Source organism: Chiroxiphia lanceolata, chromosome 19 (genome assembly GCF_009829145.1).
Source record: "Chiroxiphia lanceolata isolate bChiLan1 chromosome 19, bChiLan1.pri, whole genome shotgun sequence".
NCBI classification, from domain to species: Eukaryota; Metazoa; Chordata; class Aves; order Passeriformes; family Pipridae; genus Chiroxiphia; species Chiroxiphia lanceolata.
This window is the reverse complement of record NC_045655.1, coordinates 85,583-207,478: the sequence shown is the minus strand read 5'-3', so window position 1 is coordinate 207,478 and position 121,896 is coordinate 85,583. Positions and strand designations below refer to the sequence as shown.

The following is a 121,896-nucleotide window of genomic DNA, read 5'->3' as shown; positions in this document are numbered from 1 at the left end:
ACACTTTACAATGCAATTAAAAAGTAAACTATTTCACTTAGGTGAAGTAAAATCTTACGGTTTTCACACATTTTTAAAACCCAAGTAAAACACATTCTAAACCAAGCTCTTTAATATCTTAAATCTTTAATATCTTAAACAACAGCTCTAGAAGAAATCCGTCTATTTTAAATTGGGGAAGACATGACATACATGTGGTGTCTGATGTTTCCAGTGGGTGCTGAAGAAATCCATTGCAGTAAAATGCTATATAAACAGAATGCACATTTAAATAAAAAGCATTTTAAAACTGCAGATATATTTTTAAATGAATCAAATATTTACACTTTATTCATATATTACTGAAATATAAACTTTGTATTGATTAAATAGATTGTTAAACACAGATAGAACAGTAAAAGAAATACTTTTTAAAGTGCCAGAAATGTGATAGCTCAAATATGTTCTTGACCTAGTGCTAGTCAATTAATTGGTCTGTTCTTTCAACAAAACAGTGTATCGTAACTGCTAAAGTTTACATGGCTAAACCTTTTTAGTCTGATAAATAATTTTAAAAGCGTTGGTAAGTTATATAAGCTGCATACAATCATACTGCTCAAACAATACATTGAAGATATAAGCCCCCTGTCTTAAAAAAGTGTCCTTTGGGGTTGCAAAGCTAGAAGCAGGGGTCAGAGAACAAAACCTCCCCATAGAGAAGTGTAGGAGCAAGGAAAGTCAGAAGGGCAGGCACAGCATGGGCAACAAGCCATGTGAATAGAACCCACAAGCAGCCCTTAAAAACAGTTATTTGACATATGGTGTTCTCACTGAAACACAGACTGGTTGAGGTGGGAAGGATCCTCTAGAGGTCACTTGGTCGAACTTGGAGTCAGTTGCCCAGGTTATGGGGTTTTTTACATTTGCAGGCATCTGTGTTAAAATAGAATGCTCGCCAGTAAAGTACAGGGAAAATGAATAACTGTGCTATGTAACTGGCTGCAGGCTAGAGAATGAACACATGAGACCTAGGGCAGGCATTTATATTGCAGATAAATATTACCTGCTAACCTTTCTGCTGCCTTTTTTCTTTTCAGGATGCCAATTGGCTCATGTTCACCACTTTGGAAACTGGATCTTAACAAACAATTGAATTTCGTAGGTCTCTGGATGAGTTGTATGTGAGAATTAAAATGCAAGCAGAAGTTTGGTTCAACTCAAGTTTGTTTTTTGGAATTTAGTGTATTTAAGTATCTCCTATCATTTTGCTTAAACAAAATGTGTCTGGTTTGGTCTGAAATTGGGGTGGTTTTTTGAGATGGGGGATGATTTCAATCTGTGAAGAGTCTTCCGCACACATATCTTTATTTATGAAACAATCCTATGAAAAAGAAAAATTAACAACTTCTTTATTATGTGAGTCAAAGGGCAGTCGTATGGATGAAGCTGCTGGGACACAATGCGCATTCAGAGTCTACTTGTTTCCAGAGTACCTCCTGCTTTCCTGTGCACATCACTCTCAGCATCAGCTACCTTCCAGACTGGTCAGCTCAGAGCATTTTTTGATTCAGACCTCTTCTACCCAGCCACACAGGTTAGCAACATGCAGATACAATTTTTCTCAGATTAAGAAAACTGGAACATCTGGGATATTAACTCCTTCCTCCTTGCATTGCACATCCCAGAACTCTGAACAGTCTGGAGGTGAGAGAAGATCTTTCACAGCACTGGCTGTTGGCAGGTGCTGTCCAGTGGACAGCTTTCTAAATCTCACTTTCCTCAAAGACTTCCTCAGTTGTCTCTCCAGTGGTGACTTCTCCCTCGCTGCTGTCTGACATGCTTGTCCGTGGGTGGGATGAGAGTGTGGAGCAGGGCTCCAGGTTGAAGTCTGTCCTCTGCCTCACCAGCACCTGCTGCAGCTGCATGCCCCAGGGTTTGCTCACCTCCAGGCACAAGCGGTGCTTGCTGCTGAAGTGCTGGTTTTTTCGTTTCTGTGAACATTTTCTGAGGTATTTTATGTTTTCCCCAAGAAAGCAGAGTTTGCAGCCAAAGGGATCTGCCAGCAGGAAACGGGACCACTGCTTCTGGAGCTCTGCTTTCACCTGGGTGGAGGAGAAAACAGTCTGGTCATAGTGATGGCTTGTGACCACCCTGTAGTTCACTAACACAAATACTAGATGTAAAATGAGAGGAACTGTGCAGTCCTGAGCTTCCTGTCTCTTTGGGGCTTCACTTGCACCTGGTGGGGTCCTTGTAAGGTAGGAACAGACTTGTTGGCTAAGTCAACCTGAAAAGTCCAACCTCTGCACTCTAAGGAAAGTTTTTCCTCTGCAAATCTGATGCATGTATGTGGGAGAGCTCAAGTGACTTCCCAGTTTACAGCCTGATGGAGTGGAGGAAAGCCCAGGCACTGTGGAAATGAAGACCATGCAGTTTTACCAGAATGTTGTGCTTGTGGAACTGATTTGTTTTGTTAAAGCTGTTTATCTGGCAGCCTGACTGAAATCCTCAGCACTGGGTGTCCCACTGCCTGCACCCCCTGAGCCCATGCTGCAGCTGGAGGGCAGGCTCCAGCCCCATGTGGAGGACCAGGACTTCCCCTGGCTCTAACCAGCAGAACTTTGGCCTGAGAACTCAGCTGGACCAGATGGTAGAAGGCCAAAAGAGCAACTTTCAACTGCTGATGAGAGCTGATAGCAGTTCTGTGCCCTTCACAAGTGTCAGACAAGCACTCCTCTATTGCAGACAAGTGCCAGTTCTCTTTTTCATTTAAGTAGTTCTGAAATTACAGCACATTTCCTTTATAGATATTAGGAACATCTGGTCTACCTTCTGTATAAAGCCCATCCATTTGTTTCACTGATGTCTTTAGAAAGGTGTCCAATTCCTGTAGTCCTGTTTGTGTAGTGTGTCCCATGCCAACTGTCTGTGCCAGTGTTCTGATGCTGGATATGTGTCTGTTTATTCCAATAGTGGCGGTCTGCACCCAGGCCAAATACAAGGGAAGTACAGACAGCAAGATTCAACTTAGAAAACATTTAAAATTAAGTGAGATTAATTCCACAGCCTACACAGCATCATTTTCCAAGGTAGCTTGTAGCAAGTCAGGCTGAGAAAGCTGGGGTGTTCAGCCTGGAGAAGAGAAGGCTCTGGGGAGACCTCAGAGCCCATTCCAGTGCCCAAACAGGACATAGAAAAAGAGGGAGAGCCACTTTTCACATGTGCAGATAGTGATTGGACAAGGGAGGAACAGTTTTAAACTACAAGAGGAGAGATTTAGATGAGATGTGGGTGGAATGAGGTAAGCTTTAAAGTCCATTCCGACCCAAACCAGTCTGTGATTATATGATTCCGTGCAGTCAGAGTGATTAGGCAAAGGCAGCGTGCAGCTGTCACTGGACTGTATGGACAGGAGCAGAGCCAGTAGTAGTTCAAGAGAAGCAGTTGTTCTCCCTTACTCAGATCACCTTTGAATACTGTGACTAATTTTGGACCCCCAGTACAGGAACTGTGTTGATAAGCTTGAACTTATCGGCAGAGATCAGCACTGGGGCACTTGCCCTATTAGGAGATATATTTACACTTCAAAGCCCAGATACTTTCTATAAGGAGATCATGGAGGAGGTGGAGTCAGGCACTCTGCAGAGGTGTTTGGTAGGACACAAGAGACAGTGATTACAAACTGAAATATATACGGAAAGGGTCTGGAGCACCAGGAGCAACCGAGGGAGCTGGGAGGGGTCATCCAGGAGAAAAGGAGGCTCGGGGGGACCTTCTGGCTCTGCAACTCCCTGACAGGATGGGGGAACCAGGGGAAATTGGGCTCTGCTCCTGGTGAACAAGGGAGAGGACAAGAAAAAATGGCCTCCAGTTGCACCAGGGGAAGTTTATATTAGACATTAGCAAAATATTCTATATCGAACAGGCTGCCCAGGGGAGTGATTGAGTCACCATCCCTGGAGACATTTATGCGGTTGTGACACTTGGGGACATGGTCTAGTGACAGACTTGCAGTACTAGGTTAACAAGTGGACTCAATCTTTTTAAGGTGTTTTCCAATTTAAAACAATTCCATGATTCTATGACAATATATGGAAAAAATATTCCCTCCTGAGTACGGAGAAGCACTGGAACAGAGGACCAGAGAGGTGGTGGAACCTCTGTCCTTGGGCTGGGGGGTTCGAAGTTTAGCTGGACAAACCTCTGAGTAACCTGGTGTGTTTTCAGTCTTTGCCCCATACTGGCAGGAGGTTAGCTTTCTCTGCTGTCATCCCTGCTCCGTCTAAATCCTGGTGCAGAGCAAATTGAACACCCAGCTGTCCCTTGAGGCACAGCAGGAGACAACTTCCAGACAAGGAATCCCTTACAGCAAGTTTAGGGATGTGCACACATTGAAAAGTGTCTCTGACTATTGCAGGAGATTGGAAGACGATCTTTAAGGTCCCTTCCAATCCAAACCATTCTGTGATTCTGTTAAACTATTTTTTCAGCATGTTGCTGTCTAAGATATCACAGAACCCTAAATATGGTCACTTCACATGGAGTTCAGGGGTAAACTAAGGGGTTCAGCCTGGCCAACCATGAAGTCTGGGGTTTCAGCTGAATAAAGGAGTGGGGTTTAGGTGTGTGACTGACCATAAGCTTCTGGTGGTATCTCAGACACCACAGGCTAACCATACCTCCAGTATGGTTATCTCATATCATGGTATCTCAGACACCACTCAGGCTTCAGTGGAAATACTTTGCATTTGAATCCCAAAGCTGTGAGAGTTCTTGCTGTCCTGTTCACAGAATTTTACCAGCTCGAAAGAATGCACACATGTTCTCAATAAGCAGAGCTGGTCAGTGTGTTCATCCTTTTGAGTGTCATTAATATACTTTACTAACAAACTAAAAACTTTTCTCATAGACTGTCTTACCTCTCCATTAGCAAAGCAATACAGAACTGCTACCAAAAAACCCTGTAAGAGAAAGAAAGTGAGAGGAAAAAATCAGTGTGCAGGAAATACATGAAGTTTTAGTTTAAGGATGACATTATTGTTAAAGCCATAAATATAAACAATGCCGCTTAATTTTCAAAAAGGCAACCAATTTACTTATTATTGTTATTGAAGTACCCAGTCAGTTGTTTTTGTGCAGTGCCTTGGCAAGTGCAGGGCACATTTTGTGCAGATACTGAGAAGAAGAGACTATATACAACCCAGTTTGAACTTCATTTCGCTAGCATATAATACTTTTTTCCCAAACCACTACTGTTACAACTGGTGCTATTTCTAAACATGCTAAGGCAAAAAAGGGCTACTTGGTTTGTCATACTATCTATGTGTTTGTTGGGGTTTGCATATGAGACTACTGAGACAGATCTCATTTGGGCGCTTTTTACAAATTAGTTCTATGTTAAGTGATTAGTGCTAATTCAAAGTACAGCTGTATTGAGTGTTACAGCTATTTTGAATTGCTATTGTGCCTTCAAAATTGGTATAAATAAACACCTTAAAAAAATCCTAGAGATAGAACTTGTTTTAAACCAACGCCAAAATTATTTTTTCCATTTGCCTTCTGTCTGTGTTTGATCTCAGACCAAAGCAGCTTCCAGGCTGCATCTCAACTCCACAGGCTGGCACAGACATGCAGATTTATTCCCAGTTCTTCAGGAAATGCCCTTCTTTTGGTATGTCTAAAGGCATCTGTGACACAAGTGCTGATTAAGAGAAAAATAATCTCAGTCTCAAGGCAATGTTTATATCACAACTACAAAGGTGCTATAACCATACACAATGCAGCTGACAGCATTCAATTGGTTTCACACACATACTTTTCCAGAAATGTTTCTGCTTTTCTCAGACAAAAGCTTAAAAAGAAATTCACATACCCAGAATCTTCGATATTTTTCATTATACCTAGCGTTAACCAATAGCATTTTGAGGCCACTGTTAATTGTCTAGCAATCCTGAAAGGCTTGGAGTCATTAATTCCTTAAGCATATATGCAGTAAGTATGAAAACAAGCAGTTTATCTGCCACACCAGTGGAAACGGGGACAGGAGAAATACCAGTGACAATTGCTTTTTCCATGTATTTTATTTCTGTCATTTTTCGTGCTTCACCTGGGTTATGGTAGCAAGATATAGTTAATTTTGGCATGTCATTTATCAACGTAACTTTTAAATAATATTTGCATCTGAATTATTTCATGGAAATATGCAAAAAAATTCACAAAATACTGTGGTCATTAGGGTTAATAATAGATGATATTAAATACCAATTATAATACATTATAATAATTATATCTTATAACTATTATATCTTATAACTATTATAATTACAATATATTCTCACATATGATATTAAGTACAGATTTAAGAGCTTAAAAAGCAACTTTTTTATGCAGAACTGCTCCTGCACCTGGAGATAGTTCTCTTTTTTTTAGGTAGAAAGTTCATGAAAATGTCTTTACCTGGTGGGTGGTTTGGGTTTTTTTTTGTTTTATTTATGAGCTCTAAATTTAGCCTCACAGGCACTGCAAGCAGAAACAGGATTTGAACTACATGATGCTGTTGAGTCCTTTGACTGCTAAGCCTGGTGATAGCCACTGCCAGAAAAGCAGAGACTCACCAGATTAGGAGCTGCCTGTGTGAACACGAGTGACATCTCTGTGCTGATTTCAGTTTGTAAATCCCTCTGTGAATCTAGTTCACTGCTCCTGCAGGACCAGAGCGTGCAGTGACAAGCAGAAGCACTGTGAAATCATACCAGAAGGTGGAAAGTTCTGCTGATTATTCAAGTTTGATGTTCATTTTATATCCTGATTTCTTTAATTCTTACTCATTTTTTCCCAATAAATTGAATTTCACACTTAGAAATCTTTCCAATATGCTGTGACTTCTCAAGCACACAATTTCAGAATTATGCTAGTATGAGTGAAAAAGAAGAATCAGAAATTCAGAAGAAATGTTCATTAGCATAAACACCAATAGAAAAGGATGGATGCACACGTAAGCCTCACAACTGTTTTTTAGTTCCATTGACAATGGTAACATGATAAATTACTCATTAAATAATGTGTTCTCTCCACCAGAAACAGTAGTTTTTCCTGTGGCTAGCAGTTTGCATGCATCAGGGAACCAAGGTATTTGGATTGCTCCACTTTCTACAGCAAAGCAGCATGATACCTACAGCAAAACTCTTATTTAGAATTTAATTTTGTGCTCCTGTAAAATTTTTGAGTTAAACCTCCAGATAAGATCATAGGGGTAATTGTTTTTCTTTAACAAAACAGTTTAACTGTCTTTTAAAACTATTGAGAAGATTTACAGACTAAACAAATGTTACTGTGTACAGTTGACGCGCTTTTTGGCTAATCCCTTCACAAATAATGCCATAGCTAAAAGAGACAGTCTGCAATAAACATTAGCTAAGATCTTTGGGTATTTTGTAAAGACATTTTGTTTCTAAAGCATGACATGCAGCCAAGTGCATGAATGTTTCTCTAAAAGGAATGAAGTTTGTGTTCTCAAGCAAGGATGAATAAGTTGGTATATATATCAGATTTCTCTGTACAATCCAGTAAATGAAATTTTCACTTAAAATGATTCTGTGTTTTTAAAATAACATCTAGCCACTGCAACGTCCCCAAGTAAGGATACATCTAACTGAGGAATGCATACTCCAACACTAAGGTCCCTTCCAACCTAAATCATTCTGTGAACACCATGTCAGCAGGCCCCTCAGGGTTGTGGCTCTGCAGGAACTCTCTGGTGCTGTCTGGGACATTTTTCCCCTCAAGCTGTAGTGGAAATTTTTAACTGGAGCCTCAAAAACAGTGTCAAAACCCTGATGCATACGTACACCATAGTGTGGGTACATACATAAAGGTAAAAAACAAGGATCATCATAAATTGTGGGGAAAGTGCAGCAATGCTGTGATGACTTCATGCCTCAGGCTGCAGAAGTGGGCAGCATGTGTCAGAACACTGAGTTAGTGAGGAGCAAGGACTTGTAGCCAGAGAGATTGCTGGGTACCTCAGTAAAGAGGCCTGGAAATTGCTGTCCTGTTGCCCTAAGAAGGTCAAGACAGGAAGATAAGGGTAAAGGACAACTTTTCTAAGCAGGTTCATTAGTACTACCTGGAAGAGTCGTTACTCAGCAGCTCTGCAGAACTCAGACTGAAGCAGACAGCAGTGCTTTGTGCCAGTGTCCAGTTCTTTGGCTGTGCAAACTGGAGAGCAAATAATTATAGGGAAGCACACCTATACCTGTGCATAAGTGGCCATCTGAGAGTTCCAGTGACAGCTCACTCTACGATTAGGACTACTTAGGATTGTCTATTTAACTGGAGTGTGAGTCCTTCACCTCCTCAGGCTTGCCACAGGGTTGCTACAGTCAAACTCTCTTCCTTTCCCACCTCAGGTTTCTGCCTACTTTCACAAGACTAAGGCAGGGTGACTGAAGAGGAGTCAAGTGTGTGAACATCTGTAAAACACTGCTGACTGTATAGGTAAGAAACTTCTTTTTGACCTGCAGACACTGGTCTGTGTGTCTGTTCCATCCATGTAAGGGCTCTGACAATTTTTCTCCTAGTTCTAAAAATTTGTGAGTACAGTACTTTTGTGAGTGTACATCTAGGAGCCCATAGTGTCACTTTGCAGATAAGGTGAATGAACAGATCCTTTAGGGAAATGGAACCCAAACCTTGGATGAGGACAGACATTCTAATAGTTATGATTTTGGCGGGGATTACTTTAAACAGATCACTTTAATCCTGTTTTCAGGTGTCTGTGATGAACTGTCACCTATTATCAAAGAACACAGGATACACTGTTTCTGAAGATGCCTGACTCCTTTTTTGGTGATTGGGACTACTATATTTTGAATATGCAGTTTGTGAATATTTTATCTTGTCACTGCAATAGTGTATGTACAGACATTTTAGGTTGGAGCGTAATATTAAATAAGAATTCTCTATATTTGTGGTGTGTATATAGGTGAGCAGCATATGCACATGGATCTATGACCCCTAAAAACAGTACTTGCAAAACAGTACTTACATGAAATGAGCTCATTGTCAGCTGAATGAAAAGTCTTATATGTCTTGGAAGTCCTTCCACCTGTTCATCAGTGATGAAGGTAAATACAAACTCGTGGATCCCCAACAATGGAATCAACACAAGCGTAGATCTTGCCAATCTTAAGAAGATAATGTTTGATTATTACATTTTTAAGTATCCTTGGTACAAATATAAAAAAAATCAGCTACAAAGAAATGATTCTAGAAACATTCCCCCAATATTCTGACTCTGGAATGGTATTAGCAGTTTTGTGATTTTGGGAATAAATCCTCAGATAGGAGTTTTGAAACATACTATCATAAAGGTATGAACAGGAAGGAATCTTGGCTTTGAGTTTCAGGTGAAAAGTTAGGGACAAGAAATAGAACAGGAAGGCTGCTATCATCAAACTTATGTTGTTAGGTAACAGAAAAATATTTACATAGCTAAATATGAGTGGTCTAGTAACAGGGTCCTTAGACCTTCCTATCACTGCTGAAAGCTCTGTGTAGCTGCATTGAGAACATCCTGTGGTACTGTCAGCAGTCACCTGCTTCCTAAAAAATGCAACTAGAATAATTTGCTAGAAGAGAATCTTCTTTAACGAGTCTGGGGACATATTTATATGGATGAAAGAAGAACTCTCAAAACAAAGTGAATTATGAGGATGATTTGCATTATGAAGAATAGTTTGACTCTTTAAAAGTTTAGCAAAATTATAAGCAGTAGAAAGTGGAATATAATATAAAACACTGGGCAATGTTAAATACAGGCATTGCTGTCTGTACATCACAACCATCTTCCTGAATCAATCTGCAGAATATAGCTGAGATCCTTTGGACATTGACTGTTGAAGGAAAATGGAAATATTTTTTGTTAGGGATGTAATACTAGGTTTAAGAGGAAGTCAGTAGCAAAATTTCCATCCCCCCCTCCCCTTACCTTTTGACAATAAAGTAATTCATGTTAGTAAGGCAGGACTGTAGTAGCAACCAGGGGTTCACAATGATACTAAAAGATCCTAAGAACAGGAAAGAACTGGGATATGGAAAGCAGTAAAGTCCTCATGTTTCCACTGTTTCCAGGTTTTCACTGCAGCCTAAGCTTCTTGCAGAGCAGCCTGCCCTTGTAGTTCCCACAAAGTGAGAAGATATTTGTGAAAATGTCAACTCCGAGACTTTAACACAATGTACCGTTGAGACTCCTCCAAAAGAGCTCACACCAAGGCCTACAAGAGTGCAGGCTAAGGAAGGTAGATCAGAAACACTAAGAGACATTTCAATGTCTCACAAATCTTCACACCCTTTTCTTTTGAGGACCTTTTGTCACATTCAAGGGAAAAATGCATCACAGCAGCAGAGGCCGCAGGTATGAGTGAAGATACCTGAGAGCAGGGATGTCATTGCATTGCAAAGCCTTTGTGAAAATGCCCACAACACTCAGCACATAGGTGCTGACCTGCCTTTACCTCTCAGATAAGGAAATGTCTATGGACCCTTTTTTCCCAGATGGCTTTCCTATATCATACTCTAAGTGTCTGTTACGCCAGGTGGTGGTAGGTAAATATTTAAGGACAAACAGGCAATCTTCTGATGTTATGAGAAAATAAAAAGAAAGGGCCTAGATTTCTGTGTTACTTATTGCATACCTGTATTTGTAGTCATGAAAGCTCATTTGCTGAGCTTTTAGTTTGGAAATCAGCATCCTGAGAATTTTTAAGAAGATGCCAAAGTTAACCTTGAACAAAAATACATATGGGTTACTTAAAATAAATGTTATGACACTAATCATATAACTATTAAATAAATGAAAAATTGATATTAAACACTTGCAAAACCTGCCACCAAATAACTGGAATGCAGTTGTGATGAGGCTGGAATTCAAGCAGGTTTTTACCACATCTGCAGCAGAGAGTACAGAGTAGCAGTGACAGACTCTGCTGGTATCATCTCTCTCCAAACAAAGCAACTAACAGTTTATTTACCTTTAGGTCATGCAACTCTTCACCAAACCATGACAGGTAAGCAGGATGGGGTAAAAATCCACAGTGATTGCAATTCTTCAGATAAAGAGGATCTAGGCAGCCCAACAACCCCCGGGCATTCTTTTTACAACTGATTCTCTCCTCTGTTAATTAAATTGTCCTGACTTGAGCCAGAAAAATTTGCAAATAATTCTTTCTAATGAGACCTGCAAATGCCTATGAGTCATGAACTATTTATCTTTCACAGACCAAAAACCCTATGCAAAAAAGTTACTAAAGTTGCAAAATTGAGGAACTTTGCATTGCCTTATTCAACCTGATTGGCGTTTAATTTGTGATACATGATCTTCCAGTACAAAATTCATCATCATGGTTAGGCTTCGCGAACGAAGATTTGGGAAGGCACTATCCACATTTGCTGCAGGCACGCTGGTGGCTTATGAGGCCAATACGTGACAGACTTATCCGATTGCAAAAGGCGCAGCAGAAAGACTCCTTAGATGGTGTATTTTGCAAGAAATGGTTCTTTCTGCGTTGCCTTTTTTCCTCGAGAGTGATCCTGCGTGTGTTCTCGAAGGAGACAGCTGCGTTATAGATGGTGTGTCTCCAGGCCTCCCGACTGGAGGCCAGAGTAGACCAGTTATGGTGATGAATATGGCCAAGGCTGAGATGTTGTTTCAGGGACTCCTTGAATCTTTTCTTCGGGGCTCCTCTCATGCGGCAGCCAGTGGCAAGTTCACCATAGAGCAGGATCTTAGGGAGGCGGTGGTCCTTCATCCTTGAGACGTGCCCTGCCCATCGCAACTGTGTTCTCATCAACATGGCCTCAATACTAGTGACAGCTGCTTGCTCTAGTACAGATGTATTGGTCACATAATCTGACCAGCGGATGTTAAGGATTGTACAGAGGCAGCGCTGATGGAAGCGTTCTAGGAGACGCAGGTGGTGGCAGTAGATGACCCATGATTCGGAGCCGTATAGGAGAGTAGACAACACTATGGCTTTGTAAACACTGATCTTGGTGCTTTTCTTTAAGTGTTTATTACGCCATACTCTCTTGTGGAGTTTTCCAAAAGCATTATATGCCTTAGCTAACCTGTTGTCTATCTCTCCGTCGATCTTACCATCTGAGGAGATGAGGCTACCAAGGTAATTAAACTGTTGGACTGATTTGAGCTCTGATTGGCCAATGGTGATGTGGGGATGATGGAGGACTTCCTGAGGTGCAGGTTGATGGAGGACCTCTGTCTTCTTTAAGCTGACTTCCAGCCCAAAGAGCTCAGCAGCATCTGCAAAGCAGGATGTTAAACGCCGCAGGGCTGCTTCTGTGTGGGCAACAAGGGCAGCGTCATCAGCATAAAGCAGCTCCCGGACAAGATGGTTTAAGGTCTTGGTGTGGGCCTTCAGTCGCCTTAGATTGAATAGACTTCCATCAGTATGGTATCGAATGTAGATACCGTCCTGATCATCGAGGTCTGCTGTGGCCCTTTGGAGCATCATGCTAAAGAAGACGGTGAATAGGGTAGGAGCGAGAACGCAACCTTGTTTCACACCATTCTTAATTAAAAAGGGTTCAGAAAGTGTGTTGCCATATCTGACTTGGCCGTGCTGATCCTCATGGAGTGAGATGATCATTTTAAGGAACTTGGGGGGACAACCTAAATGTTCCAAAATCTGCCACAGACCTTTTCTGCTCACAGTATCAAAAGCCTTGGTGAGGTCGACAAAGGTTGCATAGAGACCTTTGTTCTGTTCCCTACACTTCTCTTGCAGTTGTCTGAGGACAAATACCATGTCTGTGGTGCTCCTGTTGGCTCTGAAACCACATTGACTTTCAGGTAGAATTCCTTCTGCTATAGTGGGTATTAGTCTGTTCAAGAGTATTCTTGCCAGGATTTTGCCAGTAATGGAGAGCAGAGTAATACCACAATAGTTTGAGCAATCTGATTTAGTACCTTTCTTCTTATACAAAGTGATGATGAGAGCATCACGAAGGTCTGAAGGTAGTTCACCGAGCTCCCAGCAGTGCACCACAAACTCGTGAAATTTGGTGTGGAGTGCAAGGCCCCATGTTTCCAGACTTCAGGTGGAATTCCATCAACCCCAGCTGCCTTGCCGATTTTCACCTGCTGTATGGCCTTGAGGGTTTCTCCTAAAGCGGGGGCAGTATCCAATTCATACTTTACTGGTTGTTGTGTGATGGACTGAATTGCTGAATCTTGGACTACACGGTTGGTACTGAAAAGAGTCTGAAAGTGTTCAGACCATCGATTCAGAATGGAGGTTTTATCTGTTAGAAGGGTTTGACCATCAGCGCTGAGTAGAGGGCTTTGGACCTGGTATGTAGGCCCGTATGCTGTTTTCAAGACCTCATAGAAACCTTTGTGATCACCTGTATCTGCGCATAATTGAGTTTTTTCAGCTAGATCGATCCACCAATTGTTCTGGATGTCACGGAGTTTCTGCTGGAGCCTGCTGCAAGCGAGATGAAAGGCTGTTTTTCTTGCGTGACAGGATGGCAGTGCAAGGTGTGCTTGGTGGGCGGTTCTCTTCTTCCTCAACAAGTCTTGGATTTCTTGGTTGTTTTCGTCAAACCAGTCCTTGTTCTTCTTGAGGGAGAACCCTAAGGATTCTTCAGAGGAATGCAGGATGCTGTTTTTAATATGAAGCCAGATTGTTTCAGGAGAGGAATCTGTGGGAATGTTTTCGAGCCTAGTTTGAAGGTTTGCCTGGAAACTGTCTCTTACTGTGGTTGATTGGAGATTGTTAACTTGGAGTCTTCTCCTTGGGATGTTGCCCCTCTTTGGTTTGAATTTGAGCTTAAAATTGAGTTTACAGCGTACAAGCCGATGGCCTGTTTGGCATTCTGCGCTGGGCATCATGCGGGTATGGAGGACATCGCGGGCATCTCTCTGTCGCACCAAGACATAATCAATGAGGTGCCAATGCTTAGAACGGCGGTGCATCCAGGTTGTCTTCAGACTATCTTTCTGCTGAAAGATAGTATTAGTGACGGTGAGTTGTTGCTCTGCACAGAATTCTAGCAGAAGTCGACCATTATCGTTGCAGTTTCCAACACCATGCTTGCCTAATACTCCTTTCCAGGCTTCAAAATTCTTGCCTACTCTGGCGTTGAAATCACCAAGGATAATGATCTTATCGTCTGCAGGAACCTTTTGGGTAAGGAGGCACAGGTCAGCGTAAAATTTATCTTTTTCAGGAGGGTCAGCTTGGAGAGTTGGGGCATATATACTAAAGATGACAACATATTGCTTGCTGTTTAGCGGAAGGCGTAGGGAGATAATGCGGTCAGAGTGACCTGTCGGCAGATTTTCGAGTTTAGGGACAATGGAGTTTTTGATCATGAAGCCGACTCCTGAGAGGTGTTTTTCGGTTCTGGGCTTGCCTGACCAAAAGAGTGTGTAACCGGCACCATGTTCTCTGAGGCTGCCTTCTTCATGAAGGTGAACTTCACTGAGAGCGGCGATGTCGATGTTGAGACGAGCCAGCTCATGGGGAATTAGGGCAGAGCGACGCTCAGGACATCCGCTACCCGCAGAATCGAGCATGGTTCTGATGTTCCAACATGCTAGAGTTAATTTAGGTACACCTTTGGAGGCAGGTGCATGCCTTTGTCTTTTGCTCTTTGTGCGACCGCATTGGAAGAAGATGCCCGTTGGCCTGCGGTTAACCAACCGGGTGAAAGTGGAGATGAGCTTTGTTTAGGCCACCTTTTCTAGGCCCCTCTCCGAGTGGAGCAAGCAGTGCTGTCCTTGAAAAGGCTGCTTGGTCGTTCAGGGTGCTGCCCCGAGAGACTGTCGTCTCCGGTCAGTCTCAAATGACCAATATCCTGAACCGCCTGCATGCAGGGTTGGGTCTGCGGCTCCCAGTGCACCTTTCACCTGCCGTTTCGACCCTCGCCCGTCACTACAGGACTTTTTGCATGTGGGTAAAGCCTTCAAGCCTGCGCAGTGGATTTTTTAGGTGAGACACAGTGTGCGCGGAACTGAACCCACCCTTTAATCTTGAGGTTCATCTGCCAGGGCTGAGCGAGCTTGGACGGTGGCAGTGAGGTCCTCAGGACGTAGGTTTGATTAGAGTGACCTTCTCTTAGATGGATGGCCTTTCAGGGCTAAGCGAGCTCCATCTGCCCGGGTTTGGGATTGGAGTTGTCCTTCTCCTAGGATGACTGCCAGGAGGCTAAAGAGCTCATCCTGCCCAAGAATGTATTAAATCTGGTCCTACGGTTTTGATCTGTCTGGCATGGGCGACCCTACTGGAGGCATGTACCATACAGTTTGCAACCACACAGGGGAACGGAGACTATGTTCCTATTAGAGCGCCTTGAGCAAGTCTTTCATTTCCTGCTTTATTATCACCTACCTATAAATAAACTGGAGGAGGTACCCAGGGACAACCCTTTGTCCTGTCCACCGTTTCAGGATGTAACAGAGCAAAGCAAGTATATCCAGAACATGCCGAGCCTGGGCAGTAGCCACAGGAGAACCAAAACCAGACAGACAGAACAAACAAAGCAAACATTCTGACCCCAGTACCCATCCAGGCAGGGGTGCCTTTTATTGGCCCCAGCCTGGTGGGGCCCCCCATTATTCTAAAAGAACCTACTATCCACCCTGACCTTATCCTACCCCCACTGTGTTTCCACATATCTTCAGGCACACTACTCACCTGCGACATTACATACGGGATTGTGCCACTCTCCCTCCTGCTAGTCGGCGGACCACCACGGCCCGCTTGACACACTACGGTAATCCCCCCCCCAAGCCCTCCCCCCCAACCCTGGAACGCCAAACCTCTGTGTGCTCCGAATCTTCCTTCTCCTCTTTCATGGAGGTGCAGTACCTGCCGGTAAGGCTCCCCCCATTTCACCTCTCTCCTGGAACGGCTGTGGCCAAGGGCTCAACCGCGCGCGCAGAGTGCGCGCGGCTCGGGGACAAGCCCCAGCCGCCCCGGGAACAGCCCCCGGCCGCGGAGGGAGGGTCCCGGCCACGAGGTTCGAGGCTCAGGAGCTCCCCCCCAGCAGGGGCTTCCGCTCCGTGTGGCGCGGGGACAAGCCCCAGCCGCCCCCCAGTACAAAATTATATTTTAATTTTTTAACACAGAACTCTACTTCCTCATTATTTGAACAATAGTTTATCCCTTATGTCACTTTATATCCCCCTTGATATTTCTGTAGTAGGAAACTGTATCTTATCTGTTCCAAAATACTGAAGGACAAAACAGGCACTAATTAAAAAGACCAAGGAGGGGAAAAAAATATGAGTTATATAATTCTTACTGTAATGGAAAACAACATTGGTCCTCGGATGATCCACCAGATTCCCATGTGTTCATTTGTTCCCCAGCACCTGGAGAATAATTTGAAGTGTAATTAATATTTAATATATAATTTTAATAATAATTTAATATAATATGTACTTTTATATAAGATACATTTAATATATTTATCTATTTATATTTTATACAGGTATATATAATACATAATTTTAATCACAATTTAATACATAATTTTTCATAGAAAAATTAGGAAGCTTACATAACCTGTGTATATATTTCAAAAGGAAGTTGATACAGTACAAGTTTTTCAGGTGGTCCTCAGAAGAAACAGAGTAAAACTGGGACGAGTCTTATCAACAACTCTAGTTGTATTTATTCTGAAGATCTTTCCACATGAATGTTGAGAGATGTTTCCCTGGACCACAAACTTCAGAACTATCTGGCAAACTCACAGTCTTTGAATCCACAAAATAACTGTATATGACACCAAACCTTCATAATGAAATTCATCCTACTTAAATTATCTATTGGAAACTATAAATGAGCAAACTAAGAATTGTGTAGTAAACAGGAATTGCTTCATGTCCTGCTAAAAAATATGCATACTGTTTCCTTGAATCTATGTCCTTTTATCCTGCTCTAGCCTTCTAATTTGTCCTATGCACGTTTCCTCTTTCCTGAGGTTCTGTACTATCCTGGTTTGTCATTTACGATTTAGATAACATCTAACTCTATGAGCCTGTAATTATTATTTGGTTGCTGCTTATTATCTATATTGGCATTCCACACGAAATTCTCTAGAAGCCATGAATAATAAAAGGAGAACAAGAGAAATCATACAAAACTCACAAAGTTTATGTGATGCTACTAACAGCATCATTGAAGACCAGAAGACTGGAAAAGTGATGTTTACTAGTGCACATTACTGTCGCTAATTCCTCCACCAAATATGAACACATTCATTAGTATCAGCTTTCAGTGACTATAAGATTTTGCCATTAGCATTCATAATAATTGGTTTTTTACAAAATGACGGGGAATAGTTAGTAATTAAATGCAAAATGTAGATGGTCTCCAAGGAGAGCACTGGTTCCCTTTTCTTACTGAGAGGATACTCTCCATAAAATGGTGGTGCTGACAACTTGCTTCATGTAAGTGGATGATCACTGGATGTGATACCTTTCCTCTCAGGAACAGTGAAGGTTCATTCTACTTCTTGATTCATGCATAAGTGAATCTGAGAATTCCTAGAAGTAGTTTAATGTAAAAGTACTAAAAGGAACCTTGAAAACGTAACAAGTATCTATAGATGCTGTATGTATTTTATAATCTAGTAATCAGTACTTGTGTCAAGTACTGTCAAGGGCTTTCAGAAAAGTTAAGTAAACAGAAAGACAGTGTGCTAAGGTTCTTTTTATTTAGTAACCTACCCAGTGTTCTCCAGTTTGGATCTGCTTATTCCCCAAGGGCCCACAAACAGGATTGGAACAACTGAAAGGAAAAGACATCATTTACAATCAAGCTTGCAGAAGTGTGTGGTGCAGAGATATGTGCTTTTCAGTCTTCTATTTAGAAATGTACAAAAATCAACCTAATCCTGGCTTTCCCCATTTCTAGTTCAAATACAAAATGAAACTTCATTGTGTAATTGAATCTTTCCTTTTCAGACTGACATATACATACACACACAAACACACACTGGTGACCTTTTGAAATTTTCTAAATTTCTGACCCTGAGAATTCAAAGTAACTGGCACATGAGGCCTCGTAGACTACCTTAGGCAACAGCTGTTGAACCTTAAAAGAGTTTTCAGTGAAGGCATGAAACTCTGCCTAATCAAAAGAGCTGATAAAGGATTGTTGTCCTGGACCTCTTCAAGAGGATCTGTGGTCCCCCTTCCCCCATTGTTGCCCTCACCCCTTCCTGGAAGTCACAGGCTTCAGGTTGGGAAAAAAAAAAAAAAAAAAAAACCCTGAAATAAAGAATTAGTGCATTATTGCAATGGTCTACATATGTGTGGTCACAAGTCTCAATCAGAAGCAGAAGGCATGTGAGCTACAACAAGCAGGCGTTCCACTGCATTCTCAGCCCAATAACACATGGGAGAGTCTGTGGTGGATGTGGCAGAAATGAAAGGAGATGTGGGTTGCCGGGGCCAGAAGAGGGATTAATCAGTATTCTGGGACACTAACTAAGGTTTGGGAGAAAGCTGGAGTGTGGCAATACGGGGAAAGGTCCAAAACCAAAATACTCTCTAAAAGAATAGATCTCTGAGCAGGTAAAAAGGGGGAAAGAAATGAAAGGGGTCTCACTTGGGTGGGAGATGGTATTGGTGCAACAAACGGGTCTCAGAGAACAATCAGGGCATGGAGAACTTGCTAACGGAGCAATAGATCCAGGGGAGTATGACATGGTCTCATGAGGAAAGGTGATACCCAGGATGATGAGGGGATATTGTCAAAGGCAGTTCCTGTACAGTAGCTGAGGAAATGTCTCAGTCAGCGTGAGCGCAGTTCAGCCCTGCTGACGCATGTCTGTGAGACACTTGCCAGATGGCCCATCTTAGTAGTGATGGTAATAAATATAAATAAGAGATTAAGCTAATTAGTGAGGAAAACCTTCAGGAAATCAGTGAATATGGTGCAGATATGAGTGCAATAGAGGATGACCAACAGGCATAATAATAAAAATAATAATGAGGAGGATCATTATTATTTATACTCTTACACTAGTGAGAAAATGTCTTAACAAACTTGTCTATTGCAGTTTGAACAAGGAATAAAATAACTAGTCACCACTCGTCCAACAAGCTGGTGATCAAAGCAACAAAGTGATTTAGAGAGATACAGAAGTATGGTGAAACAATTCAAAGGCCAGCAAGTTGTACAGGTAGCTTTTAGATGATTATCTGTAATTGGGAAACCTTGATTTTCTCCTTTGTCCGGGCAAGATACAGAATTACACTCACTGAGTAAGCAAAAAAAAAAAATAAAAAATTGTCAGACTACAGGACATAGTATATACAAAATACTTTAAATGCTTGTAGCTAACATTACATTGTCTTTATTTCATGAAAAATGCCTGAAATGTAATACCGGACTCATGCAGTGTTTCAGATTGTCCTCTATCTTAAAGCACACTGTAGAACTTTCAGGTGAGGTGGGAAGGGGAACATTTAAAAGAAAATTGCTTATGTTTTGACATTTTTTGTTACATAGATGCTCTAATACAAAAGAAGGAAATGAAGTTGCTGGTGGTACCATAATATTCTTCTTATTCTGCCCACCAGGCTCCTGTTTTCTTATGAACCAATTTTGCTAAGCCCTCTACGTGCAGGTCCAGCTGAGCTGCCATGAATGTACCACTACTGGCATACTCTCATTTAAAATTGCTGGCTTCAAAACTAACAGAGTTCAGATTTTACTTTCTTCTTTATGAAATATCCTCCACTGACTCAACAAAGCATCACGTAATCAAGTACTTAGAAACAGTTAAGGACTTACCCCATCCTATCACAATGTATGTCTGCAGAAGTCGTCTTTCAGAGAGTACCACAGTTATCAATAATGTGTGCAGATAAATTCCTTCTACTAATAGCCAAAAGTAATTTGCCCCAACAAAGTAATGCATGAAAAACTGGGCAGTCCTGCAAATTATTACAATCTGTAGGAGAGAGAGATCAGGAATCATTGTAAATGTAGGTGTCATAATCCGCATATCAGAATTTTTACTGATGAGCTATTAAAATAATAGTCACCATTAACATCTTGCAGTTAATTTTGCTTGTTGATGTGGGCAAGCTTTATTCTTACAACATCCTACAAGTATAATTTATTCACAGTGGTCACAAATGAGGTGTTGTTATTCCATTTTCTAGACAAATGTAAGAAAACTAATACATTTTCCTAGTACAGAAAAGCCTTTATACTGTTTTTCTCTCTCTTAGTGCTGTTTCATAGAAAATCACAGAATCACAGAATGGTTTGGGTTGGAAGGGACATTAAAGATCATCCAGTTCCACCCCCCGACCATAGACAGGGACACCTTCCACTAGCCCAGGTTCGTCCAAGCCCCATCCAACCAGGCCTTGGACACTTCCAGGGATGGGGCAGCCACAGCTTCTCTGGGCAACCTGTGCCAGGACCTCACCACCCTCACAGGGAAGAAATACACTGTGTGATACAGGCAGGAGTAACTTTTGCAGCAGCCAGGAGATGTACGGCAGGACCTCAGGGTTTTCGATCCCACCCCAGCCCTGCGCAGGGCAGTTGCATTTTTCCGGTTTGCTGGGTGAGCAGTCAGGTGGCATCAGTTCCACATGGTGAGTGATTGGTGTGAATCATTTGCCTACCTCTGTCACTGGTATTGTGGATGTTACTGTTCATTTTATTATCTCATTACTTCTTCCAGTAAATTGTTCTTTTCTCAATCCGTGATCTCTGTCTTTTGTGTCTCTAATTCTCCTCTCCTTCCCACCGTAGGGGGATGGGGGGAGTGACCGAGCGGCACGTGGTGTTTCAGTGAACACCAAGTTGGGGAATATCATTCCTAAACCACTACAATTACTATTGTCAGAAAAGCAAGATTTGTGTGCACTGCTTTATGCTATGTATAAGAGGAGTGAATAAATGTGGTGTTAAATAGGTGCCAAATAAATACTGAGATTTCTTCCTGAAAGTTGCAGGTGTGAGTTGTTTTACTTAGGTGTCTGTTTCTAAATATAGCACTCCATTAATACGTTCTTTCTATAAGAGCCTTCCTATAAAATCAATCTATTACAATTTGTCAAATCAGAATTTTATCTTGATTATGCCAAATTTTATCAGCAAAATTTCAACATCCTAAGTTCGATCAACAAATACCTCAAAACCTGATGCTGGCAAATTTCCAAAACTGTAACTGTTATGGCCACTAGCAGCACATATTTACTATTAGCTATGAAATAACTCATTACCTCTGGACTGAGGTATAGTATCCATCCAGTTTCATCATTTGGTCTCTTTGAGTAAATATTGTAGTATACAGTGTCTTTTATAAGAACTGCTGCGGCACGCAAGATAAAAGATGCAAATAAATTCATATGGATGTAGTTTCTTGTGCAGTGAAGTTTTCTGTGGGAGAAAAAATAATGTATGAATCCTGTGGAATATATTTAATTTGCAGAAATAAAATTTTAAAAAATCAACAAAAAAAAGTAGCAAAGCAGCTGTTGTATTCATATTGTTGTCATGAATGGATTTTGCTTAGGAATTGCTTTTGTATTGCTTATTAGGAAAACACAAGTTATTTACATAGAATCACAGAATAGTTTGGGTTGGAAGGGACCATAATCCCCTTCTCATTCAACCCCCTCCCATGGTCAGGTACACCTTCCACTAGAACAGTTTGCTCCAAGGCCTGTCCAACCTGGCCTTGAACACTTCCAGGGATGGGGAGACCAAAGTTTCTGTGGATGACCTGTGCCACGGCCTCACAGGAATTTCTTCCTAATATCTAGTTTAAATATACCCTCTTCATCTTAAAGCCTTTTCCTGTCACTCCATGCCCTTGTCCAAAGTCCCTTCCCAGCATTTTTTGTAACCCCTTTAGGTACTGGAAGGCTGGAATGCACCCAAGCATTGCAATCTAAGTCATACATTCAATTACATAAAAAGGAGAATGTGTGTACAGGAGTCTGTACTTCTAAAATGCATGTAAATTTGTACTAACCTGAGTAAAGAAAGTATAAGTAGAGCTAATAAAAGTGAGATCAGAGAAAAGTAATATCCTATAGTGTATAACAGCTGTAATGTGGTAAGTAGTTTATGTTCTTCTTCCTAGAAACAAAGAAGAAAAATATGTTATCTAGGCAGGTGGGCAGATCACAAACACAGCTCAGAAACTTTCATGTTCACCTTCGAGTTGCAAGGAGCCAGGCTAGAGTGCTTGTGCCTGCCCTCTGCACTGCCTTGTGAAACCAGCGTATGACAGAGACATCTGCAGCCAACCTTAGTTTCTTTTTAAATTCAAAAGCACTCTCAGACTCATTTCAAATTTCTCCTGCACAAACACCATTCATAGTCTGAATCACAGCTACTCATTGCCATGATTCCATGCACCAAATAGATCCTGGTGGGTTGACAGTTGCAGAGATCAACACACTCAACCTGCACACACAAGTACACTTACTCTGTGTGTGGCCTGGAGACACAGTTATAGATCAGTTGTGCTGTACAATTTTGAGAGTTAGCTCTGTCTAGAGATATTGAAATAGTCTGACTTCAGCCTTGAGTTCAAAGAAAAAAATAAAAATTATTAAATTGGAGCTGTATAGAAGTGACAAATAAGACCCTAGAGGAGGAAGGAAAGCACTTACATTTTCATAGATTATCATAGAACATCCTGAGCTGAAAGGTACCCACAAGGATTCCAAGTTCAGCTCCTGGCCCTGCACCACAACTTTCCTTCCAATTTGCTTCATTTAACTTTTTTTTTGCTAGGTTTTTCCATTTGAGCTGCTTATGTCTACCTCTCAACTATTCATACTCCTAGCTCAATGAAAGCTTCTCTGCAGAGGGAATGTGAGATATATGTGATTTTCATAATCCATACCTGGCCTGCAGAGATTTTCTTGGAACCTGTGTCTTTTCCTCAGTGAGTTTGCTGTTTTTCTTGTTTTCCTTCTCAGCACCAGGGATTTTAACACTGTCTTTCTGCTAGTAGTTGGCCTTAATAATTTTATGCTTGTGAGCTGGGCCTCTCGAAGAGGGTTAAAATGACCAGGGAGAGCAGTGTGGCTGCAGGAGATTCCCAGCCATTAGTCACTAAATAAACTGAAAGTTTATAAATTCATGTACTCACTATATAAAGAGCTTATGAAAAACTTAGTAGTGGTAGTGCCTGGAGATACTGAACTAATAGTGTTTCATTACTAATCAATAAAGCAATGTTACTCAATAAAGTAATAAACAGCACTCATCCAATAAAGTAAAAAATAACAGTGCTCACCTAAAAGACTAATTTTTACATCAGCTGAGCTGAATTCCATGGCAAAAGAAGTTTCCCCTCTGTTGACAAAGTCCAGCTCTTTGGCTGATGCAATACGGAAAATACAGGCATCAGCACTAGAGAGAATCCTCCAGTCTCTGACCAACTAAACTTGAAATGACCAATTAATGGCTCATTAAGTGCTAAAAGGCTTATTAAATGTTGAAGGGCTCAGGAGGGAAGTTGTCTGAACTTGATAGACTACTATGATTTGTGGAGATGATGGGATGTTTGCATTTAAGTTATTTGCTTGACAGGTTGCAGTCTTTTTCTATTTCATTAGGGAAAAACAGCATATGTGAACACCAGACTCTGAACAGAAAATAATTTGTGGCATCTAAAGCAGGAATCCTCTTCCTTAATATTTCCTCTTCTGCTGCTTCTAAATAAAATAACAGCTTTCCATTTGGTAATTTAAATGAAATTTGAACATTCATTGCAGGTATTCAGTGGAAATGTTTTGTCAGTTACTCAAGAAGGGATTAAGAAGATTAAAGTATTCAACCATAATATAAAACATACTTACTTTTTTTTTGAAATGATTTTTCTCCGAACATTCTGAACTATCCCGCCAAATGTCTGTGGAATTTTCCTTTGTTTGCCAAATCCCTTCATCCAAGCAGACTCTGTATACATGTCCTATGGTTCCTGAAAGTAAACAGAGGTTTAGTCAGAAATATCAAAATAAAGATTTCATTTTTCATACACGTTGGAAAGATTTCTTCCTTGTACCACCACAATAGATGCCACACACCCCCACTCAAAAAAGCAATAAACCCCACTTTTCTTTTGTCTTGGACAACATGTTTTCCATATTTACAGAGGACAAAGTAGGAATGTAATCTAGTAGAAATAAATTCCCAGAATGTACCTGATTTTTACAAACAACCCCACACCAGTTACTACATCCAAAAAAAAAAAAAAAAGCCTAAATCTCACTTTATTCTTTTTCCTCATTAAACTCCTAAGCTCCATCAAATATGGGTAATTCATTGCCCAGGTTGTGCAGTCAAAACTGTAGGAGAATTTGATTAGGGAATGATCTTTCCCTGTAACACCTGGTATGGCAAGTGTTGCAGGCTGGTGTTTCAGTTCTGTGCTATGGGGCCCCTTCAGCACCTGGAGTGAACTGGTGAATCTTTCTTGACTTTCACTGCATTGTCCTAGTTTTTGTGGAAATTCAGACAGAAAAAGAGAAAAGAGAGTCTCTGTTACATGGAGGGAAGATGTTTTCGTGTTTATTGTGAAGAGCTGGGTCTAAATTGTTGGCAGAAGCAGTTGTTTGGAAGATTAGATAGAAGCTTGGTCTCTTTCTGCTTATCAGCACAAAAAAGAACAAATGATATTAAAGAATAAACTATGTGTGGTGTGAGCTCGAGAAAGCTGAGATAAGCAGCCTATAGTAGTCTCCCAAGTGTTAAAAAACTCAGGCGGAATTGGTCCCTCCAAGTGGTATTAGAAATGCAGCTAAGAAAGGCTGTGTAGCAGGATTCACAAATGCTGGTCTGTGGTGGTAGGAATGCCCTTTCATTTCTTTAGGAGAAACGTAATGTTGTTTGCTCTTCAACAATTTTGCTTCTGAAGATGTTTTTATTTTTCCCTTCCCTTTTCCACTCCTGCCAGGAAAACGCTACTTGGAAGGCTTGTTTGTTCACCACACCACTTGCTGTTGGTGTGCTATGTACTACTGGAGGGCCGACTGCTTGGTCTGCTGCTTGGTTTGGCTCTTACAGTTTTCTGGGAGAGAACTTCATGTCTGGGGGTCAGTGGGGACCCCAGAAGTTGAACTTCAGAAGCTGAGCCCCTGATCTGTTACTATCAATAAAGTCCTGACAATATTTTTACGTGACCTTGCAAATGTTGCTTTAGAGCAGACAATATGGAGATGTGGCAAGTACAAATGGAAAAAAAGAGCAAATAAACATCAGCAATGATTTTGTGCCTCAATTCAGAAAAGGGGTAGAAAGAGCCAAGAGAGCACTCAGACACTTCAGAGGACACTGGGACAAGGTAGACAAGCATCACCTGTCCTTTAGCTGGATTCCCAGCACAAACTCGAAGACAAGTTACCACTTTCACATTACCATTTTCCAACCATGGCAAATATGAAGGACAAGGAACAGAGACGTTTCCTGGGGGTGAGTAAGGCCAGCAAACAAACTGATCAAATGTCCCATTGCAATGTATTCCTGGGGAGAGAAGCAAATAAAAGTTTTACAAAAAGCTGTCCAGACAATGGACAAACCGTTGTGTACTGTTCCAGGTAACCTGCAAGCTACTCCAGAGTAACAAGATGTAGCAGATAAACATTGTGCATTCACCGTGCAGTGCTCCATGCACAGGGCAGAAACAGCTGCTGCCTTTCTTCCTTGGATCCACACAACATCTGCAGGTTTTACACACTTTACTAGGAGATAAGGGTATTGCACTTCACAGATACTGAGGTCAGACCTCACTGTGGTCTGTAACTTCCTCAAAAGGGGCAGTGGAGGGGCAGGCACTGATCTCTGATCTCTGATCTCTGAACTCTGATCTCTGATCTCTGATCTCTGATCTCTGTGACCAGTGACAGCACCTGAGGGAATGGTTGGAGCTGTGTCAGGGCAGGGTCAGGTGGGATCTCAGCAAAAGGTTCTTCCCCCAGAGGGTGGTGGGGCACTGACCAGGCTCCCCAGGGCAGTGGGTACAGCCCCAAGGCTGCCAGAGTTCAAGGAGCATTTGGACAATGCTCTCAGGGAGATCGTGGGACTGTTGGGGTGTCATGGGCAGGGTCAGGGGTTGGATGGGATGATCCTTGTGGGTCCCTTCCAACTCAGGAAGTTCTATGTGTCTGTGATTTTACAAGACTATGATCCTGAGGCCTCTGTGGTCCAAATATAGCAGTCAGATTCCAGGCATGCTATCACTCATTGGTTTTGGCACATGCAGCAGACTGGTAAATGGAAGATATTTCACCTTTCCCGAACCCTGTGACAACTGTTCTTAGCTCAGACCTCTGCCAGCTTCTCACAGTGACTTTTCTTAGTCTTTGGGCAATATGTCTTATTACAAGAGATATTACCAGAGGTGGTATCACTGGTAATATCTCAGACTAACTCAGTTTTAAGATTCATAGGTATCATATCACTCATAGGACTTAAGGTAAAGATAAAACATTTGATAATGCAGAATTGAAACGGTGCAATCAGGTGACAGTAACAAAAAATAAAATGCATTAATGGCTTCCCTAGTGTCTTTCTTTTTGGGATACACTGAAGTTCTTCTCTCTTAGCTTTAATGGGTTTGCCCATCCTAAGCTAGAAGACTGCATCCTGCTTTGCTTAGCAATACTTTGAGAAACTTATGTGGGAAGAAGAATACAGGGAGCAACACTGTAGTGAGATAGCTAGTGAGATAGTGCTATCTCACTAGCATCTTTTGGGGGTGCTTCTGCTCAAACACAGAGCACAGTATGTGCATTCTTACAAATTCCATTCTATCTTTGAGGCTCAACATCTGTGGCACCATCTGTGTTATGACCTGTGTAGCTGTTAACATTTACAGCTGCATTTTTATTATTCCTTTCCCCAATTTCTGATCAAGGTTTGTTCAAGTGTAGATTGGATAGGCTGCCAGAAAAATACCTCTTTTTTTTTTGATTTCATGAAAACTGGAGTTCTGAGTCCCCATAGTTCTCTTCATCACCTACTACAAACTACTTCCCTCTAATATCTTGCCAGGGTCATCTGGTTTAGTTCTAATTGCCACCAAAGACACCATTCTCTGCCTTCGCAGGAGAACATACTCTTCTTTTGCATCATGCTGAGGGTTTCTGCACACTAAGGTCACCACTGGTCATAGCTGCTCACTACTCTTTCTCTTTCTTTCCTGTCAGCGTTAGTTGTAAGCCATACTGCACGTGTACTAGTTGAGCTGATCTGTGCTTTGCTTCCCTTGCTTTTCAGGAAAACACGTCATCTCTGCAGTCCTCACCACTTTCTTGCTTCTTTGACTGTAGTCACATAACGTGTAACTTATGCAAACTTCTTTCTCTGACCTTTCTGTGTTTTCTGTCCTATTTTCCACAGATGACTCTGACTTCTGACACATCCACCTCACCTCCTCGTTTGGAGTCCCCATCAAATTTGGTGAGGGTGCTTTCAATACCTGCCTATAGCCAGATTCACTTTTAATCTTTCCTTGGTGAACTGCAATCACCCCTCTCCCAACTGCTTCTTGGACTTCTCCAACTACTGTAACCAAACCCTTGCTATCTTTTCTTTAAGACAAAACACCTAGCTGAGTCGAGTTTATACTCTACTGAGCAGAGTTTACACATGAGCAGAGTGAAATAATGACAGATTATAAAATCCCCTTTTGCCAAACAGCATAAAACTTTGAGCACCTAACCAAAGTTGGGAGGTGTGGACTCAGGACAAGACGCTGTCCTCTGAAGCTATACTGCTCTTTATCCAAGAATCCAAGAGCCATAGACACAAGAGAATAAACAAGGGACATAAAGCTAATGTTTGTGTCAAGCAAGCATGGGGAAACCTGGTTCTGTATCTCAGCTTATTATCATAATGGCTGTGTCCCAAAATGCACAGGCAGTCCTGTGAGAAGGCAGCAGCTCCTCAGCTGCCTTGACCAGGCAGAAAACAGACTCCGTCCTCTGTCATGTCCCAAGTGTTTTGAGTCCTTTTTTGTCATGGCTCAGGTTTCAAAGTATAGAAATGGGAGACATATTCTTTTCCCTGGGTGCTCTGTTCTCCTGTGGTTGGCATAGTTTCCAGGAATCGGCTTTGACTTTCTTTCAGGCTGAAACAGGAAGTGAAAACTGGTCTTACCAGGTTCTTACAAAAAATGGCTAGCAGATACCTCTGGACCAGGCACTGAATGACACACCACAGTGGCATCATCTGTTCAGTGTTTCCTTTCTTTATATGACCTGATATTATGTGTAGGAACCTAATATGTTTGTCATGGTTTGAGAGCTCCAAAATCCAATTCCTCAGTCCTAGCCCCCTCCCACATCTCAACCCAGTGAGAGATGATTTTTCCAGACATCACATGAGACTCAAATGGGGGAAAGGGAATATATTGAAATGACTGTACAAATAAATACTACAATACATTATATACAATCTTAATTATCTCTACCATGACATAAGTATTTACAATGGACCAAATCTCTTCTCCTCTCCAAATAAAAGTCCAGGAGGGAAGAAGGAAAGATCTCTTTTCCACTTTCAGAGCAGTAGTCCCTAAGGCAGCAGGTTTTCTTCTTCTCATGCATGCAGCAGCTGCGGCTGGATCTCTGCCAGTACTCACGAGGGGTATCCAAGTCCCTCGGCCCGTCATCTTCAAACGAGGGTCTTCTCTTCCGTGAGCTGCATAGCAGGGACAAAACTCGCTTCACCACAGTCACATCATGGGGCGTAAGACCCCCATGAAGGTCCCTTCCTCAGGGGATTCACCCCTGAGTCAGAACATCTCGGGCAGCTTTCAGTTGGAAGCCTTTGCCTCAAGAGCTCTACCAGAGCTCCTGTGCTCTGTCTCAGGCTGCCAGTTTAGCTTGGCAGCAGCGGTGAGGGGGCAGCCAAGGTCAACCCCCTCTGCATTCCTTCTCCATCCCAGTCCAGCTTTCCAGGACACTTTGAGCTTCTCAGTTCCTCTCTCTCCGGTGCTGCAGGTTGCATTTTAGGACTTCCATCCAGTAGGAGTCCACCACCCCAACTTAAGAGGGGTCTCAAAAGGGTTTTGGGGGGTCTGGTTCAGTTCTTACCCCCAAAAACTCTGTGTAGAGCTTAGTCTTTCTCTCTCTCTCTCTGACAGCTCTGTGTCTTCCATGGCTGCATGCTGTTTGCTGCTTGGTGTTATCTCTCTTGGCTCTTTGCCACCATTCCATCCACTGCTGTTTTGCCGCCGCTTTTCAGTATCTTTTGCTGCGGCTCACAGTGGAGAAACATCTCCCGGCTCAGCTACAGACACTTAGCCCAGCCTAACACTGTTCCAAGTCTCTGCAGCCCCCAACCGGGGCTGGGGCCAGAGCCCCCCCGGGGGGGCTCTTGCCCTTTTCTCCTCGTGGCCTCAGAACATGGCTACCCTTCTACAACTACCTTCTCTTCCGTTCTGGTTGTGATATGTTTATATTTTGCAGAAGCGCTCATTGGCTAAAACTTCAAAACTTCAAGGGTCACCACCCCCTGGGGTTTTACCATTTTATAACTGCAGGGGGAAAACTGTTTCCCCCCACCATAATGTTTCAGGAATAAGAGAGCCATTAATTTCATGATTTGCATATTCATTAATGTTACTTAACACAGTTCTTTATTGTGCTGTTTAATTCCTTACCAGTATCTATAGTTGATTCCTGTAGCATTTTCAAGCATTCCTGTTTATATTTATTCCATTCAGTAGTGGTTTTTTCCAGCAGAGATCCTTTGGCCTGGGAGTGAAAATACTGTACATGAGGAAAATCAGTTAGAATCTTGTGGTTTTTAATGGCAGGATTCTTTCCATTTTAAGAAATGTCAGAGAAGAGGAAAGCAGAGGACAGAGAGGACAATGGAGGGTAGATAAAAAGGGAGATAAAGACAGACATTCCTTCTCTGGAAATTATAGAATCGCAGAAACACAGAAAGCTTGGGGTTAGAAGGGAGATTAAAGATCATGTAGTTCCAGCCCCCCATCATGGGCAGGGGCACCTTCCACTATCCCAGATTGCTCCAAGCCCCATCCAACCTGGCCTTGAACCCTTCCAGGGATGGGGCAGCCACAGCTTCTCTGGGCAACCTGTGCCAGGGCCTCACCACACTATTATTGAAATTTCTTCATTTACTGTCTCTGCCCAAACAAGTAATATATTGCCATAGTGCTATATTACCACAATTTTTTTTCAACTTCTGTAAAGTCCCTTTTAAAAGATCTGCATAGACATTTAATTGCCAGGAACTGTGAGGGTGCACTAAAAATATTGTCATTTCATTCCTCTACTGTAGAAAATGTGTGCTGATCTTCACTAACTTCACAGTCTTTCTAGTCTTTTTATAGTTAACTTATGTCAAGGTCAGCCATGGATTTATGTTTCTGCTAGTTTAATGTAGGAATCTGATTGACGATAATTTTGAGGGTTGTTTATTTTTACAGTTTTTTAAAGAAAATCAAGCACACCTGGTTGAGTAGTACAGAAAAAAAAAAGAAAAAAAGAATATAAGAGTAATGAATAAGCTTTGTTATTTTTGTTATTTAACTACTACCACCTTTCCTCTGGTGTGTTCTGTACTCCTGTCCAGCATTTCAAAGACCACTTATTTCACTAGCAGCTGCACAATTGTGCCCTAGACATATTTCTTTTCCTCTTTTTTTTTTTTTTTTTTTAAGAAACACTTTTGTAAATCTTAGTTTTACTGCCCTTTTTTGCCTGGACAGGACACTAATTTGCTTTCCTGTTGTGTCCATAGGTGAGAGGAGTCTTTGCCCTCAAGATTACCCATGTAATAAAACGGAGAATTGTTTTTCCCCTTTTCAAAATTTTCTCCATATAAAACATCTCACACAAATGGATTTTCTTATGTTCTGAACTTTTATAAGTACATTTATTTTCCTTTTTATTTGTTTGGGTTTTTTTTCTTTTTTAGGATGAGGTGCTTTTGCCTGATTGGGGGGCTTTGCTGGGGTTGGGGGTTTTTTTGTTCTAGATGTTTTCAATATCTAATGTTATATCTAATACCTTATATCAATATATAATGTCTAGTATTACTATGTAATATCTATGTTTTAGATATTTTCAAAGCTGGTTTTTTCTACACCTTCCGGTCTGGTCTTCCTCTTCCAGAGGAGATCAAGAAATTTTAAATTCTGAAAAGCTACATTTCTGAAGACAGTTTAATCTGGAATATGACATTGATGTGATCTGTTTAGAAAGAATAGAAATAAAAGCACATCAAGAAAAATCTCCCTTTTAGTAGTGAAGCTTTGAAGACAGTCTTAAGTTCAGATTTAGTCAGTCTAATGATAGTAGACTCTACTGAGTCCCTTCTGGAAAGCCGTCATCCTGTGATTACAAGAGCAGTCTTCACTGCTTGGCTGCTCCTATGCTGGCAGGCTCCTGGCTCCAGGCTGTCATGGTTTAGGAATTGTATTCTCCAGTTTAGTACTCCCAATAAAACCATGAGCCACTTCCCCTCTCCTCTCCAACTGGAGGCACAAAGGCAAAGATCACAAGAACAATTTACTGGAAATAGCAATGAGACAAGAAAGAGAACAGCAACACCATCAGTACTAAGGATAGAGGGTACAAGAAAAGAAATTACTCACATGGAAATCAACCCCTGAAAACAGACAGTACCAAACAGGTCCTTCCTCCACATTTGCTTGACTCTCTTCCCCCTGGAAGAGAGTCCCCTCCCCCTCCCCCAGCAATGATGTGAGGTGTCATGGAATAATCTCTGGGTCCCTACCATGGCTGGAACCAGAACACTTGCTCTGGCTCTTTCTCTTTGCCTGCTCACCCTGTACTGTGCTCTGGAATCTTCTGTGCCCAAACACGCTTAGCTGCTCCTAAAAGCAAGAACAATCCACCCTCAACCCACAAGGTCATACTGGGCCTATCACCCACTGTTTTCTTTTCTGGGTGAAGATGGGCTGAGACCGCAAGTAAAACAAAAAAGGACATCGATGTCTGAACAGGCACTTGCTTTGACAGACAAATTCTTGCATGTCGCATGGGAGAGAGTTGCAGCATTTATAAGATGTGGATAGCTCTGTGGTCACAGGGCTTGAGGGGATTGCCGGTGCTGATTGATAAAGGGACTGAGAGTAGAGTCTTAGGAGCCCTGCTTGGATGTGCTGGCTTGAGTTACCCCCTTAGCACTGGGAAGACTGTAGGCAGAAAGGAAAGAGACCTAGACATTAGCATGAAAAGGTGAAGTCAGGGATGTAAATCAATAGTTGCTAGCAGAGAGGAAAAAAATTAAATTTATCTCCAATGATAAAATTAGTTCTAATATCAAATCTACTATACTCTTAAAAAAAAATTTAAAATTTCCCAACTATAGACAAATTTTAGTAATGATTTTATATACAGTGATTGAAGTGCTTAGGATGGTGTCGACATCTGCGGCATACACCTTTAGCAATGTAAGGGTTGCAGTTTTCCCAAGGGGACTCTCATACTTTAACATGCTCTCCCTAAATATATGGATATTCATATTTTCTGGCACATCTTTATCATACAACACTGACTGCAGAGGCTTTTAAGAGGACCATAGCTGATAATTACTGTTTAGAAAAGCAATAGCCAAAAATAGAAGAATTAAATGCAAAATTGATAATTTTGGTAATTTGGGCTGATGAAGAAATGCCCAATTAGGATCCAAGCAGCAGAGAAAGGATAATGCTAGATGTTGCTTACAGTCCAATATTAGCACAATGACTTGATCATTTTTTATCCAGGGAAAAGAACACCAGCCTAAGAAATCTCTGTGCAATAAGCACCCTGGTCTCCTGAAACCAGGGCTTTGAGAGGCCAGAGGCAGGCCAGCAGTCAAAAAACACTGTCACTGTAAGTTACCGAAAATGAAAATGCAAATGAAAATTTAAAATGTTACCAATTGTAATCAGTAAATTTTGGTGACCAAACCAAATGTAAGTTTTCTAAAACAATCCTTCTACCAAAAGAATACTTTTCTGTTCTCCAGGAAAAGTCAATTTCCTTTTGCCAGGACTAGACCCTTTTTTTTGAAACTGCCTTTCCCACATGCATCGTTGTTCTGAACTTGTCTGAGCTTTGCGATGTGCTAAGGGCTGAGATTTATAACCAGAACAATGTATGGCTGTGAACTTCACCTGTATTTGTTCCTTTGAACCTATGGAGTGGTTTTTTTTTAAAGAAAGAAAACTGTATTTATTTACTTTCAAAACAAGAACAATGGAAACTGTGAGCTAGGTCTTCCTTAGGATCACTATTTCATGCATGTTTTTACTGTGTAAAATGTTGCCCACTCAGTGCTCTGTTTTTAGTCTCTCAGCTAATTTCCAGACATTCTACCTTAAGTTACAGGGAGTAGGAAGATTATAATTATTCTTCCTCTGATGGGCTTGTAAGATAAGGAGAGAATATTTACAACAGGCATGAGAAAGGAATGCATGTTTCCAAAATAAAAAGCATCTTGACATTTCTCTCATCCAGGCCTCAAAATGCTGGGAACCATGGGAGATTTTTCAGACACTCATAGGTCGGTGAACCTCATTTGAAGAGGCAGAGACATGGAGATGACGCATTTGGAGACAGGACTTTAAGACAGTGTTTAAGGGAGAACACTTCAATTTCTGATAAACAAATGCATTAAGCAGACAAGGAAATACAAAGAAAGCCTCACTGCTACATGACTGCTTGTTTGGTTCCATTCCTGGAAACAAGGTTGACAGACAGTGATGAAGAAGTTCACTCAACCACAGTGAGGAGCAGTTTAAGCCTAAATGAACCACATCACTTCCTTATGGAATTGTCCATTTCTTCTAAGCTGCAGGCATGGTCAGATAGCCAATACCTGGTCACTACTGATGTAAATACCTGTGAGTTGCTTGGTTTTCTACCATGAAACTTTCTCATGAAAAAACATCAAGTCTATGTAAAACCAGAGCTGCAGCTGAAAAAAAAGTTGGGCTGTCAGTTGATCTGAAAAATCAATTTTAAATATACTTAAAAGAACATATAAAAGATTTAAATTACTAATCAGAATGGAACAGGTTTCCAATAGCAGCAGTGAATGCCCCATCTCTGGAAGCGTTTAAGGCCATGTTGGACGGGGCTTGGAGCAACTTGGTCTGGTGGAAGGTGTCCCTGGACATGGCAGGGGAAAATAAGGGTCATTTAGATCACAGAGAAACATGAATCCTTTGGCAGAGCACGCACCATGATAAACCTAATGCAATGTTTTGCTTGTAGGAGCCACAGCTGGAGGATATATGTCAGGACTTTTTGAAAATTTGTATTTAGCTGTAGAAATGAAGTTACATGAACCATCTGTTGAAAATCATTGAACCAAAGAATCAATTAGGCTGGAAAAGACCTCTGAGATGATCAAGTCTAACCTATGACCAAACACCACCACGTTAACTAGACCATGGCACTGAGTGCCACATCCAGTCTTTCCTTAAACACCTCTGTGGACAGTGACTCCTCCACTCCCTGGGCAACCCATTCCAAAATCAAATCACCCTTTCTGTGAAGAAATTCTTCCTACTGTCCTAAATGTTGCAGTACAGGGAAATATTGACGTTTCTGGAGTTGTACATACAGGAGAGGATGCTGAGAAGGAGTACAGGACAACATTAATGAGTAGTACTTGCCCCTAGTGCAACTCTGTCTGGATAATATGACTAAGTCTGATGGTCATACCTCAAAAGAAATCAGCAATTTATTTAGTTTGCTCAGAGTCCACAAACTGCACCAAGATGACACCTCTGTTTAAAAATATTTTGGATGCAGCAGAAAGTGCTGCCTGAAACTTTCATTTAGGAAATGGATTATATATGATTTGCAGACTGGTTTAAATTTAAATTTTTCATAAGTGACCACAGTATAATCAGGATTTCATGCTTTTACTTTTTTGTACTAAGCTACTGGTGAAATGAAATGTTTCTGTTTATTGAGACTATGCTATAATGGACAGAAAAAAATCCTTCAATGTATGTGTAAACTAGAAATAAAAGGTTAAATATTTTCTTATTCTTTCAGCCATGGTCCTGGTTTATTATTTTTCATATTTATTGAAGTTTTTGCTAGAAAATACAGATATAGTGATGTATGACTCTTATTCCTTTAATCTTTTCTTTCTTATGAAATAAAATATAAAGAAATATAGCACATATTTCTTTAAACAAGTTCCAAGAACCACTATGACAAAATAATTCACTATGATTTATAGTCTTGTGAAGTTTTGATCTCACACAAGTACTTGGGAGATTTTCTGTTAACACTGATGGAACCAGTGCTTTGGTCGAGGTGTTTCACAAGCCTAAGAGTTGTTTCAGTTCTATAAACAGAAGCTTCAAACAGAGAAGCCCCAGATTTGAATTATAGAAAAGCATTAGGAATATTTTCTTTTTAAAAAAAAAAATTGTGTTTCCTGGTAGCTTTTTCTGCACAAAACAGCTAGAAACACAGTTATCAGCTCTCCAGAACATAGAGATGCAAACACACTTCCTTAGAAAGCCAAAAGAATGGAGAAGGAGTGGATAGAAATACCTTATTGTTTTCAGTTTAGAGTAAATTTGTCGGTTGTATTAATGCCCATATACACTCATTTCAAAGAAATGTACCCTAAATCTATATATGAATTTTATTCTGTTGAATTGAAATTTACCACATATTATTAATTATTTTGAAAATTTATTCAAATCAAGATTGATATTAATAAATAATGATTATTAAAAACCTACTTGAAAATTTCCTTGAAGTGAATTACACTGAGATATTTTATCATTAAATACCTAAAATTCTTCAAATTATAAGACAATATAGAAGAAAGAAGTAAGAATTCAGATTTTTTTAATAGATTTAGCAAAAAAAAAAAAAAAGGGAATTAATAGTTTAGTGGACCTCTACAAGAAATAAAGGTAGAACTCCTATACAGATTTACTAGCCTTCTGTAGGAGGGGGAGGTGCTGAATGAAACCAGTAACGCCACATTTCACAAATGGGAGATTCAATGCTCACCCCTCATACAAGAGAAAAGCTAAAAGGTAGTGCCAGAAACAAAGCAAAACTGGTTTTAGAACAGAGTAAAAACAGTAGAAAATAAACATGATTCACAATAGTAATGATATCTGGTAGGAAAACTGAAAAACAAATATAATTCAATACTGACCAATCTTGGTAGGAAAAGAGATTATATAAATGGTTGTAAACACAATTTATTCACAGTGTGAATGAGTACTAATAGAAGCAAATTGTAATAAACGACCTAGTAGAATTGAGTTCTAATATAAAACTCTGCAGCTTTGCAGCCAACATTTCTCATGACTAATTTGTAATAAAAATAAGTTGTTATGTCAGAAGGATTTTTGAAACAAACATGCTGTTTGTGAAGGTTAAAATGCTATGAGGTAGAAATCTGCTTTCATACTGTCCATTATTAATTATTGAATTAGCTTACCTGTTTCACGAGAAAGAATATCATGACAGAGCTGGCAGATGTGGGAGATATTCTGGTCCAGAGTCCCATGCTGGAATCAAGACCAAAAAGTGTCACCATGCCCATTCTATTAAATTTGTCCCAATATTTCACTCTACTGTAGATCAATTTTTTCACTCTGTCTTGTACAAAAAAATAAAAATAAAAAAAAAGGTCTTCTTTTATGAGTGCCACTGTTCCATGAATCTTCTCTACAAATAAGTGAGGAAGTGTCCTAAACTGTCTAGGCTTGCCAGACTCCAACTACGTTTTCGGTTTTTCTGATTAAAGGCAGAGAGAGCTTACTTTAAACTTCACAGCAATTTTGCTTACTGTAGTTTGTCCATTAGCCAATAAGAAGTCAGAAAACTATTAAAACATTAAGGGGCTGATACTGTTCCCTTGAAGCTCCATGGGAATTTTGCCAGTGGTTTTGCCAGAATGAAATCCAGCTCCATAAATTCACATGTATACTTACACACACCTCACGAAATCATTAAAAGATGTCTTGGAGCATAAGAAAAACTTTTTGTAGGAAGCTTGCTGACTCTAGTTGGCTGTTAGAAAGTAGCTAAATAATAGTTGGGTTTATGCTTTCTGATCATGTTTTGTCAAATATGTTTTGCAAATGTGCAAATGTGCAAACTGTCATGTTTTGTAAATATGCCAGTGCAGGATCAGGGAGAATCTAAATGTGCAAAAAAATTTGTGACTAGCAGTTAAAATTTTGCTACAATTATTGTGGCATTTAGTGTTTTCTTCACAGCTTCAATTGCCAGGTTGGAGAAACTGACAATGAATTTCAGCTTAAATTTTCAAAAAATTTTTCCAGTTGTAGAGAAATCCTGAATACATTAATAAACCTATACATTGCGTAGGTTTAGAGAATAAAATAATTTATAATACAATAATTTTAGGGTCTAGTTTATAATTGTCATGTTTTGAGTTGGGAATATGGAGAGTCAAGAGGATGTTGTGTCATTTGTTTCCAAGAGAAATGAAACTTGTGGCTATTGAAGGATAGCTCGTGTCCTTTTCAGAATCAGAGAATCATAGAAGTGTTGTCCAAATGCTTCTGGAGCTCTGGCAGGGTTGGAGCCGTGATCATTTCCTGTTCCAGTGTTCAACCACCCTCTGGGGGAAGAACCTTTTCCTAATATCCAACCTAAACCTCCCCTGACACAGCTCCAGACTTTTCCTCCGGTTCTGTCACTGGCACAGAGAGAAGAGATGAAGCTGCCTCTCTGCTGCCCCTCAGGAGGAAGCTGCAGACCCCAGTGATGTTTGACCTCAGTCTCCTTCAGGCTGAACAACCCAAGCTCCCTCAGCAGCTCCTGATAAGGCTCCTCTGGGCTCTTCATGTGGCACTACCTTCAGGGCACTGCTGACTCATATTCAATTTGCTGTTGGCCAAGACCTCCAGGTGTGAGCAACATAGCTGGAGTACAGGCAGAGATGTCACCCTGGGGCTGTGGAGGCCAGCAGGAGCTCAGTTTTCAAAGACAGACCTAGGCTAAACCCAAACGGTGTGGCAGATACACCCTACAGCACACCCCATCAGCCTGACTGCCAGGGTGACCCCACTCCCTCCTCTACACATGTAACAAAACTCTCTTCTGGAGGAATCCAGGAGTGGCGAAGGGCGTGATGTACACTCATATCTCATCTTTACATAAAGTCTGAATGTGGTAAAAAAAAAGAGTACCTAGACATGGGATGTGGAAGTGCTCTTCACAGTGGAAATGCATCCAGCCAACTCCAGCGGCCTGGCAGTTATGGGTCCCTTCCAACTCAGGACATTCTATGATTCTGTGATTCAGTGAGGGTATGAACTGCGCTGCATCACTTACATACAAGCATGCAAGTCCCCTCATTTTCTCCACTGACAGCTATCACTCAGCAGCTGAGTGTGTTCTTTAGTTACTGACATCTACGAGTTGTTGGTTTTTTACATGCTCACTTCTTAAAATCATCAGAAGTTTAACCATGAAGGAATTCTGTGGTCCCTATCTAGAATTAATGCTCCTCAGGACTAGGTCAGAGCAGGAGACCCACAGTATATTGTAAGGACACTAATACCACCTAGAAAGTGGAAAAGACAGAAGGCAGAGCTGAAGTTTGAATTTCTGAGCTACTGTTTACAATTTTTACTAGAACACTGTAAGCAAGGAAAGTCATACTGCTGAATGCTCACCACAGTTGCCCACCCTTGTGCCCTCTCAACTTTGGCAAAAATTACTGCATATAACACTTTGAAGGAGGGTCCAGGTAATGAATTTGCTACTCTCTTATTTTCTTTCTTTTTTCGCATTTTGACAGAACTAACCAATAAATGCTTGTGCAATATATTTCTCCTATTATATAGAGCATTCTTATATGAAGAATTGATTTGAAAGTTGTGGTACCAGCATTGCTAGGGCATGAGCAGAAAATTGTCTCCATGAAACATCTTAGACTGCAGTTGTCAACCAGAAGGTATCAGTGGTTTCACAGGTCTCAAAATATGTTTGAATACAGCCATATGCAGATTATTCACAGGAATAGAAAAATAGATAAATGTATAATCCTTTTAGAAGGACTTCCCTCCTTCATTCCCCTCATACTTGCTGTGCAGTTGATAAAGCTGTCCAGAAGCAGTGTCAATGCTCAGTGGACTCAGCGGTTCACAAATGTTACATCCTTGTGAAAATGCAGTAAGACAAATATGTAGAAAATAATAACTCTTGGCTCAATCTACATCTGACTTCAGGGTTGTGAGATTTGCTCTGCCTTTTTAGTCCAGACCTGCTTGGTCTTTCACTCTGTTGCTGGTCAGCCCTATAAACTGAGCTCTTCGTAACAACCTAAAGCAGGAATTTATCCTGTTCCTTTGAGTTTCATGAGGGGACTTATCTATCCACATGCTTCTCCAACTCTGACATTTTTGGGTAGAGTTGTCTTAAAAATACAAAAGATTTTCATTAAAAGATATACATGTAATTTCACTGTCCTGTGGTATCATTCTCCCCTATGGTGTGTGTTTTGACTTTACAGCTGTAAAATGAAATAGTCACTTACCAACACTCCTGCTCCTTTTGGTTCTTTGCATCACTTATTTGCATCATCAAATAGTCAGAAAAAAAATACATATAACATGTCAAGGTGGGACATGTTTCCTAGATGAAGAGAAAAGAAATGCTGTTTCAGGGAGAGTAGATGCACAGACAAAATGAGAATAATTCAGCATTTTCTCTACTGTTTCACCTAACTTGGGCAAAACTTGTATTATGTGTTCATGGAGGCAGACTGGACAGTGCCCAGGAACCTGTCAATAACAAAGTCAGGTAACTTACAACTTTCATTTGTCACTGGTGGAACTTTTGACATTATGCATTTGCCTTTCCAGTGTTCTTGAGCAGTGCTGCAATGGCTGTGAAATCCTTAGCAACTGGCTTTAGCTCCTTAATAATTTCCTTACAGTAAGAGTCACAACTGTATTCAATTTAAACACTGTGTAACAGGAGCTTTTATTGTTTTATTTATTTCTTAGCTATGAAATATAAAGGTTCCATCAGTCTGACTCCGTCTGCCAATCAAGGTAAATAGGCATAATTTTTTGTATAAACAAAACTTTTCTGATTGCATCCTGGGGTACTTCCAATGCTTCTGTGTTCTGTGTATTTTTACTCCTGTGATTCGTGGGGCAAACTGTAATTTATTGCCCCTATTCCTCATATTTCTTTCACAACAAATTACTGCCAAACAACACTGTCCTACATCCTTAATCTTTCCTGCCACATGATTTCTGGTCATGCCCATATCTCTGCTCTCTGTCTTAACTCCTGAGCTGGTACAATTTTCTGAGAGGAATGAAGTATATGATGGTAAAGACGGGCAGGTGTTTCACCAGGCAGATAGATGCATAAATTTCTAAAAGGTTTTTTTTCTAGAATAGTTGCTAGTGCAGTCCTGGAGGATGCCAGCCTCACTCCCAGAGACAGACAGACGGCACAGAGCTTCAGCAGCATTTTCTCTCAGTTTTCTCTCTTTAGTTTTCTCTATTACAGCATTCAGTAGCAGTTACTGGTGTGAAGGGACAAGAAAAGTTGCCAAACCTTTCTGTACAGGAGAGAGCAAGGGGGATCTTTGCATCCGCTTCAACAGCCCTGATGCCAACAACAGCCAAGCTGTGCAGTATATTTGGGAGACAGGAGATGACAAATTCGTTGAGCGAAAGTTTCATGCTGGGATTTGGTATTCCTGTGAAGAAATGATAAATGAAGAAGGTGAGTAAAACCATGTAAATTTACTCAAGAAAGCAATCAGAGTTCTTCCTACTTATTTGGTGTCCTCTTCTGATCTGCAGCATTATCATGTATGTATTTTGTTGCGCTCATATCCTTAAAAAGTTACTCTTCTCTGGCAAAGGGGACCCTAGAGGGTACTATCTAGTCAAGATTTCATAACGAGTTCTGCAAAGAACATTAGAGTGACAGGCTGTCTTTCTGGTTTAGTGATAGGTTGTGGTATAGATGAAGATTTATTTATTTTTTATTCTTCTAACCATAACAGTAAGTTAAATTACTTTAACAGGGAAGTGTTCCATTTTCCCTTAGTCAAAATGAACATACTTTCCTTAAACAATTGCTTCTGATCCTCTATGGCAACATAAAAAGCACAAATTGACTTTTTTTGTTTTAAAAATCATTTGCACTATTAAATCTGTGGGATCTTAGTCAGTTCCTGGATTTCCTCTTGACCACGAGTATTTCTACTTTCTTACTGTCATCTCACCTTTCATAAATCAAAGCAGAAGGTGATTCTTTTCACCTTGTTAAAACATGATTCAAAGACTTACCTGTCAAAAATGGTAGCATGTAATTGAGTCTCACTCTGCATATGTAAATATCTGTAGAATGAAATTAGCTTACAATTACAGAAACTTTCCAGTTAATTTAGGATTTTTGTATAAGGGGATTGTTGACTCAAGAATTCAAGCATTTATTGTAAATCCAGATCAACACTAAGTTTTTCCCTTGTTGTCCTGATCACTGTACAAACGAAAACTAGAACAGAACTTCAGAGAAATCAAATCAGTTGTCACCTGTGCTATAAAATGCAAATATTTTCACAGTCACCTGTCCTGAAGATCCAGTTCTACCAGAAAGCCTTGTAAATTATGCAGTATTAATGGGGTAAATTTCAAAGATCAGAGCAAACTACATGTCCAAAAGCTACCTTTCAAGTGGTGATTGCTATGAATACCAGGTTGCGTAATTTGTGCATTTGCTATGACCAGTTCATATTTTCCAACTTGGTGCGGTTAGGAGCTCGAAAAAAACACCCAGCATTTCCAGAGCAGAGAGGAATTAATTCAAAGAGCTTTGTTCACAGCATCTGTGTGGGGCTCAGGGGGTCACGTGGGTTTGAAAATCAAAGCTTACAGAAAGAAATTGGAATGAAGCTTAGAAGTAATTTGAGTGAGCAGCAGCCTTGTTGCTGTAAGGAGAGCAGCTCTCCTCTCACAGGGAAGATTGCACCCAGGTTGACAATCTTCCAAAGGAATTGATAATTTTCCTATTCTGGCTTTCACAGATACTGCCTTTTGGAACTCATTTCATAGCCTTTCTCTGTCTTCTAGGCTCTGGTTCCACCTTGAAAAAGTCTGTAAGGATTCTCTATCTAAGCCCCAGGAGTAGGTTGATGTCCCAGGCACTCTGTGTACAAATATACATCAAAAATAGCTTTTCCTGATCATCCCAGTTTCTACTTTTCTGATAGATTTTGCATTTTCCTCTTTCTATCAATCTATTTCTTTAGATCATTACAGAATACAAAGTAATCCTGATTTTTTTTAGGTGAGAAATGTAGAAGCTTTATCAGTCTGACTCCAGCTTCTGATCGAGGTAGGTATGCATATTTTTTTGTGTAATCAAAACTTTCTTGATCACATTTACCAATATAAGTATTCTGCATTTTACTTTCAAAAATATTAGCTTTGATCCTACACAGATTTTTTTTTCCTTTATTTTGTTTTTCAACTTCAAAATGAGGTCCATATGACTTCAAATATCAATCTATGTCTTTTTGAAGACACATCATTTGAATATGAGTGGCTTTTGAAATTACTTTGAATAAATTTGTAAATTTTGCACGCTTTTTCATCATAACTCCATGTTCCCAGGCAAGAATTCTGTGGCCTGCACCACACAATTGAGAGGGCAGAGGGACAGGCAGTGTGTGAACATTCACTCTTGTATGCTGAGGGGACTTGAGGGAGTTATGCTCTCTGATGACAGTCAGAATCTCCTCCCTGTGCCTTGCAAAGAGCTGTGAGGAGACATTTCTATTCTCTTCCTCCAAAGAAGGACTCATATTCCTATAAAACACTCCTGCAGATGCTGTGAAGTGCCCCCTCAGTGTAAAAACAACGTAAAAACTTGTCTGATTAGACCAATCACTTTGCAAGTAGCTGATCCAGAAAAAAAAAAAAGGCTTTCTTTCCAGGATACTGGGAGTGGAGTATTTTCCTGGATATGCAACTTCAGCCCCTTGGACAAGAAGAAATATTCAGTCTCTGAAGGCTAGTCTTCCTTCCACCTATTGCAGGTTGTCACTGAGTATTAATAATTCAAGAGTTTCATAGAATGAGATATGGGTGTAGTCACACAGACATGGTCCTCAGAAATGATGCGTGTATTCTAGGCTCTGCCCTGAGAGATCCTCACAAGGAAAATTACTGTTGGACATAGTGCTGAAACTAACTCTGTGAACAGCACCAGCAAGCATCACAGGCACTGGCAGGTTAGATCGAGACAGCCAAATGTACCTAAACACCAAACTTACAAGCTCTTCCTGGGCAGTGAAATCCTGTGTGGAAATAGGCTCCTGCCCTGCACAGGAGAAGAGCCATGTTGTGTTCTGCACATGCCTATGGTCACTGTGTGCACAAAACTCAGCAGGCTCAACCTTCCTGAATTTATCACCTGTGGGTCTCATACACAGGGATGATCACTGTTGGTCAGTGCATATGGAATGATGGTTCACTCACTAAAAGTATTAAGATGCAAGTTCTCACAGCTGGAGCAGCCAAAACTGTTGGGAAATGTAACATCTGGAGTTTCTAAAGAAAATCACGATTTTTTAATGAGACAAAGACTTTCTGGAGAAACAAACCTTGCCCAAGAATGCCCACACATAGCCTGGCCCAAGAATTTGATGTCTAAATGGGCAGTGAATCAAAGAAGTCCCACAGGCATTGTCAAAGTCAGCAGTAGAGGTTATTCACCACACATTGTCTGCTATCCTAAGTGGTGTCTAGTAGTCAAGGACGTATCTTAGCAATGTTTTGGTTTTTAAGTTATGATAGTTTGTATATATCTTCATATGAAATGAATGTACTTGAATGTACAACCTGTTGTGTCAGGACACATTTATTTGTTTTTTAAAAAATTTAGGGAAGGTCATTTACCAGTTCTTGCTACTGTGAATCTGGACACAGGGTGGTCTCCTGCTCCTGGCTGTGGGACATCGGCATGCCGAAGGTCAAACAGCAGGCTGAGAGACTTTAATGGCAGGATTAACTTCTTGCATAAGATGTAATTACCAGATATCCAAAAAGAGATGAATTAGCAGATAACCAGAGAAATGAATCCCCGCGAAACCTGGAGAGTGCCTGGGTTCATGAAGGCTTCTCTGAAAATCAAAATCCTGTTTGGTAGAAGGTTAAGCCCATGGGGCAGATTTTATTTAATGACTAGACCCACAGGCAGTGTCCCTATGTGCACGACCTCACAGTTTGTTAGCTGGGTGACATAGTCTGCTGTTCCTGCACACTTCTCTTTGGACCATGACAGCTAGACAATTGGATAGTAATTCTTTTTATATTAACTTTGGTTCATTGTGATTTTAGGGTAGCTGCTGAGTATTAAACCATACTGCCCCATTTTATACTGTAAGCTTCTAAGTGTATAACAGGAACATGCAACTGCTCTTCCACTAAACAGCCAAGTCAGTAGAAGAAATTATAATTCAGGGTGTCCATTGACATTGAAGTCTTCCCATAGATTTTATCGTGGTATCCTCACAGCCTTTGAACTTCTGTTTAATGTTGTATGAACTATATAAATGAAGAAGAAGGAAGTGGTGAAAATACTAAATGACTACTTATAATATTAGTGCTATTGGTTTGGTTTCCAGGGGTTTTATGGCTGTCTATTGTAGCAGAGCTTCTCTACGTCATTTTGCTTCTGACAGGAAACATTCTTATGTCAGTAGAAATGTGCTACTACAGTTCTGTCATTGACGGGCTAAAGATCAACGCCTTCTCTGCAGTAGTCACCGTATTAGCAGGTACGGTTAAGTATCTCAATTAATTGCATCCAGAATAGTCTTCCATTTGAAAATTAATAACAGTGTCCAAGTTTCAAAACTCTTATAATGCCTATGGAGACACTAACAATACAAGATGAAGCAAAATATTATGGGAAAATACTATTTTCAATTAATTATTTTTTAATATTATTTATTTTGTATTTTATATATATCGCTTTTGCCATTTTTAATTCAATTATTTAAACTTTATAATTTTTATTTTCATTTCAGACTATGCAAATTAAACTTCTGCTACTGGAAACATTAGCTATATTGAAAACATACAATTAAAAAATCCTGTTAACAATATTTAACTGTTGAAAAAAACCACATTAAAGCTACTATTTGATTTCTCAGTTCCCTCAGTCTTTAGCTCAGACTAAATTAAATTCTAAAATGTATGTTCTAACAGAAGAAGAAGTCAGTTAAAGAAGAATCTCTCTGTGACATTTTCTGACCATAGGTATGTAGATTTATGATGTCCCATATGTGGCTCTTGGCTATACAGAAATTACTATTCTAATTTGTGAGTGTTTTCTCTTAAATACATAAGCACTGCTAGTTAACTACTCTGCTATGAAATACAGATTATTGATAACACTGTCCTTTATCCCTCAGTGGCCTTTGATAAAAATGGAGCTTGACAGGCACTATGACTAAGCAAGTATATAACTATGCTTGCCTTTTATATCTATATTAGTAACATTTTCACCATTTCTCTGGCACTAAACTGCCCTGAAGTCACAGCTGAGATGCTAGCTTGACTCAGGATTGTACAAGAGCTAACTAACAGGAGAGCTCCAGCACAGGAGCTCATGTTCACACTCCAGTTATACGCATTTCTAGGCAGCCAGACTGGAGGAATCAGGACAGAAATTTGTGTAATTCAGCAATAGCTATAACACACCACCTCTCTGGTGAGAGATGGGCAACTGGTCTCCGTTCCCACACATTGAAAAAAAATCACATTAAAGAATATCCCACATGTTGATAGCCACATCAACAGTCAAACCACTTTTCCAAACAGTTCAGTAAGGAGTCTGCCATATGGTGCCAGATGTAGAGATTGAAAACATGAAACCTCTTGGCTTGGTGTTACACCAAGGGCTCTCCTAATTGCCTGGGGGTGGTGCTTCAGTCAATACCAGTATTTCAGGGAAGGTCATTTCCCAGCAATTACTGAAGCCAGGCCACCGTCAGCATGGATTTGTTATGCCCAGGAGCCTCAGGGATACTGTGTGCTAGAGCACGAGCTGTGCAATTCCTGAAAGAGACCTACTTTAAGAACATCTAACAAATTGGGTCTTGCGAGTTTGGTATGGGACCATCTGCTTGGAGAAGCTCATACATTTTAGACAGTAGGATAGTTGATAATTCAAGGGTATTTATTGATTTGTAAATGAAACTGGAAACAAAAAACATCAATGTTTACAGGGAAGTTCACTACCGGAAGACAAAATGTTTAGGGAAAACAGATACTCCTAGAAACAGCCAGTAGCCTAGTAGTAATTTTGAAAATTAAATTATTCAATATAAGCCTCTTTCACAACCTAGACTTTCAGGACTTTTTAGTAAGTGTTGTCCACTTTTTTATTCACCTTCATAATTGATAAATCTGACTGAATTTACAGCAGTGGGAATGGCACACAGCTTTGACAAATCTTTCCGTTGAATGACAGAAAACTGTGGGAAATGTGTCCAGCACAATGCAATTGAGCAACACGTTTCTGTAATAGCTGATCCTTGCTCAGTATTATATAATTAAGAAGTTTTCAGAGGATGAGAGCCAACCAGTCTGTGGCTTTTTAAAATCTGTGAGTTGCATGTCCCACTGTCCCCCTAGATTCCTCTGCCATAGAGAATATGTGTTAAGGCAGTGTATGAATGAACGTAGTGGCAATACATGACACATTAAATACACCTAAATTATAGTGTTAGTGTCCAGTATTTGTGAGTGCTTTATGGAATTCAGATAGTTCATAAAATATTCTGCAGGAGTTCAATGGATAACTGGAAACAGTTGTCATAGAAGAACGCTCTCAACATAAATTTTCTAATGTTATTATAATATTATACTTTTCAGGTCTTCTGGGTATGGTTGCTCACATGATGTACACAACTGTATTTCAAATGACGGTAAATCTTGGTCCTGAAGACTGGAGACCTCACACATGGGATTATGGCTGGTCTTATTGGTACTTACTGGTTTATATTTGGTTCTTCCACTACATTTCAGTTGTTTTACCCTACATTCAAGGAATGTATACCTAATTTATAAGCAATGGGTTTCCCTCATTGCACTCCTGAGGATGCAGTTCAGTAATCAGTTGTTGTTCTCAAAATTCAGTTGTCTTAGATTATTACACAGAATATTTAAGCTTATGAGTTTTGCATATGACTTCCTACAGGCAGTACAGAGACGTCCAACTGCCCTGCACAAAGCAGAGGTTCTTCTCCATACACATCAGACCCAGATTTAGTATCGTCATCTCCCAGGACAACTGCCTTACATAAATTGCTTAAAACTCTTTCAGCTTTAGCCACTTGGGCTGGCATTTGCCTATCACATATGTGCTTGAGATTGTTGTATCTGGAACATTACAGACAAGTAATGATTCAAAGTTCAAAATAGGCTTAGGTAAAATCCACATTATTTTGGCCTCATTTCTGAGGAGATCTAGTATTCAGAAAGAGAGCTGTTCAGATTAATTTTGCTATAGAAGTGTGTCTTTGAAAATCCATAGAATCTGATCAATAGCAAGCATCTGAATATTCAGGTGCTGGACACTGCTGCTATTTTCCCAACCATGACTGAGAAAAAGAATAGGAACAACTGTATTGGGTTAAATCAAAAGTCAATCATGATCAATATTTTAGGTCAGAAGACCAGAGCTCAGACTGATTGTCTCATTTATATACACTCTGATAGGTGAGATCACAGCTCACATTTTCAGTTGTTCTTGTTGCTCTTTCTACTTTTATTATATCTTTATCAAACAGGCGCTTGTAGCTGCACGTGGTCCCTATGATGCAGACTCACCAGGGATTTTTGCAGTGAAATTGGGGTTTCTTTTGTCTTTTGTTCTGTTACTTTTCAACTTCTTGTTAACTCAAGTCTCATTTGAAGGTCAGTGTACATTGTTCTGTTACTTTCCAGGAGTCTGTTTCCCAAGCAGTTTGTTTGAAGTTATTGCTACATGTGTATAGATAGAGATGTTTCTCTAGTGCTCTCACAGCACAGAAGGATGGACCTGGTCAGTCCTCCCAAGCTGGAGATCAGCCAGTTCGTGACAAAGGGTGAATTTTAGCATGTTTGTCCAGCAGATAAGGTGACACAGCACCTATATGTCACCCACTTGCTCAAAGTCGAAAGTGTGATCATGTTTCTGTCAGGAAGAATGTGCCTGAGAAGGTCCAACACTAAGCATCGAGACAACACCTAGGACAATGTCCAGGGGCTACTTGGATAACCTCAACAGGTATTACAAAAGGTGTGCAGGATCCTTCTTCCATCCTTTCAGGCTTACATTTTGCTTCCATTCATTCGCATGTTTGTTCTTGAAATAATAATTTGGCTTTCCTTTTTTTGGGACCTCTTTTCTGGAAAGTCTCTCAATTTCTTTCATGAATGGGACTGGGTCTGTTTTTACCCTAAAACCAGCAAGAAGAACAGTCAGTGGAAAAAGGAGGAGTGTTCCTTCATTAGCTGCTCCTTCCTATGGGAGTGGAAACAGAAAACTGCAGACTGGTACTGAGGACCCTGTTCCCTCCTTTCCATCCCACTGGGAGAAGAAGAAAAACACCCAAATCACTGTCACTAGTACTGTAACGGACACAACTCCATCAATGCCACTATCACCATCATTACCATGTTAGTCACTGATGTCAGCACTGCTGCCACTACAGGTAATATTCTCCTGAGCCCTTGAACAAATGACTTTTACCATGTAGCACACACATGGAATTAAACATTTCATGGCTGCCCTCTAATGATTCAGGACAGCTTGGGCCACCGAATGCCCAAAGAAATGCTTCTACCAACACAAGACTTTCCAAGCCATCAGTATCTGCATACAGGAAGACATTGAGGAGGATGATCTATGTGGTGCATTTTTTCTAATGAATTTTATGCTCCATTTTTCTATCAAGATTTATTTTCTTCTTTCCTTTTCCTAGGCCTAAATTGCAACTGCACCACCTTGTTTGACAGTAATCTAAAACTAAAGCAAGCCGAATAAAGAAACATGAAGACCTTTCTTTTTCCTTTACTGTGCTGGAATTGCTAACAATGGATAGACTAACTCTGTGATATCTCTGAACTTCTCTTCAAAAATTCCTTCTGTATTCCTCTTTTCTTCAGCAGCTTTCCTGCAGGTTGAAAGATGTTTCTGTTATTGGTGAATATCTCATGCTCATTATGTTTCTCATATTGAGACATCCTCACATCAAAAGATGATATTTTCTCTCTAAAGAGATGCCCTCTGTACTAAATTCCCATAACTCACCTCATATGGAATGCTCCATACAGGAAAATGGAAAATCCATAATCCAGTTGAGCTTCTATTGGCATCTCTTATGCAGATGAAGGACTGGTAGCTTTAGTTTTTTTCCTTATCCAGTCAACCTACTTGATTTCCCCTTGTCTCCTTTGCCTCTGGGCAGAACTGAAGTTGAATGCTCTCCTTACTGATGCTGAATTTCCTCTGCAGCCAAACTGCCCTTTAGTCCCTGGCTCCCTTGATAACAAGACTCACTTCCTCTCTAGTCAGATTGGGCACTCCCCATTATTTCCAAGTTGTTTATGGAAAAGCAAAATTTCTGGCAAAAACTTTGACAAATCACACCAGTATACTTATGTTGTCAAAAGAAAACCATTTATTTCTGTATTTGGGGGTTTTTTCTCTTTTAACACAGTATTGGTCTACAAGAGAATCTGTTCATAAAAGATTAATTTCTTTCAGTTTTTATAGAGGCTCTCTTGAAGTCAGTTTCTTACCCTTATGTCACCGAGTCCTTCAAAGAGATGAATTAGGAAAAGCACCTTAAAAAAAAAAAATCTGTGCTTCATGATATCAGTTCTATCAATTTGTTTACTAATGTGACTGTGCTTCAGTTATTCAACCAAAAATGCCAACTACGTGACTCAGAACTACTAAGCCCCCTTTATGTCATTCCAGAGCCTGAATCTTCAGTTCTTATCTACCATGATTGGTTGAACCCACAGGTTACACAGCATCACGGGTAGACCTGCTGTCCCATTCTTGCTTTGTTGGCATGGGGAGAAAATCTGATGATTTTTCCCCTATTCTTGCTCTCTCTTTGTTATAAGAGTTCTTACTCAGGGTGTACTTTGATGTTAGGAGCAAAGACTGCTTAAGCTGCGCCCCTTCTTGCTTCTGGGATCCTTCCACATCCCTGTGCCATACTCCACTATCCTCAAATTCTGTCAACACATCTGATTTCTGATCACCCTAGAAATCAATCCTGGTCAAAAACACTGAGGGGGGAAATGGGGAAAAAGGCAGGCAGGGAGAAGGATTTATTTAAAAACAGAAATTAATTTGTTGAACCACATCAAGGATAGGGTAACAAACAGCTCTGAGGGAGAGATGAGATTGACTTCTCCACCAAAGCACAATTCATTTGATAATTGTGACCTTGCCATGTTAAAAAAGCCAATGATGAGCAAGTTCCTGCACTGTGAACTCCAATCAATGCCACTGTGAACATATTTTTACATGCTGCTTTTACACCTCCAGCATGCATTGCCCTCTTGGCAGCCTGGAATTTCACCTATTTTTGGCAAATTGTACCTCAATATAATTTTTTTTTAGTTCTGTCTTCTTAGGGTTTTACTTTTACCATTTCAGACTCCATGTTCTTTTTTCTCTATTAATCGTGACCCGTATTTTCCTAGGAATGCATTTCAGTGCTCTGAACCTGCTTTAGTCAACTATTTAACTGTGCTTTCTCTGTTCTTTTAAACACTTTTGGATATTTCTCAGTGTCCCCTGTGAGATTAGTTCTCTGAGTAATCACATCTTTTATTTTTTTAATGCATACGCATTTTTCGCAATTCCTTTTTCTGACATTAAGCTCTAAGCAGAGTAAACAGTGAAACTGGAGGAAAGGTTTCATTAAACAGGAATGTCAAATGTGAATATTGTAACAAATATGTAGAGGTCAACTATGTAAATCAGGTCTGTAGATGGCCATTAACCAAGAATCTTTCTTCCTCACCAAATGTGCTCATCTTTCCCTAATACACACCAATACAAGCACATGTGTGCAGTGTTTTCAAAAATAAAATTGAAGGACTTGGATATGAAAATGCCCTGCTAATTTCTGATAAACCTTTTTGTTTATAGCCTCGCATGGGCTTCCTTCGCTTGCTGTATGGCTGCAGCTGTCACCACTATTAACAAATACACAAAAACTATTTTGGAATTCAAGCACAAAAGAAAAAAGCTGGAAAGGAGATTAAAGATTAAATACAAGTTTCCTGACCATACAGCTCCAGAGAAAGCTTGCAATGTGTATGTGAACTCTTTTCAAAACACCACAGAGGACCCCACGCACGCAATAAGAGGCTTGCGTCACCTGGCCACTATTTCAGTTCTGTAAAGCTGAACCGCATCTATAGGCATCCTGTAAATTATAATGTTAGATCAAAATGAAACAGTATTAATGAATAAAATGTATCAATGTGTAGTATTATTTATTTTTCTTAATGAATAAATGATATTTCCATGGATGTTTCAAGGAAATCTTGATATTGGAAAAGCAGATTCAGGTTTCTCTTTTCAGAAAACAGCAGTGATGCAGGTCCCCTACTGCTCTGGTTTTTAAGCAGTGTCTAATGCTAACACAGAGCGTGTGAGATTGTTAGAATTTCAGAGCACTATGGATTCCACCCTATTCTTTACTGAAAAGACTGTAAAAAGTCCCATCCCCAAACCAAAACCAATACTCACAAAGAACAGGGCAGCAAATAAGACATATGGTGCATGGCTTGATTAATTTTTTTGTTATTAAAGGTGCAATCTCTGGAGGAAGGAAAAGGAAAATCTGTGAATTGCAGGTTATGATTCAAGTGTTTCACTATATGCATAGTAGATTTGCTGTGAAAGGAAGGCTAATAGAGGGAAGAGGCTTTCAAAGTAAACACTGCTTATTCAACACAATCAGGAAGGCAAACTGAAATCTGAAAGATACATTGTTGTAGACAGCACACAACTCACCTATAGAATTCTCTAGGAATCATTCTGGCAACAGTGACAGAAAGAACCAAAATCTGATTTGTGATTATTACACATGAAGAATCCATAATCACACTAAAAATGATAAAGTAGAAATTATTACAACCCTCAGAGATCAGGAACACACAGCTGTTCCACTGTGAGGATCAGTGTGGAACTTCCCCAGGGAACTGAGCCATGTGCGCCTACTTTGCTGGACAGCAGCTTGTCTTCATTTTTGGGTAAATGCTCCTGTTAATGAACCCATTAAGAAAACACAATTGTGAACTCTGGCTGGCAGAGGTCTTAGTATACTGAGCAGCTCTGGGCTTTGGAAAAATCACTTTACATTTTAATTCAGGCAATAAATATAGTTTGAGCTTGTTATGCCAGCAGGATCCATAGCAGGTCAGTTTATGGCCAGTGATAAGGTGGAGCTGATAACAGAGAAGCACAATCAGCTCAAAAGTAAACCATTAGAGGTAAGAGAAGAAAATTGTTAGATAATAGCAGTCTCTCAAGGTGAGATCACAGAGCAACACATGAGACCATCTCTTCAGAAGGAAAGTGGTGGAAAGCCCATAAAGGGGTGGTGGCACTTTGTGCTCAACCTCCATCTGCTGTGTACTTGACCCTGACTGTCCCTCGGGAGCGCAGTGACCTCAGGACTGGAAGTATGTGGGCAGGATGCCGGTAGGGGCCTCAGACACTGCTTGGATTGTTGCTTGCTGCTGGTGCTTGCAATTTGTGCAACAGTCCTGGCCTCTGCTTAAGTTCTTCTGGGAGCAAGTTCAAGGCTCTTCAGATCCAGGTTGCAGGTGGGAAAAACTGGCTCCCCGTCAGGGAGTTTCATACATTCATGCCACTAATACTAGGGAGAGAGCTATATGGGTGCTGAATTGCAAAGTTAGGGCCTAGAATATTGGTCTGCCAAGGACAGGAACTTTGCTGAAGGCAGTGTGTGAATGCTCAGCATTGGAGGTGACACCTCAGTGGACATTGTCCCTGCCCCAGGAGCAACAGGCACTGCAGAAGTCCTAGCACAGACTCATCTCCTGAGAAAGAATGTAAACCTCTGGGTCTAGGGTTGCCAGGAGCACCTGGGGCCACTTGTTGATTCCTGGGGACAGGAATGCTGGATGTTGTCACTTCTGGCAAGAGAGGCATGACTGTTGGCAGATCTGCAACTGCAGAATACTTTCTGTCTCCAGCAGCAAGCAAGAGGCTGTGAGCTCTGCCTGGGGAGCACTTGGAGCCAGCTGAGCCTGACACATGCAGCAGAACCAGGAAGCATGGCAAGCGCCAGCAGTGGGAAACTGTGTCTTTCAGGGCTTGGTACCTTGACTTGATATCCAGGCATGTTTGCTGTTTGTTCAGGGCTTAGATCTGAGGTATTTCAGGTGGACTGCTGAAGCCAGTCCAGCCCTTAGACTGCAATTCCATGCTGATTATCCATGTAAACACCAATGGCAATGTCCAGGAGACACTGACCAAGGGAAGAGTACCTATATGATTCTGAGGGTGAAGGTGTAGGACATTAGGGCCAAGGTGGTGTTCTCATTGATCCTGAGAGGACAAGGCTTGGAAGTAGGGCATGGATCATGTGGGTCGACACTTCATTTTGCACAGCAGTTTTTGTGACAGGGTTTTGACTTTGACAACTGTAGGTCTCTCTCAGAGGATGAGGAACAGCTGGGGAGAAAGAGGGTCCACTTGGCAAAGCTGGCCAACATGTTGAGAAATACTTTAAGAATGCTTTAGGAATAATAGAGAAGTGAGATTTTTGTTATGAAATAGAAGTCTACAGTGGTGGAAAGAAAAAGGTGCAAGGTGACATGAAAAAATGAGAACTCATGTGTGATAAAACAGGGCAAAGAAAGCCCCACCCCCTAAGCATATGTATACAAATGCAAATAGTCTGGGAAACAAGCGAGAAGAACTAAATGTCCACATGCAGCCAATGAGCTGCAGTACCTTTAGAACAAGAGATGTGGTTGCACAGTTGGGCTGCTGCAGATCAACTCAGTGGAGATGGACTTGGGGATTTTATTGAACTGAGATCACAGCAAGCTGAAAATACAACTGGCAGAAAGAACATCAACAGCATCTTCGGCTGTATTAACAGGAACACACCCAGTAGATCCAGAGAAGTGATTTGTTAAATGACATACAGAATCCAGTTTTGGGCTCCACAAAATGGGAATAACAGGAACAAAGTGCATCAAGTTCAGCAGATGGTCATAAAGATGGGGGAGAGAACTGGAGCATATGTGGTATGAGAAGAGGCTAAGGCTTTTTTTTGCCTACAGAGGAGACTTCAGAGGGACCTGAAGCTCTACAATGTCAGGCAGACTTCCAGTTTCTACAAGAAAGTTGTTTATTACACGGAACCAGGCTTTTCACACGGGTGCACTGTAGGAGAATGAGACACTGGGCATAGATTCAGCTGAGAGAAACTTGAATTGGATACAAGGACAAGCTTTCTCATTGTGGAGACTTGTCAGGCAGTGAACCAGGCTGCCCAGAAGAGGCTGTGCAGCCTTCCTACTTGGAGGTTTTCAAGACCAGACTAAGCAAAGCTCTGAGCAACTTGGTCTGACCTCATAGATGACAGGAGGGTGAACCAAAAACTTCCTGAAGTACTATCCTACTTGAGTTATCCCACAGTCCTGCCCCTGCTGCCTCCCAAAACTCAAATCCAATATTTGGAAATGTTTGGAGCCTTTTTTTGTTTGTTTGTTTGTTTGCGTGTTTGTTTGTTCTCTTTAGTACTGGTTGCTTCTTTCAGTATGTTTCATATACAAATGAACCTTTATTTTTAAGATTCAAGTTTTGGCAGAAATTCCTTTTCATTAGCCTATATTGTCCTACAATCAACAGTTGTAGGCTACTGTCCTATAACAGCATCTCAATGTGTACAATTTAAAATCAACATCGTAATTTCTTCATGCTTTTCACGTCCTGTGAAAATAAGAAAAGTTATATGGGAGCTGCTGGCTTTATTATTAATTTATGGTCACTGTACACCATCGCTTCAGTCACACAAACTTTAGAAAGAACATTTGCTACAGCGTTCTTATTAGTTTAGCATTTAACCTATTCCCAGCTTCTAAACACTCATGAACATCCTTCTGAGAGACTGAAAAACTCAAGGTTAATGACTCAAACAATCGGCCTTTTGCAAAAGCAGCAGATGCTTTGCTGAGACCAGGTTTATGCCCCCCCCAGCAAAGGGGAGGAGGAGATTTTTTGGGGTATGTGATGGCAAAACCTCCAAGCTACGTAAGAACAGCCTGGGTGCAGAGGGGATGTGCACCCGCTGCCAGAGGATGACCATGGCAAACCAACCTTGGTTTAGCAACAAGATGGGTTTTGAGCCAGATAAGGGAAAAGGCCAGGAAGAAGGCAGATTCTTTGAGGTGGGATAATGCTTTTTATCATGCCTTCCAATAAAGTTCAGGTATAAAACTCTCCCCAGAGGGATGTATCAGGACATTCACATGTAGGCCTGAGGGTTTTCATCCTTTCTGATGGGGAATAACTGCCTCAACTACAGTGGTGTGAGAGATAGCTGTCATGTCTTAGAAGGGGCCATAAACCATCAAGGATCCCCAAGGTACCCCCAGACTCATTTCTGAGGCCTTCCACCAGAGGACTGCATGCACGCACAGTGTTATATCAGACAGCCGCCAGGGGAGTAAAACTCCCACCAGGGGAGGTACCTGGCCATTTTCACCTGAACCTAAACCTGTATTAACCCATTGTAATTTTGGGTTCATGGGCCCCCAGCCCCAACGGATCAAGACTGTGACCACCACCTTTACCAACAGGCATCGAAATTTGTCCTCAGGTGGTGATATATCTTCCCTCTCTACTATCTAATCTTATCCTTTCTTTCTCTTATATTTTCTTAAGTGATATTATTATACTTTTATATTGCTGTATTTCTATAGATAATAACCAAAATGGCTACATAACTCCTTTCCATTGCAACTAAATTGTTTCAAAATAGACCTGCAATATATATATATATATGTATATATATATATATTTATACAGTGGTCATTCAATGTTGTTTCACCCTAATCCACCCCAAGGCATCTATTAGCAAGAACCTCAGTTACCCCACCTCATCAGGTGGGCCATAACAACTTTAAGAACAACCAACCAACCAAACGTGAATAGGAGCTGGGGTAGACTGTATCCTGCAGCTTTGTGACACTCATGAAAGGATGTCAGTCAAGTATTTATACCCAAAGTCATCTCCTCATGACTTTCATGAGTGTTTGTTGATTTTATGATTTCTGCCTAACTTTACTGCAGTTTCATTATTTGCGGTGGTTTCAGCATTTGGTGTTCATCCAAGTTTTCCCATCCAGTGGGAAAACTGACAGAATTACACTCTCTGTCTGAGAGAATATCAAAACTATTTTGGCTGGAGACCAACTACAAGACTCACCTATATCTATAGAGTCACAAATAGTTAAAGAATAATTTAAATTGTAAATTCATTGTGAGAAGTCTGTCATGAGGTCATGAGGTTTGTGTCTGGTCCAACCTTCCCTCTGAAAGCCAGGTCAGTAGTGTTGTTCAGAGACTTAAGCAGTTGAATTTTGAATATATTGAGGAAATGAGATCTCCTGACCTTGTTGGCAACCTGTTGCAGTGCTTCGTTGCTGCAACTGTAGAAAAAGCATACCTAACATCAAATCAGAATGCCATGTCCTCCAATTTGTGTCCATTACCTTTTTTATTTCTACTGTGCACATTTGAGAAGTAACTGGTTCCATCTTCTCTATACCAACCCACGAGGTAGCTACAGATAGCAATAATATTTCCCTTTTCATCTTTAGAAAAGTCTGTCTTTACTCATTACAGTGTTCTGAAACTGTTCTGAACCTTCCGTTCCTCTCTATCAGTTGCCAGAGCGGTTGGTATTCACTCTGGTAGAAGCAGTCTCAATCCCTTGACCAGAACACAAGACCTTAATTCCTTCTCCTAGTTTTTTGTGGTAGAGATGTTTCTAACATCTTCACTGATATAGGAATTCCTGATTCCATCTGACTTTATGCTTTTTGCACTTGTAATATCTCTTTTTACAACAGATTTTTACCCATCTCATGTTGTTTCTGTGTGTCACTGAGGAATTTCCACCTCATCCAGAAACATGCTCGTTTAGTGTCCACAAGTCCTTTAGAAGATCTAAGTGGGTGCCTCATTTTTTTCTTAGCCTGCAGTTTACTAACACAGATGGCCAGTCTCTGCCATATGCTGTTTCCTCAGGATTTTTCTTACAGTGGGTTGCACTCTTATAAAGTGCTCTGTGTGAACAAGGGCTTTTAAATAATTGTCCAATAGGACCCCATCAAGATCAATTCTTAAATCTCAAACTGTTTGTTCTTCTCACATACTAACCATTCAAGAAGATATATGTCTTCTGCTGGATGTCTGGTAAACAAATTCACCTGATGAAATGCAAGATTTCTTATCCCTATTTGTAACCCAGGGTTTTGTATTCTGGTCTTCATGTAAACTTTTGACTCCCAGTAAGTCCTGGAACCACATTATTTGAAGGCAGATTAAAAACTGAGGCACTTTCATTCCAATTCTTTAGACCCAATCAATCTTGATGAATGTGGCATCTCAGGAAACTTCAGATACCTGTGGCAGAGATACACAGATCTACACTTGTACTGGCACTTCAGGGATGCAATTCCTATTATCCTGAGCTGCAAGTCAGATAAATCAGACTATAGACACCTGTTTCTTTCCACCACTTAAGAAGGGGGTCTGGGAGGTCAGCCTTGAGTGGGCTCTATCTAGGACAGATGTCTAAAATTAAACAAGAATCTCCTCACTTTTAAATTCTTCCTTATCTCAAGGGTCCTTGTGTCTAGAAATGCCTAACAATGTCAATTTTTTTGAACAACAAAAGTAACAGCTGATTTCAACACAAAACCCCATAAACTTAAAATAGTGCAGCTGCAGGTCACATTGAAAGAACATTATGTGCCCTTTGGGCATGTGAGCTTAAAAATTAATTAAAGGAGCTGTAGCTGATTATCTTTCTCCTATGACCTACAACTAAATCTGCAGGCCTAATGCTGTCCTCATTTATAAAAGTTAGTATTATTACAGAATCTACATAGATTAAATACAGTTGAGTGAGGCTCACAGAAAACACCTCTTACTGAACTTATAATATTTCTATTTGTTATCATAATATTTTTATATACAACAGATATCCACAGATGTGACAGCGAAACAGAGACAGACAAATGAAATAGAAAACTTCAAATTAAATAATTTATTTCCCCAGAGGAAAAAAAATACTGCTTCTGAAATACCAGTGGAGAAACATTGTTCTCAAGATGAGAAAAAAAACATCAAATAAGAGAAAAGTGTGACCTGTTTAAAAGGTCATCTAATCCTTCTTTTCCTCTAGGCAGGATAAACTAAAGCTACATTGGTTTTTTACAGATGTTTCATTAATCTCTTCTTTAAAGCTTGCAAAGACAGGCATTTGAAAATTTCTTTGGCAATTTATCCTTTGTGCTTAACTATTCTTAGCAGAAAATTCTGTCCCTGTAAATCTCCTTTGCAGTAATTTTAGCACATTGTCCTACTCAATCAAAATGTTTAATTCTATCTTCTTGGCAGTACATTTTAGGAATTTGAAAACCATTAAGATATATCTTTCTACTACTTTCTAGATTAAAACACATCTGTTCTTTAAAATTTTTTGATGGGTCACAGGTGTTATTTTACCTTTGTCACTCTCATTGCTATTTACTGTGGCTCCTTGAACTGTTCACATTTTGGAAATGAAGTTGCATGAAAAATTTCTGCTGATATCTAGAACATGCAAAATGGAGCAGAAGGATTATTCAGCTTATTTTAACATGTAATCCACTTGTTTTTACAACAAAGCAATAAAATAATAGAAATTAAGGAAATCAGAGAATTGTTAGAGTTGGAAGGGACCATCTTGTTCCAATCCCTGACATGGCCAGGGGCACCCCAATCTGGCCTTCCAGGGATGGGGTAGCCACAGAAAATGTTGATTCATATTTAGCAGTGATGTCCTACGATTCCTGATCCTTTTCTGATTAAATTACCCAGTTATTCTACATTTGGGTTTTGTGGAATTATGAAGGGCTTGGCTTTTGCTGAGGTACAGACACAGGTAAAACTGAGACCACAGCAAATGCCCATTTGTTTGAAGGAGTAGAGTTCTGGTGAGGAGCTAGAAAATTTTGAACAAAGTCATTGTTTGACTTCCCAGTTAAGGTATAGTCACTCACACAACAATAAAACCCCAGTGCTACAACAGAAAACAGATGGAGCTCCAACAGGTACTGCAGGAACTGTCTTCTTCTCCCCTGTGGTCAACTACCTCCCTGAGTCAGGTTTCTTGAAGTCCAAGTAATTGAGTTACAGATACAGCAAAAAAGTTAATGTCCCTGAAAGATGATAGTCATATATTTCCTTGCCCTCAGAATTCCATTCATGTTTGGAGACTCTGCTGATGAATGAGGTATATAAGTGATCTGCTGTTGAAAGTTACATGAGCAATGGGACTTGTAGCAGCAAGAGCAGTTTGGTTCCATGCCTCCAGAGCAGGTATTTCCTTTGTAGGTATTCTTCAAACAAGGCATTTTGACAGGACAAAATGCAAGTGGTCATGACCTCTTTGAGTACTGATGGCACAAGAAAGGGTGGGGGAGGGTTTGGGAAACAGAATTTAAGTCCTTAGATGTAAAACTGAAGATCAGGACATCCTTTCATTAGCTTTATTTATATTCTGGTTCAGCCCCCAGGATGAGATAAAAAGGCAGAGCAAGGCCTCAGCATAAACTGGGAAAATGTGATGGGGAGAGGAGCATAGAATGACTAGGAGTGAGAGAATTTTTGGAATATATGGAATTTAGATAATTGACATGAACAATGACCGTGTTTATGTTGGACATGATGATTAATTATGATATATGGCAGAGTGGACAAGGAAACTCAATGATCAGGAGCAGTCAAAAAAGTCAGAAAAATGTCTCAAAAGAGGGAATTTGCATAAGACATGCAAAAGAAGAAAAGAAGTGAAAAACCCAGGAAGCATCTGTATGCTTGTCTGTGAATCCAAATTGTTTATCTATTTTGAATGCTGCATGCAGCTGTGGGCTGCCCATCTTAAAAAAACAAAAACAAAAACAAAAAACAAGCAGTAAGCCAAAAATTATAAACAAGGATAATCTGGACTTCTTGCAAAGAGAGAGTGAATAGTTTACAGGGTTCTCCAATTTGGAAGACAGGCAACTGCATGGAATGTATGACGGGCATGAATGATTGGGCTTGAATGATTTGAGTACGATTATTTTGTGTCTCTCACACTAAAAGAAGTAGGAGAATATTACCTGACATCAGCTTGAAAGTAAACGTAAGGCAGTCTTTTTTTATATATGACTAGTTCATTTCCTCAGGGAAATAAGGATTTGAAAGGTTTGTGTGAAAAATGGATAGTTTTTAAAAAAATGCAGAGACAGAGTCTGTTTCAAACTGTGAAGCAGAATGCCAGAACCTGGAAGACTGCTCTATGTTTAAGCACGTACTCCAGGATCCTGTTGTGGATCAGATATTGAACTCGATAAGCCCTTATTGGGTTTGCCATTTGCATATCCTGTTAGAACTTCCAAAAAGCATGTCTGAGGAACACTCTGAGCCAGGCTCTAACTCTGTTTTCCATTGGTTTTTACTCCTCTCTCTCCCACATATCCCTACTTCCCCATCTCTTTTTTCCTGTAAGTTCCATCAGTTCTAGCACTAGCAGACTATTCTGGTGAGTTACTGCAGGTCCCCAAATTTTGATTTATATCGGGAATCACTGTATTATACAGTGACAGAGTCCCTAGTAGGGCTCTCCCCATACTGTTCTAATGTAAAAAATGACATCTCATATTCCCTAAATCCAGAAGAGTAGAAGTTCCATGGATGAATGTGTGTCAGTGGTAGTAGCTTTATTCTATCCACGGCAAGCAGCAGAAATCATTGACATTTGAAACAAAAACTTTTTTTTCAAGTCAAAACCAGAGAAAATAACTGAACAAAATCAATTTTCCTCCTCTGTCTTTAGTTTTTCCCTAATACCTGAGGCAACAATGGCAAAAAAATAGCTCAGGGAAGAAGGTTCGAATGTAAACTGCTGCTCTGGGGATAGGGTTGGCCATAAGCACCTCCCGCTTCTTCCTGCTCACTGTGCGCAAGACTTCCTCTGCTACCTCCACTGGGTGTACACCATATGCCACCTTCCTGAAAAAGACTGTAAATCAGAGAGGAGTGAGAGCTACAGACAGGTAGACAAACAGACAGACGACACACTGAGGGAACGGTGGTGAAGATACACAACTAGTGCATCAGTCAAATCAGTTAAATTCCTACATACTTTTAAGCCCTTATCCATTCTATTCTCTTTCTCAGTATGTCCCTAAGATTTTTTTACAACTTTGAGGTAAAATCTTTACAGTCCCTAAGAGAAGGAACAACCTGAGTGCACTGGAACCTTTGGACCTTTCATGCTCTCCTCCCTCTCTATTCTTGATACCCTGGTGTATTTATTTCCTCACATAATGTTGTCTCTTTCTATGTTCCTTCTCTTTTCACCAGGCTCATCTTACCTCTCCAATATCTCTTTTCTTTTGCTATCCATACCACTCATCCTTTCTGCCATTTCCATTATTTTTCCTATGCTCCTATCTTCACCCTGAAAAAGCTTCCATCTTGCTACATAGGCCCCATCTTCATCCATCAAAACTTACATTTCCAAATAGATGCCTCCCAGTTGCCAGGTGCTGGTTGGCGATGGTACGAACAGATGAAAGTTGGGTTCACAGTGCTGACAGAAATATCAAATTCTTCCATTTCAGCTCTAAGACAATCAAAAAAACCTACAGCAGCATGCTTGGAGGCAGCATCTAAAAGAAAAAAGCCCACATATGCATGTTTAGAGATATGATTACATGGATGTAGATATACGATAGTGCTCCATAAGGCACCAGTGTTTGGGAAAATGAGCATGGAATAATTAGCCAAAAGGCAAAAGAACAGTGAATTATTTCACCCAGTGAAATTATCATATAACATATTTGAAACAAGCAATAAGAAATTATTTTTATAGGACAACTGTGCATGAGGTATGGAGGCAGTCTCCTGGACATGTCGAAAAACATTTCCCAGTTGGAAATAGTCCTGGGTTTGGGAATGACCTAGGTTAGAGAATAACACTTCTATTATCTCTACAGTTCAAAAATGTCTTTGGTGGATGGAGCTGTCCCTGAGATGAGTCCCCACACCCTCTGTTTCTGCAGTTTGTAACACATCCCTAAAACGCAGTGAAATACATGTGCATTGCTGGAATGCAGGAGTACTAATGTTTTGTACACTAATTGGGACTTTGCCCTGCAGCAGCAATCCAAGCTACTTTTAACATTAGTGTGAAAGTAACTGAATGTCAAGACTTTTTTAATCTGAAAGTAACTGAATGTCAAGACTTTTTTAATCTGCTTTTAGTGTCTTTTTATTGAGGATGGTATCAAAGCAAGATGATAATATGTGAACCTTGACCAAAAAATGGAACTGTGCGTTCAGTGCAGCAGAGCTGCAAAGCACTCGTTCACCTTTTATTTGACTCAATTTACAGTGAAAATCAACCTGTGCATAATATAATCTAAACAATGGCACAGGGGTTCTGGGAATGGAGAGATACTTCTCCATTCATTTATCTTGACATTCTTTCTTCTGGCAGCTTCATTTCATGCCACATAAATATTAGTAGGGGCATCTCTCTGTTGGCTCTTCTGCTTCTCATGGTTTTATACACAAAGAGTGTATCTTGACACAATTATCTATATCCTAGATGGAAACCATTCCAGATGTCACATCAATGCATTGTTTCTTTTTTGAGCCTTTTTGGTAGTCCTTATACTTCTTTAGAATGGGACACCAAAATTGCACACATGTTCAAGATGTGGGCATTGCATAGATTTATGCGTAAATGTACAAAGACATAAAGATAGGTTTTGTTTTATTTTATTTTCTCTACTGCTTTCCTTACAGTTTCTGTCACTGTAATTTGCTTCCATGGAACCAAACATCACAATCCTGAGGTCTTGCGGACCTTTTAATTCAGAGTCCATTGTTCACTCTGACCTCCTGTCAAGCTAAGAATTTCTATTTACATCCATCCCAAGTTTAAAATGCCTTTTTATATCTATCCTATATTTTCTGTCCACTAACTTTGTATTTCAGTCATGCAAAGACCTTTCATCATAACTCAGGACAGCCTAGTTTCCTTAGAGCTCTGGATGAAAGACGTTCTTGAAAAATTTCTAGAAAGTCAAGCAGAATACAATTACTACATCTCCTTTTAAACTCCCACACATAAATCCATTAGAGGCATGAGGCTTCCTTTGCAAAGCAGAAGCTTGTATCTACCCATCTTTTATATTTACACACTATACTTCATTATGGTTTCTACCAATATGCCCAAGTATAGATGTAGATATATATTCTATCTATACAATATATATTTTTACATATATATTATATATTAAAAAAAATTGCTGTCACATTTGATATCTTCTTATCCTCAAGTACCTTAGGCAGCACCTTCAAAGGTACTATTTTAACTATTTCTTGCTGAGTTCCACTCCTACAAAAAAATTTCAGCCAAATACTGTATTAATAGTCTACTGAATTAGGGTGTACTTTTAATAACCTATTATCAGTGTCATGGACTACTCACAACCTATGCATTAGAATGGTTTTGCTATGTATAACTTACAGGCTGCACGAAATGGGATTCCTATTTTCCCTTGAATGCTATTAATTAGAACAATTTGGCCAGTTCTTCTTGAGATCATGTTGGGAAGAATGGCTGCAAAAACAGAAATGCGAGAAAGAACCACATAAGTAAAAGAGTTTAATGTATTTAGTGAAAAGGAGTGATGGTTGAATTGTAGATCTCACAACTACCTTTGGTTAATGTTATAGGTCCAAAATAGTTGGCATCCATTATCTTTTTATCAAGTTCCAATGAAATGCTCTGCACTGCTCCTTTCACCTTCATACTTGCATTGTTGATTAGTATATCCACACAGCCATAGCAATTCAGGATTTCCTTAGCTACATCTCGAATGCAGTTTATGTCTGAGATATCCAGAAGTATGAGCTTTGGTGCATATGTCTAATAAAGAAAAGACTCATAGCAATGATAATTGTTATCTAAAAAAATTATTTCTGTTTACTTGTCTTGTAAATTAATTTATCTTGACATTTGAATAAAGTGTTTTTATTATTCTCACATAAACTTCCAGGGTTTTTTTTTAACCTACTCTAGGAAGAAGGTAGTTCAGCAATGAGAGCTGGCATTGCTCAGCCTGGAGAAAGCTCTGGGTAGCACTTAAAGCCGCTTTCAGTGCCTAATGGAGCTCCAAGAGAGATCTGGAGAGGGACTTTGGACAAGGGCCTGGAGTGATAGGACAAGGGGAAACGGCTTTCCACTGACAGAGGGCAGGATTAGGTGGGATACTAGGAAGAAATTCCTCCCTGTGAGGGTGGCGAGGCCCTGGCACAGGTTGCCCAGAGAAGTTGTGGCTGTCCCATCCCTGGAAGTGTTCTAGTTGGGATTTGTTCCAAAGAGGCAGAGAAACTAAAAATTATTTTGATCTTTAGACCCATCTCCCAGTCCTTGAGCACACTAATTACAGGAAAAATGCATGACACTTCCCGTACAAATGAAACATTTGGATCCCTTTCACTCAAATTATCAGGTTAATTTCTCTGCTGAAGATTTCTAGCTGGGTGGCTTATTCAGAATGCAAGTGCATTCAGATGATTTACAGGAACTGCCTTGGATTAGCTCAAGAGAGCAGGATTTTGACATTGTGGTCTGAACACCTTCAGAGGCGTTTCTTTCTCTCTCTCTCTCTGACAGAGAGTTATTTTTCCTGGACTCCGTTTGGTGTATTACCTGGCAAACCAAAGTCACCATTAACAGTGAATCATGTTTCTTGCACCTTGTTTTACTGGGTCTAAAAGCACATTGTATACCTGAACAAGGTGTTTACCTCAGGCTATGAATACATACCATACTGGGGTCTGTCACGCTAATTAAGGCATCATACAAGGCTTCTAACTTTTCCCATGTCCTGCCACACAACACAAGCCTTGCTCCTCCTGTGTGAAACACACGAGAACATTCTAGGAGAGAAATACATTCAAAAGAAATAATTACAATAATGACAATTTGATTTTGCTTATTTTGCTTGAAAGGGGATGCCGTTTTTGCTAATGACATTGAATCCATGCTTTAAAATTAATTAATTTTGAGAGAATATATGTGTATAAAAAAAAAGCATTGAAATTTAATAGTGAGTAATAAATTCTAATTTAATGTAATGTTATTATGCACAATTAATGGTACAGCACAATGGCACTGTTTAGTAATGGGATTTAATAACAAAGTAATTGAGAAAAGAACAATATATCAGTTAATGAATAATGGGTTTGAGTTAGAAAAGTTTTTCTGAATATATTTCACAGACACTTTTCCTATAAATAAAACTGCATACAAAAATAAACACCCAAGGTCATTACAATACAAACTGCATCTTTTGCAAACCTTCATGTCTGATGCACTATAAAGAAACCAACAAACCTCAGTAAACAGTAACACTAGCTCTGTGTTACCCTCATGAAACTCTTGGCAACACGGAACTCATCTACAACTTTGATAAAGAGCAATATAGATAAACTCACTGCCCCTCACTGGTGCCCAGGTGGAGCACCCATGAGAGAGCCCTTTCTCCTACAGACCCTTCCCTCCAGATGTAACCTACCCCAAGAGCTTTATCTCCTGAGTACTAAACCTTCCCAGTAATCAGCAGAGCCATCAGGGATCAGCTTGTTCAGCTACATTCCCCACAGCCTTCCTGAGAAGAGAACTGAAAGTTTCTGGGAATGCTGGCTGGCATGGCATTTTCTTCATTCAGACACATTCTGAGCTGGGGATTTACCCCAATTTAAGCTAGGTCTCTGGGGAAGATTCTTCTCCCTTTTTCATACAAGTGAACTACAACTGTGCTCTTCTGAAAGTGGGGACTCACATAGCAAAAGGAACTGGCAGTCAGCGTTACCCACCATCCCCTCTCAGCACAAGACTGCAGCCAACTCATTATGCAGGTCTTCGTGGTGTGTGTGACCAATTCAAGCCAAATTATAAAATACAAGGCTGGACCACCTTGACAACTTCTGTCTGGTCTATTTTCTTGGTCTAGGTCGTGTTGAGGGAGAATATATTCCTCATCATCCTCTCAGTTTGACCAAAGACAGGCATTTAAGAATACGGAGCACAGATACCTCATGGGAATCTTTATGAATTCACTGTTAGGTTGTATCCCTGCTGGCAGTTGTAGGCTGCTACCAGTGATACAGCTGCACTGAAACAGTCCAGGAACCCGTCAAGGCTGTCCTCCTCACCAGGAAAAGTACATATTTGCCTGCCTTTATTTCTCAGAATAGATAATGTCCTGCAGATAGGCCTGAGGATACAACTGATGATGCGTCCAAGGCGCCCCAAACCAGAGGTCTGCTTTGCATGCAGCCAGAGAGTTAGCTGAACAATGGATTATATGTACTTTTATGATTGAAATCAGAGTTATTTTTCCTGATTAAGTCTTCCAAAAAGCTCTCAGCCGTGGAGCTCTCATGTTTGGTTTCTAAATCAAATCTATATAAAGCTACGTAGTCAGCACTGGAAGAAAAATGGAATATGGTCTTACAATGCCTTTCAGCCTATTTGTTTGTCTCAGCTCTTATGGCCTTTGTTGACAACAGAAGAACCCCAGTGCTATGGTTTGCTGTCCTACAAGAAGCATTTTCTTCATATTTCAATTTCCACAGGAAACCTAGTTATGCTCATCTACCAATTTAAGATATCTTAAATGCTCATGTTAGACTAAATATGGATCAATCTTGTATTTTTGCAAACCTGTGCAGCTGAAGGCTTTTATTTAAGCAATCTTTTTCATTATTTACAACAGTAATTTTACGAATGTCTTTCATTTTTTTTCTTTTCTAGTGGAGAAAAAAGTTTTATTTAAAGCCCAAAAGATTATTTGCCAGTACAACTATACCATTATTTTCCCTATAAACAGCAGTTGGGTCGATCTTATGGAAGAAAATGCAAAAAAGAGTACTGTGTCAACAGCAATAAAGGTGAAAAAGGGAAACCAATGATGCCCTCCTCTAGAAGCTTCCTGGACTTTTCTGAGTTATAGCACTCAGAAGAAACAGGAACTAAGTTTCAATAATAACCATAAACCATTGAAAACATCTTCAATCATCACAGTTTTCTTTTTAACTTCGCTGAATGTTGTCTTTAGTCCAGAAATTCTGGCATGTAGGAAAAATAATTCGGCTGTTTCTTAAGAGCTCACATACAGAGCTACTGGCCACACAGCCAGTATTTGAAAGCCCTGGACAAATGACCATCACATATGCATGAGTGGAGTGCACAGTAAATTTTGCATTATTCATTCAAGCCTGCAAATAACTTCTTGATGCCACCCTATGGGATACTGGTTGTAGATATATTTGGGATAATAAAATAAAAGTGCTGTGAGTTACCTCCTTTTTCATCTCTATGAAAAGGAGGGTGGGGGCACCACACACACAAACAGTTGCTTTTCTAGCCTCAAGAGACAGGCAACAGCTAGTCACAGGGGAAAAAAAGAAAAAGGAAAAAAAGAAGAAAAAAGGAAAAAAATTTAAAAAAAAGGAAAAAGAAAAATGAGGAAGGAAGGTTAATATGGAAACTGAAGTTAGGAAAATTGTCACCAAGGATCATGCAGTGCTGGAGCAAGACAGTTGGAGAAATGTTCAATAAATGTTCTTTATTCTTGGTGGGTTCCAAGATTTGGCTTGAAGCCACACCCAAACAGATCCAGCACTGGTGATATTTCTGCTCCAAGGGAGATTTTTATCTAGAAACCCAGACATCCTATAATTCTACAACATACCCAATCTCAGCAGGAGTTCTCTGAATCATGCCTCTCCAACAAAAATACTGAAATATAAATGTGCTGGTTCTAGCCAGGGTGGGGGTAACTTTTGCAGCAGCCAGGAGATGTACGGCAGGACCCCAGGGTTGTTCAATCCCACTCCAACCCTGCACAGGGCAGTCGCATTTTTCCAGTTTGCTGGGTGAGCAGTCAGGTGGCGTCGGTTCCACACAGTGAGTGATTGGTGTGAATCATTTGCCTACCTTGTACCCTCTGTCATTGGTATTGTTGATGTTCGTTTTCTTATCTCATTGCTGTTTCCAGTAAATTGTTCTTATTTCAACCCACGATCTCTGCCTTTTGTGTCTCTAATTCTCCTCTCCATCCCACCGCGGGGGGATGGGGGGAGTCAGCGAACAGTGCGTGGTGTTTCAGTGAACACCAAGTTGGGGAATACCATTCCTAAACCACAACAATAACCAACCTGAGAAAATGCACAGTAATTTTATCTTCAACTGAACCTGAAATGTATCAGGTAAAGGGAATGACTGGGTGGGATGAGGAGGCCAGAATTATTTCATACCTTGTCCTAAAAGCCTCTGTTGCAGACCTCTGCTCTGCTCTGCTAAGGATTAATTCTGCAGGAGCATTCCCTTTCCCCATCTGTTCTCTCCTTGGGAGTGCAGAGGTTTTAACAGACAGCAAGTCCTCATTAAAAACACCAAAATATAGCCTCGAGCTATGTTTGCCTTATCAGGCACTTGAACCTATTGCCCCTCTAGTGAAGCCTAGAGCAGGACTGTACATAAACAACATATGACTCAGTACCTTTAATCAACAGCACAATGTAGGCAGGAAATAGGAGTCAATAAGTATATCATAGACCCATATGGGTTGGAAAGGATCTTAAAGACCAACCAGTTCCAATCACCTGCCATGGGCAGGGACACCTTCCACTAAACCAGGTTGCTCCAAGCCCCGTCCAACCTGGCCTTGGCACTTCCAGCGAGGGGGCAAGCCACAGCTTCTCTGGGCAACATGCGCCAAAGCCTCACCACCCTCACAGGGAGGAATTTCTTCCCAATATCCTATCTAATCCTGCCCTCTGTCAGTGGAAAGCCATTTCCCCTTGTCCTGTCACTCCAGGCCCTTGTCCAAAGTCTTTCTCCAGGTCTCTTGGAGTCCCATTAGGCACTGGAAGGGGTTCCAAGGTCTTGCCAGACCTTGTCTCCAGGTCACCAAGCAATGAGCCATTTAAATAGAAAAACTATCTCATTCCCTTTCCTTCTGTCCTCTGAATTCACCATTACACATAACCAGGCTGCCCAGTTGGAAGTACTGGACGATGTCAAGGGAAGAGCAGTAACATGGGTGATAGAGGGGGCAGAGATACAAACAGCGACAGAGGGGTGAGCACTGTCGTTTACAGGGAGCAAGAAATGTTGAAATCTTTAAGGGCTGGAAAGAAATATGTGAAAAGTAAGACGACACCTGTTTATATGATTTGCAACTACCTTGCTGTAACAACCTATGTAATAAGATCTCATAGCAGTAACATGCTAAAAATAGCACTCAGTGTGCTTATAAAACCTCTCATCCTATTGAATTAAATAAATACAAAGCTCTGCAGTTCCTAGAAGTTTATCAACAGTTCCTGTGGCTGAGCCTAAAAATATAAATTTAAAAATCATAGTATTTTTTCATAAATATATTTCCTAATTTCTCCTTCATCCAGTCAGTTATGAAATATATACAAGGTAATGTATGCACATTTTATCACCCAGGGTGGTTCTCTGGCTATTTCTGTTCTCTGTTCTCTGAGAAGAAATGAGACAACTCACCCTTGCCTAGTCCAGAAATGGCATCCGTAATCACCACCACCTTGTTTTGCACCGCTGACTTGGACAATAGCCACCTGACTGACTGGTAAATATAAATAATTCCACTGATCCCTAAGAGAAGCAATGGTAGAGCAAGTACAGCAAGAATACCCATCTCTGTGGGAAACAAAAGACCATATGAGAGTACAGTAATCATAATACACATTCATTATTTTTCAAATATTCTTATCTAAAACCCCAATGTTTTCATATATAGAAAATCCAGTGATCAGAAAACCAAAGGTTTGAAGCAGTAGGTTGTTTTCCAATCAGTGAGTAGTATTATTATTTAATAGACAGGGTAATATTGTTTCTTTTTCTGTTTTTGTCATCTTTGTATGGTCTAGGCAAATCTGGATTCCTCTTATTCAAAATTACTATATGTTGGCAAAACCATAATAGAATGTAGATATATATGTATGTATATATGTACATATATGTACATTCTATTAGTTTTTAAGGCAAAACATAGGCTAAAATATAACACTGAACTTTTAATTACAAACTTTTAATTATATTGCAATTATTAGAAAACAGAGAAAAAGCTTTTAATCCAAATTTCAGATAAAACTCACAATAGATGTCTTTGCTATTCTAAAAGATACAGAAAATATAATCACTTACTATGGCTATGAAGAGTCCAGATACAGATAAAGCATTCTACTGTATTTTTGTAAATCTTTGTATTACAGGTTTAATTAAGATCCTTTAGCAATTTCATAGAGCATTGATTTGTTGAGGCAGCTAGCTCTGAATGAGAATGGCTATATACAGCCCCGTGACAGAGGCACTGCCAGAGTAAATATAGCATCCACAGTGTGATCCGCATGCCTGACCTATCTAGCCCAACAGCTTGGGCAGTCATATTAAAACTCTTCTTACAGTATCAATTCAACTGGACAAAGAACAACCTCTCCTTCTGCCTTGCTTTTCATTGTTCATAATAATGTTTTAATTTCTTGTGATTTGCCTTCAATTAACTTTAGACATCAAAACATTTGGGTAAACTCCATAACAATAGGTCTTCAAAACCAAGGAAAAGGTACCATAAAGAAGTTGTCCCTTGCAATGACCATAGTTCAGCAATATGAATGATTCATGAATGTGTCAGGAAAAGGTCTCTGAGCAAGCTGACTTCAGAGTCAGTGCATCATACAGAGCTGCTGCAGGCAGATGAATGCTGGAAAGCAGATGAGACTGGCATCCTGTGCTGCCAGGGGCTACAGGCTGCTTTCCACTCTTGGTATCTGCTAGACAGATCTGCCTCTTTCCCAGCAGTTTCAGGACCATATCAACTTTAGGTAGGTGATCTAACTCTTGCATTTCCTGCAGAGAGACATTATCTGTTCATAGAATACAGAATGGTTTGGATTGGAAGGGAACTTAAAGCGCTTCTCGTTCCACTCCCCTACCATGGGTAAGGACACCTTCCACTAGACCAGGTTGCTCCAAATCCCATCCAAGCCCCATACACGTTCAAGACTCCAAGCCTTGAACACTTCGAGGGATGGGGCAGCCACAACCTCTCAGGGGCAACCTGAGTAAAGAACTTGCTCCTAACACCTAATCAAATCTCTCCTCTTTTAGTTTAAAACTGAACCCCCTTGTCCTATCATTATCTGCACATATAAAAAAGTTGTTCTCCCTCTTTTTTATAAGCCCCCTTCACATACTGGAAGGCTGCAATGTGGTCTCTCCAGAGCCCTCTCTTCTCCAGGCTGAACACCCCAGCTCTCTCAGCCTGTCTTCAGAGCAGAGTTGTTCCAGTCCTCAGAACAACTTTGTGGCCTCCTCTGGACTCCTTCAACAGGGCCACATCCTTCTTGTGCTGAGGATCTCAGACCTGGATACAGTACTCCAGGGAAGGTTACAGAAGGGTAGAGTAGCTGTGATTGTTAAACCTGACAATCACACTCATGGGTTGACCTTTGAGGTTCTAGGGAGAAGAAGGCTTTAACCATAAATCATCCCTGGTTTGTTTTTTCAAAAAATTGTATTAAAACTGCAGTTCTGACAACCAGATTCACACTTCTGTTTGTGCGGTGTACCTGGCCATCTAAACTCTAATTTTGATCTCCAGTGAGAGAATGCAATCCTATAAATGATGAGTCACTGATGTTGGAGTGTTCTAACAAAGACCAAAGACTTTGTGGTTAGGTCTGCAGGTACCAGGACAGTGGTAGTTTTTGATGAGTGGGAATGAGTAGAAGGTTATTTAAGAGGGTGTAGAAGGGGACTTTTAGACATAGTTTGTAAACCTAACTTGCTCTAGAAGCTAATGATTTCAGGAAGCAAGATGTGTATTCTTGTCTGTGAAAGCTGATGTTGCCTGCCAAAGAAGTCATGATTTAAGGTTTAAGATTTCCAAACCACAGAATCGTATAGTGTGCCAATGCTTGAAACATTGCATGCGTTTCTTTCTCAAACAACTCCATCATGAATGACAGATATGAATAAATACCCATTTTCCAATACAAAATGGTCACGGTGTCCTGTAATGTACATCAGTTTCTACAGGAAAATGTAAAAACATTAAGTCAAATGAGCTGAGAAGTTGTGTCAAGCCACCTGCAGCAACAGAGAGGAAATCGGATTTTCCATCATTCTTAAAGTCCCAGCTATCTTCTCTTACTTTTAAAGCATCAGCTTTTAATAAACAAATGTGCAGTTCCCTATCAACAACTGAGCTAGTTTGTTCCTTTAATGGAACATGATGTGTTGTTTGTTTAATTCATTCGGGGTTCTGGAAATATTTATTTCTGGGAAGGTTAAACATCAAAAAAAAAAAAAGCACACACTAAAGATATTTATATGAGTTCCAAGTAATTTGTTTCCAAATGAACCCAGACAATGGTAAAAGTAATGCAGGAGCAAGACTAGGATAAGGTCAATGGAAAGAACTTGACAGCACACAATGTGTAAGATTGCAAACATACAATGCAAACATGTCTATTAATAAAAATGAACAATTTTAAAGGAAAACTGCCAAAGTCATCTGGAAATATACAGACACACAGTGACTGCAATAACCAAAACACACAAATCTTCCCAAGCACAGAAATCTCAGTCTGGTGAAGTTCGAGAAACGTATTACGCACTGCCACCTTCAGAGTACCCTTGGGAACACCAGAGGAACAGGAACAACTGAAAACTATTCTAGAGGGCAGTTCCCATTTAAAGGGTAAGTTACCTACAAGGAAACTTGAACAAAAGTGAGGCTTTCTCTCTCCCTCATCTGACTCTGAAAGTCTCTATATCCTGAGCTCCAGGAACTGTCCCAGATGATGTCAGGGTTGAACAGTGTCCAAATCTGAAGATCTAGAGCTTGTTTCCCTGAAGTGCTCAACCCAGGTCGCTGCCTGAGAGCATCAGCATGCACTTACAAACATCTGCATTACTGACATTGCACATTGTTCAGAAGTGCTTGACAAAGCATTTGGTGGATATCCTTTGATGTTTTGTTTGTGATTTTGTTATTTTTTTGGAGGAGAGTTTAACTCATTATAGCGAAAGCAATGATTAGGGGCACTGGTGGTTAGCATTCACCCAGGAATAAGAAACCAAGATTTCAAATCTGTGTCTGTTCCAGAAAGATGATTCCATCTTTACAGTTATCGTTGGGGGTTGTGAACTCCCTAAACACGGGCATACTCTTGTCCACAGCAAGGTTTAACCAGTCCAACATCTACAATTTCTTTCTTTGAGTAGAAATAGAAGGACATATGGATTTTCATATACTTTGAGAGGGTATATGTCTCTAACAGTGAAAGTCAGAGACATTTTTAACACTAGCAATAGCCAGGTAAACTGTTTTAATTCTGTGGTTCTTATGCTCCGGATAAGGGAACATGTAGGCTGTAGTGAGTCCTGTATTTTCCATTTGTCTCAGCCAAATGACACCGTAGGTGAATTTTACCTTTTTTGTCCCCCCTCAGCCCTTTTATCATTATTCTTACATTCTTATTGATTCTCTTTGTATTTTCTTTTGATAGCTCTGAGATCACTGAGCATACTGACAGGACAGTTTCTACCTAAAGATACTTTTGGTATTTGCTAGAATTCCTGTGTTTATACCTATGTCAACCATTTTTGAATGATGCTCACCTCAGAGACCTGTTGTTGACTTGCAGGATTAGCCCATCATTTAATACTACCATGAATATTTTCAAGCACTGAAAACCATAGAAATTCTTGCTTGAAAACGCAGTCAGCACCATGTTTGGTCCTGGGAGCAGCAAGAACATAATTTCCATTCTCAACGTAAAAATTGAATATTAAAAATTTTTTATTAAAAAGCTGCTCTTTGAAAAGTACTGTAATCACAATGCAAGAGCCAGACACTTTAAAATCAGAAATACAGTATCAACAGAAGAACATCTAGTTCAAGTCAAACATGCTGCCTCCTCAAAGTAAAAAACACTCCTCAGTCCATGCAATTACTTATTTGATGTTCTCTTCTCACACACGTAGAGCAGTGGTGTGCCACAGCATGTAGGCATGGTTCCTCCTATATACTCCAAAAGATAAGCATCTTGACCAAAAGCTACAAGGAAACTTGGTATTCATCTCACTAATAGAGACATACAAGCACATAGCCAACGAGCCCTCTGTTCTCCGAGGGAGATTCTACTGGGTTGACCAACAGGTTTCCCTCCAGCTTCCTGGTGGGCTTCGATCTGCTGTCAGCTTCATCACAATCCATAGGCACTCCTACTGTCGGAAGATCTCATATCTTCTTTGTACCCGATTTCATTCACTGATTTTTTCTACTTCTGAATAGCTTTTTGTAGACATCTTGTTGTCCTTTTTTTTCTCAAACTCCTTCCAAAGAAACAATCCACTCGGAATTACTTTTTGTCCATTGGTCTCAGTTTGGCAACATCCATATGCAAATTATGTGGTTCCAATCTGGTTACCAGGCAATCCCAACCTGATAAAGTGTTACTGATATGATTAGTGAGTGCCCTATCAAGACTCTGCACCTCCAAATTATCCAAGTTATCCCATTTATAACAATTGAGTATCAGTTATCTTATATGCTCCTCGAAAATAGTCATTGCACTTCAGACTTCATTCTTCTGCCTTGCTTACAGACAGTGTGCAACTAGAGCAAGAGAATGTTTTTCACACTGATGAGAGCAGACAGCATCCTTGTCCAGGAACTGGCTCAGACAGCGCAGTGGTTCCCTGTACACACTCTGGTCAGCTATAAGATCTAGTGCCTTATAGTGCTGCTGAAGGATTTTTTGCTCACAGACTCCCTCTTATGGATTTAAGGAAAGAGATCAGTTCTCACTGTGCACAATTTATCATGGCCAGTCAGATTATATTTTTGATCTGCTATCATCAGTGGGAAACTTTAAACATGTTTCACGGCTTTCAAATTCTGGTCTCCCTCATAACTTACAAGTGCCTATGGAAAACCTGTAATTGGCAGTAGAATGTTGTTTCACACTATAACCAAGTTTCCATTCCTTCAAGGATTTCAGTGCTTGGTGCCTCTCCCTTTATTTTTCCCCTCACTCCCAAATTCTATGTAAAAAAGATCACCTTAGCCTTCTCTTCCTTTCTCTTCCATGCCTTTTAAAACCTCTTCTATCTTTGCTAGAAGACCAGAAGACAGTTTTCCTACTGTGCTCCAGACTGGACATATGTCACCTTGTGTTTTCAACACTACACCCAGGGACTGTTTAATCCAGTTTTACACTATAGCAAATACATGAGCAAATATGTGAGGCTTGTCTGCAGTACATGAGCTTGGAAGTCAGTGCTAGTCTGTTTTTTTAACCACCATATGGTTTATTGAAGGATGGCAAGAGGCAGACTGTTTACCTTCACAGATGGTCTCATGCTGTAAAAAAGTACCTGCTGGTTTCAGCATACCATCCCTGAAAAATCTTCTGAGAAGTAAGTTCAGTTTTCAGAACAAGTCACCATTTGTAATTCTTGCTGCTGGAGACATTTAAGAAAAATAGCAAGTACTGATATCAGTCAGAAGGTCTCTGATGTTGCTTTAGAGATTTCACTGCTCGAAACACTTTAAGATTTTTATCTTCCCTACTCTCCCTGGTTTTGATGGTGACTGTGAGTCCATCTGATTCATCCCTAGAATGTCATAGGCCCAGAAATCATGACCCTGCAGACAGGGTGGTGCAGACTGAGCTCTACAGTACTTTCTGACACAAGGTAAATGCACTCCCATTCCACAGGATTCCTACCTGCAGCTCTGGATGGCAAGGCTAGGACACTTCCTTGCCACACCTTGGCAGTTGCTGGGAATGTCTTGTTCCAGCACAGGGATGCAACAAGCATGCAGAGTAGATGCTCCGCTTCCCTCTGAGCCACTTATCACCTACAAAAAAGTGGATCTCACAGCACTGCCTGTGTGATTTCCTGACCTCTGTTCTTTCCACAACCCCATGAGATTCCGGACCTGCAAGAACCGCAGATGAGCATCAGTCACGTAAGCTGCCACTGCAACATTCCGCCAGGCTTCAAATGCCACAGTCTGGCGCTGTTGCCCCTGTGCTTGAGTAGAGGGCAACTCTAAACACCCCAGAGGGCTCCATCTGTGGGAAGCACCCCAGGGTGAGGCTGGGGGTCCCCATGGGGCTGCAGAAGGTGATGTAGGTAAGGACGACACCACTGCACAACTTGAGGGCCTCAAACCTGTGAGGGGCAGGAACTCCTACACCTGCTCTCTGCTGTCTCTGCAGGGACAGAGGGGTCAGTGGGAGATGTACCTGGGAATGTGGCTGCACCTGCCACAGAGGGGGATGAGCACCCAGTTTCAGGGGTCAGAGCACCCAAAGCTGGGGCCTGAGTAGCCCTTGTGCCCCCACAATCCATGGGTTGGGGGCAACACCAAAACATCCACTGGACTTGGAGACACACCACCAGAACCCCCATATTGCCCAGTCTGGGGGAATTCCCCCATGCTCTCCTGCACCTGCCCACTCCCTGTCCTCCCAAACCTTTGCCCTTCCTCACAGCTCTCAGCTAGCTTTGGGGTAATGGCTGCTGGGGAGGTGCTGTGGGGTGGGGCAGGTAGGCGGCCCTAGACTATCACCATTGTCTCCCCACTCAGCCCAGGAAGTTGATGGTCCAGATGGGGATAGGGATGGGGAGGACATGGTGGTCCCAGGGGACACACCAAACCCAGAGGTCATTGCTGCCCCCACCCCTACACCCCAGATGACTACCCTGGTCCCTTATGCCTATACAGCACCCCTCACCCTCGATAGCCTCACCCTTAGTCCCATATAAATTCACAGGGTCCCCAACTCCCCCAGAGCTGGCCTCCCCTGGGAGCACCTCCTTCCCTTCTCCCAGTCACCACCTTGTGGCCAGCCCATCCATAGGTTTCAGAGTCAATGAAAGTGAAAGGGGTGTGAAATAGAAAATGAAATAAAATTTAGCTATTTAGCAATGTAAGAGTGACTTTGCAAAATGTAAAACTGCTTAAAAGTTTCTGCCCAAACTGTGGGCAATTGAGATAAAATAGCTTAGAGAATAGGGAAGGCTTTTTAGCACGTAGAGAGGGGTGGGGAACCCGAAACTGCTTGAAATGATAAAACTTTATGTAACTACTCTATAATGGTAAGAATAGGAAGTAAAACTAAATGCCTATTTAGTAAAGCAGACTGCAAAAAGAGTGTGTGTAAAGATAATTTTGAACTTGCTACTTTCAAACTGTATAAAAGGCTATGGTATTTCTTGGCTCGGCGGAGTGCACTGGGGAGAACACCTGCCCCTTTGCATTCCCCGGCCGTAATAAAAGTGCTTTTCAGATTGTCCGAAGGTTTCTTTGAATCAGGTGGTTTCCTTAGGAATGGCCACACCTGTGCCTTATAGATACGAGGGGCCTCTACACCCACCCCTCCCCGGAAAGCCTTTGCCCCATGGATCACTGCAGCCTCTGTGCCCCTACAGCCACCATAACCCTCTCCCCCAGCCCCTACAGGCCGCGGCAGTCCCCATACCCTTTCCCAGAGCTGCTCTCCAGCCTGCCACTCCTCTGCAGCTGCCTGGAGACCATCTCGACCCTCGGCAGCTGCTGGCTCTCACTGCCCATTCCCAGCCCTGTTCGACCCCCTGTAGCCCCCGTAGCCCCTTCCCAGCACCTACAGCTGCCAAAGGTGCTCTTCATCTCCCACAGCTATCCCGTGGGGGGGGGGGGGCGGTGCCGGGGGACCGGACCCCACCTCAGCCCCATCGGCGGCCTCTCCCCATCCCGCCATCCCCACACCAGTACTCCCAGCCCCATCCCAGGGCTCCATCCCTACCCCGGCAGGCGCAGGGTGGGGTCAGCACCCTGATACACAGCCTCCCCCGCTCAGACCGCGTCATGGAGAGGGGTGAGAGGGGCACTCCCGGCGGGGAGGGGCACCGTTCCTCAGTTTCCTCAGCCTCAGCCCTCCCCAGGGGATCCCGTTGCACAGGGACCCTCCCAAAAAAGGCGAGCGGGATGCGCAGGACCCAAAGTAAAAGCCCGCGGGGTCACGGCCGCGAGCGGAACAGGGCCGAAGGGCGTGGACAAGACAGGTAGGAGGGGCCTGGCCCCGCCCGGCGCGGCCAATCGGCGCTCTCGGCCCGCCCCGCCATCGCCGGGCTGCCAATGGCCGCGAACGTACGCGGCGGGCATGAGAGGCGGGTCCCGGCCGGAGGGGCCCTGTGGCCTGCGGAGGGCTCTGGATCCGGCTGCCGTCCCGGTGCCAGCCCAGCTCCTGCTCTCGGTTGTGGCCGCGAGGCAGGGCGGCTGTCCCCAGAGGGGGAGCCTCCGCGGGTCTTCCATTAAGCCTCTTGTCCGCGCTCACCATTTCCGCAGAGCAGGGTTACGACACCCGGAGCCTGCCAGCACTGCAGTGCCTCCCTTGTTTAATGGCGGCGTGGCGCATGCGCCGTCCGCCGGCAGAACCCGGCCCACCATGCCGAATGAAGGCACTTCCGGGTTACCGCCGCGCGGCACACGTGATGCGAAGGCCACGTGGTCCTCCCATCATGTGACCTGCGGCGTTCGCGGGCAGGAGGTGGGAGATTCTCGTGGGATTGGAGGGGGAGGACTGTGGTGGGAGGTGTCCTGGATGTGGAGATTTGGGATCACTAGGTGGGCCGTGGGAGTCTACGCGGGGAGGAGTGGGGGAGGGACTCCACAGGCCAAGCCCGGAGCGCCCCCCCCTTCGGTGATGTCCCCCTGATCCCCCCCCCGTGCCCCTCAGGCCATGGCCGCCCCCCGCCCCCTCACGGTGGTGCCGGGCGAAGCCTCCGAGAGCGACTCGGAGCAGGAGCTGCTGGTAGGGGCGGCGGGGGGAGCCCCCGGGGCCGGGCTGAAGGTGCCGGGCGAAGCCTCCGAGACCGAAGAGGAGGAGGAGGAGGAGCATAGACCGAAGACATCCCCAGTGCTGGCGGAGGAGCCGGCGACGGTTTGGGGGGGCGGCCGGGGGAGCCCCTCGCTGCTGCAGCAGCGGCTGCGGGAGGGGACGGGGCGGCTGCAGGGGGCGGTGGGCAGCGCCCTGCGGCAGAGCTACGGCAGCGCCGCCCGGAGCCTGGGGGGGCTGGAGGGGGCCCTAGGCCGGGCGCAGGTGACCGCCGCCGCCGCCGCTCACTGCCTGCGCCTGGCCCGCCGCGACCTGCGCGCTGTGGCCGACACCATCGACATCGTCACGGCCTGTCGCCTCCTGCCCGACATCCGCGTGCAGCTCTGACTGGGACGAGGCACCCCGTTCACCATCCCCCACTGTGGCTGTCACCCGCGGCAGCAACAACGCCTGCCAGACATCCACGAGCAGCTGCCGGCACCACTCCTGTCCTCATGGCATCACCAGTGCCGCATCTGCCGTGGTTGGCTCATGCCTGTCAGCATCATCACTGCAGTGTCCTGACGAATGTGTGGTTGCGGTGGCATCGAGTCGTGGCTGCAGCAGCTCACACTGACTTTGAAGATCTCCTCACCACGGCGGCATCCCCAGTGTGGTCACAGTGACACCAAACAGTGGCTTTGGCACAGAGACCACCACCCGGTCACCCCAGGACCTCTACACTCTGGTGACATGATCACTGCTAACCCCCTGGCCAGCTGCCACCATTCCTGAACTGCAGCCTCACGCTGGCTCCAGTCACTGCTGACCCCACCGTTTTGTGTGACACAGAACTGAATAAAGCCATGGTGGTGTCAGAGCCACAATGGGGAGCTCGGCCAGTGCCATGGGGACAGTAGCGTTGCAGGAGGGGGGACAGGGACACACAGGGGACAGGGTGCAGGGGCAGGGTAGGGCAACATGGGTCCTGCTGTCATATTGCAGTGGCGTTTTGAGTTCACTGACAGCCCAGAGGATAGGATTGGTGACCTGGGGTATGTATCCCCCATGTCCCCTATCACCCTCTGGTAACATCCTGGTGCCCACCCCCCGACACACATATTGCGTCCTTCCTGCCATGTCCCCAGCAGCGGGATATTGAGGGGACAGTGAGTGAGGACAAGAGGACCGCAAGAGGGGGGACAGAAGCCCCACCCTACCCCAAGAAGAACATGCCCTAGGGCCAGACAAGGGTTTATTTGGGAGAACACTCGCCCCACACCACTGTCCCCCCCTGAACACAGGGAGGGGGGAGGGTTCCCAGAGGGGCTGGGAGTCCCTGGGGAGGAGTCACATGCAGGTGTCCAGGCTGTCCATGTACTCTTGCAGCGCCCACAGCCGGGCATCAATCTCAGCCAGCTCAGCCGAGGGCTCCTCAGAGTGGTTCTCTGGGGAGGTCAGTGCAGGGAAAATGGGTTAACGAAGGCCTGAATTAGGTTGGGGGGCACCCTGAATATCCAGGGACTTGGATGGGGCCTCACCTTTACCAGGCGCTTGCCAGCAGCACTGCGTATGGGCACCTTGTGACTGGCAGCCAGGCGAGGTGCCTGTGGGAGAGACTGGCGGTCACTGGCGTGTGTCCCCCCACTCCTTGTGCTCACCCCACTTTAGCATGTAGATGGGGGGCCCCAAATGGGTGGGGGGACCCCAAAGGGGCTGCCACTCACCATACAGGGCCATTGCAGGACGAGGTGCTCAGGGGTCTCTGGGTATGGGTCACCCTCCTGTCCCTGCCCAAGATAGGGGGGTTTAAGAGGTGCCAGGAAGGATGCCCAAGCATCCTGCCCCACACCAGCGTTACCTGTGGGGCATGGCCTCGGGGCACTCACTGCCTTTGCTGCCAGAGCTCACTGCTGAGCACCAGCTCTGGAAGCTTGTGGCTGCAGGGAGAAATGGGGGTAAGGGAGGAAGTTGAGGAAGGAGCTCCAGCACCCAGTGGGTGCCCCTTGGCCCTCTTCATGCTCCCCACTCACCCGACGAGCTGCGCCCATGGCTCCTCACCGGACTGGAGCTGCCAAAAGCTGCCCTGTGCCGCTGGCTGCACCCAAGGGAGGTGGTGAGTGGGAGCAGGGGATCCCCCAAGTGCTGAGGAGGAATGGGACAGTGGGATGGTGACAAGTTCACTGTCACCACTTACTTTCTGAGCTCAGCCTCCTTCTGCCGTCGCTGTCGGGCCCTGACGAAGGCAGTGGGGTCAAAGCGTGGGAGGCGGGAGCCTGGTGAAGGAGTGAAAAGGAGAGAGTCAGGATGAGGAGCGGGTGAGCCATGTCCTCTCTCCACCCCATGTGTGTCCCCCCAAGCGACCCACACCTGCAGGTGATGGGGATCGCAGAGAGGGGCGGCCCCGGCTGCTCCTGTGGCTCTCCAGGGATGCCGAGCGTCGCTCCTGGGGGCAGGGGGCTGTGCTGGCAGATGTCCGGCGGCTGCCAAGAGGACCAGTGCCATGAGGGGGGGACATCCCATGGTCATGAGGGTCCCCCTGTACAGCCCACCCCAACCTCACCCCCTCCTGCAGGAGGCCAGTTCGGCTGTCAGGCTCTTCACCCGCAGCTGCAGCCTCTGCTCTGATGCCTTTGCCTCGGCCAGCTGCAAGGTGGGGGAAAAGGTTCACTGTGCATCCGGCAGCCCCCCTTCCCACTGCCAGCAGTCCCCAACCTGCAGGCCCCCCCATCCCCTCCCAGCCCACCTGGGCAGCCAGCTGACGGTGCTCACGCTGATGCCGGGCCTCTGCCACCCGCTTCTCCTCCAGTGCCCGTCGCAGCCTGAGGGGGATGGCAGGGTGTGGTCTGGGGGCTCCTTCCTCACCTTGAACCCCCCAAACCCTTCTGAGCGCTGCAGGCCCCACTCACGCGTCCCGCAGGTGCTGGATCTCCTCCAGGCGTCGGGCCCGGAGCCGTGCCAGCTCCTCCCGCAACTCCCGCACCAGTGTGGCAAGGTCCGGCCGCCCAACATAAGGCAACGGCAGCGGGTAGTGGATCCTGGGGAGGAGCACGTGGAGGGGGTGAGGCTGGTGTCACTCCTCCATGACCCCTGCCCAGTGTTCCCTGTCACCTATCAAACTCCACAGAATAGACGAGGATAAGGTAGCGCTTGGTGCTGAGGGGGGAAGAGGAGGAAGGGGGAGGCCGGGCGATTGCCCCCACTTTCCGGCTACGCAGGGTCTCCAGGTCGGCGTAGGTGAGGAGCTCCAGGCTGACGGACTCGCTGCTCTGCAGGGGGTTTGAAAAGTGGGGGAGGCTCAGTGGGACACACACCCCACATCTGCCCCCAAAATGCCATGTAGGGGAGCGGCGCAGCCACACCTGCATCAGTGCTGACTCCAGCATGCTGCAGAAAATGCCAAACTGCTTGAAATTCCCCGTTTTGCGGGTCAGGTCCTCGATGACTGCGAGGAGGGGGGTACTTCGGTGAGTGGCAGTCGTGGGGAGTTCCCTCGGTCCTCCCCCAGCTCCCCCCCGGCACTCACAAGCGGCATCGAACTCGCCCCTCCACAGGTCGGCGGTGCCGTGAGCCTCCACCTCCACCTGCAGCGCAGTGCGAGCCAGGGTCACCCGCACCGTGTATGTCCCGGGCCGAAAAGTGCAGTCGGCCTGCAGGTACCGCGGCTCCGCCATGGCGCGGGGGGGGGTCTGTGGAGAGAAGGCACCCCGGGGGAGACAGGGGCACCCCAGGAGTAGGGGAGGCACCCCTAGAAACGGGGAGGGCACCCTCGGGAAAGGGGACCCAGGTTGGAGGGCTTGGGGCAGGTGAGTTGGGCTGGATTCTGGGGTGGTGGCTTCAGGGAGGGAGCGGGAGTGGAACTGATGGCGGGGGCACAGACAGGGGAAGGCAGCGGCGAGGCCAACAGCATCAAGGAAGGTGACCAGGGAGAACCTCAGGGCATTTGGAGATTAGGCTCTGCTGGGGGGGGGGCGTGGAAGGCAGTTTGAAGGGCTGGAGAGTACAGAGGGACACGGGGAGAGCCCAGGGCCTGGGGCTGCTGCCTGGGAAGCAGGGGGAGCCAGGGCTTCGGGGGCCTGTACCGAGGAAGGGGAACTGGTGGTCAGTTCTGGGCGCAGCGGGGCGGGGGGTGGCCCGGGCGTATGCTCAGGCGGCAGATGGCGGGAGCAGCCCCGCCAGGATTGGTGCTGGGACCGCAGGAGAGTCCGGGCCCCGGGAACGACCTGCGGAACCGCAGCCCGCCGGCTCAGCGCTCACCGCGATCCGCCGCGCGTCGGCCGCAGCCCCACCCCCCTAGCCCCGCGCCATTGGCCGGCCGCGCCCCCCTCCGCCGCGCCATTGGCTGCTCGCGCCGCCTGTCATCTCACTGCCGTTAGCCGCTGGGCTGCCCGCCGGCCTCTCGCTGCCATTGGCTGTCAGGCGGAGCCCGCCTCCCGCCTCCACGGCGCCTTTGGTTACTACGGCTGTCAGTCTCGAGAAGAGGAGGAGCGACGCCTGCGTGTGGAGCCCTTCGACCGTGGCGCCGGGCAGGCCCCGCCCCCTCCCGTCGATCACGGCCTGGCCCCGCCCCCTCCCACTGGTCGTCGCCGATTCCACTCTATTCCCGCCCTCCGGGAGCGCGGAACGGGGGATACGGAAGGGGGAGGAGGGGGGAGGGGGGGGGGGAGGGAGGGAGGTGGGCCTGGGCTGGAAGGACTGGGCTAGATATGGGGGAGGCGACACGTCCGGCGACGGTGGAAGTGGGCGAGACAAGTTAGGGAGCAGCTGAATCTCGAACCAATTTTTATTAACCAGACTGGGGGCATGGCGGGGAGGCCTCGGGAGGCGCCAGGCACCCCAGTATTTGGGAGTGTTCCCCCAAATTGGAAATATCCCCCTGAAATGGTTGGAAGGGGCAGCCCCAAGACTTCAGATCCCCCCCGAACATTCCAGGGGATTGGCCCCCAGAAGAAATGGGGGAGGGAAGCACAGCACACCCTCAAACTGCCTTTGGGAATCCCAGCAGCCCTTCTCAGGCAGGACTCTGTAGGTCTGTCCATGCACTCGGTGACACTGATGACATTTATGAGCACTTGTGATGGCACTCTGGGGACCCTTGGTGGCAACATGAGCCCTGGGAGAGGAGATGCCAAGTTCTCTCCTTTCTCTTCCCCCACTGAAAAAGCCATGCTGGAGTCAGGGCAGAAGCAGTTTGAGGACATCCAGGGGTCTCCAGCAACTGCAATCATCCCAGTAGTACAACACCACATACTAGAGGTGCCACCACCCTTGCACAAGCCCTGTTTGGCCCTCAGTGGGGCCTTTTGGGGTGGTTTCCTGCTTTCTGAGGAAGGCAAGAGAAACTGCAGGCCCTGCTCCAGGGCCATGGGGACTCCCCACTTCTCTGGGCAGATGAGGATGCATGCGGGAGGAGCTGTTGTTGGATGGAGCCAGCCAACTGCAGCCCTTAAAACCTGCTGCTCCCTATCTCAAATGTCCCAGCTGGAAGGTAGGAATGCATCAGCTTGCCCAAAAAGTTTTCAAAGCATAGCCACCAGCAGCTGGACTGTTGGGCCTGACCTGCTTCCCGGTGTGACACAGGGGACACCTGCACCATTACAGAGAAGGAAAGATGAGCACTCTCACCCTCACCAGAGTAGCTCAGGACCTACTTTATTGTAAGTGCATGAGGAAATGGGTCTAGGGAGCCTTAAAAGGCGGCTTTGAGCCAGCCAAATTGCAAACTGAATTCTCTCCCTCTGAGAGGGAGCATTTGGAACATATCCAATTGGTTTGGGGGCAAAAATGAGCCTTTGGACTCTACAAATGAGGTTTTGAACCTCCCAGATCAAACTTGGGGCCTTCAAAATGATGCTCTGGACTCTCTAAATGAGTCTTTGAACTTTAAAAGCATAAACCTTGTGACGTCTAAATGTAGTTTTGTAGCATGAAAATGTGGGTTTGTGTCTTAAACTATTTGGTCTCCTAAGCGTAGGCTTTAGGGATTTAAAAGTGATGCTGTCTTCCTTACTTTGGAGGATTGCGTTATATAAATCAGGCTTTGTACTTGAAAAACTTGGAGATGAATCAGAAAAATAATCCTTTGGACCTTGAAATTGTAGTTCGGGATCTCAATTTTTTTTCCTGGGTTTTTTATTTGTTTGGTTTGTTGTTTTTTTCTGGAGGGGGGTGTTGTTTGGGGTTTTTTTGTCACTGAGATTCATGTTCCAACCCTAAGAATGAGGGGGTTTTGACTAAAGCATTCCTGTGTTATCAGCCCTGTTCTTAGCACAAACCCGTCACCCTCAGGGTGGTTAACCCTGGGGCCTATCACATTTGGGGGGGATTAATCCTGGAGGCCATCACCTTTGGGGGGGGCCAACCACCCTGGTTGTTTTTTACTCTTTGGGTCCATTAGTCCTTGATCCCATCACCCTTGGGATGATTAACCCTGGGCCCACCAGAGGTGCTTTACCCTGTTGGCCCATCACATCTCAGGCCTGGCCCCCTCCGGGTTATTAACCCTGGGGGACCATCCCCCTGGGGGCTCATCCTTTTTGCTTTGAAGGACCCTGGGGCCCACTAAGGTGACCATGAGCAGCAGGATGCAAAGGATAATGCACCACTATCATGGGTGGCACTTGGAGGCAGGTGGCAGCAGGGTTGTGTGCTCCTTCCACTCCACCACAAAGGGTCGTGAGCCCACCCTTTGAACACTGGGTCCAAGCCCTGGGCTATCAGTACAGAACAGATTCTTGGCAAGCCAGCCCAGGAACAGGCCTTGGCAATGCCCCATGGCCGGGAGCCTCTTGGAGGGGCTGCAGGAGCTGCTCAGCCTGGAGCAGGTTTGGCTGCAGAGGGTCCCACCGAGGTATGGTCTCAACACTGGCAGAGGCAGGACAAGAGACGCCAGGCACACACCCAGACCCAGAGTGACTTGGGAGGACATGCTTTTTACTGTAGGGGTAACTGAGGCTCCTTGGGAAAGTTCTGGGGTCACAAACTGGGGAGGGGTAAAAGGCCACCTGGACACAGCTATCATGGTTTCCCTGGGGCTTGCCTGAGACCCCAGCACCCCCTGAAGGGCCCCGCTTCACCCAGGACTCTCCTAGGGGCCTTCCCAGGCCTGCTGACCCCCAGAGACCCTCCCAAGCTAAGACCACATGCTAGTCTTTGCTGTGCCCTGGTGACCCACCGGGGCTTTCTTTGGAGGGGAACTGCAGGTGATACCAGAGACATAGGGTGGGCTCATCGTCTCCCCCAGGCCAGCACATGGAGTTGGTGGGCAGCATTGCGCAGCCGCTCACGGTGCTCAAGACGGCAGTGCAGCCCTGAGGGGACGGATGTCAGTCCCCCCTGCAGCCCCCAACACCCAGCAGCGATGGTCCCCGTTGAATCGTTGTCCCCACCATGCAACACTGCCCTGCCACATAGGTCTTCCCAGCATCCACCGGCTGCCAGCAGGGCTTCTAGGGCCACCATGGGTGCATCATGGCCACTGCGCCCTGCCCACCCCTCCAGCGCCCAGCCTAGGTACACTGTGTCCCGCTCGGCTGGGGACGGGAGGGATGGCACCTGGGCTGGGCCACAACCCTCCAGAAGCCCACGGGAGTCCAGGTACCTGCAGGGACATGGGGACACTGAGGTCACTGGGGATATTGTTGGCAACAGGGATGACACTGAAGACATGGGGAGTCATCAGGGACACTGGTGTCAGTGGGGACATTGATGTCACCAGACAAGGGGGTAACCAGTGACACTGGGGGTCACTGGGCGATGGCTCTCCAGCAGCCCCTGTGGCCCTAGGAACCTGTGAGGACACTGGGGATAACTGGTCCACCTGGGGGGGCACTGTGGCACTGGACACAGTGGGCACACCAGTAACACCAGGAAAACCCATAACCCTAGGAACCCTAGGGACACACAGGTCAGTGTCCCTGAGGATGGCATCACTGACGGGACACAGGTGCAGCAGGAACAGGATGGGCAGTGCCAGCCCTGTGGACAGACTGGACATCAGGATCAGCAGTAACCCCAGTGCAATGCGCTGCCAGGACTGGGACAGAGCCTAGTGGACACCAGTGACACCAATGGCCCCCTGAGCCCCTCCCAGTATCCTCCCCAGTCCAACCTTGTGCTCCCAATGTCTCCCCAGGGCCTTCCCAGTGACCCCTCACCGGTGCCAGGCCTCCCCAAAGAAGGGCCAGGCAGCAGCATTGTCCTCCACAGCCACACCGGTGCCTTCCACGTAGTCCCATGCCAGGGGCAGGACCCGCAGCAGCTCAGCCCCCCGCGCTCTGGGGGCTCTCCCCGAGCCCCCAGTGCCCCAAAGAGGGCCACTGCCAGTGCCCCGAGGTACCCTGTGGGGACAGGGGCTTCAGGGGGGTTCCTGTGTCCCCTCCTGCCCCGCCTCCCTCAGGCTGGCACGCACCAGTGGGGTGGTGGTGGGTCATGCGCCCACTCTCGATGCTCACACGGATCAGTGTCGGCAGCTCCCAGGCATGTGGATACCTGTACTGGCATCAGACAAGTCCCCACCGCCCCAGTCCTGTATCCCCAGCCTTGTTCCCATCCCCATCCCACCACCCTTGTCCCCACAGTCCTTGTCTCTGCTGTGCCCATTCTCCCTATTGCTGTCCCTGTGTTCTCTGTCCTCAACCTCCCAGCTCCAGCACCACCATGCCCCCAAATCCCAGACCTTGTCCTCTCCAGCCCCACCCCTCTCTGTATCCCCGTTCTTCTCCCCCTGACATCCCCATGTCCCTGTTACCCCACCCCCATCCCCTCATGTCCCTTTCCCTCCAGCTCTGACACACCCCTTTGTCCCCCCCCCCCCCCCCCCCCCCCCCCCCCCCCAGCCCCAACATCCTCATGTCTCCACTCCCCCAGCTCTGACAGTCCCTCACCCCCATTCCCCGTGTCCCTGTTCCCCCACGTCCCTCTAGTCCTGATACCCCCATGTCCCCATTCCAGCCATTTTGACACTCCCACATCCCTGTTTGACACCCCCACATACCCTGTCCCCATCTCCCCAGTTCTGATACCTCCGTCCCCCATCCCCACCTGTCCCCCCATTTCTCCATCCCCACCTGAGGCCGATGGCCAGGCTGCGCATGGCGGCCCCACAGCCGGTGCCACGGGGGTTGAAGGGGATGCGATAGCCCTCGGGCTCCCCAGGCCGCAGCTGTGAGGTGCCTGGGGGAGCATGGGGGTGTGAGGCCCCCTAAGCCCCCCTGCCTCTCCCCAGATCCTTGGGCCTCACTCACCCAGGATGCTGGTGGGTCCAGGCTTGCGTCCCTCCATGTCTCCCATGGCAGCCACGTAGCGGCGAGCCAGCTCCTGCAGAAGGGGTTCCCCCTCCTGGCCTGGGGGGGAGCATGAGGGCCTCCCTGGGTTACCCAGGCTGGCAGGGAGGGGAGGGAGAGGCCCCATGCACCCCCCAAAACTGAAAGGGAAGAGGAAGACCCCCCACTGCACCCCGCCCAAAACATGTGGGGAAAGGGTACATCACTCCACAGACACCCCAAAACTGGAGGGGGAGGAGAACACCCTCCGTGGACTACCAAAACTGGAGGGAAAAGGAGACACCACTCACACACCCCCCAAAAGTGGAGGGGAAGCAGGACAAGTTTCATGGAGAAATGGGGAATCCCCCTGAGCATTCCAGTTTGGGTGGGAAAGGGGTACCCTGCCAAGTCTCTAAAATGGGAGGGAAAAATGTTCCCCCCTCTAGCCCCCAATATGGAAGGGCACATAAATGGTGAAAAACAGAGAGACACAGACAGACACACACTCCCCACCTGCCACTCTCCCCGAGTAAATGAGGACACCCCCACCCCCACAAGCCTCACTGGCTAAACTCTAAAAGGGGAGGAGAGGGGGAAAGTGGAATTAGAATGCCCCCGAGCCCCCTCCAGGGCTGGCCAGAGTCCCCCAAAAAGCCCCTCCCAGCAACCCTCCAGTTTAGGTCATAGATACAATGGGGGACTTCTGCCCCATACAGCTCAGGGCTAAAATGGGGACCCCCCCCAGGCCTCACTATACAACCCAAGGCTATATACAACCCAACCAAAAGATAAGTCCCACCCTCTGGGGGATATAGTGAGGACATCCCTCTCACCCAGAACACTCCACTGCTAGCCTGGGGTACAATGGGGACCCCAATCCCAGGGATCTGTGTCTGTGGGGTGCCATGGAGCCCCCCCCACCTGTGGCAAGGCCTTCGGCGGTGGCGAGGTGCAGGACGGTGTCATCGCTGACGGGCCACTCAGGGGGCTCGAGGGTGATGGCCGCTAGCCCCCCCAGCTCAGCCAGCTCAGCATGGATCTGGGGGCCTGAGGTGCAGTACTCCCAGCGGCCCCCCCGGTACCCCAGCGCATCCCCTACCCCGCTCAGCACCATGGCCGCCTCGTAGGCTTCCACTGAGGGCACCCTGGAGGGAACAGTAGGTTCAGAGGGTGCCAGCAGTGGGGGAACCTCGGGGGCCCCGGCACACTCACGTCTCCTCCATGGCAGAGCAGCTGGAGACGCCTGTTAGAGGCTCTGGGCACAGAGCCAGTGCTGGCCAGGGGCCCTTAAGGGGCCCAGAACACCTCTGGGATGGGGGAGGGGAGGAGCAGGGGGGTTACGGATGAGGGAGACCAAAAGAGGGAGAGACTCCAGAGAGTCCCATAGGACTCCCAGTGGGACTGGGGGGATCAGAGAGGCAGCTAGAGAGGCATGGAGGGAGGTGGAGGGGTGCTGTACCCAACTGGGCATGGAGGAGCCTGGGGGAGCACCCTGAGAGGCCTGGGGGACATCCAAAGGGAAATTAGGGATACCCCAAAGGGGCATGGAGGCACCCAAAAGGGCCTAAGTGAAACACTTAGAGAGGCCAGAGGCCTCTTAAGGATTTGGAGCACAGAGGGCTGGGGTATAGCAGCCCCAGGGGAGAGAAGGAGCATGGCCAAGGAAGAATGGTTCCACCAAATATTTCCCTATACTTATTTTGCTATGACGGGGTAAAACCATGGCCCTGAGCCGTATTTCGAGGCAAGATCTCACAACACTGCTCTGGCCTGGGTCACCAGTGAGAGGTTCAAAGCTCCACCTTAAATTTCTGAGTGAAGCAGCACAGCCCAGGCCAGGTCCAGGTCAGGGCGACTCCTGTGCTTCAGCACCAGAGTTTCATCTTGGATTTGGTCCAAATGATACCAAATGAGGCACAAATCTTTGGTCTGGTGGTAAAAGTCTGGAAAAGGGGGTGGTTAGTGATCAAAAAGCTGAATAACAAGGTTTAAAATCCATTGTCATGTTGAAAAAATTTTAAAAAGCCAACACCTGGGGGACAAAAAAATGATGTTTTGGAGGCTTTTTTGGCTGGACACACAAAAATGGAGGAGTTATTCTACTGCACTGTGAAGAGGGAGTTCAGAACCCAACATAGGAAGCTCTGGAGCCTGTGGGTCAGGGGCAGGACACCCTGAAACCCTGCAGTCCAGGACACACTCAAGCTGCACGGGTTTGGTCCAGGGCTTCCAAAACACCCCTGTCAGGGACCAAAGCCTTCTCTTTAGGATTCAGCCTGAAATTTGGTGGGCTCAAATCTTATTTTAAGCCTCTCAAAACCCCTTTTTAGGGGCAAAGCCCTTATTTGTGGTAATGAAGCATCCTTTGAGGGCACAAAACCTAACTTCAGGGTTCAAACCCTCCTTTTCATTTCTAAAACTCAGTTTTCAGGTATAGAATGATTTATTAGAACCACAATTTAAAGAGTTTGAGGGAAAGGCAGAGGCCTTGGAAGAAAGATTAGAAGTGGCATTATTAAAAGTCCCCAATCCTCCTGTCTGTTTATGGTTACCTAGGGAAAAAGAATGACTTCATGTACCTTTGCAATTGCAGGACATTAAGAAAATATTTTAGGATACAATATCTTTAAAGGAAAAGTTTGTCAGTTGTTCAATGAGAATATTTGGTCATTCAGGCTTGCAAAAACTCCAAATAGTAAATTTTCTGGAAAGAATATGAAAATTACTGCATTAAAAATTGCTCCATTCTTACCCATTTCCATTGTGACTAATATCAAAGCTCCCCATTTCCCCTGCAGCCAGAGAAAGGATAAATGAAGTAATTAGGGATTTAGAGCACACTCCCCATGCAATTCTCCTGTCTGTTCCTGGATTTTCTATAATAGCAAAACTGTCGTATGCATTATGAGGAAAAAAAGACCTGGGAATGGCTTGATAGTCATGAGCAGGCTTTGCACATGCTAATAGAAGAGTTAAAAATATATCAATCACTTGGGCAAGTTTACCTATAATAGTGATCCTATAATAGTTGAATGGGGTTTTGCTGAACTTGGGACTTACTGTAATATGTTCCAGGAAGGCCCTCATGGACCCAAATGACCATTAGGGTTCAGTTCCACAGCATTAAAAGATCTGAAAAAAAGATACACGGACTGGGAAAAGGTATTATTATCTCTGACCCAAACAATTAAAGAAGTAGAAAAAATTCAACAGTACCAATCTGTGCAAATCCAAGGCCCATTTAACCTGTTAGCCAGTGTTAAGAAGGGCAGTGCTCCACCAGACAGGATTGCACAAAAGCCAACAGTACACAGATAGTGTGCATATGTCTCAGGAGTCGTGGATTGGATGGGACGTGGAGTCGTGGATTGGATACGACTGAAGGGCTGGGAGAACCTACCGAATTGCAGGTAGCTGAGACCTCAGATATGCTGGCTTTGAAACAGCCATGTAAGCCTACTTGATGCTCCCCATTTACATCGGACTCTGAAGTTAAAGATGTGTTTTACTGATGCCTCAGCCAAACACAGAGATGGTAAGTGGAAGTACAGAGCAGGTGCTCTTACCATTCAGACAGGAATGGAAGTAGTAGAAGAAGGAATGGGAAGTGCACAGGTGGGAGAGTTAAAAGCTGAATTGCTGGCAGTAAAAGAGAATATTTGGTCATGTTTGGACAGTATATGTTGATTCTTACACAACCTGGGCTGGTGCCGCACAGTGATTGTGTCAATGGGAAGCATTAGTTTGACAAGTAAATGGAAAGGAGGTTTGGCAGAAGGAAGATTGGAAGTGGTTACTGTTACAGGCTCAGTCCCAACCAATCCACATAGGATGAGTCAAAGCTCATGGCAACGATCAAGTCTTACAGACTTTTTGGAGCAAGAAGGTGGATCAGATGACAAAAATTAAGATAAAAATTGATCAGTTGGAAGGTCCTCAACATTAGTATTGATTGGGCAACTGGTTACACCGTAAACTGGGGCATACTGGACAGGAGGGTCTTGCAGCACAAAGTAGAGACTGGCCCTTGTCACATGGAAAGGGAAGATATTCCCAAACCCTTAATGTTTGTCAAAACCCTTGAAAGACTCACCCAACACATTCATGGAATAACACTCTTTATTAATAAAATCGTGACAGGTTAAGGTTCCAGGATTGCTGGTGATACTTACTGTCTGACTGCAAAAATGTATTCAAAGCAATATACAGACGACCTCTAATCCCTGACAAAACTGGCTAGAGAAAATCATTCAGTGCGCACAGAGTGTGGTTCCTTTACTGAACGGGCCCCTCTGGGGCGAGAGACAGGTTCAGCCCGTTGACTGATCCCAGAAGTTACAAATAAGTTTTCGCTAAATTCTCCCCGTTTTCAACTCACTTTTATGCTGGTTTTTTACACTTAGGTGGAGCTTGAGTGATTTTAGTCATGCTTGTTACTCAGTGAAGGGCAGTTGTACCTTGGGGACAGGTATCTCACCTTGGGGACAGGTATCTCAGTGCAGTACCTGAGATAACCTTGAAATAGGGACACCCATCAGTCCAAGGAGAGGGATTTTGCCACAGTTGCTGATTCAACAGCAGGACATCTTCCTTTATCTCCCTTGGTTTTCAACTGCTGTGCAGCTGATCAGCTATAAAGTACCACCAAGTTCCCTCCCCTGCAAAGGTTTCCACAGATCTCCACTCAACTCCACCCTTCATTTAGTCCCCCTTAGACTGTACTGTCTGTGGGAGGTCGGGTATGCTGGCTGCATTCCATCCAGGGAGTAGCAACGTATTTTCCCCTATAATTTCTGTACCATTATGTTTTTACTCCCAGTCATTTTCCCACAGCCCTTAACCAGAAAATGTGTAGAGACGTCCTCAAACAATGTTACCGCTGACAATTAAGACTTGTACAAAATCAGCCATGTCAGACACAACCAGCTCCAAAGCAGCACTTTTAGGACCCATACGGTCATTTTTACGGTCCAAGCCACACGTTGAGTGTCCAGACCCCCATCTGGATAGTCCAAAGCCCTCTTTTAGGGACCAAAGCATTGTCATTAGAGTCCTAAGCCTTGCTTCTAGCCTTGAAAGTCTCCTTTTTATGGTCCAGGTTGACAATCTGCCTTATCTCCGCTGTGGCAGCACAAGACCCGTGACCTAAGTACTGCTCCCGCTTTGGTGTCATCTGCCAATTTGCTGAGTGTTGTCTCTGCCCCAGCATCCAGACCATTAGTTAAGAACGACATTAAACAGGATCAGTCCCTGACCCCTGGGACACACTGCTTGTTCCTGGCTCCAGACTAGGCTTGGCGCTGCTGAGCAGAACCCTTGGGGTCCAGCCATCCAGCCCTTTTCAGTCACTGTTGACTCATCCAACCCATGTCCCTTTGAGTGACTTGAACTCCATATTTAAAAATAAGAGATTGCCAAATGGGCACATGCAAGCACACAGCTTTCAAAATCCCATCATGCACAACATCCCACAGGGGGTATTTCCACCAATTGCCCCAAAACCTAAAAAGAAGGATTATTCATGCAAGGCCATGTCATAACCTATGTGGTCAGAGGCATGATGTTCATTGTGAATTCTTGTCAGGCTGAACAAAGACACTGGGCTACATGCCAGGGAACTCTTTATGTTTTATTGTACAGCCACCATAACTCCAGGAACCAGCCCAATATTTAGATTAAAGAGGTGTTGGCTAACAAGCTCTTAAATTATTGCAATACACTTCTACAAGAGTGGGGCCAAACAAGCCCTTAGATTTGGTACAGTACACTTCAGTAAGTTCTCAGCTCCCACAAGAAGCTCCTCAAAGGTGCTGGCTCACAAGCCACAACATGCTTCCACAAGCTCCCCACTCCCAAAACAAACTTCAGTATGGTGTACAGGCTAGAATATCATAGCCGTGCTTTGCCCAGGCAAAGCAAGAGAGGAGAAATAAGATAGAAAAGGGAGAGAACAAAGAATATCAGCAGTCCGTAGATCCCACACTGGTCCTGCCACGTGGGTCTGGAGCTGAGGTTGCAAGACAAAGAAAGCAAAAGAGAAAGAAAGGAAAAAGAGAACCAGGGGAGCCCAATCCACTTCCTTTCCTAGTTAACCTGGTGCAGCCTCCTATGTAAACTAGATTTTTTGTGCTGTTTTTTTCCACATGTACAGCCAGCCCTTCTGGTTTTTCTCCTGCAAGTTAGCTGGGGATGGGGCAGCACAAGTCTCACGGTGGAGCAGGAAGTTGACTCAGAACATGCTGCCCCTGCTCTGCAGGACCCTCTTCTCCAGTTACCTTTCCTGTTGTAACAGAATATTTGAGACAAAACATGCTTAGGCCTGGTCCTCCACAGGCCAATAAGGGGGTTTAATTCTGGCTTTGGCTTTTCTGCCTGTTCATTCCAGTCGAGTGTCAGTTTTGTTCATTTCAGACGCTGTGCTGCTCCCTCATCCAGGCTGACAGTCTGGCCTCATCATACTGTGTTTGTCTGACGTGCATCTCTGCGATGCTCAAACCTCCTCACTGAGTGATGAGAGTTTGTGATCTCCACAACCTGGCTCCAGATATCATAGCCCCGCCATGAGGATCTCCGTATTGGCAGGGTTTGCACCCAAGCAGCACTGGGTGCAGGTGTCCGCTGGCAGATCCAGTTGGAGAGCCCTGGAGCTGTGTTATCCCTGGGAGCATGGTTACAGCCTAAAGAACTAGTTCTCTTCCTCCTCCTCCCCATTGAGTTGTCGTAGTCAGTGCTGTTCATGGAGCAGCTGCAGAGATCATTGCCCCACTGCGGGGATCTGCTCCGGGCCCTCTCCCTGGCACTGTTCCTGACACTGTGTGTCACCTTAATCCTACCAGGCAGAGCTTGTGGTCCTGCAGAACCTGCCTGCTCACTGCTGCCCCCCGTCTGACTGAGGATGGAATGGACATATGATGGTGCTGGTGAGGAAGCCGCCATTTCTCCCATTTTCAAATTGGAGCACCTGGAGGAAAAAAGAGTGATCTCTGTTTAGGGCATTCCTTGTAGACTCCTCTGGGATTTAGTTATTCTCCTGGAGCAACAGAGGGAAGAATTCACCAAGGTCACCAATGGGAATTTAACTGGGGTCTTCCCACCAGGTCTGCCCCTGTCAGAGCAACTCCTTGTCTTTATACCCGCTATGGCCTCCAATTCCCAGAATCCTAGAATCCTAGAATTTGGTTGGAAGGAACACTAAAGATCAACTAGTTCCAACATGGGCAAGGGCACCTTCCACTGCCATGGGCAAGAATACCTTCCACTAGACCAGGTTGCTCCAAGCTCTGTCCAACCTGGCCTTGAACACTTCCAGGAATGGGGCAGCCACAGCTTCTCTGGGCAACCTGTGCCAGACCCTCATCACCCTCCCAAGGAAAAATTTCTTCCTAATATGTAATCTAAATCATCCCTCTTTGCTTTAAAATCATTACCCCTCATCCCATTACTAGTCTCCTTGATAAAGAGTCTCCTCTTTCCTAGAGGCCCCCTTTAAGTGTTCTTCTCTACCTGAGCCAACTTCAGAGAGCAGACAAGTGGCAGAATACACAGGGCAGCACCCTAAAGCCTGAAGGTGAAGCAAGGGAAGAGAAGGACTGGTGTGGGATAGTTCAAAATTCACAGCACTGAAGAATGCAAGGAGAAGTTCTCTCCTATTACAGAAGCACCCAGGAGGATGAGAAGACAAACAGCAAAGCCAAGAAAAGGAAACATATTCTGAACACGTGTGACACTGGTTATTACCTGGCATAGAACAGCAAATATGCTTGCTGCCCCAGAACTGTGTGGGTGTCACAACTATCCACAGACTCATCGTCCATCTTGTACCACAGCCCATTGCTGGCCTGCAAAGAAAGGCATACATCTGGAGAGGAACTCCAGGGTTTTTCCACAACACCACAGGCAGAAAACTGCAGAACCAAGAGTACACTAAAACAAATCCAATCCAGTCCCAAAGGAGACCTTCTCCCCCAAAACCCTGGCTGCCAGTAACACTGCTTGGAAAGTTTGTCTTCCCTAGCACAAATTTCTCCTTGTCAGGAGGAATGTCTTTACCTTTGTGTAGCAGAAAAAGTGTCCTTCAAGACAGGTGTCACCACTGTGCACCACGATGGCATATAAGGAGCAGAGGAGGGGTTCTCCAGCTGTGTCAGACATGTATGGCCGAAGATCCAAGTACTCAGGATAGTCCACAAACTACAGAGAGACCCAGAGGGCTCAGAAATGATCCTGAGCTACCACACGAAATAGCCTTCAATATGTAATGATTTAGGTGGCAGGAAACTGTTCTCAGCCAAAACATCTCTGGCAGAGCAGAGTCCAGGCTGGTCTTCCCACAGGAATTCTCCTCTCCCCAGAAGGGAACACAAAAAACTCAACAAGAGCAGCTTGTGACAGAGTGTACTGCTTTGGGGAATCTTCTGCTCCAGGAAGAGAAAGTTGGACTCCAGCTGTGTACACACCTTGCTGATCTTCTTGCCAGTCCATTGGTCAGCCCTTTCCAGACATAATGTGAGGACTCTGGGTGCTTGATGGATTGTGACCCTCTTGGAGGCAGCAACCTTCTTCTTACACCTTGAAACCAAGCACAGAGCCGAGTGCTGAAATGCACCTGATCTTCCCCCAAGAAGGCCAGACAACCTTTCCTGTCTCACTCATCCTTACGCTATTTTAAGGCTATTCCGAGCCACATTAAAAAAGCTGTGTCTCACTGTTGTGCATTAAACCTCCATGAGAAGATGACTTCTGTTTGATGACATTCAGCCTCCCCTCATGCAGGATCTGGTGTTATTATGTCGTTGGGAATCATCTTACTTGCTACATTTGAAGCATTCTTTCGGATCCAGATCCTTGGGTGTCACACAGTCCTCCAGAACTGTGGTGAGGGATGAGGCTGCCTGGAAGAGTTAGAAAGGAGCCGCTGAGCTTTGGGAAATGCTCTCACCCAAACACTTCCCAGGAGCTGACAAGAAGACCCAAACAGCTGACTCTGAGGATACCCATTAACCTGCAGGCACTGTCTGGAAGGAGGCAAAGAAAGAGGATGTGATGCTGAATATTTCCCTCATGTTCCAGGGGCTCCCAGAGCCATCAAGAGCTCCCTCTCTGTGCCACCACTCAGTTCAGCTACTGATGTCATGCAGGGGCATCGGTAGGGAAAACAATCCAACCCCATCAGCCTGGGAGCCAGAAGGGTGTTGAGAGAGGGCAAAAGGAAGGAGGAGGAGAGTATGTCAAGGGTACAGAGGGGATAATGCTGCTTGTCCAGCCTAAAGCCAGCACCATGGGGACACCAGTGTCATGGCTTCTGCAGGAACACATGCATTCCCCTTCCCACTCACCACCAAGCTCCCTTGTGCTTGCAGTGTAGGCTTTTAAGACAAATACTTTGATTCTGGAAAGCTACAGGGGCCCTTGGGACACCTTGAAGCACAATTGTGAACCCTCTTACTCTGATATCCAAAGAGACATCCAGGAAGGCCTTGTAGGAATCAGTAACTGCTTGGCAGCTCAAGCATGTGACTGGAAAGAAAATCAAAATGCTGGGTTAGTTGACTGTGCCAGTGTATGCTTAGGTTACCTACTGTGCCAATCCCAGGACCAGCTATTTGTCACAGGCAGACAGAAGAGCACAGACAATGTGAAAGGAATAGTTGCGTAAACATACCTCTGGATCTCATAAAGCCCCCAAATATTTGATGGACGATGGTAGTTTCTTGTGAAGAGATGTCCGAGCTGGAAATAAAAATAAATGGCAAGGAAGAGAGTTACCTCCTCCAAGAGTCTAAGTTGAAGGTCCTGGACATCAGTTTTCCTTGATGGGAGCACATCAAGGAGTCCAACAGGTTCGGGAACATTGAAAAGGTAATTTGCTTGTGCTTACTCGCTGCTGCCACTCAGACAAGCTCTCTGCATGGCATTGAGAGCACAGCGTAAGAACTCGTAGGCGTTTTCCTGCCTGCCATACTCAAATTCTTCTCCTATGACTAAGAAAGAAGAAGTTAGTAGCTCTCCCCTAAAGGGAACAAAAAGAAGAAAACCTGTTGAAACACCTGAAACAACTTACATTTGAGGTCCCTGAGGACAGCCCCAGGCAGGATGGCACTGGCTGAGGAATGCAGGACCTTCCTAATGTGCACTTCCATGACGCACATCATGCAGAAGCCTTGCTGTTGACCTGAAGAGGTAAAGAGAGGGGGAAAGATGGAGGGAGGGAGAGAGGGAGGGAAGCTTCTCAGGTTAGGAAAACATCCCCCAATGATGGGAAACCTACTGGAGATCTTGCAATTCTAAGAACAGTCTCCACTTCTCTACTCCCAAGCTGCCAAAGTCCCGACAAACTCAGGACATTTTAGTGCTTCAGAGGGATTTAATGCTTCAGCAGAGTTTTCTGTGCAATAAGTCAAGGGGGTTTAACTTGCAGGGATAGAGACCCAGGGCTAGAAAGAGGTGTTTTTCTGAGGATGAACGCAACTTGATAGGACAAGCAGCTTCTTGGGGCTGACAAAGTTCTCCTAAAGTTCTCTGCTGTTCTCCTAAATCTGATTCCAGGTTCTGGCAATCCTTGGGATTTGCCCAAGATATTTGCAAGAAGATATTCTTAAAAGTACTCACATGACTGGCTGTGCTCATGCGAGAGCAGGTAGTTGGCCAGAGGGGGTGTGTATGTCAGGCACTGCAGGATGACATTGATGTAGCAAGTATTGCCCAGGTTGAGGAGTCCCGCTCCAGGCCTCTGTCTTTGGTGCCAGTCCATGCATATCTTCTCTGGGGGAAAGAGGATCCTTTGTGGCAGAGCCATTCCCTTTGCAATGACTGCGGGGAAATGACATTTGAAAAGAGATGAGATAATATTGTTGCTTGAAAGCGTATTCAAATATTGCATTCTCTACAGGAGCATTGAGGACAACAGCTCTAATTGCCAAACCAGAAACACTGGGCAAAGCCTAACAGCCTGTTGACATCTACTGGTAGGGAAACAGTTTTGGAAAACAGTCAGTTTCTCTGTGTGCTCTACCAACAGTCCAACAAACCCACTTTGATTTCTGAGCCTCAGGCTACCTTCCTTTCCCCTCTAGAGCCTTGAGTTTTCAGGTCAAGGCTCAGAAGAATTGTTCCCCATCACCCCTCTCAAGAATAGAGAGGAAAGTTTTGGATGACGGAGTTCCAGAAAAATCTCCTTCAGAAATATCAGATCAGCACCAATCCAATCACCTGAAAGGAAAGGAAATGATTGTAGCTCAATAAAATTATTTAGAAACCCCAAACGTGACCCATAAAGCACCTTGAGCTGTCAAAAGCGTTTTGGTGAGGCTTGTAGCTGCTGCCAATGATGAAAAATGCTTGGAAAAAGGCAGGCATACAAGCATCAGTTGACGGAGCTGAGATGTCCCGAAGGCCAGCTCAGCCCAACTAGCTTTTGCTGGCCCACTCCTCAGGATAATAAGCATTGGGCAGGTGAGGTCACAATCACTGGACTGATGCTGCATCTCTGCACATTTGTGACATGAGGCCACATGGGCACATGTCCCTTTGAGGCCACAGAACCCCATGGCTGTCACAATCCAGGCACCTCTTGCAGCTGGAAGTCACTGGACCTCCCCAGGCACTGCTGGTGAAGGGCTGTTCATCAGCCAGCACCCCAGGCCTTTTCTGCTGGGCCACTTTCCAGCCACTCTTTCCCCAGTCTGTAGCACTGCATGGGGTTGTTGTGACCCAAGGGCAGGACCCAGCGCTTGGCCTTGAACCTCATGCTGTTGACCTTGACCCATCTATCCAGCCTGTCCAGATCTCTCTGCAGAGCCTTCCTGCCCTTCAGCAGATCAACAGTCCCACCCAGCTTGGTGTCATCTGTGAACTTACTGAGGATACACCTGATGCCCTCATTCAGATCATCAGTAAAGATATTAAACAGGACTGGGCCCAACACTGATCCCTGGGGACACCACTAGTGACCAGCCACCCACTGTATGCAGCAGCATTCCCCACCACTCTCTGGGCCTGGCCATCAGACAGTTCTTAACCCAGCAGAAAGTGCACCTGTCCAAACCGTGGGCTACAACTTTTCCAGGAGTGTGCCATGAGAGACAGCATCAAAGGTTTTGCTGAAGTCCAGGTAGACACATCCACAGCCTTTCCCTCCTCTGCTAAGTGGAGGTCACCTGGTCATAAAAGGAGATCAGGTTGGTCAGGCAGGACCTGCCTTTCTTAAACCCATGCTGACTGAGCCTATTTGCTTGGTTGTCCTGTGTGTGCCGTGTGATCACACTCAAGATGACCTGCTTCATAACCTTGCCGGGCACGGAGGTCAGGCTGGGGCAGAGGGACCTCTCAGCAAGTTGGCAGATGACACCAAACCGTGATGAGTGGTGCTTACACGAGGGGGTCTTGCTGTCATCCCAAGAGACCTGGGCTTACAGAGACCTCCTGCAGTTCAGCATTGAGATGTTCTCCAAATGACCACCAGAGACTCTCAGAAGACCCCTACTTATATCCAAATAAATCCATGGAAGTATTTAGCATAAAGGTATATATTCCAGAAATGTAATGAGTATGTAATGAATATGTATTAGTTTCATGAACATAACCTGGTTTGTTAGACTGCTGAGTGCACACCTTGGGTGGAGAGATCCCCCATACATTCAGAACTGCAATAAAGTAAATGTCAGCTTCTAACCTAACAAACTGGTTAGAGAGTTTATTTCCTGGTTTTTGGTGACAGTTTTTGGCACTTCAGATGGGACTAAGCATCTGCAACTTGGTGGACCAGTTGGCAGTCCAGCCCAGAACAAAATATATTCAAGGATCATCTGATTCCCTAGTCTGAGGAGTACACAGCACCTTCCTGTGGGGGAGATGGCAGGCCCATGGAACCCCTGGGCCCCCTGGAAGCGGAAGAGCTGGAGGCATTGAGGGGAGTAAGACTGTTCCCCTGAGAAAGGTGGAGGTGGCTGCCTATTCCCATGGAAGCGGCCCTGAGAGTTGGACAGCACAATGTGGGGGGAAGTCACAGCCCCACAACTGAAGTCTGAGGACTTTGGAGTATTGTGGAGTGTTGGGCCGTTTTTCATGGGAGCAGTGAAGCCAACCAGATAGTTCCCATGGACACAACCTTGAGCTGTGTGCAGGTGCACATTCCTTAGTATTTTTGTAGAAAGAAGTTTATGTTATGTGTGTGAGAAAGTAGAAGTAGAGAAACCTAATAAAAGGCTGCCTGCTGCTCTGAGCAGGCAGACATCCCTTTGTCTCACCATCCTCGTGTGTGTTGTGTGTCTTCTTCCCCCCTTGGACCGGGACCCCTTCAACAGATACCCAGCGACACCTTCCTTTCTTGGAAGAGGAATATGACATTTCTTAAGGTATTTTGTTTTATAGTATTCTACCTGCACGTAAGTCATACTGATAGAAAGGGCACAGTGTGAGGTTGAGAGGTTTATGTAACTGGTTGATGGCTTGGGTAAGGTTGTGTGCTACTATGGGGATGCCCCGGAGTGCAATCTCAGTTTTGGGAGCAGGTTTTAAAAGGTTTTAAAATATTTTAAGGTGTTAAATGTGGGAGTGGGGCAATCTTCACAATTCTTGGGAGAAGAAATTCTGAAAAGCTTCCTTTGGCTTGTGGCCTAAGGAGCTGGAAAAGGCTTGGGGGCAACCCCTTGATGTGAAAACAATTTCTTGAATATTGTAATCATTGGCGGACAATGTATAAGCTTGATGATTGGGAAAAGTGGCCTCTTAATGGGACTGTAAATTATAATAGCATTTTGCAACTGATGCTGTTTTGTAGACGGGAAGGAAAATGGAATGAAGTGACAAATATTTTTTTATTTATGGAACAATCCTGATTTGCAGAAAGAATTTATGCATGCACTGAAAGATCTGATGGTGTGAACATTAGAAAAGGAGTATAAGAAACCACTCAGATGTTATTCTGCCTGTAATATAAGTAAACGTATTAAATACAGACAGACAGGCGAAGAGGAGGATGTGGATTTATTAAGGTAAGAGGAAACTGAATCGGGAAGGAGGGGCACAAGGGGAAAAAGGCAGGGAGCAGTTGTGGAATCAGAAGAAAGTGATCATGGTAGTGAAAGTTTTAGATCCGTAGCAGGGTGGACAAGGGGGGCCTATGCGGGTCATCCAAGCCCTGCTGGGGCAGACAGTGGGAACCAAGGGACCTATAACAGTTAAAGTGACATTTTCTGTGTCATATTAATGACCTCAGAAGGAGGTGGCAGGAACTTCCAGGGAGGATCTGGAAAAGGTTTCTAAGGTTATAGAAACAATCATTAGGACACAAGATCCTGATTGGAATGATTTGCAAGTGATACAGGACACTTTAATAACTTAAGATGAAAAAAGTATGGTGATGGGTAAAGCTAGAGAAGAAGCAGAAAGGATTCATGCTAAGGGTGTACACCAGGGGTCAGTAAAAGTTAATTTCCCCTTTGTGGATCTGAAGTGGGATCCACATAATCAAGTCCAGTGAGAATTGTTAATCAGATACCAGTGTTTGATTTTACTTGGAATGAAACATGCTATTCCAAAAACTAAAAACTGATCTAGAACATATCAGGTTGCACAGAGAAAAGAGGAAAACCCAACAGAATTTTTTAATAGAATCACGGAAACTGCACAAAAATACACTGATTTAGACCCCAAGACAAAGGAGGATGCTGCATAATTAGCTCATACATTGATTGGACAATCAAATCCTGTTCAAAAACCGGAGAAAGAAGAGTCCAGAACCCTAAGCAAACTGTTAGCAGTTACTTGGACTGTGTACAGCAATAGTGAGGAAGTAGAAAGGGAAAAAGAAAAGGAAAAGTAAAGATGGTAAATTTTTGGCATTGGCAATAACTCAAGGAATGGGAAAAGGGGGAAATTGGACTAGGGGACCAGGATAAAGACCAGGGCAAAATCCTCGAACGTGGCTAGATAAGAACCAATGTGCAATTTGTAAACAAATAAGGCACTGGAAAAAAGAGTGCCCAAGGAATAGAAAAAGGAGTCAGGAAAGCTGTGAAATACCAAGGGAAGCTATGGAAATGATGAATGTGAGTGAGGACTGAAGGGGACTGGGGAAGGACTCAGAAGATTCCCCAGCAGATCACCTGGTTACAATAAAGTTGGGGAAGGAGAAAATAGAATGTTTTGTACTTATCAGAGCTATACTCTATTTTAAATACCTGTAAAGGAAAATTAAGCAAACAAATAATCTCAGTTGTTGGTGCCACAGGACAAAAGAAAAAGGGCCAGAACCTTTCTTCCAACCATTAAAATTCGGAATTGGTAAATGGATGTTAGCCCTTCTATTTCTTTATATGCCTGAATGTCCCATGCCACTACTAGGAACAGATGTATTGAGTAAATTAAATGCACAAATTACATTTGAAAAAGGAAAAATCCAAGTTCACATTCCTGAAGAAAAGGTCTTGGAGACCCAAGACTTTTTGTTACAGATTCCTGAACCTGAACCAGAAATACCAGAGGAAGTGGACAATCAGTCACCCTGCTGATATGGGCCATCAGAATTCCAGGATGATTATGGGGTGCAGAACCGGTAAAGATCCATTTGAAACCACATGTCAGACTGGTAAGGTGTAAACAGCACCCTTTGAAACTGGAAACTAGAAAGAGGCGAATCATTAATAGACACTTTTCTCGAACACAAACTGCTTGTGGAATGCCAGTCTCGTTTTAACACTCCGATTTTGCCCGTAAAGAAACCACACTCGAATATCGGTTGGTAAAAGATCTTAGGGCTACCAATCCAGGATGTGCATCTGTTGGTAGCTAATCCTTATACTTTATTGACAACCTTGAAGAATTCAGACCAGTGTTGGACTTAAAGGAAGCCTTCTTTTTCATCCCACTGGAAAGTGAAAGCCAAGAGCTGTTTGCTTTTGAATGAGAAAGTCCAAAGACCAGAAGAAAGACTCAATTGATGTGGACTGTGTTACCGCAAGGATTCAAAAATAGCCCAATTATTTTTGGTAACCAGCTTAGAAGGATGACACAAAGAACATGAGGGTGTAACATTGCTGCAGGATGTGGATGACATCTTAATAGCTTTCTCAACTCCAAGTGAATGCGTGGAACTGACCCTTAGTCTGTTAAATTCCTTTGGACAATCTGGATACAAAGTTTCTAGGAAAAAGGCTCAAATTGCAGAACAAGAAGTGCTGTTATTTGGGATTTGCTATTTCACAAGGACAAAGGAGTCTGGGTTAATGAAGAAAAGAAGCTCTCTGTCAAGCTCCTGAGCCCCTTTCTGAAAGAGAACTGAGACCATTTCTGTGAATGGTTGGGTGATGTCACCTGTGGATTATCAATCTCTATATGAGACAACTAATGGAAAGAATAAAGTCCTCATCTGGACTCATGAATGCAGGAAAGCCTTTCAGGAATTGAAACATGTTCTAATGACTGCTCCTGCATTGGGACTACTGGACTTACAAAAATCTTTTTAACTGTTTGTGTGTGAAGGGTTACATTTAGCACTGGGGATGTTGACACCATGACTGGGATCTTGGAAGAGACCTGTTGAATACTTTTCTAAATGCCTTGATGATGTCAGCAAAGGATGGCCATCCTGCCTTAGGGCAGTAGTAGCAACAGTCCTACTAATCCAGCAAGCAAGAAAATTAACCCGGCAGAAGTGACTGTTTTTGTGCCCCATATGGTTACAATGGTGTTGGAACAAAAGGAGGACACTGGTTATCACCAAGGGATGTTAAAATACTAGGTAGTATTTTTAGAACAGTGGCGCCGGCCCGGCCGGCCCTGGAGCGCGTACTTCGCGGTGGTGCGGCCTGGCCGGCCTCGGGCGCGTGCGCGACGGCGCGGCCTGGCCCCGGGCGCTGGGGCCTGGCCCCAGCACGCGGAAAGGAGCAAGAGAGTGGGAGCTTTGCCTGTGTGGACAGTGCCATCGTGGGAGATGAGAGGGGAGCCCCGGAACACACAGAAGACAAGGACCACTCTAAACCCGGGCAAATGGAGCTCGTTCAGCCCTGTAAGGCCATCCATCTAAGAGAAGGTCACTCTAAACAAACCTATGTCCTGAGGATCTCGCTGCCACTGTCCAAGCCCGCTTGGCCCCGGCAGATGAACCTTAGGATTAAAGGGTGGGCTCAGTTCATTGCACACTGTGTCTCACCTAAAAAATCCATTGCACAGGCTCGAAGGTCTTACCCACATTTGCAAAGCCCTGTATCACCAGCACGCTTGTAACAAATGTGGGTAGAGACCTTTCCCAAATCTTCATTCACAAAGACTGGCCATGATTTTTAGAACAAGGTGATGTGGAGTTAAAAGTAACTCACCTTCTGAATCCAGCAGTGTTCTTAACAGCTGACCCAGCACAAGGGGAACTGGCCCATGATTGTTTGCAGACCGTTGAACAGGTGTATTCCAGTTGAGATGACCTACAGGACACTCCCTTGGAAGAAATGGATTGGGAACTCTTTGTGGAAGGGATCAGCTTTGTGAAAAATGGAATCCAAAAAGCTAGGTGTGCAGTGGTGACTCATCATGAAGTGATAGAAGCCAAACCTCCAACCCCCAACATATTGGCTCAGAAAGCAGAACTGATGTCACTGATGAGAGTGATGGAGCTCTCACAGAATAAGACTGGATTGACTCAAAATTTGCTTTTAGAGAGGTCCATGCCCATGGAGTCATTTGGAAAGACAGAGGGCTATTAACCTCTCAGGGGTACCCTGTGAAACATGGACAAATAATACAGAGATTTAGAGGGGGTGCAGCTGCCTCAAAAGGTGGCAATAATGCACTGTGAAGCTTATCAGTTCAGAGACCCCAGTGAATATAGAAAATCACCTGGCTGATGAAGCGGCCAAGGAGGCTGATGGTGGATGCAATCTGTTACTGTTACCCAAAAAATAGAAGCATTTGGACAACGAGGCCACCAATTAGCAGGCTGAGGATGAGCAATTGGCAAAATTGTTAGATGCTGAAAAGAGTCCTGAAGGAGGGTGGATACACCCAGCAAAGAGTTAATAATACCTCAACACTTTATGAGGGAAATTGCAGAGGAATAACATGAGGTAACTCACTGGGGAATAGAGTCAGCGGTAGAAACATTGAAGCCTTAACTCCTGAGCGTAGGCATGACTGGTATCATAGAAAACAGCGTTAAAAGTGCCAAACCTATTTAAAGAACTAATACACACCAAATTAGATGGTCTACACCCACGACTGTTAAGAAAGGAAATTGTCCAGGAGATTACTGGCAAATAGAGTTTGCAGAGCTTCCATGGCAAAGCAGGTACAGCTATTTAGTGTTACTGGTAGATATTTTTTAGGATGACCAGCTTTTCCTTGTCACACCAACAAAGCTAGGGAGGTGGTAAAGGTTCTGTTGAAGGAAATTATCCTGAGGTTTGGAGTACCAGCAGGAATGACATCAGACAGAGGCTCAAACTTCATTGCTGAAATAGTGCAAAGCCTGGCTAGAATAGGGGTGAAGAGGGACTTGCACATTCCAAGGAGACCTCATTCGAGCGGGAAAGGAGAAAAAATGAATCAGTATAAAGAGACAAATTAGCAGGATTTGCCAGGAATCATATTGAATATGGCCACAAGCCCTTCCTGAAGCCAGGCAAGGCCTAGAAAGCAAATGTAATATAGCAATATGAAAAGTAGAGAGTTAAATTCAGAATATAGATTTTAAGAAAAAGCACAGAAAACTTGGTCTTAGAAACAGCAGAGGCAATAATTCATTAAGATATGCAGAACACAGTGACACAGGAGAAGAGAAGCATATGTACTCAGGAAAACAGAAAGAACTAGGAGGCTAAATTAAGTATAAAGAAGGAAAACAAGGACTGATAGAGAAGGAAAGTGAGTCAAAACATAGGTACACCTTGCCAAGTTATCAGGAACTTCTGCCAAATATGCTAGAAAGGTAACCAAAGTAGGAAAGTTCACAAAGTTCGTGAGGAGGATGATAGGGTGGCAGAGGGCCTCTGAGGCTGAAGAACAGGAACGACCCTCCTAGATTCTCCCCAAATTGAAGACCACACCTCTAATTCCACCTAAACTCCACCTGTTATGAATATTAAAAATGTATGTTGCAATATCATGAATATTCATATTGTATTATGCAATCACTTGCCAAAAATTATATAAAAAGATCAGCTGTAAGTTGCTGGATCAAAGCGGTTTTCCCAGGGCAACCTGGCCGCTTCCTTGGCGCGCCGAGAATAAAGCCATACCTCCTGCTTAAAGGCTACAAACTTTGAGCAGTTTCTCTGTCCGTGCCTTGTTGGGGGCATAAAATTGGCATCATTCCTTTGCCCTTATTGAGGGTACAAATTAGACCTACGTCCAAGGAAAAGGTGAGCCCATACAAAATACTGTACTGGTGACCATATAAGGTTACAGAAAGCAAAGGGAATATCCAAATTAATGGGGATCAGAGTCTAACAAAATATGTTATATACCTAGGGAACATGTTGTCTTCTCCCCACAGATACATTGTGCTGGCAGCACCCACAACACTGGGCATCGCCACTCATCAATACCAACCTAGAGACTGTGTGTACCGCAAAATCTGAAGAACCTGAAGAACCTCTCTGAGAAGGGTGGAAAGGAGTGTATCGAGTGTTGCTAACAGTGAATATTGCTGTGAAGGTGCAAGGAGTATATTCTTGAATCCATTCCAGATGAATCAAGCCAATGCCAGCATCAGAATGGACTGCCAAAGCAACTGGACCCACACCCCAGAACAGACTGGAGACAGGGGCAATGGGTACTGTGCAGATGCGAAACATTGGCACATGCTAGCTATGGAGCATGTGGAGTTTCCATCCTTGGAGATGCTCCATAGCCCTCTGGGCGTGGTCATGGACAAGTGCCTCCAGATGACCTTGCTCAAGAAGAGGGGGTGGGACCACCTCAGTGATTTCACCCTCCAGGTGACCACCTGGCCAGCCTTAAGGTGCCAGTGATACTGTGGAATAGATGTCTAGTACACAATCCAGCCATCAACACTGCCACCGTTCGCTCGGATGGAATGAGACAGCAGACTTCTGGCGTTCAGGTGAAAAGGTTTTATTGAACCAACACAAAATGGCTCCCACCTTATATAGGGCAGAGAGCGAACCCTCTGGAAGGAGGGTGGAGTTAGGGAGGAGCAAGGGTGGAGTATGTGAATTAATGGGATGGCAAAACCATATAGGGAAAAGGGCTGCACTGCAGCTAAAACAAACCAAAAGGAAGGTAGGGTTTAGGACCATGAGGGATGAGGGAAAGTACTGGAAAACTGGGGTACAGTAATGAGGGGAATATTGCAATAAATAAAGAAAACACAATGTTAAACCCAAAACACATTCTAAAACAATCCATAAAAGTCCGTGTTTGCTTCCAAAGCGTATCCTTTATTGAGAGGCGATGCTTTCTTCATTGCCCACCTCCAACACAACACTGTTCCCCTAAGATAGCCATTAACAACTCCACCAGAAAGCTGGAGACTGTGGAGAGCCCAGTCTGGAACAGGCTTCTGGCAGGAGTGCCCCCTGCAGAGCAGCCATGAGGGTCATTGGACCCTTAAAAAGGCAGCTATGGGACCTAAAAGTGAATGTTTGGTCCCCAAAAATGGAGGCTTCACAGAATCCTAGAATTTGGTCAGAGGAGCCTTAAAGATCAACCTCCCTGCCAAAGGCAGGGACACCTTCCACTAGGCCAGGTTGCTCCAAGCCCTGTCCAACCTGGGCTTGAACACTTTCAGGGATGGGGCAGCAACAACTTCTCTGGACAACCTGTGCCAGGGCCTCACCACCTCACAGGAAAAAATTCCTTCCCAAAATCTCATCTAACCCTCCCTTCTGTCAGTGTGAAACCACTCCCTCTTGTCCTGTCTCTCCAGGCCCTTGTCCAAAGCCCCTCTCCAGCTCTCTTGGAGCCCTTTCAGGGTTGGAATATTCTTGAAGATCTCCCTTCAGCCTTCTCCAGGCTGAAAAACCAAAACTCTCTGTCTTCATAGGAGGTGCTCCAGCCCTCAGAACATCTTCATTTTCTTGAACCAACAAGCCTAGAAGCAAAGATTGCTTTGAATCCTCCAGATGAGGGTTTGGACACTCAAGGTATGGCTTAGACCCTAAAAATGCCTGGTTGGATTGTAAAAATGCCAGTTTGGGAAGTGAAAGGAGGCTCCAAAGAGAAACAACACAGCTTTGGACTCTCAGAAAGAGCATTTGTAAACTGAAATGAATCCTTTGGACACTAAATATGAGGCTTTGTAGACTAAAAAGTTTGCAAACCAACACTAAGCCTTTGTGAAGGAAACATGAGGCTTAGGACCCTCTCAATGTACATTTGGACACTTAGTGACAGCTTTGTCTCTGAAAAATGAGGGTTTGGACCCTCCAAATCAAAATATGTACCCTAAAAATATCTCTAGGTAATACAAGACATGTTGGGAGCCTAGAAATGAGGATTTGAGCCCCAAAATGAAGGCTTAGGGACAAAAACAAAAAGAAGCATTGACCTTGTGGACCCTGCTAAGGAGGTGAATCTACTTGTTTCACTCTGACTCCAAGAAATGAAACTTTGGTGCTGACTAGAAGGCTTCAGGCACTCCAGTGGAAGCTTTGAGCTGTAAAAGAGTCTTTGGACCCTCCAAAAGAGGACTTAGATCTTTAAACTGGCTCTTTGGACATGAAGAGGAGAGTTTGAACTCTGAAGTTATGTTTTGTGACCTCAAAGGATACTTCATTAAAACAAACTAAGGCTTTGCCTCCCTAAAAATGGATCTTTGGGGATTAAAAGAAGGCTTTGACCCCACCAAATTGCAGACTGAATCCTAAAGTGGAGGCTTTGGTCCCTTGCTGGGGGCTTTGGAAGCTAAAATGAAAGTTTAGGCCTAAAAAACCTTTGAATTTTACAAATGAGGCTTTGGAACTTTGCAATCAGACTTGGGGCCTTCAAAATGACTCTCTGAGCCCTTCAGATTAGTCTTGACACATTAAGAACAGCCCTTAGAACTTAAAAATGTGTGCTTGTGTCTGAACAAGGGGGGTTGGATTCAAACCAAGAGGTTTTGCAACCTAAAAAGAAAACTATGTGTCCTAACAAAAGACTATGGGTACTAAAGCACAGGCTCAGACCCTACAAATGAGGGTTTTGGCCCTGAAAATGTGACTTTACATCATAGAAGTGGGTCTTTGGATGCTCCAAATGAGGCTTAAGACCTGAAGAACATGAGGCTTGGAGCCCTCAGTGAGAAGTTTGTACCCTGAAATGAGGCTTTGTCCATAAGCAGGCAGGTTTCAAGGCTAGAGGGAAAGCTTTAAGCTCTAAACATTAGGATTTGAGCTGTAAGAGAGTCTTTGGGGCTCAGAGGTACCTTATAACTCTCAAAAATTGTCTGAAAGGAGCTTGTAGCAAGATGGGGTCAACCTCTTCTCCCAAGTAACAAGCAACAGGACAAGAGAAAACAGCCTCATGTTGCATCTGGGAAGGTTTAGATTGACTATTCAGAAAAATTTCTTCGCTGAAAGGGTGTTCAGGCATTGGAACAGGCTGCTCAGGGAAGTGGTGGAGTCACCATCCCTAGATGTGTTCAAAAAGAGTGCAGATATGGCACTTGGGGTCGAGGTTTGCTAGTGAACATGGTGATGTTGGGTTAACAGTTGGTCATGATCTTAGAGCCCTTTTCTAACCTTGATGGTCCTATGATTCCATGATTCTCTGATAAGAAGCCATTCCTTCTCTTGAGTTCCATGGCAACAAACAAAGAAATTGCTATTAGGGAAGGGTTTCATGTCAACCTGCACTGAGACCGTATCAAGCACTCTTGGGGTCCATTATTAGGGTCACGTATGTAAGGAGGGTAATTTTGATTTAGATGATCAATGGAGCATAGAGGCATGAGAAGGAAATCATATTAGGATGTGAAACCAGCTAGAGTATGGTACAATGTAACTTCATGGCACAAGCTAATTGTGAGGTCCATTGGGCTTTTTAGCAAGTCAGCTTGATATCCCCTATTATCAGAGCAGAGTTCTTCCTTGGTTTTGCTACATACTGCAAGATAGATACATCTACCCTTGAAACACAATGGTAGAGGTCACACATAGGGATGAGAAAGATGATGATGGGAGGAAGATTATGTGGGCAGGGGTTGCTCGCCCCTTGCCCTACAAGTAGGGCATGCGCAGGCTGTTGCCATTAGGTAATGATTAGGCAGTGTTTGGCTGCCTTTCAGGCATCACCTTATACTGCGTACTGGCCCTACGTAGTGTAATGTGGAACTGATAAAAATGGGGTGTCGGGACTGCTGAGCTGAGCGATACTCATCCTACCAGTGAGACTGTTTTGCTCCATGGGGACGCCTGCTAAGCATGGGCACCGACCAGCTGCTTGCAGATCCTGACAGCCCTGGCCTGTCTGTGTGGGTAAGCACAGTTTATTGATAGGAAGCAACTGAGAGAACAAACTTTTTAATATCCTTTTAGTGTTCCTTTAATTCTCCTTTTTATTATTGAATATTGTTACATAAATAAGTTGTTCATAATATTTCCCTTTAATTTCCCTTTTTACTAACCAATATTGTGTTAATAGTTATCCATAATATTGTGTTAAGATCCCTTTTTTGGTATCCCTTTAACTCCCTTTTTACGAGTTAATACTGTATTAGGTGCTGTTAGTAGTATTTGTTTTTAAGGTCACACAATAAGGTATTTTGTATCCTTTTTTAGTTTTTTGATTCTCTTTGCTAAGTTTATTATTATTATTATTATCACTGTAATAAAAGATATTTTGTGTGTTTGAATATTTCTGGCACTTGTCTTTATTCCGGACATGTATCCAAACGAACTGTTACAACATGGAGGAAGATAATAGTTGGAGGATTAAAAGAAGGCTATGAACTGGCCAACTTGCAGACTAAATCCTAAAAAGGAGGCTTTGTTCCCTGAGAAGGGGGCTTTGGAAGCTAAAAAGACAATTTAGGCTTGAAAATGACACTTTGGACTCTCTAAAGAAGGCTTTGGACTATACAAATGAAACTTTGGACCTTCCAAATCAAACCTTCAAAATGATGCTCTGAGGCAAATGAGTCTTTGAACCAAAATCAACAGTCAGTGGGGAATCAATGGTTGCCTCTGAATTCCAGCATTCTGCCCTGAACCTCCCGTTGTCCCACCAGGCAAAAAGGGAGATAAAAATCCTGTAAAGCTCCTCCATTATCCAGGCCCACCTGGATTAGTTATCTCACCCTCTGAGGGTGTCATAGGTTTGAAAAGAGATGTTGGAATTTTTTCCCAAATGCCCTCACTGCCCCCCCCCCCTGTTTCTTCCCGGATGGGGGGAGAATGGAGTGAAGCCGTACATGCTGGGCAGCACAGGAGAGGGGGAGCGCTCTCAGGGAACAGCCGCAGGGACGGCTGAGCGTCGGTTGTTTGGGGGCTTTTGGGGATTTTGTCCACAGACCAGACAGAGCAGGAGCCTGGTTTTGGCACCTCTTTTCTTGAGAGGAAGATTTTTTTTCCCCATAGGACACCTCGTGGAGAATGACTGAGAGAGAGACCGACACATCTTAGAGCAAGGTATTCTGCTTTCAAGACTGCCTGTGGGGAAAAAGAACTTTTTCATTGCTGGCGAGCATATCTGGCTGTGAGCAGCTTTTGACCTGCCAGGACAGTCCTACCTCCCCCGCCGCCCTCCCTGGGTTGTCATGGGTTTCTTCCCCCCCCCCCTCCACTTGGGGAATTGGGACTTTGTTTTGTTTCTTCTGAAAGTTTTTGATTGCACCATTTGTTGTTTACTAGGATTTTGTTAATAAAAAGGCTGTTTCTTCTCTTTTTCCACACTTCCACCTGAAATTTCTTAATTTCTAAGTTGTAATCTTGTTAAACTAAGACAGTGGGGTAGGTGCAACCCACTCTTAAAACCCCGGGCAGACCTTGGGGAGCTACTGATGCTCCTGGGAAGGACCAGCCAACCAACACTGCAGGGAGTTTTCCTTCTTTTTAATAATCGTTCTGTAATAGGCCGAATTTTTTCTGTTCTTTCATAGGAATCTGCCCCCACACAAGATCAAACTATGTGGGATTGATGAAATTGCCCCATAATCACATGTATTATCAGTTAATTAATTTCTGTGATTTGTTTGTGTTTTTATCATGAGCAACTTGCTGGGAGACCAAACATTAGTAGGCTTATATAAAGCAGATAATTTTATGTATTCTTTAAGTTTACTTTTTTTTTTTTAACTGGAAAAAAAAAGATGTGGGAAAAGCTTTTTAGTTTTATCTTATGGATGTATAATTTTGTCTCAATCAATTGATAATCAGAGAATTCAACCAAGTTTAGCCTGAGAGTTGGTACAAGGATTTATGCAGGTTTGGAATCATACAAATATGTATTGACCTTCCCAGTTCTGCCTCAGAAGGCTTTATATTTCTGATGATTGGGCTAAATTTTTCTCAGATATCAATGAGTGAACTGAATAATTTTAACAAAACAAAAGCAAATGTTCCATGAGAAAGAGGTGAGTCCCTGGTCCTAGAGCAGAAGGAGGGACAGCCATGTAGGAAATGAATAAGACGGTTTTATTACAAGCAGGGGTTTCCATGGTTGCCTTGTGCTGAGACACTTGGAAGCCATTTTATTTGGGGAGTTGGGGAGCCATTTGGTGGCCGAGGACTGATGGGTTGCTTACTGTTCTGCTTACAGTTACCTATTGCTTCTTACTGTTCTGCTTACAGGGTTGCTTACAGTTACTTACTGTTGCTTACAGTTACTTACTGTTACTTACAGTTACGGTGTGAAGGTGGGCCGGAAAGTATGTAAGGCAGTAAGACCAGTCTGGGCTCTGCCACAGGACCATGCGGCCAGGGGCAGGGAGACAACTTCATAGGTTGGTTAAAACAACCAATGGACTGCAAGAAGAAGACTATATCACCTTTTAAGGAAGAAAAGAGCAAGGCTTGGCATGGGAGGAGTGAGGGAGTGGTTATGTAAATCAAAGGGTCTTAAAAGGGCTCATCCCTCTCATTCGGGTGTGCTTGGACCTGATCATGAGTCCAGTGCACCCAGCGCACTGTTAATAAAGTTCTTTCTTTCTTTATTTGACCATCTCCGAACTTTTAATTAGAGATATTTCTCACAGCCATGGACCACAAATGGGCTGAGGATAAAATACAAGAAAGCCTTGATGGCTGTCCTCGGATCAACTTGATTCATTAAAACTTAATTGTGATATTAAGACACACCTCCATCCCAAAGTTACCCCCTCCAAGGCATGACCACCCCCCACTTGGCATGTACTCTGTATTTCATTGACTTGACCTTTGAGACTGAAGACAGAGAATTTTACAGCAATCAGTAACAAAGGTATTTATCAGTCACTCAGGTTCCACCTAAGCAGGAAGAAATCACAGAAAAGTTAGGTGGAGTATGGGGAGAAGTCAGGGAAGACTCTATGGGAATGTGGCAGGATAGACCACCTTCCTAAGATCAAAAATCCAGTCAGAATGCATACAATGCAAGCCATCATGCAAGCTATCATGCTGGTGCCAGGGTGCTTTCTTGGTGTTAATTATGCTAAAACCATCCTGGTTCACCAGACTTGGAATACACACCCTGCTTTTTGAAGTCTGATTTGACAGATAAGCTGATTGCTGGCCTGTAAATGTGTGACTAGCAGTCAGTCACTTCATACTATAAAAGTCCAGTCCCCTTTAAGACAGTCATGTTCTTCTGACATAACCCTTTTGGGATCATGTGTGGAGATTCCTCCCTTGGACTGGGGATGGCCCCCAATGTTACTCCTCAAGGCGGAGAGAAAATCTCCCTACGATCATTGGTATGGGTGAGTTGCATCAAATCTCTGCTTAATAATTATTTCTTTTTGCTAGCTTCAATAATACTGCTTCAATAATTGCTTTGTTACAGTGCACTATACTACTTTTTGCTATATTATATTCTACTAGTAAATTTTTAGCGTTTATGTTGTTTAGTAAGTAGTTCTGATTAAGATCTTTTGTCTGATAATTTGTAATAATAGAATATTCATTTTATATAACTATTCTCATTTTGCCAACCATTAAAACCTGCAGGACAAAAGTGGTTCAATCACATCTTTATAATTCCTTAAACTATTGACATAATCTGAGGCTAAGATTGGATGCAGCCACACCCGGACTCCTCTCTGAGAAGGGGTTTGGAAAGCGAAGCAGTCCTTTCTGCACCTTGTGACTCAACAGCAGAACTTTTTAATAAATTTTGTCTAAACCTTCCACTCCCACCCACAACAGGGAACTGCTGGGATCATGGGATGGGCTGGACCTGTCTCTGCCTCACAGGGGCCCGTTGGGTAAGAGCTACACTCTGGGCACACTGAACACTTTTATTGGGGTTAGAGCTGGTCTGGGGATTGCTTTGGACATGCTTTTGCAGTTGGACACTGTCACTGGCAACCCCCGAATGTGAACCTATCACAATGTTATATTGAAAAAAGAGGCTAGACCCTAAAGAGTTAACTGAGAGATTTTGGGCCTACTAGGAGGTCCCCCTAACATCTAGTCGGTCTGTGTTGCTAAGGTTTGTTCTGTTCTGCTTATTGAACAAAACTTAGAAGAATGCTAGAGGCAATTTTCAGTAGACCTAGAGACAATAGATTAGGATACAGTAAGATAAGGTAGACACTTGAATAGAAGAAATAGGCTTGAAGCCAGGGCTTTCTCCAAGCTTCACTGAGCTAGTCAAGAACAAAGGAAAGATAGAAAGTTCATGGTGATGAAGAGGAGCAGAGACCCCAGACTCATGGGAGGAGGAGCTAAAACCCTTACCAGAATTGAGTGCCAAGAGAAACTCTGCCTGAGCTCCGCCTCTACTCCACTTGTTATTACTACGCATAGATAGATGTTGTAATCACAGGAATATGCATTTAATAATATATGAAAAAAGTATAAAACCCCCTGATTTTGTCTGCGGCTTGTGAGCAAGTTCTTTGTGGTACGAACCACGCTTGCTCCCAGTGTTGACAATAAATACCTTTGCTACTCAAAGATCCAAAAGTCTATGAGCAGTTCTTTGTACCAGATTTTTCAGATTCAATATTAATAGAGAGTGTTATTCCATAGCCTGTCAGTGTGAGCCCTGTTCTGATCCACTTAGACGCGGAGAGGCGAGGTTTGCCTCGGTCCACCAACGAGGAGAGGAACCAGGTTCTAAACATTCCCATAAGTGAGATTAAGGCACAAACGAGGCCAGATGCTGGATTCCAAAATGATTATTTGAATTTATTTTATAACACAAATGAGCAGAGAGAAAGAGGAAAAATAGGAAAAAAGCTGAGGGCAACTACTAGAAGCACAGAAAAAGAATTACCCTGAATGCCTATTGGCTGGTTTGCCAGTATCCAAGAAAGATCTGCCTAACATGCCTTATGTGGGAGGGTAAATTCTTGCCGTGTACTTGATTATAACAACTTTTCACCAAAGGACCCTCCTTATTGCTAAGATTAGCTCATCTATGTGCCTCCAATCACTTACTAGGTTCTTCCTGTAGTTTTTGCAGGCAGCTCTGTTGTAGGAGTTAATAGCGGGTCTATTAGCCCCCTGGAAGAAGATATTGACACAACAAACTTTCAGATGTATCCTTGAAGATAAGAAAGCCAGTACGCAGCCCTTAGGAAGGAACAAAGACAGACTGTAAAGTCAGTAGGCCCAGGATGTGGGAACCACAAAAAGGCCTTGAGCTTTGCCAAATAAATCCTAGCCAATTCAAACGCTGTTGCTTGCTTACCTAAGTAATGTTGCTGCTTGCTGCTAACAAAGGATATAAAAAGGCAGAGGAGAAAATAAAGTCAGACGTGTTCTGCACACGGCTAGCCTGCTTGTGTCTTTATTGGCCATCACGACTCTACAGCGACACATGGTGACCCCGATGTGATACTGCAAGTGACCACCGGGCGATGGGTGGTGGTGACGGAATTTGGCATAGCAGAGAGCAGCGGGGAAGCTGCCTGGTCCGGACCTGAGAGCTATTGACACCCGGAAAAGGTGAGCTGCCAAGAAAGGGACTGCTATAAATGGGGAATCAGATGTCTAAAGAAGAAAAGTTGGTGCTATCCTCTTGGAAGCATTTTTTAAAGCGTAGAGGTGTAACTGTTGAAGATCATGCTTTGCAACGCTTGCTATTGTGGTGTTGAAAGCAAGGTTTGAAGCTAACACATCAGTTGCACTTAGTGTAAAGACTTTGGAGAAGGTGGGGGATAAACTGTGGAAAGAGATCTATAAGGGTGCTAAGGATATAGAAAGTTTACCTACCACCTGGCATCTATTGGTTAAGACTTTGAAAGACTGGCTTAACGAACAAGTTTCGGAAGGCACTCAGTTGTCTGAAACAGAACCTATGTCAAATACAGAAGGACATGCAGGGGAGGAGGGAGCTTCAGCCGCTGTGGCATCACCGCCGCCTGCTACCTCCCCCTCTCATGATGAATTGGGTGCTTTAGCGGATAAGATGAAAACAATGTGGTGCCCAGACCCACCTACTAAAAGTTCTACCAAGGGTCTGGCTGCAAAGGCCCCGAAAGGTCTGAAGGTTCACTATCCTTCACCCCAAGAGCTAGTTCAGACTCCTTCTAAACACAAATCATCTACTGATGTAGTCCCTCACCATTATAAGACACCTATGGAACTTGTAGAGGAATTTAAGTTAAGCAAAGGCTTGCATCCTCTGTTCCTTTGCCGGAGGAGGAGGATGAGGACACTGATGAAACCACTGATGAAGACATACCCAGTAAAGGCCTGTATCAATCAGCATCAGCCCCCCCCAGCAGAGGATGTAGACATGGAGGAAGCTGAAAATGCCTCTATCCGTAGTCGAGCCTTACAACCCATACATGGGGAGTCCCAGTGTCATAAGACACGAACATTGACTGATCCGTGGACTTTACCATCAGTAATGTCACAGTGATGCCGTGTCATCCTAGGAGATTTTGGGAGAGCGTGCGTGTACAGGCTGCTGTACAGAACGGGGGGATTGGGAGATGTTAGAAAAGGTCGGGCACCCCTCACAAACTGTGGACGATGTTGCATTTGTTCCAGGAGTAGAACCAGTAACAGAAGCTTACCCTGTGTTGAAAGCTGTCCCTAACTCTGGCAAGCAAGATCAGCATTATTACGTATTTGCTTGGAAAGCTATTCAGGATTTGCAGATGTATGCTACAAAGTATGGTGTTAATTCTCCTGAAGTTATGTGTGTGATTCATGCAATTAACGCTGATTTGTTAACTCCTTATGATATTGACCATCTAGCTCAAGTTCTGTTTGAACCTGTACAATACCAAGTGTTCAGTGCTAATTGGCAGAAACAGGCAGAGTGTACAGCTATGGAAAATATGAGACTTCCTGCAGGGGATCCGAGACTGGCAGCAGGAGTTGAGGTTTTGATGGGAAAAAATTACTTTGGTAATCCTGATTTACAAGCTCAATGGGATCCTGCTGTGTTACAACAATGTCAGCAGGTGGAAATGTTAGCTCTGATTAAAACTATGAAGCTTGCTTCCCCTCATCCTAAATATATGACAGTGAACCAGGGAGTGAAAGAACCATTTTTACAGTTTGTTGAGCGCATTGCGGTCTCGTTAGAAAAGTAGGTAGATGACAAAACTCTGCGTCAAACACACCTGAAGCAGTTAGCAAAAGATAATGCAAACCAAGGTTGTCAGAAAAGTATAGAAGCATTGCCAGGAGACCCGTCTGTTGCTGATATGGTTTCAGCATATTCAAAAGTAGGTACCACAGAGCATAAAATGACTGCTCTTGCAGCAGTGCTGCGCCCTACTCCTTGGTGTTACAATTGTAACAAAGAGGGACATATTAAAGCTAACTGCCCTGTTAAAGGTAATGGGAGAAAAGCAAAAAGTCTTACCTAATCTCCCTGGTATTCATTGTAATCGCTGTGATAAGCCTGGGCACTTTGTTAAACAATGTCGATCCAAATATGTTAATGGCCAGCCTCTTCAGGGAAACAGGAAAGCGAGGCGTGCTCCGATACAAGTACCTTGGTTGCCGCAGCCCAACACATACGTAGCTCCTGTGGCATTCCCTTCTGTGACCAACTCCACAGGAGACCAATGGATCAGCTGGCATGGATGTATCCACTGCCGACACAGTAAGTATTTCTTCTACAGATGTTGTTAAGGTTCCCTTAGATGCTAAGGGACCTATAGGTCATGGACTGAGTGCTTTATTAATTGGACGCTCAAGTAGCACAATTGCTGGGATAATTGTACATGTGGGGTGATCGATGCAGATTATACAGAACAAATTTGTGCCAAGGTCTCTGTCACTTATCCTCCTGTGACAATTCCAAAAGGAACTCGTATCGCTCAACTTGTGCCTTTTGTGAATTATGTTCCCAGGACAGAGGACTGGGAGAGACACACTGGAGGATTTGGATCAACAAGACCTCCACAAGTATTTTGGTCACAGACTGTCTCCCACAAACATCTGCAGATGGTTTGTGAGCTGCGCAATGGAATAGGCTCGCCTTCTGCTATTAAGGTGACTGGATTGCTTGATACAGGTGTAAGGGGAGTACTTTTGAATTAGATGATCAATGGAGCATAGAGGTGTGAGAAAGAAATCATATTAGGATGTGAAACCAGATAAAGCATTGTACAATGTAACTTCATGGCACAAGTTAACTGTAAGGTCCGCTGTGCTTTTCAGCAAGTCAGCCTGATATCCCCTATTATCAGAGCTGAGTTCTTCCTTGGTTTTGCTACATACTGCAAGATAGATACATCTACCCTTGAAACACAATGGTAGAGGTCACACATAGGGGGGAGAAAGATGATGGTGAGAGGAAGATTATGTGGGCAGGGGTCATTCACCCTTTGCCCCACAAGTAGGGCATGCGCAGACTGTTGCTATCAGGTAATGAACAGGCGGTGTTTGGCTGCCTTTCAGGCATCACCTTATACTGCCTACTGGCCCTACATAGTGTGATATGGAGCTGATAAAAATGAGGTGTCAGGACTGTTGAGGGTGAGCAGTACTCATCCTGCCACCGAGACTGTTGCTCCACGGGGATGCCCACTAAAGCACGGGTACTGACCAGCTACTGCAGATCCTGATAGTCTTGGCCTGTCTGTGTAGGTAAGCACAGTTTATTGATAGGAAGCAACCGAGAAAGCAAATTTTTTAATATCCTTTTAGTGTCCCTTTAATTTCCCTTTTATTAATTAATACTGTTACATAAATAAGTTGTCCATAGTATTTCCCTTTAATTTCCCTTTTTACTAACCAATATTGTGTTAATAGTTATCCTTAATATTGTGTTAAGATCCCTTTTTTGGTATCCCTTTAACTCCCTTTTTACGAGTTAATACTGTATTAGATGCTGTTCGTAGTATTTGTTTTAATGCCAACCAATAAGGTAGTTATTTTGTATTCCTTTTAGTTTTTTTGATTCTCTTTGCTAAGTTTATTATTATTATTATTCTCACTGTAATAAAAGATATTTTTTGTGTTTGAATGTCTGTTGCACTTATCTTTATTCTGGGCATGTATCCTAACAAGTTGTTACAACAGGTGCTGATGTATCTATCATTTCAGTGTATAACTGGTCAAGCTCTTGGCCCCTGGTATCCTATGATTCGGGTGTTGTGGGGTTAGGGGGAACTGCCCAGAGTCGTATTGCAGCTCATTTCATCCTAATTTGTAATCCTGAAGGGCAGGTTGCAACTGTAAGACCATATGTTACCCCTGCCCCCTTGACTCTGGGGGGAAGAGACTGTCTGGCCTTAATGGGGAGTTAAAATTACCACAGATTTTTAACAGGGGCCACTGTGTTGCAGTGTTGTGGATGACGGGATAAGAACTCTTACACGAACAGATCATGACTTATCCAACTTTATTGTGGTGCTAGCACAGCTTTATAGTGTTGTTAATTAGCCTCATACATATTACAAGCGCTAGCTCATCATTGGCTTCTAAATACCTAAGTTATATTTGTGCAAATGCTGTTTCTTTCTCATTCTTATGGTTACTTATTTGCTACTGGTTCCACTTTCCCATCCGCTTTATTCTATTCTTCTGTCATGTATGCAGTTTCACAGATACAGTGACCTTCTAATAGTTTTCCCTTACCGTGGGACCAGAGCTATAGCATCTTTCTCATGTCCTCTTTCTATCAACCACATTTCTGTGATACTTTCCACATTGCAGGGCATTAAACAGCCCACATTGACATTGACGTGGTTAACTGACACTCCAGGGTAGATTGAACAGTGGCCCCCATCCAAAGAAAAGTTACAGGCCCTGCAAGACCTTGTACAAGAATAATTGA

At 43.9% G+C, this 121,896-nt stretch overlaps 7 protein-coding genes and 2 long non-coding RNA genes across 14 annotated transcripts; 3 read left to right on the top strand and 6 right to left on the bottom strand.

Annotated features, from left to right (window-relative positions):
- Positions 1–1,363: 1,363 nt before the first annotated feature.
- GLP2R (glucagon like peptide 2 receptor) lies at positions 1,364–39,651 on the bottom strand. Of its 3 annotated transcripts, none has more exons than XM_032707019.1 (14): positions 39,552–39,651; positions 36,477–36,633; positions 29,668–29,776; positions 25,419–25,523; positions 23,861–23,982; positions 22,018–22,124; positions 21,263–21,419; positions 19,812–19,971; positions 17,738–17,798; positions 16,309–16,378; positions 10,674–10,762; positions 9,026–9,164; positions 4,899–4,940; positions 1,364–2,081 (listed from the first exon to the last, which is right to left on the bottom strand). In XM_032707019.1, exons 2-14 carry the CDS (start codon positions 36,579–36,581, stop codon positions 1,743–1,745), a joined length of 1,605 nt encoding a protein of 534 aa, XP_032562910.1. In that variant the 5' UTR covers positions 36,582–36,633; positions 39,552–39,651; the 3' UTR covers positions 1,364–1,742. The 3 variants fall into 3 exon arrangements, with proteins under 3 accessions (XP_032562910.1, XP_032562908.1, XP_032562909.1); XM_032707017.1 differs by having other exon boundaries at positions 29,668–29,761; positions 36,477–36,637; positions 39,552–39,645; XM_032707018.1 differs by having other exon boundaries at positions 36,477–36,546; positions 39,552–39,645.
- Positions 39,652–40,443: 792 nt separating this feature from the next.
- GSG1L2 (GSG1 like 2) lies at positions 40,444–51,470 on the top strand. Its single transcript, XM_032706742.1, has 5 exons — positions 40,444–40,759; positions 42,332–42,379; positions 44,673–44,825; positions 46,930–47,041; positions 51,215–51,470. Exons 1-5 carry the CDS (start codon positions 40,450–40,452, stop codon positions 51,468–51,470), a joined length of 879 nt encoding a protein of 292 aa, XP_032562633.1. The 5' UTR covers positions 40,444–40,449.
- Positions 51,471–57,762: 6,292 nt separating this feature from the next.
- LOC116796120 lies at positions 57,763–80,202 on the top strand. The gene is made up of 3 exons (XR_004360270.1): positions 57,763–57,774; positions 69,869–69,871; positions 80,043–80,202. It is a non-coding gene; the product is annotated as an uncharacterized LOC116796120 (long non-coding RNA).
- Positions 58,939–70,851, bottom strand: DHRS7C (dehydrogenase/reductase 7C). Its single transcript, XM_032706458.1, has 7 exons — positions 70,638–70,851; positions 69,975–70,130; positions 65,220–65,332; positions 64,106–64,316; positions 63,915–64,007; positions 61,891–62,046; positions 58,939–61,394 (listed from the first exon to the last, which is right to left on the bottom strand). The coding sequence occupies exons 2-7, from the start codon at positions 70,126–70,128 to the stop codon at positions 61,216–61,218; spliced, it is 906 nt and encodes a 301-aa protein (XP_032562349.1). The 5' UTR covers positions 70,129–70,130; positions 70,638–70,851; the 3' UTR covers positions 58,939–61,215.
- On the bottom strand, positions 71,693–78,633 carry LOC116796119. Its single transcript, XR_004360269.1, has 5 exons — positions 78,299–78,633; positions 76,232–76,446; positions 74,118–75,965; positions 72,475–72,581; positions 71,693–71,949 (listed from the first exon to the last, which is right to left on the bottom strand). It is a non-coding gene; the product is annotated as an uncharacterized LOC116796119 (long non-coding RNA).
- On the top strand, positions 78,681–80,202 carry BLOC1S3 (biogenesis of lysosomal organelles complex 1 subunit 3). Its single transcript, XM_032706459.1, has 2 exons — positions 78,681–79,042; positions 79,232–80,202. The coding sequence occupies exons 1-2, from the start codon at positions 78,941–78,943 to the stop codon at positions 79,715–79,717; spliced, it is 588 nt and encodes a 195-aa protein (XP_032562350.1). The 5' UTR covers positions 78,681–78,940; the 3' UTR covers positions 79,718–80,202.
- Positions 80,203–80,446: 244 nt separating this feature from the next.
- On the bottom strand, positions 80,447–83,786 carry CCDC61 (coiled-coil domain containing 61). Of its 4 annotated transcripts, XM_032706455.1 has the most exons (15): positions 83,672–83,786; positions 83,392–83,532; positions 82,836–82,998; positions 82,672–82,754; positions 82,421–82,578; positions 82,219–82,347; positions 82,056–82,131; positions 81,873–81,955; positions 81,680–81,792; positions 81,507–81,585; positions 81,343–81,407; positions 81,171–81,249; positions 81,037–81,099; positions 80,851–80,916; positions 80,450–80,757 (listed from the first exon to the last, which is right to left on the bottom strand). In XM_032706455.1, the coding sequence occupies exons 3-14, from the start codon at positions 82,981–82,983 to the stop codon at positions 80,853–80,855; spliced, it is 1,140 nt and encodes a 379-aa protein (XP_032562346.1). In that variant the 5' UTR covers positions 82,984–82,998; positions 83,392–83,532; positions 83,672–83,786; the 3' UTR covers positions 80,450–80,757; positions 80,851–80,852. The 4 variants fall into 4 exon arrangements, with proteins under 4 accessions (XP_032562345.1, XP_032562344.1, XP_032562346.1 ...); XM_032706453.1 differs by lacking the exons at positions 83,392–83,532; positions 83,672–83,786 and adding an exon at positions 83,533–83,593 and having other exon boundaries at positions 80,449–80,757; XM_032706452.1 differs by lacking the exon at positions 83,672–83,786 and having other exon boundaries at positions 82,836–82,995; positions 83,389–83,651.
- A 2,430-nt stretch (positions 83,787–86,216) lies between these two features.
- LOC116796116 (protein ADP-ribosylarginine hydrolase-like) lies at positions 86,217–89,894 on the bottom strand. The gene is given in 8 exon segments (XM_032706456.1): positions 86,217–86,909; positions 87,466–87,580; positions 87,583–87,648; positions 87,720–87,799; positions 88,378–88,483; positions 88,555–88,653; positions 89,497–89,720; positions 89,788–89,894. Coding segments are annotated over 8 exon segments (1,074 nt in total). The 5' UTR covers positions 89,799–89,894; the 3' UTR covers positions 86,217–86,536.
- Positions 89,895–94,781: 4,887 nt separating this feature from the next.
- On the bottom strand, positions 94,782–100,058 carry LOC116796443 (ubiquitin carboxyl-terminal hydrolase 42-like). Its single transcript, XM_032707066.1, has 11 exons — positions 99,854–100,058; positions 99,184–99,336; positions 98,636–98,746; positions 98,453–98,555; positions 98,237–98,304; positions 98,021–98,091; positions 97,384–97,466; positions 97,032–97,143; positions 96,625–96,765; positions 96,313–96,413; positions 94,782–95,536 (listed from the first exon to the last, which is right to left on the bottom strand). Exons 1-11 carry the CDS (start codon positions 100,056–100,058, stop codon positions 95,029–95,031), a joined length of 1,656 nt encoding a protein of 551 aa, XP_032562957.1. The 3' UTR covers positions 94,782–95,028.
- Positions 100,059–121,896: the final 21,838 nt, after the last annotated feature.

What these genes read in the sequence shown, in the direction of transcription:
- GSG1L2 (XM_032706742.1), top strand. Translation starts at nt 40,450, where the DNA reads ATGCCAGCCTCACTCCCAGAGACAGACAGACGGCACAGAGCTTCAGCA. An exon ending in AGAAATGATAAATGAAGAAG is followed by an intron (nt 40,760 to 42,331) that starts GTGAGTAAAACC and finishes GATTTTTTTTAG; the next exon opens with GTGAGAAATGTAGAAGCTTT. An exon ending in AGTAGTCACCGTATTAGCAG is followed by an intron (nt 44,826 to 46,929) that starts GTACGGTTAAGT and finishes TATACTTTTCAG; the next exon opens with GTCTTCTGGGTATGGTTGCT.
- GLP2R (XM_032707017.1), bottom strand. Translation starts at nt 39,582, where the DNA reads ATGCAAAGAACCAAAAGGAGCAGGAGTGTTG. An exon ending in ATACATTGTGATAGGATGGG is followed by an intron (nt 17,799 to 19,811) that starts GTAAGTCCTTAA and finishes TTTTCCTTTCAG; the next exon opens with TTGTTCCAATCCTGTTTGTG. An exon ending in TGACAATGAGCTCATTTCAT is followed by an intron (nt 4,941 to 9,025) that starts GTAAGTACTGTT and finishes TTTCTCTTACAG; the next exon opens with GGTTTTTTGGTAGCAGTTCT.
- DHRS7C (XM_032706458.1), bottom strand. Translation starts at nt 70,128, where the DNA reads ATGGGTATTCTTGCTGTACTTGCTCTACCATTGCTTCTCTTAGGGATC. An exon ending in CATTTCTGGACTAGGCAAGG is followed by an intron (nt 65,333 to 69,974) that starts GTGAGTTGTCTC and finishes TTTCTCTCCTAG; the next exon opens with AATGTTCTCGTGTGTTTCAC. An exon ending in GCGTGACAGACCCCAGTATG is followed by an intron (nt 64,317 to 65,219) that starts GTATGTATTCAT and finishes TTTCTTTATTAG; the next exon opens with ACATATGCACCAAAGCTCAT.
- LOC116796443 (XM_032707066.1), bottom strand. Translation starts at nt 100,058, where the DNA reads ATGCAGCATCAGTCCAGTGATTGTGACCTCACCTGCCCAATGCTTATT. An exon ending in TGTCCTCAGGGACCTCAAAT is followed by an intron (nt 98,556 to 98,635) that starts GTAAGTTGTTTC and finishes CTTCTTTCTTAG; the next exon opens with TCATAGGAGAAGAATTTGAG. An exon ending in GGGCTTTATGAGATCCAGAG is followed by an intron (nt 98,092 to 98,236) that starts GTATGTTTACGC and finishes TTTTCTTTCCAG; the next exon opens with TCACATGCTTGAGCTGCCAA.
- BLOC1S3 (XM_032706459.1), top strand. Translation starts at nt 78,941, where the DNA reads ATGCCGAATGAAGGCACTTCCGGGTTACCGCCGCGCGGCACACGTGAT. An exon ending in GCGGCGTTCGCGGGCAGGAG is followed by an intron (nt 79,043 to 79,231) that starts GTGGGAGATTCT and finishes CGTGCCCCTCAG; the next exon opens with GCCATGGCCGCCCCCCGCCC.
- CCDC61 (XM_032706455.1), bottom strand. Translation starts at nt 82,983, where the DNA reads ATGGCGGAGCCGCGGTACCTGCAGGCCGACTGCACTTTTCGGCCCGGG. An exon ending in CTGGCCTCCTGCAGGAGGGG is followed by an intron (nt 81,793 to 81,872) that starts GTGAGGTTGGGG and finishes TCCTCTTGGCAG; the next exon opens with CCGCCGGACATCTGCCAGCA. An exon ending in AAGGAGGCTGAGCTCAGAAA is followed by an intron (nt 81,408 to 81,506) that starts GTAAGTGGTGAC and finishes CCTTGGGTGCAG; the next exon opens with CCAGCGGCACAGGGCAGCTT.